Consider the following 138039-nt stretch of genomic DNA (forward strand, 5'->3'; position numbering starts at 1 on the left):
GCACGGTCCGAGGCCCTGGGCAGGCTACTGAGCTCCCATTTCCTCCACTGAGCCGCACGCTGATGACGTCCCCTCCTAGAGGGTCAGCCTCCAGGCCGCCTGTGTGGCCCCTCATCGGGAGATCACACGCATGTGTCGTGCGTGACGCAAGGAGCCCCTTGGCCTCACCTGCTCATGACCATGTTCTTCAGTCACAGAGTCCGTTTCCAGCGCCCTCCTCCTGATGGAACGTGTTCTCCCTTGGGGACCACCTAGAAGACCCCCACACGCCCTTGGGCCTCTCCAGGGTGGGGGTGCCCTCCTACAGCCCACCTCCCCCACCGCACACACTTCTCATTCCCATCAACACAGTCGGGGGGCCCTGCCTCCAAGCCGAAGACAGCTGCGCCCTCTCACCTGCGGGAAACCTGGAGCGGCCCCTCCCTGTCCCTGTTTTCCTGCCACCTCCAGCCCTCTCTGCCCTCCCCACAGGGTTTGGGTGTCCCTCTGGGCTGCCAGCAGCACTCTGGCTCCTGCCCCCAGGCCCCCAAGTCTGCAGAGACCTGGTCCCCACAGGACCTGCTAGTGGAACTTCTGTCACCCCAGTTACTTGAAATCGGATTATGGCACCAGGTGGCAGCTCCCCTGGCCCCATGGCATGGGGACCTCCAAGTCCACGTGGGCTCTTGGGACTGAGGGAACCCAGCCGCTCATCTGACCTCAACCTTAAGAAAAGAGGAGCCTCTGGCTTCCAGAGGGGAGGTGGTCTCTGCCTCCCACCCAAGCTCACAAAGAAGATCCAGAAGATCCCCCAAATAGAGAACAGGTTCAGAAGCTGGGTGGCTAGAACGTACTGACAAAAAGCATGCAGGGACTACATGATAGGCGTTAGGGCTATGGCCCTCTGAGTCATGAATATGGACTGAGGACCTAGGACACGAGATATGAAGAAAGGGCTCCCAGGCTGTATGGTGACGTTTTTACTGCAGAACAATAAGCACTTGCTTAAAAACGCATTTTTATTGCGTCCTGCATTGAAGAAAGTGAGGAGACTCTCAAGAAACTAGAGAAAGTGAGCTGGGAGACAAGTAGTGAGCACACAGAAGGGGGGGCTTCTTTGAAACTAGGCCTTGAACCAAGAGCAGGGCTGGGTGCAAGATTCCAGGACTAAATCAGGGACTCCAGCAGAAATAAACTGAAATAAGGCGGCCGAAGTTGAGACCCTAGATTTCTTAGATTTCTAGATTTCAGGGTTTAAGATCAATCAAAATAAGCTCACAATGAAAGATCAGAGAAAACACACCATTGTGAGTGGAAGTCAACAGAAACAGTAGAAGTGGATTTAGGCCCCAGAAACTTGAGATTTGGAATTAGAAAGATGGAATATTCAATAGGGTGCATGAAATATTTAAATATACGAAAATCACAGAAATAAGCAAAAAGAAGATTTTCTTCATGATCAGGAAGATATGTAAAAGATGCAAATAGACTTTTTTTTTTTTTTTTTTTTTTTTTTGCGGTTCGCGGGCCTCTCACTGTTGTGGCCTCTCCCGTTGCAGAGCACAGGCCCCGGACGCACAGGCTCAGCAGCCATGGCTCTCGGGCCCAGCCACTCCACGGCATGTGGGATCCGCCCAGACTGGGGCACGAACCCGCTTCCCCTGCATCGGCAGGCAGACTCTCAACCACTGTGCCACCAGGGAAGCCCTGCAAATAGACTTTTTAGAAATAAATATACTTGTTAAAATAAACGTAACAGGTAAACGAAACATCAGATTAAACATAGTTGAAGAAAGAGTTATTAAACAGGAAAATCATCTGAAGAAATTACTCAGAATGCAGACACAGCAGAGAGGATGAGAGATGGACAGAAAGAAGGGAAGGTTGGCAGAGACAGAGGAAAGATGGGGTCTCAGATGCTAGAGGACAGGAAGACAAGAACGCAGGGAGGGAAGTGTTATAAGGGCTCCCCTGAACTAACAAAGGACATGAAAGTACAGGTACAGGAGGCATAACGTATAACAAGCTGCATAAATAAAAAAGTAACCCACACCTAGACACCTTGGAGAGAAAGGCAGGGCACCAGACCATCTGACCTTGAAAACAACCAGAAAGAGAACGGATCACCTACAGAGAACAGCAGACTTCTGGACAGTAACAACGAAAGGAGGGAAGTGATGTCCACCAAGTGTGACAGAAATGGGTGTCAACCCAGCGGCGTGTACCCAACAGTGCACACTTAGGACAAAGAGCCGAAACACATTCTTAGATAAATAAAAGCTGAGTTCACCACCATCAAAGGAAAACGTGTAACGCAAACATTGGCAGAAGCCACGGGAAAAATGGAGACGTGCTTCCAACACACCCCTCTCGGCTGTGTCAGGCCACCACATTGGAAAGGAAGTAAAAATACAGATGGGACAACACGACGAACAAGCCCGATTTAGGGGGCATCATCAGGACCCTGGACTCGTTTTCTGGAACATGTGGGTTCTGCTCAGGCACACAGGGATTATTTCTCAGAACAAAGCCCGAGCAACCCTCTGGTCACGGGGCGGGTGGGTGAGGGACCTCACCTCTGTCCCCACCTCCGCCCTGTGGGGTGCCGTCTCCTGCTGCCTTACGGGCTCCCCGTGACCACGGAGTTGAGCAGTGGGACTGATGTACACGCTGAGCCTCCCCTGGGTCTTCATGTTTGGGCTTCATCGAGCTTTTTGCACCTCTGGGTTTAGTTTACATCACATTTGGAAACATTTTGGCATTCATTTTTTTTTCTAACATCTTTTCTGCACTCCAACCCCAATATTTTCTCCCCTTCTTCAAGAGCTTCAACTAAACATACATTAGGCTGCTTCAAGCTGTCCCACAGGTCACTGATGATTTTTTTTTTTTTTGGTGGTGCCACACAGCATGTGGGATCTTAACTCCCCAACCAGGGATCAAACCCGTGCCCCCTGCAATGGAAGCACAGAGTCCTAACTAGCAGACCGCCAGGGAAGTCCCTGTGATGATTTTTTTTAATTCTCTTTCATCTCTGTTTCATCTTGGAGAGTCGGCATTGCTACACTTCTCCATGGTCTAACCTGCCAGTAACCCCTTGTGTACTTTATCCCATGCATCGTAGTTTTTACCTCCGTGAATTTAACCGGTAGTGTTGGTATAGTCTTAGAACACGTGGAATACGTTATAATACTGTTTTATTGCCCTGTGTCGGTTCTAGGTCCATTTCAATGGATTCATCTATCTTCTCACTATGGGTCTTATTTTTTTTTTTGCTTCTTTGCACACCTCATAGTTCCCATTGAATGCCAGTGACTGTTAAGGGTACCTTTTGGGTGCTAGATATTTCTGTATTCTTATACAGTAAATTTTCTTGAAGTTTGGTCTGAGATGCAGTTTGGTCCCTCTGCCTTGCTGCTAAGATTTGTAGGCAAGACCAGGGCAGAGCTCGGACTGCGGTCTCCCATCCCCTCTCCAGAGCAATCCCTTTCTTTCCAGGCACCCCAACGCCCAAGAATTGTGAAGTCTTCTTGTTGGCTGGTACACGCGTCGCTCATGACCTTGTGTGTGTCAGGCTCTGCCCCCTCTGACATTTGCAGTGGTCCACTCCCAGCCTTGCGGGTGTCCTCACCTAGGTGAGGGGATCAGCACTCGGCTGCACACTCTAGGGGGCTGTGCAGCTCTCTCTGTGCTACTCTGTCCACTTTGGACCTCCCAGTCTCTCCGCTTTGTCCCCTCACCTGGGGAGGCTGCCGGCTCCGCCCGGGTCCTCTCCCTGCACCTGGACGCTATCTAGGACGCCAGCTGGGGCTCCCGTCACTCGGGTCACTGTCCTTTGTCACCTGCTGTCCAGTGCCTTGCACACCATTGCTTCATAGATTTCATCCAGTTTGGGGCTGTTTCACATCTAGTTCCTGTGGTTACTCCATCTTGCCTGGAAGTGGAAGAGTCTGTTCAGTGATAATTTGAGGCATATTGGCTACTGCTGCGCACACACCCATTTTCCTTTGCAAACTCAGGAAATGCAATGACGGGAGCGGAGCCAACTGAACCCACACAGGCTCAGGCAGCTGCTGTTGTCACCGGTGAAGACGTGCCAGGGCCGAGGGGTCGCAGACCCCAACCCCCAGCAGGGACGCGCCCCCGAACAGCAGGAAATGGGGGCGGCGCTTCTCAAGGGCGTGTGTTCACAGAACGCAGGGGGAGGGTAGCTGACCCAGTAGCTACTGCCTTAACAGACTAGGAATCGTGCTGAGATCTCCGTGTGCTAAGAAGGCAGCACAGAAGAAGAGGTTCTCAGTTTAATGAAGTGGGAAAGGCTCGGACTGGGCTGAGGGGCGGACTCTGCTCCCACGGGGCAGCTGACCCCGGCGTGGTTTCCGGGGACACATGGTGCCCCTGTCCCGGGATCCCTTCCAGACGACGAGACACGGTGTCAGGCAGAGCCAGTGACTCCCCTGCAGTGGACGTCTTCTGATGGATTTTCACAGATGCTGGAAGAACAAGCTTATCAAAATGGCTTTGATTTCTGTTAAACTGTTTCGATTTTTATAACCTCTATGACGTGGATGCACATCCACGTCCTCTTGAAGGGACCACAGAAAGCCGCCCTGTTCACACACCCACCTCAAGCCCTGCAGTTTAGAACGCCGTCCGCCGTGACTTCGGGGTGTCCGACTGTCCTACTGTCCTCTGGCCCTCACGCCCGGAGTGCGCAGGCGTTAAACGAACTTGATGGCACATTCAGGAAACCGTGTGCATGCCTGTGCTGGCACCATACGCTCTCAGCCTCATGCAACGTTGGGAAAAAGGAAAAGCCAAGGTAGGCTGCCTCGGGTGGACACAGGGGCACCACCTCGGCCACTATGATCACAGCAACGATGACCAACAGCCCCGGGGAAGAACTCAGAGTCTGTCACTGTGCTCAGAGCCCACGCACCATGTTGCCAGGGTTAGCACCGCAGGTTTGGCATGACCAGAGGTGCAGAAGGATGCGTGGGCAGGAGGGGTCCCCAAAGCCAAGGGGACACACCAGGCCTCCACCCCGAGTTGGTGAGCTGATGCCCCTTGAGACTGTCTTAGAAGCAAAGTTAACAACAGACCCCAGGTCCTGAAAGTCTTATTAGAATAAAAATTAGGGAATCATCTTAAACCATCAGAAATGTATATGGCTTTCTTAAATAAGACTTTATGCCCAGGTTTATGACTGCAAGGATAAGTCTACGAGCCACAAAAGCAGGTTTCCAAGGTGAGTACCAAGCACGTGCTGGTGGTGGGCGCCAGCCCTGCCCCAAGCCTGCTGTGTGTCCTGGGTCAGCTATTCAGCTTCTCTGAGTCCCAGGGGCACCGCCTGAAAATCGGGACAGCGATCAGCGCTGCGCACGCCTAGGACCCCCAGGAGGATCCCGTGCTGGCCCAGGGCTCGGCCGCCACCATCATGAGATTCTTCACAATCTGGAACGAGGGCCCCAAGGTTTCATTTTGACTGGATCCCGCACCTGACGTCGGCGGCCCCGATCGGACATCCACTCCAGGCGGGATGTGCAGCAGGGCAGGGACAGCGTGGGCCACAGAGCGGGCACTGGGCGTCCACGGTCACCGTGCTGGGCTGTGGTGAGGACATTCCTCCCCAGGAGCCATCTGTCTGTCCATCCCGTGCACCTCACCCCGAGGAGGGGGCCCTGCTGGGCACCGACCAGCAGCGAGCAGACAGAGCGGTCCCCAGCTGGCTAAGGCACCCCACCCTGGGCAGCAGCTCCCCAAGGGGCTCAGAGCTGGCTGGAGGTCGTCCCTCCTTCCTTGGCTGCCCGGGGTTATTTTGGCTCCATTGGGTCTAGGCTTCGATGAAGGGCAACTCTTCCCTGGTTGAGCAGCACCAAGCGGGAGTCGCCAAAGCTCTGTCCCCCTGGCGAGATGGATGGGCCGCCTTGTGCCCACCAGTGTCCCCCTGCCGCCTGGGTGAGAGCCTGCACGTGCCCGCGGTCCACGAGCAGCGTCCCACGTGGGGGAACACCGCGTGGCCGAGGATGGAAGCTGCCTGGGCCTCCGAGCATGTGGTCAGGAATGCATTTCAACCAAGAGGACGGACTTCAGGTTTTAAAATAAGGAACACTCTCATGCCTAGTATGTGGAGTTAGGTATATAGCCTGAGGCTCCAGCCATTTCCCGCCCACAGACGCCCTCTGCCTCCCGTCTGGGTGGCCCTCGGTGGGGGGCGCCCAGGGTCCAGAGCCTGAGGTAGCCAGTGGGAGCTAGGGTGGACAAGGCATGGGAAACAGAACGTGCCAGGAAGCCAGGCCAATGAGCTGAGCACCGTCCTGGGGGGAGCACAGAGGTGGTCTCTGTAGATGTAAGTAGGGGCCTCTACAGGAGGGCACCTCGGATTACCCTCGTGGGCCCTAAATCCACGAGAGTGTCCTTAGGAGACAAAGGGAGGAAACAGACACGGGGGAGGAGGCCACGTGAAGTCACAGCCCGAGGTCAGGGTGATGGGGCCACAAGCCCAGGGATGCCTGGAGGCCCCCAAAGCTGGAGAGGCAGGAAGGGTCCCCAGACCCCTGCAGGGAGCACGGCTGCCGACGCCTTGACTTTGGACTGTGAGGGCTTCTGTTGTTTAAGCCGCCAGCATGCAGTCCTTTGCCCCGTGGCCCTGAAAAACCAGCACAGTGTCTTACAAGTACAGATGATTCCGCTCACGGGCGGCCTCCGTGTGGCCACCGTGCAGACGTGCGTGTGCCAGCTCGAGTTGGGTTTTGATAACTGGGGTGTAGACGGAGGCCGTCCCAGTCTTGTCAGTGGACCAAGGGCCAGGGGGCAGTGTCATCCCCCACAAAGGGTGCGCTGGTGCAGCAGCCAGAGCCAGAAGAAGGGTCCTCCGACTCCCACACCAGGATGGAACCTGCCATCCCATCCTATCCTGAAGGGGACTCTCCCAGCTTGGTAAGAGCCCATGTCACTATTCCAGGCGATTTTTTGAGTGTGGCCAGGACTGACCCTATGCTGTGAACTCAAAGCACAATCTCATTCACAGACGACCAGTGGTAGCCTCCAGGAATGGTACAGCCGGCAACCCCGCTGGCTGGCTTCTGGCGCCTGCGCCGTGGGGCGTGGCTCCGTGGGCTGTAGCTCTAGCCACCCCATCGTGGGGGTGGGAGTGCTGGGAGCCCGCCCCGTCCCCCAGGCCCTGCCTCTGGGATGACTCTGTCCCTCACACACTTCTGCCCCCGGAGTCTGGCACTCACCTCCCAGAGCAGTTCTGCCATCGGCAAACCCGCACATTTATGCCACAGCGCTTGCACAGGTTTTGAAAGTGGACCGAGTGCTCGCCTTTTGGCTAATACGATACTGGGAACATAATAACGAGTAGTGTTTTTCGTTCTTTCGTTTGCATCGTTAATAGTAACTTCAGCGGTGCTCGAGGCTGTGTGGGACAGAGAAGGTGCAGCCCAGCTTCAACCTAAAGAGTCAGGACCGCAGGTCACGAGGAGCGGGCCTCGGGGGGACCTCCTGCTTTCCCTGTCCTTGCGACTCTAAGATCCTGGACTTGCCTGGTGTCCAGAGCGTGAAACTTTTCAGGGAAATGAGAAATAGAAGCCCATCTTCGGCCAGTTTTGAGCAGGAGCAGAAACCAGAGGGGCTGAGAGAAAGGCACGTCACCCCAGGACCACGGTGGGGATGGGCGGGCTCAGCCTGCCTGTCCCTGGTTCCCAAAGGGTCGAGAAAACCGCATCCTCTCTCCCGGGGGCGGGCGGTCTGTTGGACAGCAGCACCTGTGACCCCTTCTCTGGCTCAGCACCCCGGCTTCCCCTGCTGCCTGGCCCGGCCGGAATCCCAGGTGAAGTCGGAAGCTGCTGCCCGCAATTCCGACTCAGACGAGACCTGAGAGCTGGGCAGAGCCTGGGGTCAGGTGTGGGGTCTCTGCAGCCAGGACGGAGCACAGAGACTGGGTGGGTGGTGGGGAGGGAAGTCTGTGGCCAGATGGGCCATGGAGGTGTGTATGTGTAAGGCTCAGGGTGGGGGCTTTGCAGCCAAGAGGGGAGGACAGGGCCTGCGGTGGGCTCCTTGGCCAGCGCCAGGTACCACGGCAGTGAAACTAAAGGCCACGCTTCCCCCTGGAGCCCGGGCATCTGGACAGTTTGGGGCGGCTTGCTCCACTGGAGGGGGGCCTGGAGGATAGAGAGGGAGACCCCTGCACCCCAAGTCTCAGGACTAGAACCTCCCTGCCACCCCGGCCCCAGAACCTTCGGCTGAGCAAACTCCTGGTGAAGGCGGGGACGCGCCCTGTCTCCGAACCCACCCCTCCTGGCGCAGAGCCGGCCTGGTGGAGAGGAAGCAGCAGGTGTCCCGAGAAGAGAGACGAAGAGACCCTGGAAGAGGCTCTGAGGTCTGCAGCTTTCACCCAGGTAACCCGCGGAGGCCCCGGTCGGACGCAGGAAGATGGCCCGCCTCCAGCTGGAGTCGGAGCCCGGGTTGGGGCGCCGCCGCTCGCCCCCGGGAAGGCGTCCCAGCTGCGCACCGCGCCCAGGGCCCGGCACGGAGCCGCCTCCCCGCCTCTGGCCCACCCCAGCCAGGCGCTCGCCTCACCCTCCCACTGTCCCCCAAACTCTCGCGGGGCGGCCCCACTCCCCGCCCCACCCTGCTCCCCTCCTTGAGGCCCGAGCCCGGTCACCCCGGACCCCAGCGTTGGCCCGAGCGTCTCCGCAGAGAGGCCAGCGTCCAGCCGACCCAGCCGGGAGGCCCGTCCTCGCGCCCATCCGTCGACCCGCGTCCGGGGTCCCGGAGGGCCAGGTGGGACCGCACGGGCGACACCCCGCCCCGCGGAGCCGTGTGGCCCTGGGGCCAGCGCCGACCCGCCTTGTAAGGCAGGGTCCGCGCTCGGACGGCCTCAGTGCGCCTGGCAGCCCGGGAGGGAGGGGGCGGGGCGGAGCCGCCAAGAGAGTGCGGGGCGGGCCTGGGGGGCGGGTCCGAGAGGGGGCCAGTGGGGGCTGGGGGCGGGTCCTGGGACGGGTCCTCCAATAGGAGCGCGGGGAGGGCAGGGCGTGGGGCGGACCGGGCGCGGAAACTGGGGGCCAGGGGGCGCGCCGGCGGGTCTGGGGGCGGGCCTGAGGCCGGGGGCGGAGCCGGCGGGCTGGGAGCTGCGGCGCGAGCGCAGGCCGGGTACCGGGTTGCTCGCGCGCGAGTCGCGGAGGCGCCGCCGCTGCAGTCGCCGCATCTCCGAGGTAAGGGGCAGCGGGGCTCCGTCCCGGGGCGCGGCGCGCAGGGCCACCTGCGCCTGCGGGCCGGGGCGCGCCACCCATTCCCGGCGCCCGCCCGCGCCCCTTCCCCGAGGCCCAGTGCGTCCGTGCGCCCCGCGCCCCGGAGCTGCCGGCTATCCGCGCGGCGCTCGGGCCCCCGTGGCTGCGTCCGGGCGCGGGTTTGGGGACGCGGGGGCGCGGGCTGGAGCGACCGGCGATGCAAAGGGCAGGTTTATAATTGGGCCCTAAATGAGGCTCCTCGGCCTTTCTTCGTGTCGGTGCGTAACGCGATAGAGGACTCCCCTCGCAGCCCCTTCCCTCTCCGTGTCCTGCTACATAAACACCGTTCACATGCCCAGGCCTGGGGTGGCGGCTGCCAGCGAGACTGCGGGACATTAGGGCTTAGAGGGTTTGAAATGAAGCCACTGTCATACAGCACGAATTTAAGGAGCCCCAGGGCCACAGAAAGGGCCGTTTGTGTCCAGGGGCCGAGAATGTACGTGATCCTTTGGCGAGAACTCGGCCGTCCCTCGGTCCGGCATTAACGTCGCCATATCGGTGCAGGTGAGAGGGTCAGGCCTACACTTTGCAAATCCAGAAGCATCCCCGGAGGGGTGTTCTGTTTTCTTATCGCATGTGGGCACATAACCCGGCAATCAAGATAAAGAGGTTGGCTGCCAGTGTATTTTTTCCACACGCCCCTGGGGACCAGTGCCCCGCCCTTGAAGGAGGATCCAGAGAAACCCTTTATTCTGCGGTTTCAGTTATGTAAATGAAGCCTTGAAATGAGGTGGGAAGAAAACCCTCCCTGTGACTGCTGTTTTGATAGGCGCTTTGTGCTCTGATGATGGGACACCTTTTAGGCTAAGCTGGCTATGCTGTCATCCGTCTGTGTGTTTACTGGCTAATTCATCTGACGTTTATAAACGATAAAAGACCTAGCTCCCACGGCCCCCCCCGCCACCACCTCCCAGGACTCCCCGTGGCCAATCTCTCAGGGAGGGTGCGCTGGGGGGGTGCTCCCCAGGGCCTGGGCCAGCCCCTGCCGCCTAGGAGGTGATCAGTAAACCCTGACCTGAACTCCAAGTGCCCTAGGACCACATCCGGGGATGGAGCAATGGGCCTGGGGAGGGAGAGCTTGGAGCCGGCAGGAAATGGGGGGAGGGGCGGGGGCCATGGGACAGGCGCCTTGCGAGTGCCTTAAACTGGACTCCATGACCCCTTCTCTGGTACCAGCCCCTGTTCCCACCACGTGGTTGGAATCCCAGGGCTCAGTGATGAGTGATGGGGGAAGGGGGTGCTGGTGAATTGCCTGGGGGCATCTGCAGAATGCGTGCCACACAAGGGTATGTGTGTTTTCCTGGGGAAGGGGCCTTCGTGATTTCCAGAAGGATCTGTGACTCAGAAAGGTACCCTAATTTATGTACTACATTAAAAAATTCTTCTCCATCTTTTTGGAATGACGAAGTGATGGAGATTAGTGGGAGCTGTGTTGGCCGAATTCTTATCTCCTCGGTGTTGTTTGGCTGATCTTCGTGAACCCGTTGAAGTTGCAATAAATAAGCTGTTTTAACTGTATACAAGGTTATAGATGCTCATTGTGGGAAATGTGCAAATCACAGGAGAGTTTCGTGAAGAAAATTAAAATCACTCGTCACTGATTGAGGATTAAGAGAAATCTTTGAGCAGCCAAACTGTCCTCTGGGGCTGCGTCCTCGTGGCTTCCCTCCCTGGTGGGCAGTGGAGCCGCTCCCTGCAGAAGAGGCTGAGAATTAGAAGCTTCCTCAGGGAGAGGCTTGCTGGTTTAGCGCCAGGGCTATTTATAGCTGGTGATGTTGCTGTGAGGCCAGAGGAGCACGTACAGGAGCCGCCATCCGGGGCCACTGGGGCCACGAGGCACAGCCCCCACTGCACCTTGAAGTATCAGGGCCTCCCTGGGTCGGGAGGTCTGTGCCCTGGGCCCAGCCTGGCACCATCTGGAAACCACCCCAGACCGAGGGTGCCGGGCACTGTGCAGAGGCCACCTGAGCCCCAAACCCTGGACCAGGCGGATGCTGGGATTAGGCAGGAGAATCGACACACGCCCAACTCCTGCTGCTTGAGCAGCAGGTGTTTCCTGGGAAGGAAGGTGGGGAGCTGCCTGGGGGGTGCCCAGCGGCATCTGGGGCTCAGACGTGGTCTCCGGCGCCCCGCTCTTCAGCCCCTCCTCGGGAGACCAGCCCCCTCTTGGGGTGGGGAGGTAACCATGGTGTCACAACCCATGGAACCCCCAAGCTTGGCACCCCCAGTCCACAGCATCCCCGCCACAAGTCCCAGCTCAGCAGAGTCTCTTCAGAGGGGGAACGTCCTCAGTGGCATCCACATGGCAGTTCCTGGAAATGGCTTTGATTGGCCCTGCTGGGGTGACAGGGGAGGGTGCGGGTTCTGTGATCTGCAGCCCCCAAGAAGGGCATATGGGGGAAGGGCCGCTCCCCACAGGGACGTGGCATGCTGTCTCCAAATCTCGTTTGCTGACAGGGAAGCAAGACTGTTTTGCGCTTGCAGATTTCCCCTTTAACTGTACGGGATGTGCAGTGACGTGCAGTGAAGCTCAATTGTAATTTAATGTCTAAATGTCCAAATGTAGGACCTTCCTTGGTGAAGAAATGTAACAAGTCTTTCACAGGGTGTGAGGAAATGATGGTGTTCTGACTTTGGTACCAAACCCAAGTGTCTTCTGCGACCCCCCATTAGCTGGGGGTGTGTGTGAGCTTACCCTCGGGAGAGCACATTCATGGCCACTTTTCCTTTTCTTAATTAGATTTGTGAAAAGGAAGGACTGGCCCTTACCTTTCTTCAAGCCTAAAAGTTAAGAACACCTGGAGCCCTTTCCTGCCCATCGCCTTGTGTCCCACAGAACAGTGTCCCCGTGTGTCCCCCTGTGTCCCCAGCATGTCCCATGTCCAGTTGTCCCAGCACAATCTCCCCTCTTTGGGCCACAGTCCCAAGGTCTCATCCTGTAACCCTGTTGCACCCATTTGTTCAACAGACATCAGGTGCCAGGTGAGCCCGGCCAGGTCAGCCCCGGGAAGCTCTCGCTCCAGCGGGAATGTCACAAAAGCCAGCATCCTCCGGGGGCCTCGTTCAGGCCTCACGCTCCCACTGCCTCTGGGCGCGGGGGGCCACGGGCCTCGGAGCCTGGGAGGAGCCCCCAGCACCAAGCTGCCTTCCTGGGAAGGCGGTTCCCGCAGCTCATCTGGGCCTCGTCTGCCCGGCCCTGGCCCTGCTGGCTGCTCGGCCCCCAGGCCTCCAGAGGTCCCGGGCCGCTCCTTCTTCCTCCTGCCAGGGGTTGTGGCTGCCCCCCAGCCCGTTCCTGGGGAGGGACTCTGCTTTTGCTGTGGTTTTACTCCCTGCGCCTGTTTCCCGCCCCCCCTCCGGTTTAGTGTTTAACCTTCCTGCCTCACAGCACGTGCTCTGCGATGCTGGCGCGTTTCGGGCAGTACCGCGTGGAGCCGGTGCCTGCTGCGTTCCGTGAGCCCCTCACCGTCCGCTGATCCCTTGTGTGGGCCACGGGCCTTGGGGTTATTTCCATTCTCTGGCGTGGCTGCCTGGAGCCCCCCTGCGTGTTCCTCGGAGAACACGTGCGAATGTTTCTGCTGGGCCCTCGGCGCCCCGTCTTAGCCGATGGTACCGGCGGCTCCCCGGAGTTGAAGCCCCTTGACGGCCGCGCTCCACAGCCGCCGGCAGTGGGCAGGGCGCAGTGGCCTCTTGGCGGGTGGCCTTCTGGAGGGTGCGTGCCAGAGCCTGCGTTTCAGGCTAAGGTAACGAAGCCAGGCGTCCCCGCCAGTGACTGGGTGTCTGGATGTGCTGGGCCTCCTCGAGTCCCTTGCCCGTTTCTCTAGAGCTGTCTTTTTCTGGTTGATCCACAGGGTTCTTTCTAGTTTCTGGAGACGGCAATGTGTGTTGCATGTAAGAGACACCTTCTCTGCCCACAGCTGTCTTTTCAATCCTTAGTGATATCTTCTGATGAATGGAAGTTCTGAGTTTTAATCTGGTGCCATTTAAGAATCTTTTCCTTTAGGGTTAGTGGTTTTTGTGTCCTGTGTAGAGTCTTTCCCACCCAGGACATCAGATACTCTCAAACATCCCCTTCCTGAGGCTTAATGATTTTGCCTTTCCTGCTTCAATCTGTACCTGAATTAATTTCCATTTTTCTCCATGTGTCTGTTCAGTCAGCCCATCTCCTTTTGTTGAAAAAGTTTTCTTCCCCGCTTTTCCTTTGTTGTCCACACTGTCTCTGCACCTGTGCGGGTGGATTGGAGGCTCTCTTCTGCCCAGTGGTTTATTTTCTGTCCTTGTACCAAGACCACACACCACACTGGCTTCATTTCCAGAACTTTCCATCAAGTCTCGAAACCGCTGGGCAAACCCTCCACCTGTTCTCCCTTCAAGATCGCTGGTTAATTCATGGTTTTTTGCCTTTTTGTGTATATTTTACAGTCAGCTTGTCTCACTACCCAGACATAAAAAGTGTTAGAATTTTTATTTGGATTAAATTAAAACTGTGGATGAATTTAGGGACAATTGACCTCTTTGTATTTCAGACTTAACCCATGTTCATAATATCACTGTTCTTTCAATAATGCTTCATAGTCTCTGTGTGGACGGTCTTACACATCTTTTGTTAAATGTATTCCTAGGTAATTCATATTTCCTCACTTTTTTTTAAATGGTATATTTCTAAATACCTTTTATTGTCTGGTTTTGCTGCTACATGGAAATAGATTTTTGTATGTTGACCATGTATCCAGAAACCTTGCTAAACTCACGTTGATTCTAATAGTTTTCCTGGGATCCCTTTGGATTTTGTGTGTACACAGTCATAGAAACTGCAAATAATGCCAGTTTTATTTCTTCCTTTCTACGTTTATATATTTATTTCCTTTCCGTATCTTACCACACTGACACAGTGAGTAGAAGTGGTGATAGGCAAGCGTCTTTCTCTTACTCCAGTTTGAAAGGAAAATTTTTCAATATTCAAAGTGTGATGATTTTGTAGCTTTTTGTAGGTACCCATTATCAAATTAAGGAATTTATTTCCTTTTCTAATTTGCTCAGAATTTTTACGGTGAATAAATGCTGAAATCCATCAAGTGCTTTGGCTGCATTTATTAAGATGATAATATGATTTTGGTTCTGTGTTGTGTTATGTGGTGAATTATATTAAGTTAATGTTAAATGAACCTTGCACTCCTGGCATAAACCAAACTTGATTGTAAGGTATTGATCCTTTTTATCTATTACTGGATTCAGTTTGTTAATATTTTGTTTAGGGTTTTTGTATCTGTGTTTGTAAGTGAGATTGGCATCCATTTTTCTTTTCTTGTAACGCCCTTATCAGGTTTTGGTACCAGGATTATTTTAGCCAGACTGAGTCGGGTGGGGTGTTTCATCTTTTACTCTTCTCTGGAAGAATTTGTGTAAGACTGACAGTATTTCTTCTTTCAGTATAAGGAAGAATCTGCTGGTAAAGTCATCCAGGCCTGGGGTTTTCTTTGTGAGAAGGTTTTAAATAAGAATTCAAATCCTCAATAATTATAAGAATTAATAATAGATACAAGAGCAATGATAAGAATATATTTCTTCTTGTTACTGTTTGGTAAAATGGCTTTTGTTTTGTTTTTAGGAATTTGTCTGTTTCATTTAAATTATCAAACATGTTGGTCCAAAATTGTTTATAATATTCTCTTATTATATTTTAATCCCTTAATATCTGTCGAGCTTGTAGGGATGTCCTCATTTTCCATCTGATATGGGATATTTTGACCTTCTCTTTTTTTTACTTGATTAGCGTCCCCAGTATTTATCAATTTTATCAGTGTTTTCAAGGCATTAAGTTTTGATGTCGTTGGTCCTCTGTATTATAGATTTGTTTTCTAATTTATTAATTTGTACTTTTATCTTCATTGTTTCTAACACCTTTGTCCTTAATTTGCTGAGGTTTTTTTCCTAACTTCCTGGATGGCAGCTTACCTCACATATGATGGTGTACCCACATACCATTTTCCTATGTGTGTACACCATACACATGCACATGTGTATGTACATGTGTGCACACACACACGTTTCCGCCATGTCTAGCTGTTTTCTTTTGGGTATTTCTGATCCACGAGTTCTTTAACCTGCTCTGCTGTGAATCCCATCCACTGAGTTCTGAATTTTAGTTATTGTGTGTTTGTTTTACGGTTAGAATTTCCAAGGTGTTCTTTTTTCAGATCTGCTACCTGCATTCTTACAGGCCCCATTCTTGGCTGGAATTCCTCACCTTGTTCTTTTTCTTCTCTGCACACGGTGCACGTAGTTACTTTAAACTCAATGTCTGATCCAGCTCCAGTAACTGGAGCCTCTCGTCGTTTCTGCTTCCTGTTGTTTCTGCAAGTTCTCGGCACTTGTTCCCCCTCTTGGGCCTGGTTATTTTTTTTATCATCATATGTGGATATTGTGTTTTTCCGTCTCCAACGGTCGTCTCCTCCTCAGGAGTGCTTGTGTGTGTCCTGCCGCTGTTTGGGGCACCAGCGCTCCAGATCCCCGCATCCACGCTGGGGGTAGAGGGGAGCCGGCCTGACCGCCCCTGACTCCCAGGCGCCCGTCCGCCCACCCCCAGGGCAGGGCTGGTCTGTTCAGGGTGCCCTGCCCTCCCGGGTGGGGGGCCTGGGGCTTTTCAGTCCCCGTGGTTGGTGGGAAGCCTCCCAGCTGTCTGGCACGGGGTGGGTGGGGAGTGAGGGCTGGGCTGCAGACCACTGCGGAGACCCTCGGGCTGCCTCCAGCTTTGCGCTTCACACCTGCGCCGGCTGATCTCCTCTTCGGCTGCTTGGGGCCAGGAGAGGCTTTGCGGCCTGCAGGCGACACTGCCGCCCACCTGCCAGCCGTCAGACCCAGGCAGCGGCCCTTCCCCGCAGGCCCCTCTGCTCTTCCTGGCCCTGCGGTTGGCTTCCCCGGGCCCCGGCCTGCCCCCCACGCTGTGGGCTCCGTGGGGTCTCGGGCGGCCTGAGAGGCCTGGCCCCAGGACCTGCCGTGCGGGCACGTGGTGACCGCAGGGCGCCTGTCGTCGGGGAGAGGCCAGGCCATCCGCGGGCAGCTCCACGTTCCTGGAGCTAACAGACTTCCTGTTGAGGGTCTCACGTGCACGCCAACTCGAGGCCGGACCCCGTCTGCGGGGAGGGGCCTCTGCCCGCTATCGCCCCTGGGTTCTGTGCCGCCGCCCAGGCTTCACTCCTCTGGGCCTTTGCAGGCGCTTTTCTCCGGGGCAGGGACCCCCTTCTGGTGTCCCTGCTGTGTGCGGGTCCTGCGGCCGCTGTGACAAAGGACCACAGACTTTTGACTGAAAACTACAGAAATATGTCCTCTCCCAGTTCTGAGGCCAGACCCCCAGTCCGAGATTGAGGTGTCGCAGGGCCGTGCTCCCTCCAGAGGCACCAGGGAGGGTCCCTCCTGCCTCTTCCAGCTCCCGGGGCTCCGGGCATCCCTGGGCTTATGGCGACGTCCCTCCCGTCTTGGCCTCCGTCTTCACGTGGCTTCTCTGTCTGTGTGTCTCCTCTTCCGTCCCTTGTAAGGACACCTGTCAATGGACTTAGGGCCACCCTGGTCCAGAGTGGACCCATCTCGAGATCCTTAGCTTGATGACGTCTGCAGAGACCCTTCTTCCAAACGAGGCTCCTCCACCTTGCGAGGACGTGGACACACCTGGCTCGGGAACACCATTCACCCACTACACGTGCCCTGCACAGGGTCCGCCCGACCGCAGGTTGGCTGCAGATGCCGTGTTCTTGGATTTTGTAAGAAACTTGCTGACAAACAGTAGAGACCGGCTCTGGGACCGGGGGACTGAGGCCCAGGACATGGTTCCTGGGAGGCCAAGGGGTCCCAACGGAGTGAGTCCCCCAAAAAGCCCCAGCTTCGTGGTGACCCAGAGAAGCTCCTGCTGTCCGCATCAGTTCTTCTGAGGGGCAGGGGTGGCAAACCTGTCCTGGCCCCTTCCTCCCCCCCGCCCCCGTCCCCTCCCCCGCCAGCCCGACCAGCAGGAGCCCCCAGGCCCGCGGGTGCGGCTCCCGCAAGATGGCCACGGCCCCCAGGAAGGCGCCCGCTCAGCCACCCACCTTCTTCCCTCTCGTCCCAGAGAAACCGCGTTTGACTTGGGCGCAGGGGACAGTGTGGCTGTGACTGTGGTTCCCAGGCTGCCCCGAGGGATGGCCTAGCCTCAGTGCAGGAGGTCCCAACCCCACGGGCCTTTCCGGGCCTACGGCCTGAAGCATGTGACCCGGGACCTGAGTGGCATCCTGCTCGGACGGTGCGGCCGCTCGCCCCGTGCTGTCGGGGCCCCTGCAGGGACCGTGGAAGGCAGCGCCGAGCCGGCAGGGCTGCGTCCACGCCTGAGGCTCCGGGACCGTCTGCTCTGCGGGGCAGGCACTCAGAGGCCGCTTTGTGCCCGCCTGGGAGGCCCCGCTGCCTGGGACGAGTGGTCATTCACATCGAGTGTCGGGCAGCCGAGCTGTGGTGGCCGTATTATGACTAAAATGTGGACAGTTGCCAAAGGGCTGTGTCGTGTTCCAGTGGACTCTGAAAGAAAGAGCCAGAGCTGCGGGCCGGCGGCCCAGACGGTGCGCAGCCCCGACGCCTCTGTTCCCCTCGGGCTGTTCCCTCGGAGGCTGTGCCTCTTCCAGGGGCTGCACCGAGGGCGAAGCTGGACCCCGACCCTGGGGGCCTAAGCCCTGGTGGACAGAGGGGAGCAGGGGGAGGCGACGGCATCCATCCCCCGGCTTCTGGCCGCTTGGTCTTTTGCATTTTCTGTCCTAACCCTCACCCGCCCACCTCATCTTGGCTGCACGGGTACAGCGCGCCCACCCGGCAGGGGTCAAGGAGGTTCTCCCCGGGACCAGCTGACCAGGCGCCCTGGCCTCCTGTGCGGCCCCGGAGCAACTTGGGACTTATCTGGGGGCTGCTGCTGTTATTCCCTCGCCCCCTCCGTGCGCCATCAGTCCTGGGACTGGGCCCGGTGGGCTGAGCCGTCCAAAGGGGCTGGGCTGCCCTGGGAGGCGCCTGCTTGCCCTGCACTCTCTCCTCCTCTCCTTCCCGCACTTGGCACAGAGCCTCTGGGTTGCCTCTGCGCGTCCAGCGGCATCCGGCGAGGGGCGTTCTGTGCCCAGGCCCCTGCACGGCCGAGGTCAGGTGCGCTCAGCAGACTGTCAGCCCGGTGGGCGTCAGGAGCTCCGTCGAGGTCCAAGGAGGGCTAGTTTGTCAGATGCTCGGGAACCTGGCATTTCCAGGGCCCGTGCGGTTCTTGCGCAGAAGCAGGGTCTCAGCTGGACCCCGGGCCTCGGGGGCACATCAGCGGGCGCAGCCACGGCCCAGGGACTTGGGCTGTCGGCCCTGGTGGAGGGTGCCGCCCCTGGGCCCGGCTTGCTGTAGACATCTGGAGGGTGCTGGCACCACGCCGGCCCTGAGAACGCAGGAGGGTGGCACGTGGGGTGGGCCGACGGGGCCGAGGACCAGGAGCTCGAGAGCCCAGGGCTCCCACCGCGGCTCGTGCCTCCAGAAGGTTCCTTCTGGCGTCCGCTGTCCCGGGAGCCCTTTCCCACCTGCGGGCCGGTCTCCCGGTCCCGAGCAGCCTCTAGGACGAGGTCGGGGACAAGAACCCCAGTCGAGCTCTAGCGCGTCGTCAGCGACACCCCCAGGGCATCCCGGCGGCCACAGAGCGCTGAGGCCTCTGGATCCCCCGGCTCTCCGACCCTTCAAGTAGGGGGCTCGCCAGTGGGGCTGATGTGTTGCGGGGAGGTTCCGGACTTGGGGTGCGATGCCCGGTGACCCGGCAGAGCCCGTGGTGGGGTTCGGGCGCCGTGACCCGAGTTTCCCCCGGGTCAGTTTCCCGCCGGCCCAGCTCGCTCGGCGTGAGGTGGAGCCGGGTTCCGAGTTCCGGGAGGTTTGGCGTCAAGGAGGCCGGCGGGACGGGGCCTGAGGCCTGAGCAGCGCCCCCGCAGGGCCTGGGAGGCGGGGAGTCCCCTGTGCGGGTCCCAGCCCCCAGACATGCGCATCCCCTGGCCCGCATCCTGCCCCCAGAAGCACGCCCCCCCAGACCCCCCACCCGAGGGCCGGCAGCTTTCCCAGGCCGCCCTCCAGCGAGCCTTGGCCATCCTGGTGCACTCAACACCCGCCTGGGGCTTCGGGCCCAGAGGACCAGGGAGGTGGAATGGGCCCCGGGGGCTGGAAGGCACCTGGATCCCAAGGGGCAAGATGCTTGAGGCCTGGTCCGATGCAGGAAGTGCCTGCAGGTAGGGTGTACATATGGGCAGCGTGAGGAGGGGCATTGGGAACGAGAGGCTGAGAGTTGGTCTGGGGGGCCCGGGGGTGGAGGTGCGTTCACACCTGCGGGAGCAGGAACACACACTCCACCTGTGGTCTCAGTGCACACCTGTGTTCTGCTCGAGGAGGGGGAGCCAGGGGAGGCGGAGCTGCTGTTGCCTTTAAAACAACACGTGGCCCAGCTCACATGCACACGTGGCCCAGCTCACATGCACACGTGGCCCAGCTCACATGCACACCTGGCCCAGCTCACATGTACACCTGGCCCAGCTCACATGCACACCTGGCTCAGCTCACATGCACACCTGGCTCAACTCACATGCACCCTTGGCCCTGCTCACATGCACACCTGGCCCAGCTCACATTTACACGTGGCTCAGCTCACATGCACACCTGGCTCAGCTCACATGCACACCTGGCCCTGCTCACATGCACACCTGGCCCAGCTCACATTTACACGTGGCTCAGCTCACATGCACACCTGGCCCTGCTCACATGCACACCTGGCTCAGCTCACATGCACACCTGGCTCAGCTCACAGACACACCTGGCCCATCTCACAGGCACACCTGGCCCAGCTCACATGCACACCTGGCCCTGCTCACAGGCACACCTGGCTCAGCTCACATGCACACCTGGCTCAGCTCACAGACACACCTGGCCCATCTCACAGGCACACCTGGCTCAGCTCACAGACACACCTGGCCCATCTCACAGGTACACCTGGCCCAGCTCACAGACACACCTGGCCCATCTCACATGCACACCTGGCCCATCTCAAAGGCATACCTGGCCCAGCCCACCGGCACACCTGGCCCTGCTCACAGGCACACCTGGCCCATCTCACATGCACACCTGGCCCATCTCAAAGGCACACCTGGCCCAGCTCACAGGCACACCTGGCCCAGCTCACAGGCACACCTGGCTCAGCTCACGTACACACCTGGCCCATCTCACAGGCACACCTGGCCCAGCTCACAGACACACCTGGCCCATCTCACATGCACACCTGGCCCATCTCAAAGGCATACCTGGCCCAGCCCACCGGCACACCTGGCCCAGCTCACAGGCACACCTGGCCCATCTCACATGCACACCTGGCCCATCTCAAAGGCACACCTGGCCCAGCTCACAGGCACACCTGGCCCAGCTCACAGTCAACCTGGCTCAGCTCACGTACACACCTGCTCCATCTCACAGGCACACCTGGCTCAGCTCACAGGCACACCTGGCACAGCTCACATGCACACCTGCCCCATCTCACAGGCACACCTGGCTCAGCTCACAGGCACACCTGGCACAGCTCACAGGCACACCTGGCTCAGCTCACAGGCACACCTGGCACAGCTCACAGGCACACCTGCCCCATCTCACAGGCACACCTGGCTCAGCTCACAGGCACACCTGGCCCAGCTCACAGGCACACCTGGCCCAGCTCACTGGCACACCTGGCCCATCTCACAGGCACACCTGCCCCATCTCACAGGCACACCTGGCTCAGCTCACATGCACACCTGGCCCATCTCACAGGCACACCTGGTCCTGTTGCAGGCACATTGCTAACATGGATTCCCAGCCCTCCTGGCTGGGGGCACTGTGTGCTGATGTCACGCAGAAGCTGTGACTGTGGCAGATAAGGGTCTGTCCTGGGTCACCTTTTCTACAGGTTTTGCTTCAGATAGTCACGTCTTAAGGGCGTTGCCCGGGAGAATCATTCTGGAGACACAGGCCTCGTGGCACCTTTTTGGGGCGCGGACAGCCTGTGAGGGGCTGGTGGGCCAGGGGGTCACGTGGTGTCTGAAGACAGCTGGGCCCCCATGGTGGGTGGTCCCTGGAGCCTGGTGGACACTCTGGGGCCGGCTTCCCCAGGTCCGCTCGTCCTGCATCTCCTTCCACTCTGGTCTGTGAGTCCACCTGGCAGCTGCCTTGCCCTCTCCACACCCTCATTTGAAAATGCAAATCCGGTCATGCCGTCCATCCCCACACCCACCGTGAACCCTCATCAGCTCCCAGCTCCGGAGCCCGCGGGGTCAGCCGTGCCTCAGCAGGGCCTGGCCAGGGGACACTCACACAGTGTTCTCTCCACCTCACCTGCCCACCCCCGTTCCTCCTACCCCTGGCCCGGGCCCCACCCCGTGGACCAGCGGCTGACAAGCCTCACGTGGAGGGAGCCGGGCCTCCTGTTTGCCACGTCCACGGCCGGCCACAGCGACGCCTGGCCACGGGGCGCAGCCCACACGTGGATGCCGTTTGTCCTCGATGGCTCCAACACCAGCTGTGTCGTTTCTGCTCCCCGCACCGTCCTGCTTCTCCCCACAGCAGGAAGTCACCTTGGAGAGCTTCCCATCTGCATGTAGGGTCTCACTCCTGTTAGTTTTGTTAAAGTAATTTTCAAGTTACTTTATTAAGCTACAAACGTGGAGCCCAGGACGGAGAGCTGGGTCCTGGGGCTCATCACCACATCCCCAGTCATGTCCACCCTGCCCTGAGCCCCTGGTGTCCTGGACCATCCTCACCAGCCACTGTGCCTTCTTGAGCTGCACTGCCTTTTCTGTTTGGGGAACTTGTAGGTCCTGAGTTCAGCAGGGCCCTGCTCGGGACCCCCACAATGCCAGGTTGCCTACTGCCCCCCGCTGACCACTAGCCGTGACTCTGGGGGTGGGCATTGGTGCTGAGCTCCCGGCTCCCCAGAGCTGCTGGAGGTGGAGGTGTCTTCTCAGCCCCATGGGGACCCGGGCCCAGCTTTGGGCATTCACTGGGCTCCTGACGCCATCAGCCACCCCCCAACGTGAGCCCCCCCTACCCTGGGCGCAGGCCGCAGCCCCGCTCGGCCCTCGGAGTCTCCACAGACCCCTGCTCTCGCCTGGGGCTTCCCTCTTCTACTAGCGGTCTGTTCGGCCCGCTGGACCCTAGTCAGCAGACTGGGCCCTGAGGTGGGCGCAGCAGCGTGACCGGTTCTGGATCCCTTCCCCGAGGATGGTGTCACCCCACTGATGCCCGGGAAGGTGTCACTCAGGGAGCCCCCAGAGCAGGAAGGTCCTGAGTCCCCCAGGAGGCTGGCTCGTGCCCCACCGTGCTGGAGGCTTTGACTGTCGGGGACTTGGCGGCCAGGGCGCCAGGGCTGGAGGGGCCTCGCCGTGTTCTGCAGCAGATGGACACTTTGTCCCGGGGTCGCACAGTTGCTGGCGGGCCACAGCCCCTGTCCGCGGGCAGCGGGGGCCTTGGGCATCTGCCCGCAAAAGCAGGTGACCTCTTGTTGCTTCCTCCCAGTAGCATGGCTGACAGCAGGCCCAAGCCCCCCAAGCCCGCCAACAAGACGCCCCCCAAGTCCCCAGGGGACCCCGCAAAGGACAGGACAGCCAAGAGGCTGTCACTGGAGTCGGAGGGCGCCAGCGAGGGCGCGGCCGCCGCGGGCCCGGAGCTCAGCGCCCTGGAGGAGGCCTTCCGGAGGTTTGCGGTGCACGGGGACACCAGGGCCACCGGGAAGGAGATGCATGGCAAGAACTGGTCCAAGCTGTGCAGGGACTGCCAGGTGATCGACGGCAGGAACGTGACCGTCACCGATGTGGACATCGTCTTCAGCAAGATCAAGTACGTGTGCGCCTGGGACCAGGGGGGTGGGAGCGGGGTTCTGCGTTCTCTCGGGCGGCCAGGAGGGCGACGCCTCAGGACACTCTCCCTGCCCGGAAGAAGATGCCCGGGAGTTTGAACCAGAACAGGCCCCAGTGGGGCCGGGAGCCCAGGTCAGGGACGTGCCGCAGCCGCCTGCCGCAGCCTGAGGGGTCTCAAGTGGCAGAGCCCGGCCCGTGGGGGGCTGCTGGGGGCCGGGGGCACGAATCCGGGAGGTGGGCGTCTGTGGCGCCGCTCCCCTCAGCTCTGGGGGACGTTCGCGTGTGAAGAAGAGCGGGGATGACGAATGGTGGGCGCCGTGTGCTTGTCCGTGTGTGTGTCTGCACGCGTGTGCACACGGGCTCGGGCATGTGGTCCGGGCGTCGATAGGCCCCCTCCCCCTTCTCCCGCCCTTCACACCCCGGGACCACACCTTGAGGACAGCAACAGCATCTCCGAGGCATCACACAGACACGCACACACGCGCACGTGCATGCCCACACGTGTAGAACTCAGGTCTCCACTCTGCTGGTCACGGCTCACCCGGAGGACAGATGCCCTGGACAGGCCTTGGAGACCGCGTGTGCAGGAGGCACGGGCAGTGGAGGCACACGGGCCCTTGTGCCCCCTGGGAAAGGGAGCCCCATCTGGTCCCCGTCCCGCTCTGGAGGGCAGGACACTGCTCAGACACTCAGGGAGGAGGCTTGGCCCCTGGCGCCCAGGCACTGCGGGGGCCCCACCTCAGAGCCTGGCTGCTCTGGGCCCCAGGGTCTCTGCCTCGGCTCGTCGCGGGAAGTGGGCGGCTGCAGCCCCGGTCCGGCGAGGGGTCGTGGTCAAGACACGGTCAAGACCAGTCTGTGGCTACTCCCCCTCTGCCCTCCTGGACCTGAACTCCCTGTGGGGTCCCTGTGACCTGTGTCCCACTTGGGAGAGCCTGTTCTGGGGGAGGGTCCCCCAGACCTCCCAGCTGTGCAGCGGGGGACCTTGCCCTTGGGAACGGAGAGGGAGACAGTGCTCCCTGGGGGGTCCTGGGGGGGGGGGTGCCCTGAGTCGGGTCGTGGGGTCCTGCAGGACAGGCTGGGAGCCACACCTGGGGGACCAGGTCTGAGGAGTGTGGGGCGCGGTGGGGACGCGCGCGTCCCGGCGTGCGGGTCGTGGGACCGCGGCCGCTCCAGGTGGCAGCCGTGGCAGAAGCGCCGCAGCTCGCGGGAGCCGTGGGCGCGGAACCACACGGGTCGCTGACTGCCGATGGCTGTTTCTGTTTGGGGCGGTTGCCATGACTCTGCAGCCCTGCCGCCAGCCCGGTATCTGCAGCCTCTGTTTAGGCCGGTCGTCATGGCAGCGCTTGTTTGTTTGGATGTTGCTATGTGTTAAGTTTTAAACACGGTTCTTGCAGCTCTTCCCCAGGCCTCGACTGAAGACTGCCGTCTCCGGGACCAGGGCTTCCCCCGGCCCCGTGCCCGCCCCCCCCACCCCCCAGCCCCAGGGCGGAAGGAATTAACTCAGGACCCCGTTCCCATAAGCACGAGTGTCACCCCAACAGTCCCGCCGGGGGCCCGTGGGCCGCAGGGTCCCCTGCGTGTGTGCCCAGGTGGGAAGGCCGGGGAGGCGGATGGCGGCTCTGCTGGCCCTTCCTGGCCCCCACTCGCCGGCTTTCTGGCCAACGGTGGCATTGCCCGTGACTCTGGAGCCCTGTCTGGGCTGCAGGTTAGGAGGACGCACGCCGGGGCGGGGGACGCGGCCCATTCTTGCTGCACGGGCTGCGGAGGGAACCGTCTGAAGCGCAGAGCTTGGCGCATCGGTGCAGAGACCCAGGCCACGCGGGATGCCTGCGGGAGCGGTGGGCAGGGCAGAGCCGGGTGCGCTGTGCAGTCCCAGACACGCCAGCGGGGCCCAGCGCCTGCTCGGTGCCTGGCGCCCGGGCCTGCCCTGCCCTGCCCTGCCCCTCCCTGCAGGCTGGTGGGTGAGGCTGTGGCATTCGGGGCCCTGACCCCAGCACGTGCTTCCAGCTGTGGCGTTGGGGGTCTCACAGTGTCCTCCGCGGGGGCCTCTCCTGGCCGCCCGAGGCTGTGCAGGGCATCCAGCAGCTTCTGCCCTGGCCTCCTTGGGGCCTGCCTGGCGTGTCTACAGAGGGCCAAGGCTTGGGGGGGCAGGAATCGGGCAAGTCCGTCCATGCTGGCTCCTCAAACCGCTGATATTGGTGTTGGACGCCAGTGCACACAGGCCTTTTGATGACCTTCCCCAAACATCCAGAAGTGGTTTCAACGACCTCAGGTGCATCTGTCCCCAGAACCCGTCCCTGAGCCTCCAGCCTGCGTTAGGCCCTCGCGAGGTCGGGAGGAACTTAGGATGCTCTTCCCTGCTTGGGGGGCAGCTGACTGTCGGGGTCACAGGTGCCCTTCAGGCGGCCGGCCTGGAGGCCGCCAGACCTGGGTGTGAGCAGCCTCCTTCCAGGTTGCCAGCAGCGTGGTCCCTGGGGCCCAGGAGCAGGGGGCTGGCATCTGCCCGCTCCCAAGGCCTGGTACCAGACGTGTGGGCAGCTGCCACATCACACTGCATCCTCACCCTGCATCCAGGTCCTCCAGACAGCGCTCCCGTGGCCACCCGCACAGCCCCGCTGGCCCAGGGTCTGATGGGAATATCCCGGGGGCTCCCTCCTCTGGCCCTCGTTGGTGCCTTAGCCTCCCCCTCCAGACCCCACTTCCTGCTCTCTGGACGGGTCACCCAGGTCCCAGCTTCTGCTGCTCAGGGGAGCCTGGGAGTCGGCTTTCTCCAGCCCCCAAGTGGCATGTTATCTGTGGTCCAGAGGGGGCCCCTTGCTCCGTCCTAGGACATGTTAGCCAAAGTCCAGCGGCCTTCATGACGCTGGCCCTGGAGACACAGACCTCTGTCCTCGGAGGGCTGTGCTGCCCCCCCCCCGCCCAGATCCCTGGCCACCGAGTGTCCCTGGTGACCTTCGGGAGTGGCCGGGCTCAGCCCTCTGCCTGCCCTGCGTTTGGCCTGGAGGTCTGGGGACACAGGGCCTGGGAAGCACAACCCATGGGGCCTCGTGTGTGACCAGTGACCCCATTACTGCTGGACCAGCTTTCCAGCAGAACAACGGCCTTCTGAGCAGGGCACTGGTTGGCCCCAGTGCTGAGCCGGGAGGAGGGGGTTTGGTGGGGGGACCCTCTCCGGTTCTGTGCACTCGGGAGAACAGGCTCCCTGTGTGTGCGGAGCCGTGTAAAGTGATCACGTGTCTCCAGGGAAGAGGCTGGCAGTGTCATTCGAGAACTCCCCAGGGACTGTTCCCAGCGGGGGCCGCGGGGCCCCCTGGGGAAAGCTCCCTGCCAGCCCAGACCAGGCTCTGAGACCCTGTCTGGCGGTCACGGTGGGGACATGTGGGGACACCCGGCCCCGCCAGGTGGAGCAGGCAGGTCAGCGCCCTGGGCCCGCACGTCCACTCGATCTGAATGCGGCCTCTGACGGAGGCCCCGTCGGCCATGCCCCGCCCCCAGCCCGAGTGACTCACACTGGTGGTGCCTGGTGCCCCAGCGGCCGGTCACCAGGCTGGCAGGCAGGCCTGGCGTCCGTGAATAGAGACAGGAGCGCCTTGGACAACCCAGGACAAACAAGTGGGGCCCCACGACCGTCGTGGGTCAGCGACCAGCAGGGATGGCAGGTTCCCCGCCCCAACAAGGCCAGGACCACGCTGCCCGGGACAGCTGGGCCAAGGGATCCCCCCAGCCCGGCCCACGGACCTCAGAGCCGCTGTGGTGTCGCAGCCAGGCTTTGAGGGGTGGAACCCACCGCCGGACACGGGGGCTCTGATGAGGCCTGCGGTCCAGGTGCCCCTCCCGACAGCCGTCCAGGCCTCTCGGGCTCCGCTCCCCACCCGCCCACATGGCCTCGCTGGCGGCACGACTTGGTCGTCCTCCCCGTGGCCCCTGCGGCTGTGTCCTCCCTCCACTGTCTCCCCGACCCCGGGGTGGCCGGTCAGCACGTCCCGTGTCCTCAGACTCACGTGTCAAGTGCCTGTGAGTCCCGGCATGCGCAGGGGACGTCCTGAGGCATGTTTATCGCTTACCGCTGGGCTGTTGGAGTTCTGGTGACTGAACAGAACCACGAATAGGAGAGTGATACACACAGGTTTACGTGCGAGTGAGACCCAGGAGGGGTCAGGGGCTGTGCATGGGCTGCCGGCCCACCTTCTGGGGGTTGCTGCCGCCTGCACCCTTCCACACCGTGGTGTCCTTTTATCTGGTTTACTTACTTCCGCTGTCCCAGTGGGTGTGTGGCAGGGCCGCATCCCGGTTTAACCTGATTTCCCTGGTGCCCAGTGACGTGGAGCGTCCTTCACGGGCTGGTTTGCACTTGTAGGTCTTTGACAAAGTGTCCGGTTCAAATATTTGCCCAACTTTTTTTTTTTCTCTTTCTTGCGGTACACGGGCCTCTCACTGTTGTGGCCTCTCCCGTTGCGGAGCACAGGCTCCGGACGCGCAGGCCCAGCGACCATGGCTCACGGGCCCAGCCGCTCCGCAGCATGTGGGATCTTCCCGGACCGGGGCACGAACCCGTGTCCCCTGCATCGGCAGGCGGACTCTCAACCACTGCGCCACCAGGGAAACCCTGCCCAACTTTTTACATTGGGTTTTTTCTTGTTGTTGAGGTATAAGAGTTCTTTGTGTGTTTCAGATACAAGTCCTTTATCAGATTTTCTCCATCTGTGGCTTGTCTTTTACTTCTCTTAACAGTATCTCTTGAAGAGCATGGTTTTAAAATTTTCGGTCAAGTCCAATTCATTGTTTTTCTTTTATGGACTGTTTTTGGGGGGTCATTCCTGAGAAAATCTTTGCCTAAGCCAAGGTCACGAAGAGTTTCATTTGGATGCTTATCCAGAAGCTGGATGGTTCGGGGTCTGTGATAAATGCAGGACTGTGGTCCAGTTGAGTTAAACTTGTAGACGGCGTGGGGCACAGGCCAGGCCCTCTCCTCTGTGCGCAGCCTCCAGCCGCTGAAAGGACAGTTCCACCTCCATTCCCTGGCTTTTGCAACCTTGTCAAAAACCCTTACATGTGGCCTGTTTCTGACTGTCCTGCGGCCGCTCTGCGGCCGTGCCTGTGGCTTTGCGGCCGGTGCTGACGTGGGGGCAGCCCCCTCCCACTCTGCCCTCCCCTCTCCAGCCGGTCCCCTGGGTGCCGTCAGCTGCGCTGTCTCGAGCCCTTGGCTTCTGCAGGCAGCCTTTCTGTTGGTCCCCGGGGCACCTCCCCCCACTCCTCTTACTGTAGAACATTGAGAACCTCACCGGATGGATTCGCTGGGGAAGATCCAAGGTGGCATAAGTGCTTTTCAGTTAAAACTCATAGAGACCAAGAGCCAGTCTAGAGCCATTTTGAAATTGCGAGAATGGACTTCCCTGGTGGCGCAGTGGTTGGGAATCCGCCTGCCGATGCGGGGGACATGGGTTCGAGCCCTGGTCTGGGAAGATCCCACATGCCGCGGAGCAGCTGGGCCTGTGCGCCACAACTACTGAGCCTGCGCGCCTGGAGCCCGTGCTCCACAATGGGGGAGGCCACTGCAGTGAGAAGCCCACGCACCTCAACCAAGAGTAGTCCCCGCTCGCCACCGCAACTAGAGAAAGCCCGCGCGAAGCAACGCAGCCAAAAAGGGAGGGAGGGAGGAGAAAGAAATTGCGAGAATGACCTACCAGATCCCGGGCGGCCGTGGGATGCCTCCGGATGAGGAGCTGCTCCCGGGTCCCGGCTGTGCCCCAGCGCGCCCAGTGCTGGTCAGGCCCTGGCCATGGGGAGGCGGCCCCCAATCCTGTCCCCGAGTGGGGACCGTGCCCCCCACCCCCTGGCGACCCCGCGCAGGCCGGTGGCCCCAGCCAGGACTGCAGCTGCCTTGTGCCGTGGGATCTGACGTGCTTTTCACCCTTTCCCTCTGATGAAGGCGACATGCTCGCCCACTTTAGCACCAGACCAGGATGTGTTGGTGTCCAGTCGTTCATGAAGGACGTGCTTCCTGTCAACTTCACTCCAGGACGATTTGTATTTGCTGCCATTGCCGACGGCAGCCGACTATTGGGTGTAACGCCGCAGACCAGGGCGGGGCAGGGCACGTTCTGTGTTTTAATGGAAGACTCGCTCTGGGCTGTGGGAAAGAGGTGGGGTGAGGGGTCCCCTGATGTCACCGAGGCCCTGGGTGGGGTGCGGGTCCCAGCCCAGTGACTGCTCAGCGCCTCCTCCCCGTGGGGGTGCCTGGGCCCGGTGGGCGCCCCCTGAGCCCCCTCTCCCTGCAGGGGCAAGTCCTGCAGGACCATCTCATTCGAGCAGTTCAAGGAAGCACTGGAGGAGCTGGCCAAGAAGAGATTCAAAGACAAGAGCGGAGAAGAGGCCGTCCGGGAGGTGCACAGGCTCATCGAGGGCAAGGCCCCCATCATCTCGGGGGTGACGGTGAGTTCGGTGCGCGGGTCTCGGGAAGGAGGCAGAAGCGTGGCTCCCGGGCACCGGCGGCCCCCGTCCACGGTCTGGGCCCCTGGGCTGGACTCGCCCTGGCGGCTTCCCTGACCTCGTTCCCCGCTCTCTTGCAGAAAGCCATCTCCTCGCCCACCGTGTCGCGGCTCACGGATACCACCAAGTTCACGGGCTCCCACAAGGAGCGCTTCGACCCGTCGGGCAGGGGCAAGGGCAGGGCGGGCCGCGTGGACCTGGTGGACGAGTCGGGCTACGTGCCGGGCTACAAGCATGCGGGCACCTACGACCAGAAGGTGCAGGGGGGCAAGTAGCCGGCGGGGCCTCCTCCCGTCGCCCAGTCCCCCACCGCCTCACACTTCGTTACATTCCTGTGCTTGCAGGCAGAACTCGGACCCGGGGCGGGGCGGGGCGGCCGCGGAGGCTCCAGGCCCGCCTCCCTCCCACCCGGGCCCGCACCCCCGCCACCCCAGCTTTGGCCCCGACTCACCTTTCCTAACACACCTGCCTCGTGCCCGCCAGGAAGTGGGCAGATGGCCCTTTCCAAAGTGTCTCCCGGGTCCAGACCACACCGGCCACTGGTTTGCAGCAAAGGGGGCGTTTTAAAGGAGCTGGTGGGCAGACCCTCACGGGGCAGTGTTGACCCACAAGCGCCAAGGCACCAACCAGCAGCCCCAGTAAAGCGGAGGGAGCCCCGGACAGGGCGCCGCGGGGCCTGGCGAGCCGCACGGAGGTGTGGGAGGCGGGGCTCACAGGTGGAGCCTGACAAGAAGGTGGGGACAGTCCCGTCTCGGGGCAGAGGGCCCGGCCCCGCGTGAACGTCCCACGGATGACGCGCGCTCGCAGCCCTGCGTGGCCCTCGTCACCCCGCGTGTCCCCTCGGCCGCGCGGGGAGGCGGGGCTCAGGCCGCAGGGCGCGGCTCACGAGGAGAGACGCGGGACGAGCGTGGGCCGCGGCCCCTCCACCCCATCAGCTCTCTCCTCCCCCAGGTCCTCTTGGTCAGAACAACCCAGCTGATCCCGACGTCCCAGCGCAGGTCCTGGAGAGGAAGGACTTAGGCCACGGTTGCCAGGTGTGTGTGCAGGGGGCCCTGGGTCAGGGTCGGGGGGGCCCGGGCGCCACCTCGCGCCACCACATGGCGGGCCTGCTGACGGGCTGGCGGGTGTCCGCACGGCCAGCGCCGTGGGCTCCGGCTTTCACTGAAGACCCACCCGCTCAGCCCTGCATTCTGAACTTGAAGTGCCCGGGGTGTCAGGGTGACTCTCAGGTCTGATGGAGTAAATCTTTTCAGAAGACCTCTGGGAAAAGGTGAGTGGGTGCGCTTGAGTCTCCAAGCCTCCTGGGGGCTTGCTCTATCTCACCTTCAGTGACAGGCTGGCTGGTCCATCTCAGGACAGAAGACTCAGCACTTGAACTTGATAAATGCCAGTTACATCATGTCATAGGTGATGTCATTGTTCCTTCTTCCGGGACACCTGTAGGACTCTGTGTCCTGGAAGCTCGCATTTTCACCACCGTAGATGTCTTCTTTCCACTGTCTGGTTCTTGGAGGATAATTTAGTCTTCAATCTCCTTGCAGTGCGGACATTGCTTCACTTTTCTTGGGGTGGGGGCAGTGTGGATGGGGTGGGAACAGATGGGGGACGGGGTTGGGGAGGGGCTCTGTCCGCACTGCGGACAGGTTAGGAGATCTGGGACCCCCCCCTGCTTCCATGGCGACCACGGCCTGTGAATCTTGGCCATGGTCGTGTCGGGGGCCTGGAGGTGACGATGACCTTACGGGTCATCCCAGCACCAAACACAGACTCTGGAGCCCCAGGGAGGCTGGAAAACAAGATGCAGGAACCAAAATGGGGCAAAAAGTGGACCCAGGCACCATCATGCCCCAAACGGCTAATTTCCTGAGCCCGACACCAGCGGTCTGCCCTATAGTGAAATCAGGATGTCCCAGAGGAGGTGGCACCAGGACAGGGCACGGAGGGAGAAGGCGGCTGTTCCCAGGGTGGGCAGGGGCACAAGATGGCCCCAGGGCCCCGGCCCAGGAAATAGCCTGGAAAACACTGAGCAGTGAGAAATGAGCCCAGAAACCTGAGAGTGTGTGCAGCTGTGGCGAGTGGTGTGTGCTATGTGCTGTGTGTCTGTGTGGCGTGTGTGATTGTGTGTGTGTGTGTGGTGTGTGTATTTGTGGCGACGTGTGTGGCATGTGTCTGTGGCATGTGCGGATTGTGTGTTTTGTGTGTGTGTATGTGTGTGGTGTATGTGTGTGTGTGGTGTGTGTGTGTGTGTGTGGTGTGTGTGCGTGCCTGCGTGTGTGGCGTGTGCTGTGTGTCCGCGTGCAGCAGCAGTGTGGAGCTGTGTCTCAGGACGGTTGGGGCAGGAGAGCCTGTCGCCTAGCGACCGGCAGGGTTCCGGTGGCCGTGGCGACGGGGGACCAGGCTCCTGGCAGAGGGCTGAACGCAGAGGAGCTGGCAGGACAAGCCAAGGCTGCAGTGGGAGGTGGAGCCTGACAAGAAGGTGGGGACAGTCCCGTCTCGGGGCAGAGGGCCCGGCCCCGCGTGAACGTCCCACGGATGACGCGCGCTCGCAGCCCTGCGTGGCCCTCGTCACCCCGCGTGTCCCCTCGGCCGCGCGGGGAGGCGGGGCTCAGGCCGCAGGGCGCGGCTCACGAGGAGAGACGCGGGACGAGCGTGGGCCGCGGCCCCTCCACCCCATCAGCTCTCTCCTCCCCCAGGTCCTCTTGGTCGGAACAACCCAGCTGATCCCGACGTCCCAGCGCAGGTCCTGGAGAGGAAGGACTTAGGCCACGGTTGCCAGGTGTGTGTGCAGGGGGCCCTGGGTCAGGGTCGGGGGGGCCCGGGCGCCACCTCGCGCCACCACATGGCGGGCCTGCTGACGGGCTGGCGGGTGTCCGCACGGCCAGCGCCGTGGGCTCCGGCTTTCACTGAAGACCCACCCGCTCGGCCCTGCATTCTGAACTTGAAGTGCCCGGGGTGTCAGGGTGACTCTCAGGTCTGATGGAGTAAATCTTTTCAGAAGACCTCTGGGAAAAGGTGAGTGGGTGCGCTTGAGTCTCCAAGCCTCCTGGGGGCTTGCTCTATCTCACCTTCAGTGACAGGCTGGCTGGTCCATCTCAGGACAGAAGACTCAGCACTTGAACTTGATAAATGCCAGTTACATCATGTCATAGGTGATGTCATTGTTCCTTCTTCCGGGACACCTGTAGGACTCTGTGTCCTGGAAGCTCGCATTTTCACCACCGTAGATGTCTTCTTTCCACTGTCTGGTTCTTGGAGGATAATTTAGTCTTCAATCTCCTTGCAGTGCGGACATTGCTTCACTTCTCTTGTTTCTCTCACGCCCTCTTCCTTTTCCTCTTCTGGAAACCCTGACAGACACACATTGTGTCTGTGTCACTTAAATTTGCTCTCACAATTATCCCTTCCACACGTCTCTGTTTCAAGATCTGCAGTAATCCCTTGATGTGACCTTGCACGTGACTGGAGTTTGATTTTTGGCAACATCTTTTCTGTTAGTTGGCCCTTCCATCTGAATGCTTTCATCTGGGAATCATGTTTCAATACCAAGCCTGCCTTTCTGGGTTCTGAACCCCTGGTGCCTTGGTTGTGTTGTACAGATGTGCTATTAGATGCTCATGAAACCCACGCAAACTCAGGGCTGCTGTGTCCCGATGTCCACATGGCGTCACATCCAGAGGGCCAGAGCAGATGACCAAAAGCTGTGGCCAGCAGCTGAAACCTGCTCTTAGGACAATCCCCAAGGGGAAGTCACAGCTCACAGAAAAAAAGAGTCTTAGGATATTTTTCAACATTTCTGTCTCTTCCCAGAGTAACACATTAATATCAGCTGTATTTTCTGTGCATTTCTTCCTGAAGAGACAATGAAGGCCGTGCACGGGGCCTTCTAACCTCAACATTCCACCTGTAACAGCCGTTAACATCCTTGCCCCCTCCAGCACCCCCAAACACCCGACAGCCTCCCTGGCCATGTCCCTCCCTTTCCCAGTGGCCCTGCCCACCTGACTGGCTGGTTCCCTCCCACCCCTGGAGGGCCTGTTCCTGTGGAAGGAAAAACACAGGACTCTGGAAATGTGGCCTCTCCTGCCACAGGGGAAACTTGTAGGTTTTCTGGTGGATGAAAGTGTCACATGATCACACCAGCTAAAGTTGGCTTTTCCTGCCCCGCCCTCGGTTTCCCCGGGGATGAGGACCTTTTCCTCACTGGGTCCACCATATCCCATGAGTCTTCTGATGAGGCGTGTGCATCTATAAACCAGCCCCCAGACTCATTGCTGCAAGTGGCCCTCAGGCCATGAGGGGCTGGGAGCTGCCCGCCCAGCGGTCATGGTGGGGGGCAGGGGGTGCCCTTTGTTCCTCATCCAGGGGGCCACACACCCCCCCCCAAGAGCTGTTTTCCGCAGCTGTGATGTCACCGGGGCCCCGGGCAATGCTGGGCCGTGGGTCCCACCCCGAGTCCCCGGGCCACGAGGGCAGGAGAACATGGCCTGCCATGCCCCGTCCTGCCTTGCAGATGGCGTTCTGTGCCAGGATCTCGAGGCTCACCCTCCGAGGAACCATGTCCAGGAAGAGCACGGAGACTGTGCCACCCAGGCGGTCCAGGGTGAATGGCTGGTCGCAGCCCATCCACTGCTTTCAGGTCGTGATCTGGATCGTGTTCCTGATCCTGACCTTCACCACCTTTGGCATCTTCATTCCCTTCCTGCCACCCGAGTGGAGATACATTGCCTACAGTGTATCCTTTTACTGGGGGCATTGCTGTCATCTAAGGGGGCGAGGGGGTCCCGGAGGGGCCTCCAGTAGGCCTGGCTCCAGGCCACCCGCAGAGGTGGTCAGACCTGCCCTCCGCCCCGGCTCCCACTGTCACAGTGCTGGAAACCCCACAGCTGTCCTCCAGGCCGCCGCCGCCTCAGGGTCTGGGCTACAAGTGCCCACCAGCGCTGGGGCCGGGAGAGGGTGCCCAGCTGGCAGCAGGGGTGGGAGGGTCCCGGGTGGACAGAGACCCCAGGAGCGGGGGAGCCGCAGACGGGCCACGCACTTTCCCAACCATGGCTGAGCGGTTGCTCTGTGCTGTCCAAGAGGATTGGTGGGTTTTAATAAGGACTTGAAGAGCTCGCGTGCCCCCGCGAGGGTCACCTATGTGGAGCCGAGGCGCTGACGTCTGTGATAATGTGTGGTGGCTGTGTTCTGGGCGAGAGACGTCTGCTCTGAATGCTGGGGTGGGCGTCGGGGTGGCGCGGGACTCCACCAGGAACCCCGGCCCTCACACTGAGGGTCGCCACACGTTACAGCCAGTGGACAGGCTGGGCTGCTGCGATGTGGGCATTGGAACCAGCTTCTAAGAGTGGGGTGTTTGCGCCTGTGGCTACACTGCCTGCCTCGTCTCCTAGGCTGCCCCGTGCCCCTGGCCAGGTGTGTGTCAGTGGTGGGGATCGGGCGCGAGGGAGGTGTCAGGACCAAGAAGGGCCCTCTGTCTCCCGGGGCCTCCCAGCCCCTTATCGTGGCGCCTTTCAGCTTTGAAGAAGTGGAGAGAGCAGTGTGATGGACCCCAGCTACCAGGTACTCAGCTTCACCAGTTAAGATTTTGCCAGTGTTGTTTCATATCTCACACACATACACTGAGTATCTTTAAAAACCCCAGACATCATGAAATTTCACTGGAATGCCCCAGTTTGCATCTGACAGAGACTTTTGTCTCCACACCACCATTCTTCTTATCTCATCTAAAAAATCCCATGGGACGTTACCAAGATTGACACTTGTTGTTTTGCAGATGTGGGGCCCCCTGAGCCCCAATCAGTCAGAAAAAGCAGGGCATCTGCCTGGAGTGCCTCTCACTCAGATGAGGCCCATTTTTTCCCCTCGAGGTCATAGAGATAGATTTCTTTGTGGTAAGGTTTGCAGTGATCAGTTTCCTGAATAGGAAAAGAGCTCTTCAGCTTTTCTGTTTCATCTTCTGTCTGTTTTGGCAAGTCATGTTTTTCAAGACATTTTAGTATTTTGTCTAAATTGTCAAATTTCTTGGAATAAAATTATTTGCACTATTTCCTGTTATCTGTAAGATCTGCCGTGATGCCACTGCTGATCAGTCTTCCTAGGGTTTATTGCTTTTATCAATTATTCAGAGAGTCAGCTTTTGGACTTACTGATTTTCCCTGTTTTATTTTTTTGAATTTCTGCTTTTATTTTTACTATTTATTTTCAGTGTATTGTGGCTTTAATTTCCTCTTTTTCTACCTTCTTTTTTTCTTTTAAGATTTATCTTTATCCATTTATTTATTTATTTTGGCTGTGCCAGGTCTTTGCTGTGGCACGTGGGATCTTCACTGTGGCACGTGGGAGCTTTTAGTTGCAACAAGTGAACTCTTAGTTGCGGCATGCGGGATCTAGCTCTCCGACCAGGGATCAAACGCAGAGTCTTACCCACTGGACCACCAGGGAAGTTCTGTTTTTTCTACCTTCTTAAGGTGGAAACTTAGGCCATTGATTTTAGACCTTTTTTCTTTTTGTCGTATCTGAAGCTATAATTTCCCCCCTAGGTGCAAGCACACACAGACCTACAAACACACAAATATACATACAATGCACAAGTCACAAACCAGCCACACATATGGGCACCCACTCTGCCACACGCACAGAGGCACGGAGGCACAAAGATGGAGGCCAGAGGTCCAACTGGTTTGGCAGGGCCGTGCTCCCTCTGAAGTTCCCAGGACCTGTCCCAGCTCCGGTGGCCTCAGGCATCCCTTGGCTTTAGATGCCACCACCTCTGCGTCCTCACAGGGTTGTCCCGCTGTGCGTGTCTGAGTCCTGATCTTCTCCTCTTATAAGGACCCCAGTCCTATGAGATCAGGACCCACCATGAGGACCTCATCTCAACTTGATCATCTGCAAAGACCCCATTTTCAAGTAAAATCATTCACAGTTCCTGGGGTTAGGACTTCAACATCTTTTGGGGACACAGTTCAGCCTCACCTGTGGGTCTTTGCTTATGTGCTGGCTATGATGCTGTATCTTCATTCTCTTTCGGCCCAAAACTTAGCTGAGTTTTGGCCCTTGGAGCCTTTTTGAGTGTCCTGTGTGCTTTGTCCAGTAGCCACTGTGAGTGCTTACCTGCTTTGTGCACAGCAAGGAGCCCCGGGGTCAAGTGCACCCCGTCCCACGTGGACGGCCATTTCTTCCCAGAGTCCTGGCCCCCTGGTGGGCCTCTTGCCTCTGGGTGGCTCAGCACCCAGTCTGTGTGGCCCCCTCCTGCCTGTCCCAAGCGGTGGATGCAGGATGGCGTCCCTGGCTGTTCAGAGCTCAGACGGCCTTCAGGACATGTTTTCTGGTCCAGTTTCCTGCCCCCCAGACCCGCCACTGCCCCAGCGATGTTCCTCAGGCCCAGGCAGCTGCACTTGGGCGCCATGCTCTGGCCACTAGGGCGCGCCAGCGTCACTCGGCGCCTGCAGCGACCCAGGAGCAGGGAGAGCAGTGTCCCGGGTCAGGGCCGCGGGATTTCAGGAAGCCGGGTGGCATTCCGTGGGCCCGGTGGAGACAGGGAAGCGTCAGCAAGGCTGCACGTGCAGCGTGGGGGTCACCGTGCGGAAGCCTGGCCGCCCTTGGCCTGCGGAAAGCACTGGGCGGGGTGGGGCTCCTCTGGGACCCAGGCAGCGGTAGGGCAGCTCCGCGGGGGCCGCGCCCTCCCGCTGCAGGACCGGCGAGGCGGCCGTGTGACAGGGCGGGCATCCTGGGCTGGCGCCCGGTGCTGTTTGTTTACTGAACAAAGATAGTTGCTAGGGGACCGCCGCGTCCTCAGAACAGCTCGGGGCCCTGCTTTGCAGGGGAAGTGAGAAGGCAGACCGGGTTCTTTTTATTATTTACTTGAACCTAAGACGCTCCTGAGATAAAATTACATCGAAAGTGAAAGCTGGCAGCTTGAGGGCGCGACACCCCGCCTGTGGCACCTTCTATTCTGGGGGCTCGGTGACGGCCACTGAGTGTGTGACCGACAGCGGGAGTGGCCGGGTCGTCTCTGGCAAACGCAGACGCGGGCAGGCAGGTGGGCCCACGCGCGTACCTGTGGCAGACGTGTGACGTCTGAGGGGCCGTGGCAGCTTGGCCCACCGCATCGGGGTCTCGGGAACCCCCGGGCACCTGCAGGTTTAGGGGCTCTGCAGGGCTGCCTGTCAGGCTTGGGTTGGGCCCCCGGGCACCTCCCCCGTGAGGCTGAGGGTCTGAGCGTGGGCTGCTGTCCCCCCGCCCTCCCTGGCGGCGGTCTCGTGTGGAGCCGAGTGTGGACGTGTGGACAGAGCCCTTGGGCCACACTGGGCTCCAGCCTCCCAGCTGCCCTCCTGTCCACCCTCCCGGCCCCGCCCCCCGCCGTCTGATGGGGACCGGCCTACTCTAGCTCCGCAGAGCAGGGCCGCACCTGGGCCGCAGTGCGACTTCCTGCCACATCTCCTGTCCCGGGCTGTGCCCCCGCCTGTGTCCTGCGCTCAGGACACGCTCCCGTTGCCACAGCAACCACACAAACAGTGCTGTGTCAGCTGTGCCTCAGGCCTCGGGACGCGGGCGTAGGGGCACCAGCGTGCCCGGACCTTGCTGGCATCTCCAGATGGGACAGTGCAGGCTGGCCGCTGACCACCTGCCCACTGCCCCACACCCTGCCCAGGAGCGTGGCTCCGTCTGCTGGACAGCAGGGGCAGGGAGGTCCAGGCCACAGGAAGGGTGTCACTGCGGGATCTGGTCAGTCCCGTTCCCTGTGTCGGTCCCCTGGCCTGGCTGGTCCTCGGCTCTCTCGCCCTCACCGTGGTCTCTGTGCCCCCTGGCTGGGCCGGGCCTCTGGTGCCCCACGCCTGGCACCCAGGGCCCTGGGTCTGCACTGGAGGCTGGAGGACAAGGGAGGCCAAGCAGCTTTGGCCAGACCAGCTCCCCACTGAGGCTCACCGTGCAGCAGGGATGCTTGGTCCAGGCAGGACCGCGCCTGTGAGCACAAGCCCCAGAGCCCCAGGGCGGCTCCACTGCGGCTGAGCATTACAGGCGGGGCCAGCAGGCCCTGGACCCCCAACGCGGTGCAGCCTGAGAAGGACCCCAGAAGAGGGGCCTCTTTGCTCAGAGTCTGCACTGCCGGTGGGCCTCTGTACAGGCACCGTAGACCCTGTGCACATGCGGCTTTGCCACGAGACCCTGTGGGCGGGCGGAGAGAGGCGTCTCCGCACCACGCCCAGGCCGCCCTCGCAGGAGCTGGACCTGTGAACCCGAACCCTCCCAGCTCAGACCCATCCTGGGAAGCAGGGCAGGGCTGATGGGGAGGCCAGGCCGACACTTCCTCCCCTTCTGTTTGGTTTCCATGGGGACCGTGTGTCAGTTCCTGAAGAGGAGGTGGAGAGGGTGGGATCTGAGGAATTGATTTTACCCTGGGAGCCCTGGAGGGCGTGGGAGCTGGAGTGGGCCTGGGGGGTCCTGGGCTTGGGGGAGACAGCGAGAGACAGAGACAGACAGACAGACAGCCCCGGCCCACTCACCACAGAGGCTCACTGGGGGTACTGGAACCCTCCCTCCCTCCCTCCCTCCTTCTCCTGATGGCATGTGCGCTCAGTGTGGCCTCCCTGCCCCAAGGACCTCCACAGCCTGGCTTCGGCGCCAGGCTCGGTGCCCGCGGACACACACGGGCCTCTCCCGCTGTCCCAGCGAAGCTCCGCTTGGGTCGCAGGGCCACGGCCTCCGGCGGGCCCTGCTCTGTCCCTCAGGGGCAAAGGACTCGGGCGGGTTCTGCTGGGCGCGCAGGAGCCAGAGGGGCCGCTCCCATTCCCGGCCAGGCACAGGCTCCCGTGGCTGCCTGGGGCCTGGCCACCCGGCCACCCGGAGTGGGCCCCTCGCGCGTGCCGCCCAGGCCGAGCTGTCCTTGACAACCCCCAGGTGACCGGCGGGATTTGGCTCTTCTACATCTTGGCCCACCTGGTGGTGGTTTCCATCGACCCGGCCGAAGCCAGTGTCCGCCTCAAGAACTACTCACGGTCTGTGCCGACCTTCGACCGGTCCAAACACGCACATGTCATCGAGAGGCAGTACTGTCACCTGTGCAGGGTCACTGTGTGAGTACCCAGCCGTGCGAGGGGACCCCCGCGCCGTCCCGCGGGGGTGGGCTGGGCTCGGGAGCACCTGGTCCCCAGCAGCCGACGGGCGCCGCCCCTTTTGCAGAGAAGCAGGGGCCCCGACACACAGCCCCCCGCCAGGCCGGGGCAGGAGCGCTGTGGCCTTGGGTCTCACACAAGCCTCTGCCGCCGACCGGATCCCAGCCCGGGGCTGCTCAGGGCCCCAAGGGTGTCAGTAGGGGCCGGGAGGGATCTGACTCAGCCTCCGGGCCTCAGGCCCTGGTACCTTGTGACGGCGCCCAGCGTGAGGTTGGCCCTGCAGGCAGACAGGGGCTCTGACGGGCGGCCCCTCCCGACCTTCCTTCCAGGAATGTGAAGTCCAAACATTGTATCACCTGCAACAAGTGTGTCTCAGGCTTCGACCATCACTGCAAATGGCTTAACAACTGCGTGGGGAGCAGGAATTACTGGTGAGGGGTCTCCCCGCCTGGGACGTGGGGCCTGGGGTGGCACTCACCCCTCACGCGGCTTGCTCCCCCTCCTCCGGGACGAGCCTCCTTAAGGGGCCTCCTAACTGGCCGAGCACCTCAAGGTCCACCTGCCGTGGGGACGGGTGAGGGGTGTGGCCCTGCCGTGAAGAGCACCGAGGGGGCCAGGAGGTCCCGACGGCGGCTCCAAGCACAGAGCTGGCTGAGAGGGCTCTCCTGGCGGGCGCCTCCCCATGTCCACTGGGCAGGGTCGGCAGGACGGCGGGGTGGGGGGGCCTGGCACGCAACAGGGTTGGCCTGTGCGGGGTTATCTGGGGCATTGGGGGAGGACCTCAGGGCAGGACCTCACGGCGACTTCAGGTGAACCACAGACACTGTTTAACACTGAAAATGTTAAAGGTATTACAGCAGAAAGACTAAAGGCAGGCGTTTTAGTGGAACCGTATTCCAGGAATTGCCACCCAGGGTTTATTTGTTCGGACGGGGAGACCATTCTCGGGGTCTTTTGTGCGCAGAGTGCAGCAGTGATTTGGGTCTAAAACCGAAGCACGCAGCCCTGACGGGTGTGCTTTTCGAAGGCAGTGTGGCCCCGCTCCTTGGCGCTGGCATCAGCACCCCGGCCGGCCGTGCCCTTGGTGGTGGCTGGGAGGGAGCCGGGTCTGAACCAGCAGGAGAAGGGGACCCGGGAGGGGCCGGCTTGGACCAGTCGTGCCCCGTGTCTGAGCCTCCGTCTCCCTCTTGTGAGCTGGGGTGCTTAGTGTTAGGGTTAGGGCCCTCCTGTAGGACCGAGTGAGATCTCAGGTGCGTGTTGTGGAGCAACAGAAACCGCAGGGGAGGCCCCGGGGCCGTGGGTCTGTGCGGTCACCCCGAGAGCAGGAGAGAGAAGCCCAAAGGTCGGGAGCCAGAGGGGGACGGGCTGCGGGACGGCGGCCGGGGCACACCCTCAGCAGGGGCGACCCCGGGTCGCGCACACTGCCCTGGGCCCCGGCGCGCGTGCCGCTGGCTCCCAGGGCCCGGGCTGTGCAGCCGCCCGAGCAGGCTCTCGTCCCACAGGTACTTCTTCGCCTCAGTGGCCTCAGCGTCGGCCGGACTGCTGTGTGTGGTCGCCATGCTGCTGTACATCTTCACCCAGTACTTCATCAACCCCGCCAGGCTGCGCACCGACCCACACTACGGGAGTATGCACTGCCCCGGGCCCGGGCCCGGGCCCGGGCCTCCCCTCCCGCCATCTTCCTTCTGGGGGGCCACGTAGGGCAGCCCGGGGTCGAGCACCTGTCCAGGCTGAGTTGTGGGGTGAAGACGCTTGAGCTGGAATTCGGCCTTCACTGGCCAGCACATGACCCTTCTCTGTTTTTCTTCACTTAATTGTTGGAAGCCGCATGGCTGTGGTGTCAGGTCCCCTTGGGTCACAGAGGACTGTATCCTGGAAATGCCCCAGGTGGGGGCTCTGACCTTCCAGCTCTAGTTAGAGTGGGGAGGGCCCAGCGGGGCAGCGCAGTGGACGCCGGGGTCAGGCTCTGTGACCTGGGCACCTAGTTACCCTCTCCCAGCCTTACCTTCCAGATCCAGAAAGTGGATCGTGATATACCCACCGCAGTCAGGAGGGGCTGCAAGGGTACTTAGGCCAGGCAGAGCACACCTGGGCGAGGAGGAAGGGCTCACCTGGGCAGGGAGGGGCTCACCTGGGCAGGGAGTCACTCCCTCGGGCTGGTGTTCCCTCCCCCACTGCCAAGCTCTGCCTCCAGGTACTCACCTGACGAGAGGTGCGACCTTGTCAGCAGGAGCTGGATGCGCGTCTCTCTCCCCCCGGCACAGGTGTCTCCGACCAGAACACGTGGCTACTGCTCCTTCCGCTTTTCCCTGTGAGGACGGGCGCCCCGGTCTTCCTGGGCATCGTGGTGCTGATGCTGCTGCTTGAGCTCGCCAGCCTCCTGCTGGTCGGTCAGCTGCTCGTGTTCCACCTCTACTTGAGTACGTGCCCCCTGGGCTGCCCCGTGTTGGCCAGCCTTCGCCCCTGTGTTCACATGGGTCCCCGGGCAGGCAGCCTCCGCCAGAAACAAGCTCAGAGCACAAAGGACAAGTCACAGGAAGAGAAGAAACACCCCGCGAGGGGCAGGAGGGCTGAGTTCTGTTCCAAGACCTGCGGGAAACATAAAGGAGGTTCAGGAAGTGGTCAGGACGGTGTTCAGAGACGGAAAAAGGAACAGAATCCATGAGGCAGGAACAGGACACTGTGGAAAAGAGCAGGGAGGTTTAGAAGAGCAACAACCAGAAACCCTAACAACGAAGAGCACTGAACTCAGCGATGGCGTCTCCACTAACCAAACTCGCTTGACGGAGAACCGGTGGTTTTCTCGTGTCCGCACGGCAGCTGCCCGGGGCAGGCTCCATCTGCCTTTAAAATGAGGGGAGGAGGCCTGTCCCGCACCCTGTGAAGCCTTTGTTTGGAAGTCACGACCGTCACCAACCTCTGCGGCCCCAAAGGGAAGGCAAGGCGCCTGTGGTGGCCGTGCCGGGTGCTCCGGCGCCCGCCATGCCCTGCTGAGCCAGAGACGAGGGCAGAACCCGCCCTGGAAGCCCCGGACGGCTCCCCCAGCTCCTGCGTGCACGGCGGGGCCAGCAGGGCCCTGGGCTCGGGGCCGGGGTGCGTGTCGGGGGCCGCTGCGTCTGTCCAGGCGGAGCATGCCCAAGCGCTGCTCTCTGCACTTCTGCAGCTGATGGGACGCGGTGAGTCCGCAGGAGTGAGGAGGGGCCTGGAGAAGTCAAGCCCACAGGACTCGGTGGCCGGCTGGACATGTAAGGACAGGAGTGTCCAGGGGCTAGTGGTGCCACCGTCACCGAGCATGAGGACACACAGGAGGCCTGTACAGGGGGAGACGTGCGGGGCTCAGGACCGAGTGGGTTTATTTTAGGGTCTTTGAACCTCCAAGAATGGATTTCCAGGAAAACGTTGGGATTTAGCTATTGGTAGTTACAGTAAGAGTACCCTGGAACGTATCTACTTAACATCCTCGCGACCCCTCAGTCTCTGCGGGGTCAGACTCAGCGCAGTGGCGAGTCGGAATTCAGTCCAGGCTCAGCGCAGTGGCGAGTGCTCAGCGTGCAATCGGAGTGAAACCCTCGGGCCGGAGGCCCAAGGGAGAGCCGGGCACCGCAAGTGGGAGAGAAAGCGCCATGGAAGATGCTGAGGAAGAAGAGGGTCCTCCAGCGGCCCGAGCTGGCGGGTGGGCCCTGCAAGGCGAGTGGACACAGGTGGCCCTTCCTCAGTGAGGCCGGGCTCCGGCCACAGCTCCCAGGCCACGCGGTGTGTGAGGCTCTGCGTCCGTGTCCCCTCCTCTGCTTGATCACTGCAGTCCGATCGCCACACCTCACGCGAAGTGCGCTCAGAAGAGGGTGAGCTCCGGAGGCACGCAGGGGTGTCTCAGTCTGGATTTGGTGGTGTTTGTGCAAACCCACACGGAAGAATGAATATTTTCACGAGAATACAAACAGGGTCAAGTTTACATCCTCAAAGTGTGACACAGGTTCTGAGGGAATGTGTGCAGTTAATCAAGAAAGATAAGGCAAACGAAGCAAAAGCCCTTGGAGGAACCCTCAGGGAAGCGGACGGGGAAGGGGTTCTGAGCCTCGGGCCCCCGCGGGGTAGCAGCCGAGCGGGTCTTGTGAGGCCTTGTGAGGACTTGTGAGGGCAGGCGGCCCTCCGTCTGCTCCTCAAGCGGCAAATAGGCTTCTGTGGGTGGCCCTTTTCGCTTTTCAGAAATGATGGTCAACCCTCTGCTCTCACGTTTGTTAGTTTTCAGGGAAAGGTTGGCCCCTCCGCGAAGGCACACGAGTGAAACGGGCACAGAGCATGCTTTCGTTAGTAGTGCTTTTCTACTGGCAAACGTGTTTGAGAGTTTCTGCTAACAACCTGGGGTCCTTCCGCCACGTGTGGGAGCTGGTATCTCACCTTGATTAACACGGAGCTGGGCTCAGCACTCCCCCGTCCACCTTGGCTTTACGGGCCTGTGAGGGACGCAGGGCCATGGCTCCCCTGCCCGGGACGGGGCTGGTGGGCCGCTGCTGGCCGCGGCCCAAGGCCAGCCGGGCTTGGGGTGGCCTGGGAACCAGCCGCCACTGCCCCGGACACAGAGGGCGGGGCCGCTGCGCAGCTCATGGAGGGTGACTCTGCCCCTTGCCTCCGTCCTCCTTTCTAGGGGCCAAGAAGCTGAGCACATATGATTACCTAAAGCAGGACGAAGAAGAACAGAGCTCGAATCCCCCGGCAGTGCAGAGAGATGTGACCCCACAAGGAAACGAGTTGTCACAGGTACTGGACGTCTCTCTGCTTCACCATCCAGGTTCATGCAGGGCCGGGGCAAGACCCAAGGTCACCTTGCAGCTAGGACCACTTAGGCACAGTCCTTCGCTTCTGTGTTGGTGTGTGTGTGTGTGGCTGTATGTGCCTGTGCGTGAGTTTGGCATGTAGTGTGCACGTGTGTGTTGTGTCATTTCCGAGCTCACTCTCCCCAAGGTTGAGTCAGCAGGGCCGACTCCGTTCAGGCCGCCCATTTCTTCAGCTGCTCAGCAAAATTAACATCCACTCTTCAAAGGCCAGCATGAAGAAAATGAAAATAAAAGCCACAGACACAAATGATTATTTGCAGATCATAGACTTGTACCCAGAAAATGTGTAGAAATTTCAAAACTCAATTATAAGAAAATCGACCCAGCTTTTTAAATGGGCAAAAGATTTGAACACACTGCACCAAAGGGGATCTATGGGTGGCAGATAAGCACATGAAAAGATGGTCAACATAATTCATCGTTAAGGAAACACAAATGAAAACCACAGTGAGACATCACACATGCCCATCAGAGTGGCCATAATCAAAGAGACCAGCCCCGAGTGTCGGTGAGGCTGTAGATGGCGGTGGGGATGCGGAACTACATCACTTTGCAAGGAGGTTCGGCATTTTCTTAAAAAGTGAAATATATACGTCTCAGTGACCCAGTCACCCCACTCCCTGTCTCTTGCCAAAGAGAAATGGAAACGCGCACACATGTGTAAGGGTGCGGGAGAGGGTGCCCCCCTCCCCTCCCGTGAGGTCCCTTCCCAGGACCCAGGGGACTCTTAGGTACCACTGCTGCAAATCAACTGAAAGTGTCAACAACGTGCTTTCATTTTATGACTTTCCTTTATCTCCCACAGCAGCTGGATAACGACCTGAGATCGTCTGTGCAGGGGTAAGTCGTCATCTGCCTAGAGCAGCTATATTCTCCTCTTAACTGGCTTGCTTTAAAAAGTCTTTCTTACGGGCTTCCCTGGTGGCGCAGTGGTTGAGAGTTCGCCTGCCGATGCAGGGGACACGGGTTCGTGCCCCGGTCCGGGGGGATCCCACATGCCACGGAGCGGCTGGGCCCATGAGCCATGGCCGCTGAGCCTGTGCGTCCGGAGCCTGTGCTCCGCAACGGGAGAGGCCTGCGTACTGCAAAAAAAAAAAAAAAAAAAAAAAAAAAAAAAGTCTTTCTTAGCCCAAGGAACATCCTCCATATTCTTTCCTAATACTTTTGTAATTTTTACTTGCTTTCTTTACATTTGGCTTTTAAACCATCTTCTATTTATTTTTGTATTTACTGAGGTTATTTTATTACAGCATAACTGTTGGTTGCCACCTCATTAATTAAATGGTCCACTTTTCCTCATCCAATCGAAAGGCCGTTTTCCTGATACCCCGAGCGTCCGCAGACGCTGGGCTTGTCTGCTTCTGGACACCAGTCTGTCCCTCTGCTGAGGCTACTAAGGACACTGTGCTCTTTTCACGATAGGACTTCATTTAGCTACCTTTTAACATCTAGTAGGTGAATGCCCCTCTTAAGATTTTTGCTTTTCATTACTTTTGACAATTCTTTCCTGTATTTATTTTTCCATATAAACTTGAAGATCATTTTGTGCAGTTCCAAGAAACCTGGAGTTTGAACTGGAGTTACGTTAGGTGTGCACTTTACGTGGGAGGCACAAAGCCTGCCTCCCCACCTTCACAGCTCAGCGTCTGTGTGGGGAGCAGACCAGGAAGCCAGTCTGCGGGTGGGGAGGTGGGGAATCGAGGGGCTGGAAGTGCCGGGCACACCGTAGTAGGGCTCCTTCTTCCCGGAAACCTGCAGGGGAAGCTCCAGCGTTCCTGGCAGGGAAGATTGGCCCAGGGGTCCTGGGGGACTTCACGTCTCCCTTGCCACAGCTCACCTGGCAGAGAGACTCAGAAAAGGAGAAGTGCACCGTTAGTCAATTCCCCAAAAGCTGAGAATTGCTGCAGGTTTTTGCTTAGTTTAATAATCAGGGCATATAGTTTAGTGTGAAAGAACATTCCTTTTCAAATAGCCCACTATTTTTGTTTCTAAATTTATTAGAAACCTGATTGGTACTAGTATTGTGACAACCTAAGTCATTTTGAATTTCACTTTCAAGTGTCTATGGTCCTTTAAATAAAATCTAAGAATATTTTTTCTTTTATTTCTTTCTGGCAAGAAGGATTGAAGCGTACCTGGAATCAGCGTGGTGAGCTGAGCTCGAAAACCAAACCGAAACAAGACAAAAACCTAGGTTTTTTTCAGGTTGCCTAATCAATGCATATGCATTATAGAAAATTTGGAAACTGCACAACTTCCCAGTGTAAATACGAACATCCCTTCTTGCCCCCCTCCACCAACTGCCACTGCTGGCATTTTGATTAGTATCTTTTAGGTCTTCCTTTTAAATACTTTTTGTGTGCATTGTATACATGATGGGTTTTTTTCTAAAATTATAATCATACTGTAGACCTCTTTAGAAGTCTTTTTTAAAAACTCCATATATTGTGAACATTGTTAACAGAAAAAATAATGATTTTTATGAATATAAATCATGCCAACTTTGGAATGTACCGTATTCCTCATTTTTGGAATACTATTCTTTATTTTCAATCTAGTCTTTACTTTTGCATCCCTTTATTGAAAGGGTTGATTGTGGGAGAAGTGTGATGCAACGAAATACAAGTTTACAAGCCCTCCAGACCCAATGGGCAATAAAACACCAATGACCTTTTTTTTGCTGCAGAAATGTTCCTGGGGTGACCTGGGAATCAACCTAACAGTTGACGAGTAGACACAGCCCGATTTGGGGGAAAGTTTGCTGGAGTAGGTCCTAGAAACCTGGGAATATGTTTAAATCACAAGACACTGAAGTGTCTCACAGGCGTGTTTTGGTGGAAAACACTGTGGGACTTCGTAAAGTGTGTCTCTAGTAGCAGTTATCAGACCAGTTTACTGGGAGTGTTTCTTCTGTTCTGGACTGTTTGCCTGCCGTGGAACAGTAAATAGAATAGATTATATTGATAGAAATTGACCAGCTAGGACGAAAATAAAGTGGGGAGAGGACCACACACAGGCAGACACTTCCTGTCTGATTTTAGAGGCGTGGCCTGTGCCAGTTCCCATTGCTACACAGCAAATCCCCACAGGCTTAGTGGCAAAGACGACGTGTGAACTCTCGGTTCCCGCAGTCACACGCCTGCGGGCGCATCAGTCTCTGCTTGGCACTTCACACAGAGCCGCCAGGGCTCCTGGGGCAGTGGCCTCTGCAGAAGGTGGGTCTGGAATGTTGACAGAGCCAGTCCCGTCCTCACGCTCCATCTCTAAGTCGGTAGCGGGGGGCCGAGTCCTCCTCATGCTTCAAACCTCCCCAACTTCCCCCTTCCATGTTCCTCGGTTTGTGGAGGTCCGTGTGATGACACTGACCTACCTGGGCATCAAAGACAAGCCTCCCGTATTCATTTCCTGGAGCCCCTGCGGGAAAGTGCCACAAAGTGGCAATGTTGTGGCCCCGAGGCACGTCACTGTGCACTTGTAAAGAGCCCCTGCACCGCTGCTGCTGACAAACTGGCAAGTGCAGTTGTCCTGGGGGGGCTCAGTGGGGCGAAGCCCGTCTTCCTGGCATCCCACTGGCAAGCAGCCATGGTCCTTTACATGCACAGCCCCTGCAGGCTGTTTTACATCGAGCGTTCACACGGCCTCCCAGGGCTGCTGCTCTAAGGAGGAAACGGCAGCATTGACGCTGGCGTGAGGCTTTGCAGCCTTACCCGCCCCGCGTGCGCTCCTGCCCCCAGCCAGCTCCCTCCTCGCTGACCTCAGTGTTCCCTCCGCCTGCCCCATCCTAGCAGAAAGAAGCCCAAGGCTTTCCTGCCAACTTCCATGCACCTGGGTCTGTGCTCCACCACCGTAAAGCCAGAGGACACCTCGTCATCAAAGGTAAGCCCACGGCCACCAGCGTGAGACTCACCATGGGGGTCAGAGCCGAAGGTGGGTCTCAGGCCCTCCAAGAATGAGGGCAGAGCAGTATTTGGAATCGCTTGTTTGATGAATTGAAGCATTTATGTGGTTCCCAGGGATGCCCCTTACGTGGGAACAAAGGTAGGTGGGGAACAGAAGAGAAAGTGAGGGGCAGAGGTACTCTTAACTGTGAGGCTTGTGTTGTGTGTGTGTGTGTGAGTGTGTGTGTGATGCATGTGTGTGAAGTGTGTGAAGTGTGTGATGTGTGTGATGTGTTTGTGATGTGTGTGTGTGAGTGTGATGCATGTGTGATGTGTGTGTGAGATGTGAGTGTGCCATATCATTTCCATAACTTCACAGGATCAAGCCTGCAGGGCTGACTCATTGTAGGCCCTCCCAGAGGTCAGATGCTCCAGGGGTTTCTGGTAGGCTACTTGTGAGCAGGCGTTGCTACTATGCCAATTTCTGAAGGTTGCTGGTGACTTTATTTTCTCTGTGGAGGAGCTTCATCTCACCACGAAGCCTGGAGGGCATCAGAGAAGGTGGATCCTTGTAATAATTTAGAAATAGCAAGAGGGTCAGCACCCACCTTTAGCAGCAGTGAAGTTGTCAGCAGTCTTTTTCCTTGCTTGCGCTCGCGCTAGCAACTTCTACTAGAAGCTCGGAAGCAACTTCGTGGAAACTGTCATCCTGCCCACCCACCCCAGACCCAACCACCAAAGGTGACCTTCACTGCAAGCCAGGAGCAGGCGTCCATGGGTTTTCCTTTGCTGTCGTTAAAGCCAGGGTGACCCTATGTTCCAGTTTGCCTGAGACAGTCCCATTTGACACCTGCTGCCAGTCCTGACCATGTGGTCACCACTCTGATGGACACTTGTCATTGATCATTATGTTAAATCTCACTAAGACTCTCCTGGACACATTATTATATCCATTTGGTGGCCAACAGGAGAGAAGGAGGCCAAGCTCAACTCCTAAGAGCAGGCAGATCTTCTAAGACTCTGAGATTTGAAACCTTTCTCTCTCCTGCACTGGAGAACACATTATCTTTGGCATTTAAGAACATGAAATTCCAAATTACCAATGCACAGGTGACTTTCTAATGCAAAAATATAACATTATGGGTTTGGGTCTCTTAAACTTTTCTATACTTAATTGTAAGTGTTCTAAGGTTGAAATATTGCTTTATTACTTAAGAAAGGGATTTACCATTCTACTTAGTTGGTACAAATTCCCAAAACCAATTCAAGAAGAAATGGAACATTCAAATGGTCATATAACAAGTAAAGACACTGAACTAGTAATTTTAAATTCTCCACAAAGAAAATCCTAGGCCCTAATGGCCTCATTGGTGAATTCTAACTGTTATTTTAAGGGGAAAAAAACCCAAATCAATTATGCACAAACTTCCAGAAAATAGAGGAGGAAGAAATACTTCCCAACTCATTTCTGTGAGGCTAGTACATAATACTAAAGCCAGATAATGTCATCAAAAAAGAGTATCATTAAAAAAAAAGAGTATCATAAGCCAATATCACTCATGAATACAGAGGCAAATATCATTAACAAAATTTAGCAAACCAAATGCAGTCACATATATACAGAACTATACACTGTGACTAAGTGAGCTTTATTCCAGAAATGCAAGGTTGGCTTTAACATCTGAAAACGTATTAATGTAGTAAACATATTAATAAAATAAAATACAGTAAACATACAAGCACATCAATCAATCAGAAAAAACATTTGCTAGTAACACATCTAGTTATGATAAAACAATTTCACAACCTAGGGGGGAAAACACCCTAAATCTGATAAAGAACACTGGTGAAACTTACAACTAATTCATACTTAATTCATACTGAAGGCTTTCCCCTTAAGATTGGGAGCAAGACAAGAATGTCCATTCCAAACTTCTATTTGACATTTTACTAAAGTTCCAGCCAGTGCAGTAAAGCAAGAAATATAAGTTAAAGGCATATAGATTTGAAAATGAAACGGTGTTTATTTGTAGGAAACATGATCTAACAAATCTGCAGAAAAGCTAGTAGAAATAATAAGATAGCTTAGCAAGGTGGTAGGATATAAAATCAATGTTAAAAACTGAATTACATTTCCGTATACTGGCAGTGAAAAGTCTGAAAATGGTATTAAGAAAACTATTCCATTCACAGTAGAATCAAAAAATAATAAAATCACGAAACAAGCCCCAAAATCTTTATATGTGAAGCTACAAACTATTGCTGAGAGAAATTAGACACAATCCAAATAAATGGAAAGATTTACAATATTTATGGATTGGAACACTCAATATTGTCACGATAGAAAATTTCCCCCAAATTGATCTACAAACTTACATGATCCCCATTGAATTCCCAGCAAGATTTTTTCTTTAAGGAAATAGCAAGCTGTATGTGGAAATTCGGAGGACTTAGAGTGGCCAAAATCATTCAGAAAAAGAAGAACCAAATTGGAGGATTTAGACAATCTGACTTCAAATTTCACCACAAAGCTACTGTATGGTTGCCAGCATAAGGATAGACATAGAGATCAATGAAACAGAATAGAAACTCCAGAAATAAAACCTTTACATTTATGGTAAATGGAATTTTAAACAAATGTGCCAAGGCAATTCAATGGGGAGAAATGTATTTTCAGTAAATGATACTGGAACAATTGGATACCCACAAGGAAAAAAAAAAATGAACTTAATGTCCTACTTCACAGCATACAAAAAAATAACTCAAAATCAATCTTGGACCTAAATTTCAGGGCTAAACTACAACACTTTAGGAAGAAAACAGAATAAAATCTTTGTGATCTTGAGTTAGGCAAAGTTTTCTTTAATATGACACCAAAGCACTATTAAAGAAAAATATGAAAAATTGGACTTCATCCAAATTTAAAATATTTGCCCTTCAAAAGTCACCGCTACAAAAATAAAGATATAAGTCACAGACTGGAATAAATACTTCCAAACCATATACTTGTATCCAGAATATAAAGAATTTTCAAAACTCAATTATAAGAAAAGTGACCCAGTTTTTTAAATGGGCAAAAGACTTGAACAAACTGCCCCAAAAAGGATATATGGGTGGCAAATATGCACACGAAAAGATGGTCAACATCATTAGGCATTAGGGGAATGAAAATTAAAACTAAAATAAGACCCCACTACACATGAATCAGAATGGCTAAAATTAAAAAGGCTAACAATACCAAGTGTTGGTGAACCTGTAGAGGAGTTGGATGTCTTAATACATGGAAAGGAAAATGAGAATTTAAAGTGACACCACTTTGGAAAGTAGTTTGGCAGTTTCTTTAAAACTTAAATATATTCTTATCATTTGACCCAGCAATCCCATTCCTGACTAGGAGAAATGAAGCCACCTCTGTACATGTAACATGGGTCGGGAGGAAAGATACTATCCCACCAGTGAGATCCTTTCCCAGGCCTCAGAAGCCCCTGAGACACCATTGCTTGAAATCAACTATAACAAACTTGAATTTTCTGAACAAATAACCTCAACATCGACAATTTCTTCCTTTACAATTTTATTGATTTTTATTTATTCTCACAGCAACCAGTTGCCAGCCTGAGTTCACCTGTACAGAGGTAGGTTAGATGCTTAGTAGAGTTGTTGTATCTATCTGAAAAATAGCTATATTCTCTTCTTAATTCAAATTACTTCGAAAAATAATTCATCTGTGATGGAATATTTTTAAATAATGTGTAACACAATGGAAGCTAACATTGTTTCACCTAAGATTACTAACAATTATAGCCATTCATGTCTCTCATTTTTACTTATCTTACTTGCAAAAACTACAGTAATTCTTCTCGCCCTTCTTTACAACTACTCTCTGAACTAATACACAAAAACAAGACAAGGCTCTTTACTTTCCGTGCCAGTGGGAGAACATGGGCTCCGCTGAGTCCGAATGTCCCTTTGACGGCCTCTACTAACGTTAGGGTTCAATTAAGCCCCCAACAGTCAGGCTGACTCATGTTGAGTCGCTGTTGAGTCAGTTAGATGCTAAGGTAAGTGACACTCTGCCCCAGGAGCACTGCACACACGCACATGACCTCTTCACCTTCAGAATCACAAAAGCAGACCATGGCCCATTATAAAGGTCATCATCCAGGGTAAGAACACATTTTAAGAGTACACGCTGTCTCCGTGATGAAATTGTATGCAGTCATGAAAAGTCATCTTCTCACAGAAGGTGGAGAAACAGGGAATTTACTTGCAATGTTATGGTGGGTGTTTTCATTTACTAGGGCTGCCACAGCAAAATACCACAAAACAAGCAGCTTAAACATTAGAAACAGGTCTCACTGTTCTGGAGGCTGGAAGTCTGAAATCAAGTGTTGGCAGGGTGGGTTGGGATCTGAGGGTGGGGGGATCTGTTCCAGGCCTGGCTCCTTGGCTTGTAGACGGTGATCTTCTCCCTGTGTCTCTTCACATCATCTTCCCTCTATGCCTGTCTCTGTGCACAAATTTCCCCTTTTTACAAGGCCACCACGGGTATTGGATGCTTCTTCCCAGCACCACTGCTCCATGTGGAAGCACAGGGAAGCCTCGATTCATCTCTCCTCAGTGGAAAAGGGGCCAGAAGTGCAGCCCCCACCCTTCTGGAGGGACGTGCTGGGAGCTGGGGATGGGGAGTGCTGGGGCTGTGCCCCTGTGGGTCACTCTCCCTCCATCCTGCATCCAGCAGAGCTGAGAGGTTCCCTGGACCAGGAAAGGGGAGCTTAGAAGAAATGCACCACTAGGCAGTTTCTCAGATGCTGAGAGTTACTTAGATTTTTGCTCAGTCTAACAGTCAGCCAGTAAATACAATTTAGTGTAAAAAGATCATTCTCTTTCAAACAACCCAAGAAATTTTCTTCTAAATTGACTTCCTGAGAAATCTGACTGGCAAGACTATCATGTAAATCCAAGTCATTATGAATTTCACTTTACAGCATCATCTAACCATGACCCTTTAAGTAAAATCTGAGAACGTTTCTCTTTTATCCCTTTCTGGTAAGAATGATAGAAACTTAACTGGAACCAGGATGGTAAACTTTCACCTCAGAACAATTGTTTTCAGATTTCCAAATCAATGCATATTTATTATAGGAAATTTGGAAATACAAAATTCCCAGTATAAAAACGAAAGACACTCAGCGTCCCCCACCCGCCAATAACTACTGCTGGAATTTTGATTTGTATCTTTTAAGTCTTCCCTTCTAATAATTTTTCTGTGCATTGTATACATAATGTTTTATTTTATAAAATAATGATCATATACAATTCCTTAGGAGCCTCATGTATTGTGAAGTTCATTCTGTTAAAAGAAAAAAATCAAGACTTTTTCTCCTACCTTGGGCATGTGTCATATTCATCTTTACCATCTTGATTCTTTTTCTTTTCCAATCCAGCCTCTCCTCCTCCAACTGGAAAAGGAGCTAGCATTGTTTAATGAAAGGGTTAATGATGGGTAACATGTGATACAAGTACAATATAAGTTACATTGTAACTTATGTACAATAAGTTGAGATGAGATGGGAAATAAATTACCAGTAGTCTTTTGTGTGGCAGAAAATGTTGCTAGGGTAACATAGTCGTTTGGATCCAGTTGAGGAAATCTGCACTTTTGATGGCCATTCCCAGCCTCACCCCTACGGCTGACCCTGTTAGAGCAGGTCGGATCTCGGCTCACAGAGACCAGGGGAAATACGTAAGTCACGTGACACCTGCCAGGGGAAGAATTGCGCCCCATACGTGCCCGTGGATGTGACGGTGTTCTGTGGGCAAGTTGCCACGGAGAACCTCACGGAGGACTTTACACAGTGTCTCTTACTCTAGCAGCGGTTGTCGTACCAACTTCTAAAGAGTATTTCTTCTGGACTGTTTATCTGTTACGGAATGTTACATGGATGGGATGAGGATGTGAACAAGGAATAAGATCTTACATGTGAAGACGCACATCAACACTTGCTGTCTCATGGTTTCCTTGGGGCAGAAACCTGGTCGAGTGAAACTGGGTCTCTTCTCTGCACCCCACAGACAGCAACCGTGTGCCCCCAGGTTTCGTTCATCCCTGGAGGTTCTGGGGGAGAATCCACTTCCAAGCCCACTGGGGACAGTGACAGAATTCACTTCTCACCTTTTCTCGTCCCCCTGAATCGCAAGTTAGCAATGGCAGTTTAAGTCCTTCTTACGTTCAAATCTCTCTGAATTATTCTTCCTGGGTTCTCCGTTTTTAGAGGCTCAGATGATTACACTGGGCCCACGTGGCTAATTCAACACGATGCTTTTGTGTTCGTTTTAGGTCTAGTGCAACGAATCCTCACAAACTAAGGGGCTTGAAAGAGGAGGCATTTGTTCTCTCTCAGCGTCAGAGGCCCGACCCCAGGGCTCAGCAGAGCTGCTCTCTCTCTGAGCCTTGTATGGTCGCGCAGCCTCTCACAGCCCATTCTGAGCCCCCAAAAGTCCACATTTGCTGATATGTGTCCTTTCTTCCTTCTGTATGTCCCACCAGCATGAAGCTCACAGAGCTGGACTCCACCATCAGCAACCTAGGCGAGAGCTCCTCGGGGCTGCAGGTAAGCACGGCGCGGGGCCAGGGGCCAGGCTCAGGGACCCGGGGGAGGACCGCACAGCGCAGGAGTTGCCTGTTTGACTCGCTTGTTTTAAACATTTATAGTGTTTCTGGGGCTGCTACTCTAACGGAATGTTCCTACGTCCATTCTTACATCCAGACGGGCATCTAGATCTTGTGTTAGGCAAAGTTTTCTTTTATACGATGCCAAAAGCACTGTCTATGAAAGAGAACAGTGGCATGCGTGTACCTGGCGAGATGATCGCATCTCACGTCGTCACCTTGTGTGTGAGAGACAGAACCTTGAGATCTAGTCTCAGCAAATTCCAAGGACAGTCACCAGGATGCACGTTAGATCATAAGGTTTATTTTAGAAGGTCTTCCTTTGGGTAAACCTATTAATAAACTTTTGGTCCCAGGAATTGCACTCCTGAGAATGAAAATAGACTCTAAGCCTTCCCGGGTTCAACCCAGTTCTGCCGGTTACCTGGGCGGGGAGCCCTGTGCATGTCTACTCCTGTGCAGACCTCTAAGTTTATTGATGATGACTGCAGAGATGTTTCACTAGCACAGTACCCAACACTTGGGAGCACGCAACTGTTTCTTACCATTAACTTGAAGATCCAATCGTAAATGTGGACAAAGCTCTATTGCAAAGATGTTCACCATAACATTGTTTACAATAATGAAAAATCTGAAATAATCTAAAAATCCAAATTCAGGTGAATGATTAAGTAAAATGGGATGAATATCCAGTCCTGACAGATGATGGGCCAATTGAAAATTCTGGCTTTGAAGATGAAATAATAAAGTTGAATGCTTCTGATGTAATAGGTGGGGAAAAGCAGTATATAAAATTACATATATGGCATGTTTGCAACTGTATAAAACAAAAACCAAATCCTATAAATAGGGAAAAAAAGATTGACAGAAAATGCATGAAAATGCATTAGGATGATTGAACTCTGGGTAACTTTTAGTTTTCTTTTTCTATTTTCCAAAGTGTTATCTGCGGTTGCATGATTTTTGAGTAAAAATACATGAAATATTTCATTTTTTAGGTTAAAAAAGGAAGAAAAAAAGTGATACATTGGACATCATCAAAGCTTAGGGTTAGGGTTAGGGTTAGGGTTAGATTCGAACAAACTCTTTACCAAAAGGGATCAATGGACAGCGAATAAGCACCTGAGAAGAGGCTCAGTGTCACTAGACACCGAGGAAATACAAATCAGAACTGCAATAAGGTATCACCACACACCCGCCAGCGTGGCTGTAAGCGAAAAGTTCACTGATACCAAGTGTAGTGAAGAGGCAGGAGGTGGAGGCCTGTGCCCTGCGGGTGAGATGTGGATGACAGGCCAGGCCAGCAGCACCTGGAGCCAAATACATGCTTGCATGTGACCCAGCCTCCCCACTCCCGTCCTCACCAAACAGGAGTGAAAACACGTGCACGTGTGGCAGTGTATTTCTCTGCTTGGGCTGCAGAGGCCAGGCAGCCCAAACTACACGTTTATTTTCTTACCATTCCGGAGGCTAGAAGTCTGCAGTCAGGGCGTGGTCAAGGTTGGAGCATCTCTCCTTGGCCATCACACGGCCTTCATCCTAATCTCCTCCTCATGTGAGGAGACCAGGCACAGTGGACTAGGATGCACCCTAATGACCTCATTCCACATTAATTGCTGCTCTAAAGGCCCTATTTCCAAATGCAGTCACAAAGTCACGAGGGGCTAGGACTTCAACATAGAAATGGAGGGGATGCAATTCAGGCCAGAACCCGAGGACTGGGGGTAGGGTACCACCCACCAGAGATCCTTCCCTGGACCTGGGAGCCCCTGAGGTACCCTTACTCAAAGTCCACTGATGATGGACTTGATTTTGTGTAAGATAAGCTCCATGTCGAGGGCTTCTTTTTTAACTTGATGAATCATCATTTACTCCTTTCCCCCCACAGGAACTGGATGCCAACCTGAGTTCATCCACAGTGGGGTAAGTCTGTGAGCTTTTCTCCCTGACAATGGGCTGTATACTCCTCTTAACGCAGATTCCTGAGGAGGGTGGTTTATCTGTGATGGGGTATTTGAAGGAAGACATAATAGAAAATACAATTATTCAGGTAACTCTCTGACACTGTCACCCACGGCTGTCCCCCAGCCTGGAAAGTCCTGAGTTCTCCCTGTCACCTTCTTTACAACTTACACCTGAGCTAATGGACACATACGAGTCATGCTTGTTTGATTTCTCTGTGAACATGTAGGACGCCCTTCCGATGGTTTCCAATAGTGTCCTCCTGACGCAGGCCTGAGTCCAGTGGGCGCTGAGTCTGTTCGCCTTCCAGGAACACGGGCCAGCCCACTGCCCACCTCCCTGCCTCAAGGGCAGGAAGTGGCCCTTTACAAAGGCCCCGACCCAGTTTCAAGCACACGTGTTAAAGCGTATGCTCTGTCCCCTGGCAAAACTGTGTGTGGCCACGAGAGCCTGATATCTTAGAATAGCGTGTAACAATGGACACACTCACAACTTGACAGTAAGTAAATTACTCTTTATTCACTTACTCAGCAACAGGGAGAGTGTTAAATAAAAAGCTACTTTTACAAAACATTTCCTATGTTGTAAGCATTTGGAGATTGCACCCTTACCCTCCAAGCTCAATCACTTTCATCTGGTGTCATTTAATACAATTTAAAATAAAAATTAAAAGGAACAAGTCATTTACTTGAATCTCACACCACACACACACACACACATGCACGCACATGCTCGCACACCTCTCCAGCCCTCAGACACTGCACGTGGTCTCCTTCCGTGTCCCCCACATGCCAACCCCCGCCTCCCTGCTGCTTCTGTTTCCCACAGCTCCAGCAGAGTGAAGTGGAAGGGGTTCCTGCTGCCACGGTCCAGGCGCTCAAGTGTGACCCCCCTCAGGACCATGGGCCCAGAGAGCTCCCTGAAACTCCAGGTGAGCCCGGGGGACCGACCTCTGAGCCCCAAGTGCAGAGTGAGGCTCTGTGTAGAAGTCAGGCTCCCCAGACTGAGGTTAGGATGACTGGTTTGCCTGTGACCCAGGAGTGCTGCTCAGGGCAGCCCAGCTGAGTGCAGAGCAGCAGAGAAAGGGGGGGCCAAGGCTGTTCTTGGCCGCGGGATGGTGTGTGTGTGTGTGATAGAAGCAGACGGACCCCAAAACAGAGGCACCACCAGCGGCCCTTGTGGGAGTCCTGATGTCCACAAGCAGCTTTGAAAGACTGTCTAGTACCTTTTCATTTTAGCCTGAAGAATTTGGAGGGGCTGTGTAAACTGTGTTAAGTCTATTGGTGATAGATTCCCTCGGCATTTATTTACCTGAAGATGTCTTGATTTCTCCATCATTCTTAAAAGATACTTTTGTTGTGTGTAGAATTCTTGGTTGGCAGGGGTTTTTTTTTTCCTTCGTGACATTATGTCACCCCAATGACTCCTGGCCTCCATGGAATCTGATGAGAAATCACTGTTTATCACAATGAGGATCCCTTGTTTGTGATCAGTTGCTTCTCTCTTGCTGCTTTCAAAATTCTCTCTTTAGGTTCTGAGAATTTGGCTGTAATATCTCAGTGTGGATTGTTTTAGTTTACCTTGCTTGAAGTTTGTTAAGCTTCTTGGATTTGTAGATGCATGTTTTTCATCTTTGGGAAGCTTTCAGTCATTATTTCTTCAGGTATTTTTCTGTTCTCTTCCCCTCTCCCCTCCTCCTGGGACTCCCAAATGCGTATGTTGATACCTTCGATGGTGTCCCACAGGTCCATCAGCCTCTGTCCACTTTCCTTCATTCTTTTTTCTTTACGGTCTTCAGACTGGATAATTTCAGTTTCATCAAGTTTTCTGATCCTTTTTCCTGCCTGCTCAAATATGCTGATCTCCTCCAGTGAATTTTTTATTTCGGTTTTCGTGTTTTTCAGCTCCAGAATTCGTTTAGTGTCTTTTTCTAATTTCTACCTCTTTACTTATCTGATATTCTTATCTGTCCGTACACCATTTTCCTGATGTCCTTTACTTCTTTGTCCATGATGTCCTCTGCCGCACTGAGCATTTTTGAGACAGCCGATTCAATATCCTTGACTATTAATTTGAAAGTCTGGGCTTCCTGTTTCTTTGTATGTTTTATAATTTTTTGTTGAGAACTGGATATTCCGAGTATTATAATGTGGTAACTCTGGAAGTCAGATTCGCTCCTCAGGGATTATAGATTTTTGCCTGTTGAAGGTTGGAACTATGTGCTTGTGACTTTTCCAAACTATTTTTGCCAAGTGTGTATTTCTCGTCACTGCAATTTCTCTTCCGTTATCTCTGTGGTCAGCTAGTGACCTGACAAAGCCTTTCTTAAATGTCTGGCTGCAAAAAGAGGGGAAAGGTTCTGTCCCTTTAAATCTTCCAGAAGGTGGCACTGACGGAAGCTCTTGCTGCCAAGGGGGCCAAAACCAAGGCAGGCACCTGTGCCTGCCCCTCAGGGCAAGGCCAGACCAAGCAAAACACACAACCCCAAACTTGTGGAGTGCATCAGCCAGCTGCTCTGGGAATGAAGGTTCTTCTGCCCAAAGCTGCAGCAGGACTAAAGAACAGAGGGTGGCGGCCTCTCCCTCCCCCCCAAGATGTTACAGTATCTGATCAGTCTCCAAGTGTGAGATGGGTGACTGACAGCTCCTTACAGCATGAGGGTTACCTCAGTGGAGGACAAACGTCTAAAGCTTGCGACTGCACCCCTTTTCCCTAGCAAACCATTGCTGCACTTTTGATACACAACCTTCTTCAACACAGTCATCAGCCACATCCTTCCCCACAAATCTCCATTCCCCAGTCCTCCACTGTTTCACCTACCTGCTTTGTCTGGTTTTTATTTTCATTCCAAAGTAATATTTTGTTTCCCCTTAGTTCCAGTAATTTTTAGATGGTTTGGCAACACCTCACCTCGCCTTTGCTTCCTGGGCATCACTTCCTCTGTGTATTGTTTCTCACACTGCCCTGTCTCTACCAAGATTACTGCTCCAGTGCTTTCATCTGGGGGCAGACACCCCATTGTTGCCTGTGGACTCAGGAAGGTTTGTAGCAGCGATCGTTTGCCTGGCTGCTCGGCCTGCAGTGGTCCCAGCAAGTTATCCATTGGGGGTACCCCCCCCCACAACCACAGCAGCACCCTGCCCCCCTCACGGTGGATTCCATGAGGGTCTCTCCCACCTTCCACAGCACACTCCTCTGACCATGTCCTTCTGTGCCCATTTGCTTCCTCCTCTTTGGGAGCTGTCTTTTCTGGCCCAGCAAGGGTTTCCCTTCTTGCTTTCCCCTGAGGTTATATCTTTACCCCTTTGTGTATCTATTTATCTATTGACTATAATTTTAAAGTATTGGATCAGGGAAGGGAGACTATAGCGTATTTTAGACATGCTGTTTTGATTTAGAAGTCTCCTAGTGACATGTTTACTTGTAAGTCTTTCCAAAGTTTCAAAGAACAATTTTGCATAGTCGCAGTCTCTGGTTCCTGCCACATTCAGCACTGGAAGTTGAAATGATCACCATCCCTGACCCTTTGGCAAATCTGGCAAGAGCTGTGGTCACCCTTCCTGTTGGCTAGCTGGCAGACATGGGACAATAAAGTCTTCAGTCTGCTGGGCCAGGTTAGCACCAGGGCAAGGAAAAAAATGCCTGTATTCAGATGTGGGTGTAAAACACTAGGGGCTCCCTGGTAGCCAGACCCCAGCACCACAGAGCAGCGAGTTATATGGAGAAGTTGCCAGGTTTGCGATGACTTGTGTGTGCCCCAGGCACCCCCCATTTCTCGTGCTGGGAACCCACACAGGTCTCCTTGGCTTCCATGAGACCCTCACACGCATTAGGCAAAGCACACTTGTCTTTATCCTGATGTACATGCTGGAGAAAAAGCCAACATTCTCCACCAGAAGCAGTGGTGGTTCTAGCCACACACAGAGATGAATGCTCTGAGGCTCTAGAGGTGACCGACTGCCCACATCTCAGAGCTCATCCAGGGGAGAGGCAGGCTTGTCTGTCTCTAAAACATCCTCTTGTCACTACATTTTGTCCCCTTTGGCAGTTTAACAAATACTGCATCATGGATTCCATATTACTTCTCTTTCTGTAGAATGCAAAGGATCAACAAGAAATAAAGCTGCAAATGGAAGGAGACATGGCTGAAAACCAAGGCTCAGCTTCAGGTTAGCTATTTGGCAATTTGGGTCATGTTGAGATCTACCCAAGTGTGATTTTCTACAGAGTTAAATATTTTCTAAGGAAAAAAAAAAAAGGAGAGAGAAATCAGCATGGAAACTCAGGGCTGGGACAGTTGTCTCTGTGATGTGTCCGCAGACAGCTCCTGACATCCCATGTGTTTGCCTTCCCCACTCTGTGCCAAAAAGCAGTCCAAGGGGTGGAGCTGGACCCTGGCCGAAGCACCAGCAGCGAACGTCTGCCCCTGCCTGAGGGCTGGCTCTGGGCGTCCTTCTGTGGCCACCAATCCGAGCTGTGGACCCCAACCAGTGATGGTGGCCAAGCTCATGGTGGCCACAGGGGGCAAGGTCCCACCAGAGAGTCTGGATGGCGACTGGAACAGAAGGTCCAGTGTGCTCCATGGACACTCCAACTTGGCTCCACCACATCCCACCTGCCGGGGTCTCGAGTGATTTCACGCAGTGTCTTCATTGTTTGTGAGTCTTCATCCTTCCAGAGTTTAAAAAAATATTCACCACTCAGCCTTTCACCAACTAACGTTCATGACGATATCGTCTCATGAGTGTGCATCCCGGTAGAGCCCACAGGGCACCTCCTTGAGCTGTTAACTCTTCAGCACGCTCGATGTAGGACTCGGAGACTCTGACTCCTGGAAGGGAGATGGAGGCTGGAAGGGTTAACTGGTGTTACGTTATTCCACGTAAGCTGGATTTGAAGGCTCACAAACACAAACATGGCATCAATGAAGCAGGGAGGGGAGAAGAGAGAGGCTGTTCCATGAGCCCGAGTGTGCAGGTTGATTCTGAGGACAGAGGGTGCTCCCGACAAGTGAGCACCATAGGTGTGTGAGGGTGCGCCCACGTGTGGAGGTCCTCCTAAAGGTGATGATGAACCAGCCAGGCGCTGAGGGGTTCTCAGGCTGGGACTGAGGCAGGGAGACCCCTAGAGAGAAGCCCAGGGCACCTGCCAACCCTGGTGACCTTGATCTTCACCGACGTACAGGAGGTAGAAACAGAAGGCCAAGTTCAGAGCCAACTTAACTTTATGGGTTAAGTTGTCCCATAAAACTGGAACCCCAAAATGTGGAGGTGAGCCAGAGGACCCCAATTCTCTAGCCCCAAAGGACATAGGAATAATCAGCCTCAAACCTTGGGGATGTGAGGAAAAGAGAAAACTCATTGCTGACTATTCGGAACACCAGGCTGTCCCTAACTTTGTGAAAGGGGGCTGATCCCCTGAGCCCTCAAGCTGAGAAGTGACATAGAGGGTTAGGGTCATCCTGGGTGCCAGGCGGAGACCCTCTGAGACTCGCCCTTCATTGCTTGCTGCTCCTTCATCAACGACATCACAAAGAGAACTGCACAGAAGGTGAGCAGCTCTCAGTAAAATGACCGACTTCACATGGGGACAGAGCACTGGCGTGAGAATCCACAGAAACTGTAGCAGAAACAGACACAGAGGCCTCGGGACTCATCAGACGAAAACACCAAATAACTATGAGGATTTATTTTGTTTAGAGAACTAAAAGGCAAAGTTCAAAATATCTGAAGAGAACAGAAAACTATTCCTTAATTACCAAACACATTTGAGGAAGGATGAACTAAAACTTACAGAAATGCAAAAGGGCAGGACAAGAGGTGCATAGAGCTGAGCCTGGTCTTTGCTGCAACGGCCGCTCTGTGCCGGGTGGGGCGCCGTGTGCCGTGTGCGGGGCCGTGTGCCTGGGCTCGGAGCCCCCCACCCCTGCACACACCCCTCCGAGGTGCTCACGGGAATGTCTCCTTTTTCTGCAGGAGCCCAGGGACCTGCGCCGACTGAGAGCCCCTTCCAGGGCTCCTTCTCCGCCAGTGTGCTGCCTGTGAAGTCGGTCCCGGAAACGCGCACTCTCCTGTTCCCTCTGCGTGGCCACAGGAAAGACACGTCGTCCCAGAGGCACTGTGACGTCCTCCCCAGCAGCCAGAAGCCCTGGAGCTTGGAGGCCACGGTCTTCTACCTCCCCGGGAGCTGCCAGGAGGAGCCTCATGAGTGGGCAATGGTCAAGAGCCTGCCCGTCATCGAGGAAGAAGAGTATGGGATGAAGGTGACCCCTGTCATCAGTGTGCAGAAGGATTGCAGCCCCAAGGAGGCCACTGAGCCCGGCATCCCCACCAAGGTCACCGTGATCATAGTGAATGAGGTCCCAGAGCCCGAGGACCGGGCTGCCCAGCCTCAATAGAGCAAGCGTGTCCCCCAGGGCCCCAGGACGCCCCTTCCTCCAGAGCTGCTCACACAGCCTGGCCTCATTTCCAATTCTAGGAGGAGACCTGGGTGGGCCCTGCCGTCCACGGCCAGACCCCGCGGTCCACCTTCAGACCCCACACCCTCTGTGAGAGTCAGGAGGGAAGAGGGAGCATGAGCCCCTCTGCTTCTGGCTACGTGGGAAGAGTTTTATGATCTCTGCATTTCACTCACTCTAGAAGCCATATTTTAAAGACTTTCATATTTTTCTAAACACGTCTAAGTGTTATTCCAGAAAGAAAGAGGATTCAAGATGGAGTGGGTGCCATGTTTTTACTCTGTTGACTATTAATGTTTTTAACTGTATGAATTTAAGTAGCTTTTAAGAAAATTCTTCAGAATTCCTTAGTAAGTTTTATAAGAAAAAATAAAAATTAATTTTAATGGCAATAACCTTGAAATCAGTCTTGGTAAATTTTAAGTCCCCGGGTTTCAAGTGGCTGCTTCTGTGAAGGCCTGGCCGCCGCTCCCTGGCCTGCCCACCACACTAGTGCTGGGCTCTGAAGTCCAGTGTGAACCAGGCCTGGTTTGGGCCTCCAGAACTGGCTCCCAAGCCCATTCCCGGGGGCAGCCACCCCAGCCTTGTCCCGGTCACTCCCCTGAATCGGGCCCCCTGCAGGCGGTGACCATCCAGGGCACAGCCTGCCTCACCCGCACGGCCGTGGTCATCCCCACCAGCACGGTCCGAGGCCCTGGGCAGGCTACTGAGCTCCCATTTCCTCCACTGAGCCGCACGCTGATGACGTCCCCTCCTAGAGGGTCAGCCTCCAGGCCGCCTGTGTGGCCCCTCATCAGGAGAGCACACGCATGTGTCGTGCGTGATGCAAGGAGCCCCTTGGCCTCACCTGCTCATGACCATGTTCTTCAGTCACAGAGTCCGTTTCCAGCGCCCTCCTCCTGATGGAACGTGTTCTCCCTTGGGGACCACCTAGAAGACCCCCACACGCCCTTGGGCCTCTCCAGGGTGGGGGTGCCCTCCTACAGCCCACCTCCCCCACCGCACACACTTCTCATTCCCATCAACACAGTCGGGGGGCCCTGCCTCCAAGCCGAAGACAGCTGCGCCCTCTCACCTGCGGGAAACCTGGAGCGGCCCCTCCCTGTCCCTGTTTTCCTGCCACCTCCAGCCCTCTCTGCCCTCCCCACAGGGTTTGGGTGTCCCTCTGGGCTGCCAGCAGCACTCTGGCTCCTGCCCCCAGGCCCCCAAGTCTGCAGAGACCTGGTCCCCACAGGACCTGCTAGTGGAACTTCTGTCACCCCAGTTACTTGAAATCGGATTATGGCACCAGGTGGCAGCTCCCCTGGCCCCATGGCATGGGGACCTCCAAGTCCACGTGGGCTCTTGGGACTGAGGGAACCCAGCCGCTCATCTGACCTCAACCTTAAGAAAAGAGGAGCCTCTGGCTTCCAGAGGGGAGGTGGTCTCTGCCTCCCACCCAAGCTCACAAAGAAGATCCAGAAGATCCCCCAAATAGAGAACAGGTTCAGAAGCTGGGTGGCTAGAACGTACTGACAAAAAGCATGCAGGGACTACATGATAGGCGTTAGGGCTATGGCCCTCTGAGTCATGAATATGGACTGAGGACCTAGGACACGAGATATGAAGAAAGGGCTCCCAGGCTGTATGGTGACGTTTTTACTGCAGAACAATAAGCACTTGCTTAAAAACGCATTTTTATTGCGTCCTGCATTGAAGAAAGTGAGGAGACTCTCAAGAAACTAGAGAAAGTGAGCTGGGAGACAAGTAGTGAGCACACAGAAGGGGGGGCTTCTTTGAAACTAGGCCTTGAACCAAGAGCAGGGCTGGGTGCAAGATTCCAGGACTAAATCAGGGACTCCAGCAGAAATAAACTGAAATAAGGCGGCCGAAGTTGAGACCCTAGATTTCTTAGATTTCTAGATTTCAGGGTTTAAGATCAATCAAAATAAGCTCACAATGAAAGATCAGAGAAAACACACCATTGTGAGTGGAAGTCAACAGAAACAGTAGAAGTGGATTTAGGCCCCAGAAACTTGAGATTTGGAATTAGAAAGATGGAATATTCAATAGGGTGCATGAAATATTTAAATATACGAAAATCACAGAAATAAGCAAAAAGAAGATTTTCTTCATGATCAGGAAGATATGTCAAAGATGCAAATAGACTTTTTTTTTTTTTTTTTTTTTTTTTTGCGGTTCGCGGGCCTCTCACTGTTGTGGCCTCTCCCGTTGCAGAGCACAGGCCCCGGACGCACAGGCTCAGCAGCCATGGCTCTCGGGCCCAGCCACTCCACGGCATGTGGGATCCGCCCAGACTGGGGCACGAACCCGCTTCCCCTGCATCGGCAGGCAGACTCTCAACCACTGTGCCACCAGGGAAGCCCTGCAAATAGACTTTTTAGAAATAAATATACTTGTTAAAATAAACGTAACAGGTAAACGAAACATCAGATTAAACATAGTTGAAGAAAGAGTTATTAAACAGGAAAATCATCTGAAGAAATTACTCAGAATGCAGACACAGCAGAGAGGATGAGAGATGGACAGAAAGAAGGGAAGGTTGGCAGAGACAGAGGAAAGATGGGGTCTCAGATGCTAGAGGACAGGAAGACAAGAACGCAGGGAGGGAAGTGTTATAAGGGCTCCCCTGAACTAACAAAGGACATGAAAGTACAGGTACAGGAGGCATAACGTATAACAAGCTGCATAAATAAAAAAGTAACCCACACCTAGACACCTTGGAGAGAAAGGCAGGGCACCAGACCATCTGACCTTGAAAACAACCAGAAAGAGAACGGATCACCTACAGAGAACAGCAGACTTCTGGACAGTAACAACGAAAGGAGGGAAGTGATGTCCACCAAGTGTGACAGAAATGGGTGTCAACCCAGCGGCGTGTACCCAACAGTGCACACTTAGGACAAAGAGCCGAAACACATTCTTAGATAAATAAAAGCTGAGTTCACCACCATCAAAGGAAAACGTGTAACGCAAACATTGGCAGAAGCCACGGGAAAAATGGAGACGTGCTTCCAACACACCCCTCTCGGCTGTGTCAGGCCACCACATTGGAAAGGAAGTAAAAATACAGATGGGACAACACGACGAACAAGCCCGATTTAGGGGGCATCATCAGGACCCTGGACTCGTTTTCTGGAACATGTGGGTTCTGCTCAGGCACACAGGGATTATTTCCCAAAACAAAGCCCGAGCAACCCTCTGGTCACGGGGCGGGTGGGTGAGGGACCTCACCTCTGTCCCCACCTCCGCCCTGTGGGGTGCCGTCTCCTGCTGCCTTACGGGCTCCCCGTGACCACGGAGTTGAGCAGTGGGACTGATGTACACGCTGAGCCTCCCCTGGGTCTTCATGTTTGGGCTTCATCGAGCTTTTTGCACCTCTGGGTTTAGTTTACATCACATTTGGAAACATTTTGGCATTCATTTTTTTTCTAACATCTTTTCTGCACTCCAACCCCAATATTTTCTCCCCTTCTTCAAGAGCTTCAACTAAACATACATTAGGCTGCTTCAAGCTGTCCCACAGGTCACTGATGATTTTTTTTTTTTTTGGTGGTGCCACACAGCATGTGGGATCTTAACTCCCCAACCAGGGATCAAACCCGTGCCCCCTGCAATGGAAGCACAGAGTCCTAACTAGCAGACCGCCAGGGAAGTCCCTGTGATGATTTTTTTTAATTCTCTTTCATCTCTGTTTCATCTTGGAGAGTCGGCATTGCTACACTTCTCCATGGTCTAACCTGCCAGTAACCCCTTGTGTACTTTATCCCATGCATCGTAGTTTTTACCTCCGTGAATTTAACCGGTAGTGTTGGTATAGTCTTAGAACACGTGGAATACGTTATAATACTGTTTTATTGCCCTGTGTCGGTTCTAGGTCCATTTCAATGGATTCATCTATCTTCTCACTATGGGTCTTATTTTTTTTTTTGCTTCTTTGCACACCTCATAGTTCCCATTGAATGCCAGTGACTGTTAAGGGTACCTTTTGGGTGCTAGATATTTCTGTATTCTTATACAGTAAATTTTCTTGAAGTTTGGTCTGAGATGCAGTTTGGTCCCTCTGCCTTGCTGCTAAGATTTGTAGGCAAGACCAGGGCAGAGCTCGGACTGCGGTCTCCCATCCCCTCTCCAGAGCAATCCCTTTCTTTCCAGGCACCCCAACGCCCAAGAATTGTGAAGTCTTCTTGTTGGCTGGTACACGCGTCGCTCATGACCTTGTGTGTGTCAGGCTCTGCCCCCTCTGACATTTGCAGTGGTCCACTCCCAGCCTTGCGGGTGTCCTCACCTAGGTGAGGGGATCAGCACTCGGCTGCACACTCTAGGGGGCTGTGCAGCTCTCTCTGTGCTACTCTGTCCACTTTGGACCTCCCAGTCTCTCCGCTTTGTCCCCTCACCTGGGGAGGCTGCCGGCTCCGCCCGGGTCCTCTCCCTGCACCTGGACGCTATCTAGGATGCCAGCTGGGGCTCCCGTCACTCGGGTCACTGTCCTTTGTCACCTGCTGTCCAGTGCCTTGCACACCATTGCTTCATAGATTTCATCCAGTTTGGGGCTGTTTCACATCTAGTTCCTGTGGTTACTCCATCTTGCCTGGAAGTGGAAGAGTCTGTTCAGTGATAATTTGAGGCATATTGGCTACTGCTGCGCACACACCCATTTTCCTTTGCAAACTCAGGAAATGCAATGACGGGAGCGGAGCCAACTGAACCCACACAGGCTCAGGCAGCTGCTGTTGTCACCGGTGAAGACGTGCCAGGGCCGAGGGGTCGCAGACCCCAACCCCCAGCAGGGACGCGCCCCCGAACAGCAGGAAATGGGGGCGGCGCTTCTCAAGGGCGTGTGTTCACAGAACGCAGGGGGAGGGTAGCTGACCCAGTAGCTACTGCCTTAACAGACTAGGAATCGTGCTGAGATCTCCGTGTGCTGAGAAGGCAGCACAGAAGAAGAGGTTCTCAGTTTAATGAAGTGGGAAAGGCTCGGACTGGGCTGAGGGGCGGACTCTGCTCCCACGGGGCAGCTGACCCCGGCGTGGTTTCCGGGGACACATGGTGCCCCTGTCCCGGGATCCCTTCCAGACGACGAGACACGGTGTCAGGCAGAGCCAGTGACTCCCCTGCAGTGGACGTCTTCTGATGGATTTTCACAGATGCTGGAAGAACAAGCTTATCAAAATGGCTTTGATTTCTGTTAAACTGTTTCGATTTTTATAACCTCTATGACGTGGATGCACATCCACGTCCTCTTGAAGGGACCACAGAAAGCCGCCCTGTTCACACACCCACCTCAAGCCCTGCAGTTTAGAACGCCGTCCGCCGTGACTTCGGGGTGTCCGACTGTCCTACTGTCCTCTGGCCCTCACGCCCGGAGTGCGCAGGCGTTAAACGAACTTGATAGCACATTCAGGAAACCGTGTGCATGCCTGTGCTGGCACCATACGCTCTCAGCCTCATGCAACGTTGGGAAAAAGGAAAAGCCAAGGTAGGCTGCCTCGGGTGGACACAGGGGCACCACCTCGGCCACTATGATCACAGCAACGATGACCAACAGCCCCGGGGAAGAACTCAGAGTCTGTCACTGTGCTCAGAGCCCACGCACCATGTTGCCAGGGTTAGCACCGCAGGTTTGGCATGACCAGAGGTGCAGAAGGATGCGTGGGCAGGAGGGGTCCCCAAAGCCAAGGGGACACACCAGGCCTCCACCCCGAGTTGGTGAGCTGATGCCCCTTGAGACTGTCTTAGAAGCAAAGTTAACAACAGACCCCAGGTCCTGAAAGTCTTATTAGAATAAAAATTAGGGAATCATCTTAAACCATCAGAAATGTATATGGCTTTCTTAAATAAGACTTTATGCCCAGGTTTATGACTGCAAGGATAAGTCTACGAGCCACAAAAGCAGGTTTCCAAGGTGAGTACCAAGCACGTGCTGGTGGTGGGCGCCAGCCCTGCCCCAAGCCTGCTGTGTGTCCTGGGTCAGCTATTCAGCTTCTCTGAGTCCCAGGGGCACCGCCTGAAAATCGGGACAGCGATCAGCGCTGCGCACGCCTAGGACCCCCAGGAGGATCCCGTGCTGGCCCAGGGCTCGGCCGCCACCATCATGAGATTCTTCACAATCTGGAACGAGGGCCCCAAGGTTTCATTTTGACTGGATCCCGCACCTGACGTCGGCGGCCCCGATCGGACATCCACTCCAGGCGGGATGTGCAGCAGGGCAGGGACAGCGTGGGCCACAGAGCGGGCACTGGGCGTCCACGGTCACCGTGCTGGGCTGTGGTGAGGACATTCCTCCCCAGGAGCCATCTGTCTGTCCATCCCGTGCACCTCACCCCGAGGAGGGGGCCCTGCTGGGCACCGACCAGCAGCGAGCAGACAGAGCGGTCCCCAGCTGGCTAAGGCACCCCACCCTGGGCAGCAGCTCCCCAAGGGGCTCAGAGCTGGCTGGAGGTCGTCCCTCCTTCCTTGGCTGCCCGGGGTTATTTTGGCTCCATTGGGTCTAGGCTTCGATGAAGGGCAACTCTTCCCTGGTTGAGCAGCACCAAGCGGGAGTCGCCAAAGCTCTGTCCCCCTGGCGAGATGGATGGGCCGCCTTGTGCCCACCAGTGTCCCCCTGCCGCCTGGGTGAGAGCCTGCACGTGCCCGCGGTCCACGAGCAGCTTCCCACGTGGGGGAACACCGCGTGGCCGAGGATGGAAGCTGCCTGGGCCTCCGAGCATGTGGTCAGGAATGCATTTCAACCAAGAGGACGGACTTCAGGTTTTAAAATAAGGAACACTCTCATGCCTAGTATGTGGAGTTAGGTATATAGCCTGAGGCTACAGCCATTTCCCGCCCACAGACGCCCTCTGCCTCCCGTCTGGGTGGCCCTCGGTGGGGGGCACCCAGGGTCCAGAGCCTGAGGTAGCCAGTGGGAGCTAGGGTGGACAAGGCATGGGAAACAGAACGTGCCAGGAAGCCAGGCCAATGAGCTGAGCACCGTCCTGGGGGGAGCACAGAGGTGGTCTCTGTAGATGTAAGTAGGGGCCTCTACAGGAGGGCACCTCGGATTACCCTCGTGGGCCCTAAATCCACGAGAGTGTCCTTAGGAGACAAAGGGAGGAAACAGACACGGGGGAGGAGGCCACGTGAAGTCACAGCCCGAGGTCAGGGTGATGGGGCCACAAGCCCAGGGATGCCTGGAGGCCCCCAAAGCTGGAGAGGCAGGAAGGGTCCCCAGACCCCTGCAGGGAGCACGGCTGCCGACGCCTTGACTTTGGACTGTGAGGGCTTCTGTTGTTTAAGCCGCCAGCATGCAGTCCTTTGCCCCGTGGCCCTGAAAAACCAGCACAGTGTCTTACAAGTACAGATGATTCCGCTCACGGGCGGCCTCCGTGTGGCCACCGTGCAGACGTGCGTGTGCCAGCTCGAGTTGGGTTTTGATAACTGGGGTGTAGACGGAGGCCGTCCCAGTCTTGTCAGTGGACCAAGGGCCAGGGGGCAGTGTCATCCCCCACAAAGGGTGCGCTGGTGCAGCAGCCAGAGCCAGAAGAAGGGTCCTCCGACTCCCACACCAGGATGGAACCTGCCATCCCATCCTATCCTGAAGGGGACTCTCCCAGCTTGGTAAGAGCCCATGTCACTATTTCAGGCGATTTTTTGAGTGTGGCCAGGACTGACCCTATGCTGTGAACTCAAAGCACAATCTCATTCACAGACGACCAGTGGTAGCCTCCAGGAATGGTACAGCCGGCAACCCCGCTGGCTGGCTTCTGGCGCCTGCGCCGTGGGGCGTGGCTCCGTGGGCTGTAGCTCTAGCCACCCCATCGTGGGGGTGGGAGTGCTGGGAGCCCGCCCCGTCCCCCAGGCCCTGCCTCTGGGATGACTCTGTCCCTCACACACTTCTGCCCCCGGAGTCTGGCACTCACCTCCCAGAGCAGTTCTGCCATCGGCAAACCCGCACATTTATGCCACAGCGCTTGCACAGGTTTTGAAAGTGGACCGAATGCTCGCCTTTTGGCTAATACGATACTGGGAACATAATAACGAGTAGTGTTTTTCGTTCTTTCGTTTGCATCGTTAATAGTAACTTCAGCGGTGCTCGGGGCTGTGTGGGACAGAGAAGGTGCAGCCCAGCTTCAACCTAAAGAGTCAGGACCGCAGGTCACGAGGAGCGGGCCTCAGGGGGACCTCCTGCTTTCCCTGTCCTTGCGACTCTAAGATCCTGGACTTGCCTGGTGTCCAGAGCGTGAAACTTTTCAGGGAAATGAGAAATAGAAGCCCATCTTCGGCCAGTTTTGAGCAGGAGCAGAAACCAGAGGGGCTGAGAGAAAGGCACGTCACCCCAGGACCACGGTGGGGATGGGCGGGCTCAGCCTGCCTGTCCCTGGTTCCCAAAGGGTCGAGAAAACCGCATCCTCTCTCCCGGGGGCGGGCGGTCTGTTGGACAGCAGCACCTGTGACCCCTTCTCTGGCTCAGCACCCCGGCTTCCCCTGCTGCCTGGCCCGGCCGGAATCCCAGGTGAAGTCGGAAGCTGCTGCCCGCAATTCCGACTCAGACGAGACCTGAGAGCTGGGCAGAGCCTGGGGTCAGGTGTGGGGTCTCTGCAGCCAGGACGAGCACAGAGACTGGGTGGGGGGGGGAGGGAAGTCTGTGGCCAGATGGGCCATGGAGGTGTGTATGTGTAAGGCTCAGGGTGGGGGCTTTGCAGCCAAGAGGGGAGGACAGGGCCTGCGGTGGGCTCCTTGGCCAGCGCCAGGTACCACGGCAGTGAAACTAAAGGCCACGCTTCCCCCTGGAGCCCGGGCATCTGGACAGTTTGGGGCGGCTTGCTCCACTGGAGGGGGGCCTGGAGGATAGAGAGGGAGACCCCTGCACCCCAAGTCTCAGGACTAGAACCTCCCTGCCACCCCGGCCCCAGAACCTTCGGCTGAGCAAACTCCTGGTGAAGGCGGGGACGCGCCCTGTCTCCGAACCCACCCCTCCTGGCGCAGAGCCGGCCTGGTGGAGAGGAAGCAGCAGGTGTCCCGAGAAGAGAGACGAAGAGACCCTGGAAGAGGCTCTGAGGTCTGCAGCTTTCACCCAGGTAACCCGCGGAGGCCCCGGTCGGACGCAGGAAGATGGCCCGCCTCCAGCTGGAGTCGGAGCCCGGGTTGGGGCGCCGCCGCTCGCCCCCGGGAAGGCGTCCCAGCTGCGCACCGCGCCCAGGGCCCGGCACGGAGCCGCCTCCCCGCCTCTGGCCCACCCCAGCCAGGCGCTCGCCTCACCCTCCCACTGTCCCCCAAACTCTCGCGGGGCGGCCCCACTCCCCGCCCCACCCTGCTCCCCTCCTTGAGGCCCGAGCCCGGTCACCCCGGACCCCAGCGTTGGCCCGAGCGTCTCCGCAGAGAGGCCAGCGTCCAGCCGACCCAGCCGGGAGGCCCGTCCTCGCGCCCATCCGTCGACCCGCGTCCGGGGTCCCGGAGGGCCAGGTGGGACCGCACGGGCGACACCCCGCCCCGCGGAGCCGTGTGGCCCTGGGGCCAGCGCCGACCCGCCTTGTAAGGCAGGGTCCGCGCTCGGACGGCCTCAGTGCGCCTGGCAGCCCGGGAGGGAGGGGGCGGGGCGGAGCCGCCAAGAGAGTGCGGGGCGGGCCTGGGGGGCGGGTCCGAGAGGGGGCCAGTGGGGGCTGGGGGCGGGTCCTGGGACGGGTCCTCCAATAGGAGCGCGGGGAGGGCAGGGCGTGGGGCGGACCGGGCGCGGAAACTGGGGGCCAGGGGGCGCGCCGGCGGGTCTGGGGGCGGGCCTGAGGCCGGGGGCGGAGCCGGCGGGCTGGGAGCTGCGGCGCGAGCGCAGGCCGGGTACCGGGTTGCTCGCGCGCGAGTCGCGGAGGCGCCGCCGCTGCAGTCGCCGCATCTCCGAGGTAAGGGGCAGCGGGGCTCCGTCCCGGGGCGCGGCGCGCAGGGCCACCTGCGCCTGCGGGCCGGGGCGCGCCACCCATTCCCGGCGCCCGCCCGCGCCCCTTCCCCGAGGCCCAGTGCGTCCGTGCGCCCCGCGCCCCGGAGCTGCCGGCTATCCGCGCGGCGCTCGGGCCCCCGTGGCTGCGTCCGGGCGCGGGTTTGGGGACGCGGGGGCGCGGGCTGGAGCGACCGGCGATGCAAAGGGCAGGTTTATAATTGGGCCCTAAATGAGGCTCCTCGGCCTTTCTTCGTGTCGGTGCGTAACGCGATAGAGGACTCCCCTCGCAGCCCCTTCCCTCTCCGTGTCCTGCTACATAAACACCGTTCACATGCCCAGGCCTGGGGTGGCGGCTGCCAGCGAGACTGCGGGACATTAGGGCTTAGAGGGTTTGAAATGAAGCCACTGTCATACAGCACGAATTTAAGGAGCCCCAGGGCCACAGAAAGGGCCGTTTGTGTCCAGGGGCCGAGAATGTACGTGATCCTTTGGCGAGAACTCGGCCGTCCCTCGGTCCGGCATTAACGTCGCCATATCGGTGCAGGTGAGAGGGTCAGGCCTACACTTTGCAAATCCAGAAGCATCCCCGGAGGGGTGTTCTGTTTTCTTATCGCATGTGGGCACATAACCCGGCAATCAAGATAAAGAGGTTGGCTGCCAGTGTATTTTTTCCACACGCCCCTGGGGACCAGTGCCCCGCCCTTGAAGGAGGATCCAGAGAAACCCTTTATTCTGCGGTTTCAGTTATGTAAATGAAGCCTTGAAATGAGGTGGGAAGAAAACCCTCCCTGTGACTGCTGTTTTGATAGGCGCTTTGTGCTCTGATGATGGGACACCTTTTAGGCTAAGCTGGCTATGCTGTCATCCGTCTGTGTGTTTACTGGCTAATTCATCTGACGTTTATAAACGATAAAAGACCTAGCTCCCACGGCCCCCCCCGCCACCACCTCCCAGGACTCCCCGTGGCCAATCTCTCAGGGAGGGTGCGCTGGGGGGGTGCTCCCCAGGGCCTGGGCCAGCCCCTGCCGCCTAGGAGGTGATCAGTAAACCCTGACCTGAACTCCAAGTGCCCTAGGACCACATCCGGGGATGGAGCAATGGGCCTGGGGAGGGAGAGCTTGGAGCCGGCAGGAAATGGGGGGAGGGGCGGGGGCCATGGGACAGGCGCCTTGCGAGTGCCCTAAACTGGACTCCATGACCCCTTCTCTGGTACCAGCCCCTGTTCCCACCACGTGGTTGGAATCCCAGGGCTCAGTGATGAGTGATGGGGGAAGGGGGTGCTGGTGAATTGCCTGGGGGCATCTGCAGAATGCGTGCCACACAAGGGTATGTGTGTTTTCCTGGGGAAGGGGCCTTCGTGATTTCCAGAAGGATCTGTGACTCAGAAAGGTACCCTAATTTATGTACTACATTAAAAAATTCTTCTCCATCTTTTTGGAATGACGAAGTGATGGAGATTAGTGGGAGCTGTGTTGGCCGAATTCTTATCTCCTCGGTGTTGTTTGGCTGATCTTCGTGAACCCGTTGAAGTTGCAATAAATAAGCTGTTTTAACTGTATACAAGGTTATAGATGCTCATTGTGGGAAATGTGCAAATCACAGGAGAGTTTCGTGAAGAAAATTAAAATCACTCGTCACTGATTGAGGATTAAGAGAAATCTTTGAGCAGCCAAACTGTCCTCTGGGGCTGCGTCCTCGTGGCTTCCCTCCCTGGTGGGCAGTGGAGCCGCTCCCTGCAGAAGAGGCTGAGAATTAGAAGCTTCCTCAGGGAGAGGCTTGCTGGCTTAGCGCCAGGGCTATTTATAGCTGGTGATGTTGCTGTGAGGCCAGAGGAGCACGTACAGGAGCCGCCATCCGGGGCCACTGGGGCCACGAGGCACAGCCCCCACTGCACCTTGAAGTATCAGGGCCTCCCTGGGTCGGGAGGTCTGTGCCCTGGGCCCAGCCTGGCACCATCTGGAAACCACCCCAGACCGAGGGTGCCGGGCACTGTGCAGAGGCCACCTGAGCCCCAAACCCTGGACCAGGCGGATGCTGGGATTAGGCAGGAGAATCGACACACGCCCAACTCCTGCTGCTTGAGCAGCAGGTGTTTCCTGGGAAGGAAGGTGGGGAGCTGCCTGGGGGGTGCCCAGCGGCATCTGGGGCTCAGACGTGGTCTCCGGCGCCCCGCTCTTCAGCCCCTCCTCGGGAGACCAGCCCCCTCTTGGGGTGGGGAGGTAACCATGGTGTCACAACCCATGGAACCCCCAAGCTTGGCACCCCCAGTCCACAGCATCCCCGCCACAAGTCCCAGCTCAGCAGAGTCTCTTCAGAGGGGGAACGTCCTCAGTGGCATCCACATGGCAGTTCCTGGAAATGGCTTTGATTGGCCCTGCTGGGGTGACAGGGGAGGGTGCGGGTTCTGTGATCTGCAGCCCCCAAGAAGGGCATATGGGGGAAGGGCCGCTCCCCACAGGGACGTGGCATGCTGTCTCCAAATCTCGTTTGCTGACAGGGAAGCAAGACTGTTTTGCGCTTGCAGATTTCCCCTTTAACTGTACGGGATGTGCAGTGACGTGCAGTGAAGCTCAATTGTAATTTAATGTCTAAATGTCCAAATGTAGGACCTTCCTTGGTGAAGAAATGTAACAAGTCTTTCACAGGGTGTGAGGAAATGATGGTGTTCTGACTTTGGTACCAAACCCAAGTGTCTTCTGCGACCCCCCATTAGCTGGGGGTGTGTGTGAGCTTACCCTCGGGAGAGCACATTCATGGCCACTTTTCCTTTTCTTAATTAGATTTGTGAAAAGGAAGGACTGGCCCTTACCTTTTTTCAAGCCTAAAAGTTAAGAACACCTGGAGCCCTTTCCTGCCCATCGCCTTGTGTCCCACAGAACAGTGTCCCCGTGTGTCCCCCTGTGTCCCCAGCATGTCCCATGTCCAGTTGTCCCAGCACAATCTCCCCTCTTTGGGCCACAGTCCCAAGGTCTCATCCTGTAACCCTGTTGCACCCATTTGTTCAACAGACATCAGGTGCCAGGTGAGCCCGGCCAGGTCAGCCCCGGGAAGCTCTCGCTCCAGCGGGAATGTCACAAAAGCCAGCATCCTCCGGGGGCCTCGTTCAGGCCTCACGCTCCCACTGCCTCTGGGCGCGGGGGGCCACGGGCCTCGGAGCCTGGGAGGAGCCCCCAGCACCAAGCTGCCTTCCTGGGAAGGCGGTTCCCGCAGCTCATCTGGGCCTCGTCTGCCCGGCCCTGGCCCTGCTGGCTGCTCGGCCCCCAGGCCTCCAGAGGTCCCGGGCCGCTCCTTCTTCCTCCTGCCAGGGGTTGTGGCTGCCCCCCAGCCCGTTCCTGGGGAGGGACTCTGCTTTTGCTGTGGTTTTACTCCCTGCGCCTGTTTCCCGCCCCCCCTCCGGTTTAGTGTTTAACCTTCCTGCCTCACAGCACGTGCTCTGCGATGCTGGCGCGTTTCGGGCAGTACCGCGTGGAGCCGGTGCCTGCTGCGTTCCGTGAGCCCCTCACCGTCCGCTGATCCCTTGTGTGGGCCACGGGCCTTGGGGTTATTTCCATTCTCTGGCGTGGCTGCCTGGAGCCCCCCTGCGTGTTCCTCGGAGAACACGTGCGAATGTTTCTGCTGGGCCCTCGGCGCCCCGTCTTAGCCGATGGTACCGGCGGCTCCCCGGAGTTGAAGCCCCTTGACGGCCGCGCTCCACAGCCGCCGGCAGTGGGCAGGGCGCAGTGGCCTCTTGGCGGGTGGCCTTCTGGAGGGTGCGTGCCAGAGCCTGCGTTTCAGGCTAAGGTAACGAAGCCAGGCGTCCCCGCCAGTGACTGGGTGTCTGGATGTGCTGGGCCTCCTCGAGTCCCTTGCCCGTTTCTCTAGAGCTGTCTTTTTCTGGTTGATCCACAGGGTTCTTTCTAGATTCTGGAGACGGCAATGTGTGTTGCATGTAAGAGACACCTTCTCTGCCCACAGCTGTCTTTTCAATCCTTAGTGATATCTTCTGATGAATGGAAGTTCTGAGTTTTAATCTGGTGCCATTTAAGAATCTTTTCCTTTAGGGTTAGTGGTTTTTGTGTCCTGTGTAGAGTCTTTCCCACCCAGGACATCAGATACTCTCAAACATCCCCTTCCTGAGGCTTAATGATTTTGCCTTTCCTGCTTCAATCTGTACCTGAATTAATTTCCATTTTTCTCCATGTGTCTGTTCAGTCAGCCCATCTCCTTTTGTTGAAAAAGTTTTCTTCCCCGCTTTTCCTTTGTTGTCCACACTGTCTCTGCACCTGTGCGGGTGGATTGGAGGCTCTCTTCTGCCCAGTGGTTTATTTTCTGTCCTTGTACCAAGACCACACACCACACTGGCTTCATTTCCAGAACTTTCCATCAAGTCTCGAAACCGCTGGGCAAACCCTCCACCTGTTCTCCCTTCAAGATCGCTGGTTAATTCATGGTTTTTTGCCTTTTTGTGTATATTTTACAGTCAGCTTGTCTCACTACCCAGACATAAAAAGTGTTAGAATTTTTATTTGGATTAAATTAAAACTGTGGATGAATTTAGGGACAATTGACCTCTTTGTATTTCAGACTTAACCCATGTTCATAATATCACTGTTCTTTCAATAATGCTTCATAGTCTCTGTGTGGACGGTCTTACACATCTTTTGTTAAATGTATTCCTAGGTAATTCATATTTCCTCACTTTTTTTTAAATGGTATATTTCTAAATACCTTTTATTGTCTGGTTTTGCTGCTACATGGAAATAGATTTTTGTATGTTGACCATGTATCCAGAAACCTTGCTAAACTCACGTTGATTCTAATAGTTTTCCTGGGATCCCTTTGGATTTTGTGTGTACACAGTCATAGAAACTGCAAATAATGCCAGTTTTATTTCTTCCTTTCTACGTTTATATATTTATTTCCTTTCCGTATCTTACCACACTGACACAGTGAGTAGAAGTGGTGATAGGCAAGCGTCTTTCTCTTACTCCAGTTTGAAAGGAAAATTTTTCAATATTCAAAGTGTGATGATTTTGTAGCTTTTTGTAGGTACCCATTATCAAATTAAGGAATTTATTTCCTTTTCTAATTTGCTCAGAATTTTTACGGTGAATAAATGCTGAAATCCATCAAGTGCTTTGGCTGCATTTATTAAGATGATAATATGATTTTGGTTCTGTGTTGTGTTATGTGGTGAATTATATTAAGTTAATGTTAAATGAACCTTGCACTCCTGGCATAAACCAAACTTGATTGTAAGGTATTGATCCTTTTTATCTATTACTGGATTCAGTTTGTTAATATTTTGTTTAGGGTTTTTGTATCTGTGTTTGTAAGTGAGATTGGCATCCATTTTTCTTTTCTTGTAACGCCCTTATCAGGTTTTGGTACCAGGATTATTTTAGCCAGAATGAGTCGGGTGGGGTGTTTCATCTTTTACTCTTCTCTGGAAGAATTTGTGTAAGACTGACAGTATTTCTTCTTTCGGTATAAGGAAGAATCTGCTGGTAAAGTCATCCAGGCCTGGGGTTTTCTTTGTGAGAAGGTTTTAAATAAGAATTCAAATCCTCAATAATTATAAGAATTAATAATAGATACAAGAGCAATGATAAGAATATATTTCTTCTTGTTACTGTTTGGTAAAATGGCTTTTGTTTTGTTTTTAGGAATTTGTCTGTTTCATTTAAATTATCAAACATGTTGGTCCAAAATTGTTTATAATATTCTCTTATTATATTTTAATCCCTTAATATCTGTCGAGCTTGTAGGGATGTCCTCATTTTCCATCTGATATGGGATATTTTGACCTTCTCTTTTTTTTACTTGATTAGCGTCCCCAGTATTTATCAATTTTATCAGTGTTTTCAAGGCATTAAGTTTTGATGTCGTTGGTCCTCTGTATTATAGATTTGTTTTCTAATTTATTAATTTGTACTTTTATCTTCATTGTTTCTAACACCTTTGTCCTTAATTTGCTGAGGTTTTTTTCCTAACTTCCTGGATGGCAGCTTACCTCACATATGATGGTGTACCCACATACCATTTTCCTATGTGTGTACACCATACACATGCACATGTGTATGTACATGTGTGCACACACACACGTTTCCGCCATGTCTAGCTGTTTTCTTTTGGGTATTTCTGATCCACGAGTTCTTTAACCTGCTCTGCTGTGAATCCCATCCACTGAGTTCTGAATTTTAGTTATTGTGTGTTTGTTTTACGGTTAGAATTTCCAAGGTGTTCTTTTTTCAGATCTGCTACCTGCATTCTTACAGGCCCCATTCTTGGCTGGAATTCCTCACCTTGTTCTTTTTCTTCTCTGCACACGGTGCACGTAGTTACTTTAAACTCAATGTCTGATCCAGCTCCAGTAACTGGAGCCTCTCGTCGTTTCTGCTTCCTGTTGTTTCTGCAAGTTCTTGGCACTTGTTCCCCCTCTTGGGCCTGGTTATTTTTTTTATCATCATATGTGGATATTGTGTTTTTCCGTCTCCAACGGTCGTCTCCTCCTCAGGAGTGCTTGTGTGTGTCCTGCCGCTGTTTGGGGCACCAGCGCTCCAGATCCCCGCATCCACGCTGGGGGTAGAGGGGAGCCGGCCTGACCGCCCCTGACTCCCAGGCGCCCGTCCGCCCACCCCCAGGGCAGGGCTGGTCTGTTCAGGGTGCCCTGCCCTCCCGGGTGGGGGGCCTGGGGCTTTTCAGTCCCCGTGGTTGGTGGGAAGCCTCCCAGCTGTCTGGCACGGGGTGGGTGGGGAGTGAGGGCTGGGCTGCAGACCACTGCGGAGACCCTCGGGCTGCCTCCGGCTTTGCGCTTCACACCTGCGCCGGCTGATCTCCTCTTCGGCTGCTTGGGGCCAGGAGAGGCTTTGCGGCCTGCAGGCGACACTGCCGCCCACCTGCCAGCCGTCAGACCCAGGCAGCGGCCCTTCCCCGCAGGCCCCTCTGCTCTTCCTGGCCCTGCGGTTGGCTTCCCCGGGCCCCGGCCTGCCCCCCACGCTGTGGGCTCCGTGGGGTCTCGGGCGGCCTGAGAGGCCTGGCCCCAGGACCTGCCGTGCGGGCACGTGGTGACCGCAGGGCGCCTGTCGTCGGGGAGAGGCCAGGCCATCCGCGGGCAGCTCCACGTTCCTGGAGCTAACAGACTTCCTGTTGAGGGTCTCACGTGCACGCCAACTCGAGGCCGGACCCCGTCTGCGGGGAGGGGCCTCTGCCCGCTATCGCCCCTGGGTTCTGTGCCGCCTCCCAGGCTTCACTCCTCTGGGCCTTTGCAGGCGCTTTTCTCCGGGGCAGGGACCCCCTTCTGGTGTCCCTGCTGTGTGCGGGTCCTGCGGCCGCTGTGACAAAGGACCACAGACTTTTGACTGAAAACTACAGAAATATGTCCTCTCCCAGTTCTGAGGCCAGACTCCCAGTCCGAGATTGAGGTGTCGCAGGGCCGTGCTCCCTCCAGAGGCACCAGGGAGGGTCCCTCCTGCCTCTTCCAGCTCCCGGGGCTCCGGGCATCCCTGGGCTTATGGCGACGTCCCTCCCGTCTTGGCCTCCGTCTTCACGTGGCTTCTCTGTCTGTGTGTCTCCTCTTCCGTCCCTTGTAAGGACACCTGTCAATGGACTTAGGGCCACCCTGGTCCAGAGTGGACCCATCTCGAGATCCTTAGCTTGATGACGTCTGCAGAGACCCTTCTTCCAAACGAGGCTCCTCCACCTTGCGAGGACGTGGACACACCTGGCTCGGGAACACCATTCACCCACTACACGTGCCCTGCACAGGGTCCGCCCGACCGCAGGTTGGCTGCAGATGCCGTGTTCTTGGATTTTGTAAGAAACTTGCTGACAAACAGTAGAGACCGGCTCTGGGACCGGGGGACTGAGGCCCAGGACATGGTTCCTGGGAGGCCAAGGGGTCCCAACGGAGTGAGTCCCCCAAAAAGCCCCAGCTTCGTGGTGACCCAGAGAAGCTCCTGCTGTCCACATCAGTTCTTCTGAGGGGCAGGGGTGGCAAACCTGTCCTGGCCCCTTCCTCCCCCCCGCCCCCGTCCCCTCCCCCGCCAGCCCGACCAGCAGGAGCCCCCAGGCCCGCGGGTGCGGCTCCCGCAAGATGGCCACGGCCCCCAGGAAGGCGCCCGCTCAGCCACCCACCTTCTTCCCTCTCGTCCCAGAGAAACCGCGTTTGACTTGGGCGCAGGGGACAGTGTGGCTGTGACTGTGGTTCCCAGGCTGCCCCGAGGGATGGCCTAGCCTCAGTGCAGGAGGTCCCAACCCCACGGGCCTTTCCGGGCCTACGGCCTGAAGCATGTGACCCGGGACCTGAGTGGCATCCTGCTCGGACGGTGCGGCCGCTCGCCCCGTGCTGTCGGGGCCCCTGCAGGGACCGTGGAAGGCAGCGCCGAGCCGGCAGGGCTGCGTCCACGCCTGAGGCTCCGGGACCGTCTGCTCTGCGGGGCAGGCACTCAGAGGCCGCTTTGTGCCCGCCTGGGAGGCCCCGCTGCCTGGGACGAGTGGTCATTCACATCGAGTGTCGGGCAGCCGAGCTGTGGTGGCCGTATTATGACTAAAATGTGGACAGTTGCCAAAGGGCTGTGTCGTGTTCCAGTGGACTCTGAAAGAAAGAGCCAGAGCTGCGGGCCGGCGGCCCAGACGGTGCGCAGCCCCGACGCCTCTGTTCCCCTCGGGCTGTTCCCTCGGAGGCTGTGCCTCTTCCAGGGGCTGCACCGAGGGCGAAGCTGGACCCCGACCCTGGGGGCCTAAGCCCTGGTGGACAGAGGGGAGCAGGGGGAGGCGACGGCATCCATCCCCCGGCTTCTGGCCGCTTGGTCTTTTGCATTTTCTGTCCTAACCCTCACCCGCCCACCTCATCTTGGCTGCACGGGTACAGCGCGCCCACCCGGCAGGGGTCAAGGAGGTTCTCCCCGGGACCAGCTGACCAGGCGCCCTGGCCTCCTGTGCGGCCCCGGAGCAACTTGGGACTTATCTGGGGGCTGCTGCTGTTACTCCCTCGCCCCCTCCGTGCGCCATCAGTCCTGGGACTGGGCCCGGTGGGCTGAGCCGTCCAAAGGGGCTGGGCTGCCCTGGGAGGCGCCTGCTTGCCCTGCACTCTCTCCTCCTCTCCTTCCCGCACTTGGCACAGAGCCTCTGGGTTGCCTCTGCGCGTCCAGCGGCATCCGGCGAGGGGCGTTCTGTGCCCAGGCCCCTGCACGGCCGAGGTCAGGTGCGCTCAGCAGACTGTCAGCCCGGTGGGCGTCAGGAGCTCCGTCGAGGTCCAAGGAGGGCTAGTTTGTCAGATGCTCGGGAACCTGGCATTTCCAGGGCCCGTGCGGTTCTTGCGCAGAAGCAGGGTCTCAGCTGGACCCCGGGCCTCGGGGGCACATCAGCGGGCGCAGCCACGGCCCAGGGACTTGGGCTCTCGGCCCTGGTGGAGGGTGCCGCCCCTGGGCCCGGCTTGCTGTAGACATCTGGAGGGTGCTGGCACCACGCCGGCCCTGAGAACGCAGGAGGGTGGCACGTGGGGTGGGCCGACGGGGCCGAGGACCAGGAGCTCGAGAGCCCAGGGCTCCCACCGCGGCTCGTGCCTCCAGAAGGTTCCTTCTGGCGTCCGCTGTCCCGGGAGCCCTTTCCCACCTGCGGGCCGGTCTCCCGGTCCCGAGCAGCCTCTAGGACGAGGTCGGGGACAAGAACCCCAGTCGAGCTCTAGCGCGTCGTCAGCGACACCCCCAGGGCATCCCGGCGGCCACAGAGCGCTGAGGCCTCTGGATCCCCCGGCTCTCCGACCCTTCAAGTAGGGGGCTCGCCAGTGGGGCTGATGTGTTGCGGGGAGGTTCCGGACTTGGGGTGCGATGCCCGGTGACCCGGCAGAGCCCGTGGTGGGGTTCGGGCGCCGTGACCCGAGTTTCCCCCGGGTCAGTTTCCCGCCGGCCCAGCTCGCTCGGCGTGAGGTGGAGCCGGGTTCCGAGTTCCGGGAGGTTTGGCGTCAAGGAGGCCGGCGGGACGGGGCCTGAGGCCTGAGCAGCGCCCCCGCAGGGCCTGGGAGGCGGGGAGTCCCCTGTGCGGGTCCCAGCCCCCAGACATGCGCATCCCCTGGCCCGCATCCTGCCCCCAGAAGCACGCCCCCCCAGACCCCCCACCCGAGGGCCGGCAGCTTTCCCAGGCCGCCCTCCAGCGAGCCTTGGCCATCCTGGTGCACTCAACACCCGCCTGGGGCTTCGGGCCCAGAGGACCAGGGAGGTGGAATGGGCCCCGGGGGCTGGAAGGCACCTGGATCCCAAGGGGCAAGATGCTTGAGGCCTGGTCCGATGCAGGAAGTGCCTGCAGGTAGGGTGTACATATGGGCAGCGTGAGGAGGGGCATTGGGAACGAGAGGCTGAGAGTTGGTCTGGGGGGCCCGGGGGTGGAGGTGCGTTCACACCTGCGGGAGCAGGAACACACACTCCACCTGTGGTCTCAGTGCACACCTGTGTTCTGCTCGAGGAGGGGGAGCCAGGGGAGGCGGAGCTGCTGTTGCCTTTAAAACAACACGTGGCCCAGCTCACATGCACACGTGGCCCAGCTCACAGGCACACGTGGCCCAGCTCACATGCACACGTGGCCCAGCTCACATGTACACCTGGCCCAGCTCACATGCATACCTGGCCCAGCTCACATGCACACCTGGCCCAGCTCACATGCACACTTGGCCCTGCTCACATTTACACGTGGCCCAGCTCACATGCACACGTGGCCCAGCTCACATGCACACGTGGCCCAGCTCACATGCACACCTGGCTCAGCTCACATGCACACGTGGCCCAGCTCACATGCACACTTGGCCCAGCTCACATGTACACCTGGCCCAGCTCACATGCACACGTGGCTCAGCTCACATGCACACGTGGCCCAGCTCACATGCACACCTGGCCCAGCTCACATGCACACCTGGCCCAGCTCACATGCACACTTGGCCCTGCTCACATTTACACGTGGCCCAGCTCACATGCACACGTGGCCCAGCTCACATGCACACCTGGCCCAGCTCACATGCACACCTGGCCCAGCTCACATGCACACCTGGCTCAGCTCACATGCACACGTGGCCCAGCTCACATGTACACCTGGCCCAGCTCACATGCACACCTGGCCCAGCTCACATGCACACTTGGCCCTGCTCACATTTACACGTGGCCCAGCTCACATGCACACCTGGCCCAGCTCACATGCACACGTGGCCCAGCTCACATGCACACGTGGCCCAGCTCACATGCACACCTGGCTCAGCTCACATGCACACGTGGCCCAGCTCACATGCACACTTGGCCCAGCTCACATGTACACCTGGCCCAGCTCACATGCACACGTGGCCCAGCTCACATGCACACCTGGCTCAGCTCACATGCACACTTGGCCCAGCTCACATGTACACCTGGCCCAGCTCACATGCACACCTGGCCCAGCTCACATGCACACCTGGCTCAGCTCACATGCACACTTGGCCCAGCTCACATGTACACCTGGCCCAGCTCACATGCACACCTGGCCCAGCTCACATGCACACTTGGCCCAGCTCACATGCACACTTGGCCCTGCTCACATTTACACGTGGCCCAGCTCACATGCACATGTGGCCCAGCTCACATGCACACCTGGCCCAGCTCACATTTACACGTGGCCCTGCTCACATGCACACGTGGCCCAGCTCACAGGCACACGTGGCCCAGCTCACATGCACACCTGGCCCAGCTCACATGCACACTTGGCCCTGCTCACATTTACACGTGGCCCAGCTCACATGCACATGTGGCCCAGCTCACATGCACACCTGGCTCAGCTCACATGCACACTTGGCCCTGCTCACATGCACACGTGGCCCAGCTCACAGGCACACCTGGCCCAGCTCACATGCACACGTGGCTCAGCTCACATGCACACCTGGCCCAGCTCACATTTACACGTGGCCTAGCTCACATGCACACCTGGCTCAGCTCACATGCACACTTGGCCCTGCTCACATGCACACGTGGCCCAGCTCACAGGCACACCTGCCCCAGCTCACATTTACACGTGGCTCAGCTCACATGCACACCTGGCCCAGCTCACATGCACACGTGGCCCAGCTCACATTTACACGTGGCCCTGCTCACATGCACACCTGGCCCAGCTCACATGCACACCTGGCCCAGCTCACATGCACACTTGGCCCAGCTCACAGGCACACCTGCCCCAGCTCACATTTACACGTGGCTCAGCTCACATGCACACGTGGCCCAGCTCACATTTACACGTGGCCCTGCTCACATGCACACCTGGCCCAGCTCACATGCACACCTGGCCCAGCTCACATTTACACCTGGCTCAGCTCACATGCACACCTGGCTCAACTCACATGCACCCTTGGCCCTGCTCACATGCACACCTGGCCCAGCTCACATTTACACGTGGCTCAGCTCACATGCACACCTGGCTCAGCTCACATGCACACCTGGCCCTGCTCACATGCACACCTGGCCCAGCTCACATTTACACGTGGCTCAGCTCACATGCACACCTGGCCCTGCTCACATGCACACCTGGCTCAGCTCACATGCACACCTGGCTCAGCTCACAGACACACCTGGCCCATCTCACAGGCACACCTGGCCCAGCTCACATGCACACCTGGCCCTGCTCACAGGCACACCTGGCTCAGCTCACATGCACACCTGGCTCAGCTCACAGACACACCTGGCCCATCTCACAGGCACACCTGGCTCAGCTCACAGACACACCTGGCCCATCTCACAGGCACACCTGGCCCAGCTCACAGACACACCTGGCCCATCTCACATGCACACCTGGCCCATCTCAAAGGCATACCTGGCCCAGCCCACCGGCACACCTGGCCCTGCTCACAGGCACACCTGGCCCATCTCACATGCACACCTGGCCCATCTCAAAGGCACACCTGGCCCAGCTCACAGGCACACCTGGCCCAGCTCACAGGCACACCTGGCTCAGCTCACGTACACACCTGGCCCATCTCACAGGCACACCTGGCCCAGCTCACAGACACACCTGGCCCATCTCACATGCACACCTGGCCCATCTCAAAGGCATACCTGGCCCAGCCCACCGGCACACCTGGCCCAGCTCACAGGCACACCTGGCCCATCTCACATGCACACCTGGCCCATCTCAAAGGCACACCTGGCCCAGCTCACAGGCACACCTGGCCCAGCTCACAGTCAACCTGGCTCAGCTCACGTACACACCTGCTCCATCTCACAGGCACACCTGGCTCAGCTCACAGGCACACCTGGCACAGCTCACATGCACACCTGCCCCATCTCACAGGCACACCTGGCTCAGCTCACAGGCACACCTGGCACAGCTCACAGGCACACCTGGCTCAGCTCACAGGCACACCTGGCACAGCTCACAGGCACACCTGCCCCATCTCACAGGCACACCTGGCTCAGCTCACAGGCACACCTGGCCCAGCTCACAGGCACACCTGGCCCAGCTCACTGGCACACCTGGCCCATCTCACAGGCACACCTGCCCCATCTCACAGGCACACCTGGCTCAGCTCACATGCACACCTGGCCCATCTCACAGGCACACCTGGTCCTGTTGCAGGCACATTGCTAACATGGATTCCCAGCCCTCCTGGCTGGGGGCACTGTGTGCTGATGTCACGCAGAAGCTGTGACTGTGGCAGATAAGGGTCTGTCCTGGGTCACCTTTTCTACAGGTTTTGCTTCAGATAGTCACGTCTTAAGGGCGTTGCCCGGGAGAATCATTCTGGAGACACAGGCCTCGTGGCACCTTTTTGGGGCGCGGACAGCCTGTGAGGGGCTGGTGGGCCAGGGGGTCACGTGGTGTCTGAAGACAGCTGGGCCCCCATGGTGGGTGGTCCCTGGAGCCTGGTGGACACTCTGGGGCCGGCTTCCCCAGGTCCGCTCGTCCTGCATCTCCTTCCACTCTGGTCTGTGAGTCCACCTGGCAGCTGCCTTGCCCTCTCCACACCCTCATTTGAAAATGCAAATCCGGTCATGCCGTCCATCCCCACACCCACCGTGAACCCTCATCAGCTCCCAGCTCCGGAGCCCGCGGGGTCAGCCGTGCCTCAGCAGGGCCTGGCCAGGGGACACTCACACAGTGTTCTCTCCACCTCACCTGCCCACCCCCGTTCCTCCTACCCCTGGCCCGGGCCCCACCCCGTGGACCAGCGGCTGACAAGCCTCACGTGGAGGGAGCCGGGCCTCCTGTTTGCCACGTCCACGGCCGGCCACAGCGACGCCTGGCCACGGGGCGCAGCCCACACGTGGATGCCGTTTGTCCTCGATGGCTCCAACACCGGCTGTGTCGTTTCTGCTCCCCGCACCGTCCTGCTTCTCCCCACAGCAGGAAGTCACCTTGGAGAGCTTCCCATCTGCATGTAGGGTCTCACTCCTGTTAGTTTTGTTAAAGTAATTTTCAAGTTACTTTATTAAGCTACAAACGTGGAGCCCAGGACGGAGAGCTGGGTCCTGGGGCTCATCACCACATCCCCAGTCATGTCCACCCTGCCCTGAGCCCCTGGTGTCCTGGACCATCCTCACCAGCCACTGTGCCTTCTTGAGCTGCACTGCCTTTTCTGTTTGGGGAACTTGTAGGTCCTGAGTTCAGCAGGGCCCTGCTCGGGACCCCCACAATGCCAGGTTGCCTACTGCCCCCCGCTGACCACTAGCCGTGACTCTGGGGGTGGGCATTGGTGCTGAGCTCCCGGCTCCCCAGAGCTGCTGGAGGTGGAGGTGTCTTCTCAGCCCCGTGGGGACCCGGGCCCAGCTTTGGGCATTCACTGGGCTCCTGACGCCATCAGCCACCCCCCAACGTGAGCCCCCCCTACCCTGGGCGCAGGCCGCAGCCCCGCTCGGCCCTCGGAGTCTCCACAGACCCCTGCTCTCGCCTGGGGCTTCCCTCTTCTACTAGCGGTCTGTTCGGCCCGCTGGACCCTAGTCAGCAGACTGGGCCCTGAGGTGGGCGCAGCAGCGTGACCGGTTCTGGATCCCTTCCCCGAGGATGGTGTCACCCCACTGATGCCCGGGAAGGTGTCACTCAGGGAGCCCCCAGAGCAGGAGGGTCCTGAGTCCCCCAGGAGGCTGGCTCGTGCCCCACCGTGCTGGAGGCTTTGACTGTCGGGGACTTGGCGGCCAGGGCGCCAGGGCTGGAGGGGCCTCGCCGTGTTCTGCAGCAGATGGACACTTTGTCCCGGGGTCGCACAGTTGCTGGCGGGCCACAGCCCCTGTCCGCGGGCAGCGGGGGCCTTGGGCATCTGCCCGCAAAAGCAGGTGACCTCTTGTTGCTTCCTCCCAGTAGCATGGCTGACAGCAGGCCCAAGCCCCCCAAGCCCGCCAACAAGACGCCCCCCAAGTCCCCAGGGGACCCCGCAAAGGACAGGACAGCCAAGAGGCTGTCACTGGAGTCGGAGGGCGCCAGCGAGGGCGCGGCCGCCGCGGGCCCGGAGCTCAGCGCCCTGGAGGAGGCCTTCCGGAGGTTTGCGGTGCACGGGGACACCAGGGCCACCGGGAAGGAGATGCATGGCAAGAACTGGTCCAAGCTGTGCAGGGACTGCCAGGTGATCGACGGCAGGAACGTGACCGTCACCGATGTGGACATCGTCTTCAGCAAGATCAAGTACGTGTGCGCCTGGGACCAGGGGGGTGGGAGCGGGGCTCTGCGTTCTCTCGGGCGGCCAGGAGGGCGACGCCTCAGGACACTCTCCCTGCCCGGAAGAAGATGCCCGGGAGTTTGAACCAGAACAGGCCCCAGTGGGGCCGGGAGCCCAGGTCAGGGACGTGCCGCAGCCGCCTGCCGCAGCCTGAGGGGTCTCAAGTGGCAGAGCCCGGCCCGTGGGGGGCTGCTGGGGGCCGGGGGCACGAGTCCGGGAGGTGGGCGTCTGTGGCGCCGCTCCCCTCAGCTCTGGGGGACGTTCGCGTGTGAAGAAGAGCGGGGATGACGAACGGTGGGCGCCGTGTGCTTGTCCGTGTGTGTGTCTGCACGCGTGTGCACACGGGCTCGGGCATGTGGTCCGGGCGTCGATAGGCCCCCTCCCCCTTCTCCCGCCCTTCACACCCCGGGACCACACCTTGAGGACAGCAACAGCATCTCCGAGGCATCACACAGACACGCACACACGCGCACGTGCATGCCCACACGTGTAGAACTCAGGTCTCCACTCTGCTGGTCACGGCTCACCCGGAGGACAGATGCCCTGGACAGGCCTTGGAGACCGCGTGTGCAGGAGGCACGGGCAGTGGAGGCACACGGGCCCTTGTGCCCCCTGGGAAAGGGAGCCCCATCTGGTCCCCGTCCCGCTCTGGAGGGCAGGACACTGCTCAGACACTCAGGGAGGAGGCTTGGCCCCTGGCGCCCAGGCACTGCGGGGGCCCCACCTCAGAGCCTGGCTGCTCTGGGCCCCAGGGTCTCTGCCTCGGCTCGTCGCGGGAAGTGGGCGGCTGCAGCCCCGGTCCGGCGAGGGGTCGTGGTCAAGACACGGTCAAGACCAGTCTGTGGCTACTCCCCCTCTGCCCTCCTGGACCTGAACTCCCTGTGGGGTCCCTGTGACCTGTGTCCCACTTGGGAGAGCCTGTTCTGGGGGAGGGTCCCCCAGACCTCCCAGCTGTGCAGCGGGGGACCTTGCCCTTGGGAACGGAGAGGGAGACAGTGCTCCCTGGGGGGTCCTGGGGGGGTGGTGCCCTGAGTCGGGTCGTGGGGTCCTGCAGGACAGGCTGGGAGCCACACCTGGGGGACCAGGTCTGAGGAGTGTGGGGCGCGGTGGGGACGCGCGCGTCCCGGCGTGCGGGTCGTGGGACCGCGGCCGCTCCAGGTGGCAGCCGTGGCAGAAGCGCCGCAGCTCGCGGGAGCCGTGGGCGCGGAACCACACGGGTCGCTGACTGCCGATGGCTGTTTCTGTTTGGGGCGGTTGCCATGATTCTGCAGCCCTGCCGCCAGCCCGGTATCTGCAGCCTCTGTTTAGGCCGGTCGTCATGGCAGCGCTTGTTTGTTTGGATGTTGCTATGTGTTAAGTTTTAAACACGGTTCTTGCAGCTCTTCCCCAGGCCTCGACTGAAGACTGCCGTCTCCGGGACCAGGGCTTCCCCCGGCCCCGTGCCCGCCCCCCCCACCCCCCAGCCCCAGGGCGGAAGGAATTAACTCAGGACCCCGTTCCCATAAGCACGAGTGTCACCCCAACAGTCCCGCCGGGGGCCCGTGGGCCGCAGGGTCCCCTGCGTGTGTGCCCAGGTGGGAAGGCCGGGGAGGCGGATGGCGGCTCTGCTGGCCCTTCCTGGCCCCCACTCGCCGGCTTTCTGGCCAACGGTGGCGTTGCCCGTGACTCTGGAGCCCTGTCTGGGCTGCAGGTTAGGAGGACGCACGCCGGGGCGGGGGACGCGGCCCATTCTTGCTGCACGGGCTGCGGAGGGAACCGTCTGAAGCGCAGAGCTTGGCGCATCGGTGCAGAGACCCAGGCCACGCGGGATGCCTGCGGGAGCGGTGGGCAGGGCAGAGCCGGGTGCGCTGTGCAGTCCCAGACACGCCAGCGGGGCCCAGCGCCTGCTCGGTGCCTGGCGCCCGGGCCTGCCCTGCCCTGCCCTGCCCCTCCCTGCAGGCTGGTGGGTGAGGCTGTGGCATTCGGGGCCCTGACCCCAGCACGTGCTTCCAGCTGTGGCGTTGGGGGTCTCACAGTGTCCTCCGCGGGGGCCTCTCCTGGCCGCCCGAGGCTGTGCAGGGCATCCAGCAGCTTCTGCCCTGGCCTCCTTGGGGCCTGCCTGGCGTGTCTACAGAGGGCTAAGGCTTGGGGGGGCAGGAATCGGGCAAGTCCGTCCATGCTGGCTCCTCAAACCGCTGATATTGGTGTTGGACGCCAGTGCACACAGGCCTTTTGATGACCTTCCCCAAACATCCAGAAGTGGTTTCAACGACCTCAGGTGCATCTGTCCCCAGAACCCGTCCCTGAGCCTCCAGCCTGCGTTAGGCCCTCGCGAGGTCGGGAGGAACTTAGGATGCTCTTCCCTGCTTGGGGGGCAGCTGACTGTCGGGGTCACAGGTGCCCTTCAGGCGGCCGGCCTGGAGGCCGCCAGACCTGGGTGTGAGCAGCCTCCTTCCAGGTTGCCAGCAGCGTGGTCCCTGGGGCCCAGGAGCAGGGGGCTGGCATCTGCCCGCTCCCAAGGCCTGGTACCAGACGTGTGGGCAGCTGCCACATCACACTGCATCCTCACCCTGCATCCAGGTCCTCCAGACAGCGCTCCCGTGGCCACCCGCACAGCCCCGCTGGCCCAGGGTCTGATGGGAATATCCCGGGGGCTCCCTCCTCTGGCCCTCGTTGGTGCCTTAGCCTCCCCCTCCAGACCCCACTTCCTGCTCTCTGGACGGGTCACCCAGGTCCCAGCTTCTGCTGCTCAGGGGAGCCTGGGAGTCGGCTTTCTCCAGCCCCCAAGTGGCATGTTATCTGTGGTCCAGAGGGGGCCCCTTGCTCCGTCCTAGGACATGTTAGCCAAAGTCCAGCGGCCTTCATGACGCTGGCCCTGGAGACACAGACCTCTGTCCTCGGAGGGCTGTGCTGCCCCCCCCCCCGCCCAGATCCCTGGCCACCGAGTGTCCCTGGTGACCTTCGGGAGTGGCCGGGCTCAGCCCTCTGCCTGCCCTGCGTTTGGCCTGGAGGTCTGGGGACACAGGGCCTGGGAAGCACAACCCATGGGGCCTCGTGTGTGACCAGTGACCCCATTACTGCTGGACCAGCTTTCCAGCAGAACAACGGCCTTCTGAGCAGGGCACTGGTTGGCCCCAGTGCTGAGCCGGGAGGAGGGGGTTTGGTGGGGGGACCCTCTCCGGTTCTGTGCACTCGGGAGAACAGGCTCCCTGTGTGTGCGGAGCCGTGTAAAGTGATCACGTGTCTCCAGGGAAGAGGCTGGCAGTGTCATTCGAGAACTCCCCAGGGACTGTTCCCAGCGGGGGCCGCGGGGCCCCCTGGGGAAAGCTCCCTGCCAGCCCAGACCAGGCTCTGAGACCCTGTCTGGCGGTCACGGTGGGGACATGTGGGGACACCCGGCCCCGCCAGGTGGAGCAGGCAGGTCAGCGCCCTGGGCCCGCACGTCCACTCGATCTGAATGCGGCCTCTGACGGAGGCCCCGTCAGCCATGCCCCGCCCCCAGCCCGAGTGACTCACACTGGTGGTGCCTGGTGCCCCAGCGGCCGGTCACCAGGCTGGCAGGCAGGCCTGGCGTCCGTGAATAGAGACAGGAGCGCCTTGGACAACCCAGGACAAACAAGTGGGGCCCCACGACCGTCGTGGGTCAGCGACCAGCAGGGATGGCAGGTTCCCCGCCCCAACAAGGCCAGGACCACGCTGCCCGGGACAGCTGGGCCAAGGGATCCCCCCAGCCCGGCCCACGGACCTCAGAGCCGCTGTGGTGTCGCAGCCAGGCTTTGAGGGGTGGAACCCACCGCCGGACACGGGGGCTCTGATGAGGCCTGCGGTCCAGGTGCCCCTCCCGACAGCCGTCCAGGCCTCTCGGGCTCCGCTCCCCACCCGCCCACATGGCCTCGCTGGCGGCACGACTTGGTCGTCCTCCCCGTGGCCCCTGCGGCTGTGTCCTCCCTCCACTGTCTCCCCGACCCCGGGGTGGCCGGTCAGCACGTCCCGTGTCCTCAGACTCACGTGTCAAGTGCCTGTGAGTCCCGGCATGCGCAGGGGACGTCCTGAGGCATGTTTATCGCTTACCGCTGGGCTGTTGGAGTTCTGGTGACTGAACAGAACCACGAATAGGAGAGTGATACACACAGGTTTACGTGCGAGTGAGACCCAGGAGGGGTCAGGGGCTGTGCATGGGCTGCCGGCCCACCTTCTGGGGGTTGCTGCCGCCTGCACCCTTCCACACCGTGGTGTCCTTTTATCTGGTTTACTTACTTCCGCTGTCCCAGTGGGTGTGTGGCAGGGCCGCATCCCGGTTTAACCTGATTTCCCTGGTGCCCAGTGACGTGGAGCGTCCTTCACGGGCTGGTTTGCACTTGTAGATCTTTGACAAAGTGTCCGGTTCAAATATTTGCCCAACTTTTTTTTTTTTTCTTTCTTGCGGTACACGGGCCTCTCACTGTTGTGGCCTCTCCCGTTGCGGAGCACAGGCTCCGGACGCGCAGGCCCAGCGACCATGGCTCACGGGCCCAGCCGCTCCGCAGCATGTGGGATCTTCCTGGACCGGGGCACGAACCCGTGTCCCCTGCATCGGCAGGCGGACTCTCAACCACTGCGCCACCAGGGAAACCCTGCCCAACTTTTTACATTGGGTTTTTTCTTGTTGTTGAGGTATAAGAGTTCTTTGTGTGTTTCAGATACAAGTCCTTTATCAGATTTTCTCCATCTGTGGCTTGTCTTTTACTTCTCTTAACAGTATCTCTTGAAGAGCATGGTTTTAAAATTTTTGGTCAAGTCCAATTCATTGTTTTTCTTTTATGGACTGTTTTTGGGGGGTCATTCCTGAGAAAATCTTTGCCTAAGCCAAGGTCACGAAGAGTTTCATTTGGATGCTTATCCAGAAGCTGGATGGTTCGGGGTCTGTGATAAATGCAGGACTGTGGTCCAGTTGAGTTAAACTTGTAGACGGCGTGGGGCACAGGCCAGGCCCTCTCCTCTGTGCGCAGCCTCCAGCCGCTGAAAGGACAGTTCCACCTCCATTCACTGGCTTTTGCAACCTTGTCAAAAACCCTTACATGTGGCCTGTTTCTGACTGTCCTGCGGCCGCTCTGCGGCCGTGCCTGTGGCTTTGCGGCCGGTGCTGACGTGGGGGCAGCCCCCTCCCACTCTGCCCTCCCCTCTCCAGCCGGTCCCCTGGGTGCCGTCAGCTGCGCTGTCTCGAGCCCTTGGCTTCTGCAGGCAGCCTTTCTGTTGGTCCCCGGGGCACCTCCCCCCACTCCTCTTACTGTAGAACATTGAGAACCTCACCGGATGGATTCGCTGGGGAAGATCCAAGGTGGCATAAGTGCTTTTCAGTTAAAACTCATAGAGACCAAGAGCCAGTCTAGAGCCATTTTGAAATTGCGAGAATGGACTTCCCTGGTGGCGCAGTGGTTGGGAATCCGCCTGCCGATGCGGGGGACATGGGTTCGAGCCCTGGTCTGGGAAGATCCCACATGCCGCGGAGCAGCTGGGCCTGTGCGCCACAACTACTGAGCCTGCGCGCCTGGAGCCCGTGCTCCACAATGGGGGAGGCCACTGCAGTGAGAAGCCCACGCACCTCAACCAAGAGTAGTCCCCGCTCGCCACCGCAACTAGAGAAAGCCCGCGCGAAGCAACGCAGCCAAAAAGGGAGGGAGGGAGGAGAAAGAAATTGCGAGAATGACCTACCAGATCCCGGGCGGCCGTGGGATGCCTCCGGATGAGGAGCTGCTCCCGGGTCCCGGCTGTGCCCCAGCGCGCCCAGTGCTGGTCAGGCCCTGGCCATGGGGAGGCGGCCCCCAATCCTGTCCCCGAGTGGGGACCGTGCCCCCCACCCCCTGGCGACCCCGCGCAGGCCGGTGGCCCCAGCCAGGACTGCAGCTGCCTTGTGCCGTGGGATCTGACGTGCTTTTCACCCTTTCCCTCTGATGAAGGCGACATGCTCGCCCACTTTAGCACCAGACCAGGATGTGTTGGTGTCCAGTCGTTCATGAAGGACGTGCTTCCTGTCAACTTCACTCCAGGACGATTTGTATTTGCTGCCATTGCCGACGGCAGCCGACTATTGGGTGTAACGCCGCAGACCAGGGCGGGGCAGGGCACGTTCTGTGTTTTAATGGAAGACTCGCTCTGGGCTGTGGGAAAGAGGTGGGGTGAGGGGTCCCCTGATGTCACCGAGGCCCTGGGTGGGGTGCGGGTCCCAGCCCAGTGACTGCTCAGCGCCTCCTCCCCGTGGGGGTGCCTGGGCCCGGTGGGCGCCCCCTGAGCCCCCTCTCCCTGCAGGGGCAAGTCCTGCAGGACCATCTCATTCGAGCAGTTCAAGGAAGCACTGGAGGAGCTGGCCAAGAAGAGATTCAAAGACAAGAGCGGAGAAGAGGCCGTCCGGGAGGTGCACAGGCTCATCGAGGGCAAGGCCCCCATCATCTCGGGGGTGACGGTGAGTTCGGTGCGCGGGTCTCGGGAAGGAGGCAGAAGCGTGGCTCCCGGGCACCGGCGGCCCCCGTCCACGGTCTGGGCCCCTGGGCTGGACTCGCCCTGGCGGCTTCCCTGACCTCGTTCCCCGCTCTCTTGCAGAAAGCCATCTCCTCGCCCACCGTGTCGCGGCTCACGGATACCACCAAGTTCACGGGCTCCCACAAGGAGCGCTTCGACCCGTCGGGCAGGGGCAAGGGCAGGGCGGGCCGCGTGGACCTGGTGGACGAGTCGGGCTACGTGCCGGGCTACAAGCATGCGGGCACCTACGACCAGAAGGTGCAGGGGGGCAAGTAGCCGGCGGGGCCTCCTCCCGTCGCCCAGTCCCCCACCGCCTCACACTTCGTTACATTCCTGTGCTTGCAGGCAGAACTCGGACCCGGGGCGGGGCGGGGCGGCCGCGGAGGCTCCAGGCCCGCCTCCCTCCCACCCGGGCCCGCACCCCCGCCACCCCAGCTTTGGCCCCGACTCACCTTTCCTAACACACCTGCCTCGTGCCCGCCAGGAAGTGGGCAGATGGCCCTTTCCAAAGTGTCTCCCGGGTCCAGACCACACCGGCCACTGGTTTGCAGCAAAGGGGGCGTTTTAAAGGAGCTGGTGGGCAGACCCTCACGGGGCAGTGTTGACCCACAAGCGCCAAGGCACCAACCAGCAGCCCCAGTAAAGCGGAGGGAGCCCCGGACAGGGCGCCGCGGGGCCTGGCGAGCCGCACGGAGGTGTGGGAGGCGGGGCTCACAGGTGGAGCCTGACAAGAAGGTGGGGACAGTCCCGTCTCGGGGCAGAGGGCCCGGCCCCGCGTGAACGTCCCACGGATGACGCGCGCTCGCAGCCCTGCGTGGCCCTCGTCACCCCGCGTGTCCCCTCGGCCGCGCGGGGAGGCGGGGCTCAGGCCGCAGGGCGCGGCTCACGAGGAGAGACGCGGGACGAGCGTGGGCCGCGGCCCCTCCACCCCATCAGCTCTCTCCTCCCCCAGGTCCTCTTGGTCAGAACAACCCAGCTGATCCCGACGTCCCAGCGCAGGTCCTGGAGAGGAAGGACTTAGGCCACGGTTGCCAGGTGTGTGTGCAGGGGGCCCTGGGTCAGGGTCGGGGGGGCCCGGGCGCCACCTCGCGCCACCACATGGCGGGCCTGCTGACGGGCTGGCGGGTGTCCGCACGGCCAGCGCCGTGGGCTCCGGCTTTCACTGAAGACCCACCCGCTCAGCCCTGCATTCTGAACTTGAAGTGCCCGGGGTGTCAGGGTGACTCTCAGGTCTGATGGAGTAAATCTTTTCAGAAGACCTCTGGGAAAAGGTGAGTGGGTGCGCTTGAGTCTCCAAGCCTCCTGGGGGCTTGCTCTATCTCACCTTCAGTGACAGGCTGGCTGGTCCATCTCAGGACAGAAGACTCAGCACTTGAACTTGATAAATGCCAGTTACATCATGTCATAGGTGATGTCATTGTTCCTTCTTCCGGGACACCTGTAGGACTCTGTGTCCTGGAAGCTCGCATTTTCACCACCGTAGATGTCTTCTTTCCACTGTCTGGTTCTTGGAGGATAATTTAGTCTTCAATCTCCTTGCAGTGCGGACATTGCTTCACTTTTCTTGGGGTGGGGGCAGTGTGGATGGGGTGGGAACAGATGGGGGACGGGGTTGGGGAGGGGCTCTGTCCGCACTGCGGACAGGTTAGGAGATCTGGGACCCCCCCCTGCTTCCATGGCGACCACGGCCTGTGAATCTTGGCCATGGTTGTGTCGGGGGCCTGGAGGTGACGATGACCTTACGGGTCATCCCAGCACCAAACACAGACTCTGGAGCCCCAGGGAGGCTGGAAAACAAGATGCAGGAACCAAAATGGGGCAAAAAGTGGACCCAGGCACCATCATGCCCCAAACGGCTAATTTCCTGAGCCCGACACCAGCGGTCTGCCCTATAGTGAAATCAGGATGTCCCAGAGGAGGTGGCACCAGGACAGGGCACGGAGGGAGAAGGCGGCTGTTCCCAGGGTGGGCAGGGGCACAAGATGGCCCCAGGGCCCCGGCCCAGGAAATAGCCTGGAAAACACTGAGCAGTGAGAAATGAGCCCAGAAACCTGAGAGTGTGTGCAGCTGTGGCGAGTGGTGTGTGCTATGTGCTGTGTGTCTGTGTGGCGTGTGTGATTGTGTGTGTGTGTGTGGTGTGTGTATTTGTGGCGACGTGTGTGGCATGTGTCTGTGGCATGTGCGGATTGTGTGTTTTGTGTGTGTGTATGTGTGTGGTGTATGTGTGTGTGGTGTGTGTGTGTGTGTGTGGTGTGTGTGCGTGCCTGCGTGTGTGGCGTGTGCTGTGTGTCCGCGTGCAGCAGCAGTGTGGAGCTGTGTCTCAGGACGGTTGGGGCAGGAGAGCCTGTCGCCTAGCGACCGGCAGGGTTCCGGTGGCCGTGGCGACGGGGGACCAGGCTCCTGGCAGAGGGCTGAACGCAGAGGAGCTGGCAGGACAAGCCAAGGCTGCAGTGGGAGGTGGAGCCTGACAAGAAGGTGGGGACAGTCCCGTCTCGGGGCAGAGGGCCCGGCCCCGCGTGAACGTCCCACGGATGACGCGCGCTCGCAGCCCTGCGTGGCCCTCGTCACCCCGCGTGTCCCCTCGGCCGCGCGGGGAGGCGGGGCTCAGGCCGCAGGGCGCGGCTCACGAGGAGAGACGCGGGACGAGCGTGGGCCGCGGCCCCTCCACCCCATCAGCTCTCTCCTCCCCCAGGTCCTCTTGGTCGGAACAACCCAGCTGATCCCGACGTCCCAGCGCAGGTCCTGGAGAGGAAGGACTTAGGCCACGGTTGCCAGGTGTGTGTGCAGGGGGCCCTGGGTCAGGGTCGGGGGGGCCCGGGCGCCACCTCGCGCCACCACATGGCGGGCCTGCTGACGGGCTGGCGGGTGTCCGCACGGCCAGCGCCGTGGGCTCCGGCTTTCACTGAAGACCCACCCGCTCGGCCCTGCATTCTGAACTTGAAGTGCCCGGGGTGTCAGGGTGACTCTCAGGTCTGATGGAGTAAATCTTTTCAGAAGACCTCTGGGAAAAGGTGAGTGGGTGCGCTTGAGTCTCCAAGCCTCCTGGGGGCTTGCTCTATCTCACCTTCAGTGACAGGCTGGCTGGTCCATCTCAGGACAGAAGACTCAGCACTTGAACTTGATAAATGCCAGTTACATCATGTCATAGGTGATGTCATTGTTCCTTCTTCCGGGACACCTGTAGGACTCTGTGTCCTGGAAGCTCGCATTTTCACCACCGTAGATGTCTTCTTTCCACTGTCTGGTTCTTGGAGGATAATTTAGTCTTCAATCTCCTTGCAGTGCGGACATTGCTTCACTTCTCTTGTTTCTCTCACGCCCTCTTCCTTTTCCTCTTCTGGAAACCCTGACAGACACACATTGTGTCTGTGTCACTTAAATTTGCTCTCACAATTATCCCTTCCACACGTCTCTGTTTCAAGATCTGCAGTAATCCCTTGATGTGACCTTGCACGTGACTGGAGTTTGATTTTTGGCAACATCTTTTCTGTTAGTTGGCCCTTCCATCTGAATGCTTTCATCTGGGAATCATGTTTCAATACCAAGCCTGCCTTTCTGGGTTCTGAACCCCTGGTGCCTTGGTTGTGTTGTACAGATGTGCTATTAGATGCTCATGAAACCCACGCAAACTCAGGGCTGCTGTGTCCCGATGTCCACATGGCGTCACATCCAGAGGGCCAGAGCAGATGACCAAAAGCTGTGGCCAGCAGCTGAAACCTGCTCTTAGGACAATCCCCAAGGGGAAGTCACAGCTCACAGAAAAAAAGAGTCTTAGGATATTTTTCAACATTTCTGTCTCTTCCCAGAGTAACACATTAATATCAGCTGTATTTTCTGTGCATTTCTTCCTGAAGAGACAATGAAGGCCGTGCACGGGGCCTTCTAACCTCAACATTCCACCTGTAACAGCCGTTAACATCCTTGCCCCCTCCAGCACCCCCAAACACCCGACAGCCTCCCTGGCCATGTCCCTCCCTTTCCCAGTGGCCCTGCCCACCTGACTGGCTGGTTCCCTCCCACCCCTGGAGGGCCTGTTCCTGTGGAAGGAAAAACACAGGACTCTGGAAATGTGGCCTCTCCTGCCACAGGGGAAACTTGTAGGATTTCTGGTGGATGAAAGTGTCACATGATCACACCAGCTAAAGTTGGCTTTTCCTGCCCCGCCCTCGGTTTCCCCGGGGATGAGGACCTTTTCCTCACTGGGTCCACCATATCCCATGAGTCTTCTGATGAGGCGTGTGCATCTATAAACCAGCCCCCAGACTCATTGCTGCAAGTGGCCCCCAGGCCATGAGGGGCTGGGAGCTGCCCGCCCAGCGGTCATGGTGGGGGGCAGGGGGTGCCCTTTGTTCCTCATCCAGGGGGCCACACACCCCCCCCAAGAGCTGTTTTCCGCAGCTGTGATGTCACCGGGGCCCCGGGCAATGCTGGGCCGTGGGTCCCACCCCGAGTCCCCGGGCCACGAGGGCAGGAGAACATGGCCTGCCATGCCCCGTCCTGCCTTGCAGATGGCGTTCTGTGCCAGGATCTCGAGGCTCACCCTCCGAGGAACCATGTCCAGGAAGAGCACGGAGACTGTGCCACCCAGGCGGTCCAGGGTGAATGGCTGGTCGCAGCCCATCCACTGCTTTCAGGTCGTGATCTGGATCGTGTTCCTGATCCTGACCTTCACCACCTTTGGCATCTTCATTCCCTTCCTGCCACCCGAGTGGAGATACATTGCCTACAGTGTATCCTTTTACTGGGGGCATTGCTGTCATCTAAGGGGGCGAGGGGGTCCCGGAGGGGCCTCCAGTAGGCCTGGCTCCAGGCCACCCGCAGAGGTGGTCAGACCTGCCCTCCGCCCCGGCTCCCACTGTCACAGTGCTGGAAACCCCACAGCTGTCCTCCAGGCCGCCGCCGCCTCAGGGTCTGGGCTACAAGTGCCCACCAGCGCTGGGGCCGGGAGAGGGTGCCCAGCTGGCAGCAGGGGTGGGAGGGTCCCGGGTGGACAGAGACCCCAGGAGCGGGGGAGCCGCAGACGGGCCACGCACTTTCCCAACCATGGCTGAGCGGTTGCTCTGTGCTGTCCAAGAGGATTGGTGGGTTTTAATAAGGACTTGAAGAGCTCGCGTGCCCCCGCGAGGGTCACCTATGTGGAGCCGAGGCGCTGACGTCTGTGATAATGTGTGGTGGCTGTGTTCTGGGCGAGAGACGTCTGCTCTGAATGCTGGGGTGGGCGTCGGGGTGGCGCGGGACTCCACCAGGAACCCCGGCCCTCACACTGAGGGTCGCCACACGTTACAGCCAGTGGACAGGCTGGGCTGCTGCGATGTGGGCATTGGAACCAGCTTCTAAGAGTGGGGTGTTTGCGCCTGTGGCTACACTGCCTGCCTCGTCTCCTAGGCTGCCCCGTGCCCCTGGCCAGGTGTGTGTCAGTGGTGGGGATCGGGCGCGAGGGAGGTGTCAGGACCAAGAAGGGCCCTCTGTCTCCCGGGGCCTCCCAGCCCCTTATCGTGGCGCCTTTCAGCTTTGAAGAAGTGGAGAGAGCAGTGTGATGGACCCCAGCTACCAGGTACTCAGCTTCACCAGTTAAGATTTTGCCAGTGTTGTTTCATATCTCACACACATACACTGAGTATCTTTAAAAACCCCAGACATCATGAAATTTCACTGGAATGCCCCAGTTTGCATCTGACAGAGACTTTTGTCTCCACACCACCATTCTTCTTATCTCATCTAAAAAATCCCATGGGACGTTACCAAGATTGACACTTGTTGTTTTGCAGATGTGGGGCCCCCTGAGCCCCAATCAGTCAGAAAAAGCAGGGCATCTGCCTGGAGTGCCTCTCACTCAGATGAGGCCCATTTTTTCCCCTCGAGGTCATAGAGATAGATTTCTTTGTGGTAAGGTTTGCAGTGATCAGTTTCCTGAATAGGAAAAGAGCTCTTCAGCTTTTCTGTTTCATCTTCTGTCTGTTTTGGCAAGTCATGTTTTTCAAGACATTTTAGTATTTTGTCTAAATTGTCAAATTTCTTGGAATAAAATTATTTGCACTATTTCCTGTTATCTGTAAGATCTGCCGTGATGCCACTGCTGATCAGTCTTCCTAGGGTTTATTGCTTTTATCAATTATTCAGAGAGTCAGCTTTTGGACTTACTGATTTTCCCTGTTTTATTTTTTTGAATTTCTGCTTTTATTTTTACTATTTATTTTCAATGTATTGTGGCTTTAATTTCCTCTTTTTCTACCTTCTTTTTTTCTTTTAAGATTTATCTTTATCCATTTATTTATTTATTTTGGCTGTGCCAGGTCTTTGCTGTGGCACGTGGGATCTTCACTGTGGCACGTGGGAGCTTTTAGTTGCAACAAGTGAACTCTTAGTTGCGGCATGCGGGATCTAGCTCTCCGACCAGGGATCAAACGCAGAGTCTTACCCACTGGACCACCAGGGAAGTTCTGTTTTTTCTACCTTCTTAAGGTGGAAACTTAGGCCATTGATTTTAGACCTTTTTTCTTTTTGTCGTATCTGAAGCTATAATTTCCCCCCTAGGTGCAAGCACACACAGACCTACAAACACACAAATATACATACAATGCACAAGTCACAAACCAGCCACACATATGGGCACCCACTCTGCCACACGCACAGAGGCACGGAGGCACAAAGATGGAGGCCAGAGGTCCAACTGGTTTGGCAGGGCCGTGCTCCCTCTGAAGTTCCCAGGACCTGTCCCAGCTCCGGTGGCCTCAGGCATCCCTTGGCTTTAGATGCCACCACCTCTGCGTCCTCACAGGGTTGTCCCGCTGTGCGTGTCTGAGTCCTGATCTTCTCCTCTTATAAGGACCCCAGTCCTATGAGATCAGGACCCACCATGAGGACCTCATCTCAACTTGATCATCTGCAAAGACCCCATTTTCAAGTAAAATCATTCACAGTTCCTGGGGTTAGGACTTCAACATCTTTTGGGGACACAGTTCAGCCTCACCTGTGGGTCTTTGCTTATGTGCTGGCTATGATGCTGTATCTTCATTCTCTTTCGGCCCAAAACTTAGCTGAGTTTTGGCCCTTGGAGCCTTTTTGAGTGTCCTGTGTGCTTTGTCCAGTAGCCACTGTGAGTGCTTACCTGCTTTGTGCACAGCAAGGAGCCCCGGGGTCAAGTGCACCCCGTCCCACGTGGACGGCCATTTCTTCCCAGAGTCCTGGCCCCCTGGTGGGCCTCTTGCCTCTGGGTGGCTCAGCACCCAGTCTGTGTGGCCCCCTCCTGCCTGTCCCAAGCGGTGGATGCAGGATGGCGTCCCTGGCTGTTCAGAGCTCAGACGGCCTTCAGGACATGTTTTCTGGTCCAGTTTCCTGCCCCCCAGACCCGCCACTGCCCCAGCGATGTTCCTCAGGCCCAGGCAGCTGCACTTGGGCGCCATGCTCTGGCCACTAGGGCGCGCCAGCGTCACTCGGCGCCTGCAGCGACCCAGGAGCAGGGAGAGCAGTGTCCCGGGTCAGGGCCGCGGGATTTCAGGAAGCCGGGTGGCATTCCGTGGGCCCGGTGGAGACGGGGAAGCGTCAGCAAGGCTGCACGTGCAGCGTGGGGGTCACCGTGCGGAAGCCTGGCCGCCCTTGGCCTGCGGAAAGCACTGGGCGGGGTGGGGCTCCTCTGGGACCCAGGCAGCGGTAGGGCAGCTCCGCGGGGGCCGCGCCCTCCCGCTGCAGGACCGGCGAGGCGGCCGTGTGACAGGGCGGGCATCCTGGGCTGGCGCCCGGTGCTGTTTGTTTACTGAACAAAGATAGTTGCTAGGGGACCGCCGCGTCCTCAGAACAGCTCGGGGCCCTGCTTTGCAGGGGAAGTGAGAAGGCAGACCGGGTTCTTTTTATTATTTACTTGAACCTAAGACGCTCCTGAGATAAAATTACATCGAAAGTGAAAGCTGGCAGCTTGAGGGCGCGACACCCCGCCTGTGGCACCTTCTATTCTGGGGGCTCGGTGACGGCCACTGAGTGTGTGACCGACAGCGGGAGTGGCCGGGTCGTCTCTGGCAAACGCAGACGCGGGCAGGCAGGTGGGCCCACGCGCGTACCTGTGGCAGACGTGTGACGTCTGAGGGGCCGTGGCAGCTTGGCCCACCGCATCGGGGTCTCGGGAACCCCCGGGCACCTGCAGGTTTAGGGGCTCTGCAGGGCTGCCTGTCAGGCTTGGGTTGGGCCCCCGGGCACCTCCCCCGTGAGGCTGAGGGTCTGAGCGTGGGCTGCTGTCCCCCCGCCCTCCCTGGCGGCGGTCTCGTGTGGAGCCGAGTGTGGACGTGTGGACAGAGCCCTTGGGCCACACTGGGCTCCAGCCTCCCAGCTGCCCTCCTGTCCACCCTCCCGGCCCCGCCCCCCGCCGTCTGATGGGGACCGGCCTACTCTAGCTCCGCAGAGCAGGGCCGCACCTGGGCCGCAGTGCGACTTCCTGCCACATCTCCTGTCCCGGGCTGTGCCCCCGCCTGTGTCCTGCGCTCAGGACACGCTCCCGTTGCCACAGCAACCACACAAACAGTGCTGTGTCAGCTGTGCCTCAGGCCTCGGGACGCGGGCGTAGGGGCACCAGCGTGCCCGGACCTTGCTGGCATCTCCAGATGGGACAGTGCAGGCTGGCCGCTGACCACCTGCCCACTGCCCCACACCCTGCCCAGGAGCGTGGCTCCGTCTGCTGGACAGCAGGGGCAGGGAGGTCCAGGCCACAGGAAGGGTGTCACTGCGGGATCTGGTCAGTCCCGTTCCCTGTGTCGGTCCCCTGGCCTGGCTGGTCCTCGGCTCTCTCGCCCTCACCGTGGTCTCTGTGCCCCCTGGCTGGGCCGGGCCTCTGGTGCCCCACGCCTGGCACCCAGGGCCCTGGGTCTGCACTGGAGGCTGGAGGACAAGGGAGGCCAAGCAGCTTTGGCCAGACCAGCTCCCCACTGAGGCTCACCGTGCAGCAGGGATGCTTGGTCCAGGCAGGACCGCGCCTGTGAGCACAAGCCCCAGAGCCCCAGGGCGGCTCCACTGCGGCTGAGCATTACAGGCAGGGCCAGCAGGCCCTGGACCCCCAACGCGGTGCAGCCTGAGAAGGACCCCAGAAGAGGGGCCTCTTTGCTCAGAGTCTGCACTGCCGGTGGGCCTCTGTACAGGCACCGTAGACCCTGTGCACATGCGGCTTTGCCACGAGACCCTGTGGGCGGGCGGAGAGAGGCGTCTCCGCACCACGCCCAGGCCGCCCTCGCAGGAGCTGGACCTGTGAACCCGAACCCTCCCAGCTCAGACCCATCCTGGGAAGCAGGGCAGGGCTGATGGGGAGGCCAGGCCGACACTTCCTCCCCTTCTGTTTGGTTTCCATGGGGACCGTGTGTCAGTTCCTGAAGAGGAGGTGGAGAGGGTGGGATCTGAGGAATTGATTTTACCCTGGGAGCCCTGGAGGGCGTGGGAGCTGGAGTGGGCCTGGGGGGGTCCTGTGCTTGGGGGAGACAGCGAGAGACAGAGACAGACAGACAGCCCCGGCCCACTCACCACAGAGGCTCACTGGGGGTACTGGAACCCTCCCTCCCTCCCTCCCTCCTTCTCCTGATGGCATGTGCGCTCAGTGTGGCCTCCCTGCCCCAAGGACCTCCACAGCCTGGCTTCGGCGCCAGGCTCGGTGCCCGCGGACACACACGGGCCTCTCCCGCTGTCCCAGCGAAGCTCCGCTTGGGTCGCAGGGCCACGGCCTCCGGCGGGCCCTGCTCTGTCCCTCAGGGGCAAAGGACTCGGGCGGGTTCTGCTGGGCGCGCAGGAGCCAGAGGGGCCGCTCCCATTCCCGGCCAGGCACAGGCTCCCGTGGCTGCCTGGGGCCTGGCCACCCGGCCACCCGGAGTGGGCCCCTCGCGCGTGCCGCCCAGGCCGAGCTGTCCTTGACAACCCCCAGGTGACCGGCGGGATTTGGCTCTTCTACATCTTGGCCCACCTGGTGGTGGTTTCCATCGACCCGGCCGAAGCCAGTGTCCGCCTCAAGAACTACTCACGGTCTGTGCCGACCTTCGACCGGTCCAAACACGCACATGTCATCGAGAGGCAGTACTGTCACCTGTGCAGGGTCACTGTGTGAGTACCCAGCCGTGCGAGGGGACCCCCGCGCCGTCCCGCGGGGGTGGGCTGGGCTCGGGAGCACCTGGTCCCCAGCAGCCGACGGGCGCCGCCCCTTTTGCAGAGAAGCAGGGGCCCCGACACACAGCCCCCCGCCAGGCCGGGGCAGGAGCGCTGTGGCCTTGGGTCTCACACAAGCCTCTGCCGCCGACCGGATCCCAGCCCGGGGCTGCTCAGGGCCCCAAGGGTGTCAGTAGGGGCCGGGAGGGATCTGACTCAGCCTCCGGGCCTCAGGCCCTGGTACCTTGTGACGGCGCCCAGCGTGAGGTTGGCCCTGCAGGCAGACAGGGGCTCTGACGGGCGGCCCCTCCCGACCTTCCTTCCAGGAATGTGAAGTCCAAACATTGTATCACCTGCAACAAGTGTGTCTCAGGCTTCGACCATCACTGCAAATGGCTTAACAACTGCGTGGGGAGCAGGAATTACTGGTGAGGGGTCTCCCCGCCTGGGACGTGGGGCCTGGGGTGGCACTCACCCCTCACGCGGCTTGCTCCCCCTCCTCCGGGACGAGCCTCCTTAAGGGGCCTCCTAACTGGCCGAGCACCTCAAGGTCCACCTGCCGTGGGGACGGGTGAGGGGTGTGGCCCTGCCGTGAAGAGCACCGAGGGGGCCAGGAGGTCCCGACGGCGGCTCCAAGCACAGAGCTGGCTGAGAGGGCTCTCCTGGCGGGCGCCTCCCCATGTCCACTGGGCAGGGTCGGCAGGACGGCGGGGTGGGGGGGCCTGGCACGCAACAGGGTTGGCCTGTGCGGGGTTATCTGGGACATTGGGGGAGGACCTCAGGGCAGGACCTCACGGCGACTTCAGGTGAACCACAGACACTGTTTAACACTGAAAATGTTAAAGGTATTACAGCAGAAAGACTAAAGGAAGGCGTTTTAGTGGAACCGTATTCCAGGAATTGCCACCCAGGGTTTATTTGCTCGGACGGGGAGACCATTCTCGGGGTCTTTTGTGCGCAGAGTGCAGCAGTGATTTGGGTCTAAAACCGAAGCACGCAGCCCTGACGGGTGTGCTTTTCGAAGGCAGTGTGGCCCCGCTCCTTGGCGCTGGCATCAGCACCCCGGCCGGCCGTGCCCTTGGTGGTGGCTGGGAGGGAGCCGGGTCTGAACCAGCAGGAGAAGGGGACCCGGGAGGGGCCGGCTTGGACCAGTCGTGCCCCGTGTCTGAGCCTCCGTCTCCCTCTTGTGAGCTGGGGTGCTTAGTGTTAGGGTTAGGGCCCTCCTGTAGGACCGAGTGAGATCTCAGGTGCGTGTTGTGGAGCAACAGAAACCGCAGGGGAGGCCCCGGGGCCGTGGGTCTGTGCGGTCACCCCGAGAGCAGGAGAGAGAAGCCCAAAGGTCGGGAGCCAGAGGGGGACAGGCTGCGGGACGGCGGCCGGGGCACACCCTCAGCAGGGGCGACCCCGGGTCGCGCACACTGCCCTGGGCCCCGGCGCGCGTGCCGCTGGCTCCCAGGGCCCGGGCTGTGCAGCCGCCCGAGCAGGCTCTCGTCCCACAGGTACTTCTTCGCCTCAGTGGCCTCAGCGTCGGCCGGACTGCTGTGTGTGGTCGCCATGCTGCTGTACATCTTCACCCAGTACTTCATCAACCCCGCCAGGCTGCGCACCGACCCACACTACGGGAGTATGCACTGCCCCGGGCCCGGGCCCGGGCCCGGGCCTCCCCTCCCGCCACCTTCCTTCTGGGGGGCCACGTAGGGCAGCCCGGGGTCGAGCACCTGTCCAGGCTGAGTTGTGGGGTGAAGACGCTTGAGCTGGAATTCGGTCTTCACTGGCCAGCACATGACCCTTCTCTGTTTTTCTTAATTGTTGGAAGCCGCATGGCTGTGGTGTCAGGTCCCCTTGGGTCACAGAGGACTGTATCCTGGAAATGCCCCAGGTGGGGGCTCTGACCTTCCAGCTCTAGTTAGAGTGGGGAGGGCCCAGCGGGGCAGCGCAGTGGACGCCGGGGTCAGGCTCTGTGACCTGGGCACCTAGTTACCCTCTCCCAGCCTTACCTTCCAGATCCAGAAAGTGGATCGTGATATACCCACCGCAGTCAGGAGGGGCTGCAAGGGTACTTAGGCCAGGCAGAGCACACCTGGGCGAGGAGGAAGGGCTCACCTGGGCAGGGAGGGGCTCACCTGGGCAGGGAGTCACTCCCTCGGGCTGGTGTTCCCTCCCCCACTGCCAAGCTCTGCCTCCAGGTACTCACCTGACGAGAGGTGCGACCTTGTCAGCAGGAGCTGGATGCGCGTCTCTCTCCCCCCGGCACAGGTGTCTCCGACCAGAACACGTGGCTACTGCTCCTTCCGCTTTTCCCTGTGAGGACGGGCGCCCCGGTCTTCCTGGGCATCGTGGTGCTGATGCTGCTGCTTGAGCTCGCCAGCCTCGTGCTGGTCGGTCAGCTGCTCGTGTTCCACCTCTACTTGAGTACGTGCCCCCTGGGCTGCCCCGTGTTGGCCAGCCTTCGCCCCTATGTTCACATGGGTCCCCGGGCAGGCAGCCTCCGCCAGAAACAAGCTCAGAGCACAAAGGACAAGTCACAGGAAGAGAAGAAACACCCCGCGAGGGGCAGAAGGGCTGAGTTCTGTTCCAAGACCTGCGGGAAACATAAAGGAGGTTCAGGAAGTGGTCAGGACGGTGTTCAGAGACGGAAAAAGGAACAGAATCCATGAGGCAGGAACAGGACACTGTGGAAAAGAGCAGGGAGGTTTAGAAGAGCAACAACCAGAAACCCTAACAACGAAGAGCACTGAACTCAGCGATGGCGTCTCCACTAACCAAACTCGCTTGACGGAGAACCGGTGGTTTTCTCGTGTCCGCACGGCAGCTGCCCGGGGCAGGCTCCATCTGCCTTTAAAATGAGGGGAGGAGGCCTGTCCCGCACCCTGTGAAGCCTTTGTTTGGAAGTCACGACCGTCACCAACCTCTGCGGCCCCAAAGGGAAGGCAAGGCGCCTGTGGTGGCCGTGCCGGGTGCTCCGGCGCCCGCCATGCCCTGCTGAGCCAGAGACGAGGGCAGAACCCGCCCTGGAAGCCCCGGACGGCTCCCCCAGCTCCTGCGTGCACGGCGGGGCCAGCAGGGCCCTGGGCTCGGGGCCGGGGTGCGTGTCGGGGGCCGCTGCGTCTGTCCAGGCGGAGCATGCCCAAGCGCTGCTCTCTGCACTTCTGCAGCTGATGGGACGCGGTGAGTCCGCAGGAGTGAGGAGGGGCCTGGAGAAGTCAAGCCCACAGGACTCGGTGGCCGGCTGGACATGTAAGGACAGGAGTGTCCAGGGGCTAGTGGTGCCACCGTCACCGAGCATGAGGACACACAGGAGGCCTGTACAGGGGGAGACGTGCGGGACTCAGGACCGAGTGGGTTTATTTTAGGGTCTTTGAACCTCCAAGAATGGATTTCCAGGAAAACGTTGGGATTTAGCTATTGGTAGTTACAGTAAGAGTACCCTGGAACGTATCTACTTAACATCCTCGCGACCCCTCAGCCTCTGCGGGGTCAGACTCAGCGCAGTGGCGAGTCGGAATTCAGTCCAGGCTCAGCGCAGTGGCGAGTGCTCAGCGTGCAATCGGAGTGAAACCCTCGGGCCGGAGGCCCAAGGGAGAGCCGGGCACCGCAAGTGGGAGAGAAAGCGCCATGGAAGATGCTGAGGAAGAAGAGGGTCCTCCAGCGGCCCGAGCTGGCGGGTGGGCCCTGCAAGGCGAGTGGACACAGGTGGCCCTTCCTCAGTGAGGCCGGGCTCCGGCCACAGCTCCCAGGCCACGCGGTGTGTGAGGCTCTGCGTCCGTGTCCCCTCCTCTGCTTGATCACTGCAGTCCGATCGCCACACCACACGCGAAGTGCGCTCAGAAGAGGGTGAGCTCCGGAGGCACGCAGGGGTGTCTCAGTCTGGATTTGGTGGTGTTTGTGCAAACCCACACGGAAGAATGAATATTTTCACGAGAATACAAACAGGGTCAAGTTTACATCCTCAAAGTGTGACACAGGTTCTGAGGGAATGTGTGCAGTTAATCAAGAAAGATAAGGCAAACGAAGCAAAAGCCCTTGGAGGAACCCTCAGGGAAGCGGACGGGGAAGGGGTTCTGAGCCTCGGGCCCCCGCGGGGTAGCAGCCGAGCGGGTCTTGTGAGGCCTTGTGAGGACTTGTGAGGGCAGGCGGCCCTCCGTCTGCTCCTCAAGCGGCAAATAGGCTTCTGTGGGTGGCCCTTTTCGCTTTTCAGAAATGATGGTCAACCCTCTGCTCTCACGTTTGTTAGTTTCCACGGAAAGGTTGGCCCCTCCGCGAAGGCACATGAGTGAAACGGGCACAGAGCATGCTTTCGTTAATAGTGCTTTTCTACTGGCAAACGTGTTTGAGAGTTTCTTCTAACAACCTGGGGTCCTTCCGCCACGTGTGGGAGCTGGTATCTCACCTTGATTAACACGGAGCTGGGCTCAGCACTCCCCCGTCCACCTTGGCTTTACGGGCCTGTGAGGGACGCAGGGCCATGGCTCCCCTGCCCGGGACGGGGCTGGTGGGCCGCTGCTGGCCGCGGCCCAAGGCCAGCCGGGCTTGGGGTGGCCTGGGAACCAGCCGCCACCGCCCCGGACACAGAGGGCGGGGCCGCTGCGCAGCTCATGGAGGATGACTCTGCCCCTTGCCTCCGTCCTCCTTTCTAGGGGCCAAGAAGCTGAGCACATATGATTACCTAAATCAGGACGAAGAAGAACAGAGCTCGAATCCCCCGGCAGTGCAGAGAGGTGTGACCCCACAAGGAAACGAGTTGTCACAGGTACTGGACGTCTCTCTGCTTCACCATCCAGGTTCATGCAGGGCCGGGGCAAGACCCAAGGTCACCTTGCAGCTAGGACCACTTAGGCACAGTCCTTCGCTTCTGTGTTGGTGTGTGTGTGTGTGGCTGTATGTGCATGTGCGTGAGTTTGGCATGTAGTGTGCACGTGTGTGTTGTGTCATTTCCGAGCTCACTCTCCCCAAGGTTGAGTCAGCAGGGCCGACTCCGTTCAGGCCGCCCATTTCTTCAGCTGCTCAGCAAAATTAACATCCACTCTTCAAAGGCCAGCATGAAGAAAATGAAAATAAAAGCCACAGACACAAATGATTATTTGCAGATCATAGACTTGTACCCAGAAAATGTGTAGAAATTTCAAAACTCAATTATAAGAAAATCGACCCAGCTTTTTAAATGGGCAAAAGATTTGAACACACTGCACCAAAGGGGATCTATGGGTGGCAGATAAGCACATGAAAAGATGGTCAACATAATTCATTGTTAAGGAAACACAAATGAAAACCACAGTGAGACATCACACATGCCCATCAGAGTGGCCATAATCAAAGAGACCAGCCCCGAGTGTCGGTGAGGCTGTAGATGGCGGTGGGGATGCGGAACTACATCACTTTGCAAGGAGGTTCGGCATTTTCTTAAAAAGTGAAATATATACGTCTCAGTGACCCAGTCACCCCACTCCCTGTCTCTTGCCAAAGAGAAATGGAAACGCGCACACATGTGTAAGGGTGCGGGGGAGGGTGCCCCCCTCCCCTCCTGTGAGGTCCCTTCCCAGGACCCAGGGGACTCTTAGGTACCACTGCTGCAAATCAACTGAAAGTGTCAACAACGTGCTTTCATTTTATGACTTTCCTTTATCTCCCACAGGAGCTGGATAACGACCTGAGATCGTCTGTGCAGGGGTAAGTCGTCATCTGCCTAGAGCAGCTATATTCTCCTCTTAACTGGCTTGCTTTAAAAAGTCTTTCTTACGGGCTTCCCTGGTGGCGCAGTGGTTGAGAGTTCGCCTGCCGATGCAGGGGACACGGGTTCGTGCCCCGGTCCGGGGGGATCCCACATGCCACGGAGCGGCTGGGCCCGTGAGCCATGGCCGCTGAGCCTGTGCGTCCGGAGCCTGTGCTCCGCAACGGGAGAGGCCTGCGTACTGCAAAAAAAAAAAAAAAAAAAAAAGTCTTCCTTAGCCCAAGGAACATCCTCCATATTCTTTCCTAATATTTTTGTAATTTTTACTTGCTTTCTTTACATTTGGCTTTTAAACCATCTTCTATTTATTTTTGTATTTACTGAGGTTATTTTATTACAGCATAACTGTTGGTTGCCACCTCATTAATTAAATGGTCCACTTTTCCTCATCCAATCGAAAGGCCGTTTTCCTGATACCCCGAGCGTCCGCAGACGCTGGGCTTGTCTGCTTCTGGACACCAGTCTGTCCCTCTGCTGAGGCTACTAAGGACACTGTGCTCTTTTCACGATAGGACTTCATTTAGCTACCTTTTAACATCTAGTAGGTGAATGCCCCTCTTAAGATTTTTGCTTTTCATTACTTTTGACAATTCTTTCCTGTATTTATTTTTCCATATAAACTTGAAGATCATTTTGTGCAGTTCCAAGAAACCTGGAGTTTGAACTGGAGTTACGTTAGGTGTGCACTTTACGTGGGAGGCACAAAGCCTGCCTCCCCACCTTCACAGCTCAGCGTCTGTGTGGGGAGCAGACCAGGAAGCCAGTCTGCGGGTGGGGAGGTCGGGAATCGAGGGGCTGGAAGTGCCGGGCACACCGTAGTAAGGCTCCTTCTTCCCGGAAACCTGCAGGGGAAGCTCCAGCGTTCCTGGCAGGGAAGATTGGCCCAGGGGTCCTGGGGGGCTTCACGTCTCCCTTGCCACAGCTCACCTGGCAGAGAGACTCAGAAAAGGAGAAGTGCACCATTAGTCAATTCCCCAAAAGCTGAGAATTGCTGCAGGTTTTTGCTTAGTTTAATAATCAGGGCATATAGTTTAGTGTGAAAGAACATTCCTTTTCAAATAGCCCACTATTTTTGTTTCTAAATTTATTAGAAACCTGATTGGTACTAGTATTGTGACAACCTAAGTCATTTTGAATTTCACTTTCAAGTGTCTATGGTCCTTTAAATAAAATCTAAGAATATTTTTTCTTTTATTTCTTTCTGGCAAGAAGGATTGAAGCGTACCTGGAATCAGCGTGGTGAGCTGAGCTCGAAAACCAAACCGAAACAAGACAAAAACCTAGGTTTTTTTCAGGTTGCCTAATCAATGCGTATGCATTATAGAAAATTTGGAAACTGCACAACTTCCCAGTGTAAATACGAACATCCCTTCTTGCCCCCCTCCACCAACTGCCACTGCTGGCATTTTGATTAGTATCTTTTAGGTCTTCCTTTTAAATACTTTTTGTGTGCATTGTATACATGATGGGTTTTTTTCTAAAATTATAATCATACTGTAGAACTCTTTAGAAGTCTTTTTTAAAAACTCCATATATTGTGAACATTGTTAACAGAAAAAATAATGATTTTTATGAATATAAATCATGCCAACTTTGGAATGTACCGTATTCCTCATTTTTGGAATACTATTCTTTATTTTCAATCTAGTCTTTACTTTTGCATCCCTTTATTGAAAGGGTTGATTGTGGGAGAAGTGTGATGCAACGAAATACAAGTTTACAAGCCCTCCAGACCCAATGGGCAATAAAACACCAATGACCTTTTTTTTGCTGCAGAAATGTTCCTGGGGTGACCTGGGAATCAACCTAACAGTTGACGAGTAGACACAGCCCGATTTGGGGGAAAGTTTGCTGGAGTAGGTCCTAGAAACCTGGGAATATGTTTAAATCACAAGACACTGAAGTGTCTCACAGGCGTGTTTTGGTGGAAAACACTGTGGGACTTCGTAAAGTGTGTCTCTAGTAGCAGTTATCAGACCAGTTTACTGGGAGTGTTTCTTCTGTTCTGGACTGTTTGCCTGCCGTGGAACAGTAAATAGAATAGATTATATTGATAGAAATTGACCAGCTAGGATGAAAATAAAGTGGGGAGAGGACCACACACAGGCAGACACTTCCTGTCTGATTTTAGAGGCGTGGCCTGTGCCAGTTCCCATTGCTACACAGCAAATCCCCACAGGCTTAGTGGCAAAGACGACGTGTGAACTCTCGGTTCCCGCAGTCACACGCCTGCGGGCGCATCAGTCTCTGCTTGGCACTTCACACAGAGCCGCCAGGGCTCCTGGGGCAGTGGCCTCTGCAGAAGGTGGGTCTGGAATGTTGACAGAGCCAGTCCCGTCCTCACGCTCCATCTCTAAGTCGGTAGCGGGGGGCCGAGTCCTCCTCATGCTTCAAACCTCCCCAACTTCCCCCTTCCATGTTCCTCGGTTTGTGGAGGTCCGTGTGATGACACTGACCTACCTGGGCATCAAAGACAAGCCTCCCGTATTCATTTCCTGGAGCCCCTGCGGGAAAGTGCCACAAAGTGGCAATGTTGTGGCCCCGAGGCACGTCACTGTGCACTTGTAAAGAGCCCCTGCACCGCTGCTGCTCACAAACTGGCAAGTGCAGTTGTCCTGGGGGGGCTCAGTGGGGCGAAGCCCGTCTTCCTGGCATCCCACTGGCAAGCAGCCATGGTCCTTTACATGCACAGCCCCTGCAGGCTGTTTTACATCGAGCGTTCACACGGCCTCCCAGGGCTGCTGCTCTAAGGAGGAAACGGCAGCATTGACGCTGGCGTGAGGCTTTGCAGCCTTACCCGCCCCGCGTGCGCTCCTGCCCCCAGCCAGCTCCCTCCTCGCTGACCTCAGTGTTCCCTCCGCCTGCCCCATCCTAGCAGAAAGAAGCCCAAGGCTTTCCTGCCAACTTCCATGCACCTGGGTCTGTGCTCCACCACCGTAAAGCCAGAGGACACCTCGTCATCAAAGGTAAGCCCACGGCCACCAGCGTGAGACTCACCACGGGGGTCAGAGCCGAAGGTGGGTCTCAGGCCCTCCAAGAATGAGGGCAGAGCAGTATTTGGAATCGCTTGTTTGATGAATTGAAGCATTTATGTGGTTCCCAGGGATGCCCCTTACGTGGGAACAAAGGTAGGTGGGGAACAGAAGAGAAAGTGAGGGGCAGAGGTACTCTTAACTGTGAGGCTTGTGTTGTGTGTGTGTGTGTGAGTGTGTGTGTGATGCATGTGTGTTCTGTGTGTGATGTGTGTTTGTGAAGTGTGTGTGATGTGTTTGTGATGTGTGTGTGTGAGTGTGATGCATGTGTGATGTGTGTGTGAGATGTGAGTGTGCCATATCATTTCCATAACTTCACAGGATCAAGCCTGCAGGGCTGACTCATTGTAGGCCCTCCCAGAGGTCAGATGCTCCAGGGGTTTCTGGTAGGCTACTTGTGAGCAGGCGTTGCTACTATGCCAATTTCTGAAGGTTGCTGGTGACTTTATTTTCTCTGTGGAGGAGCTTCATCTCACCACGAAGCCTGGAGGGCATCAGAGAAGGTGGATCCTTGTAATAATTTAGAAATAGCAAGAGGGTCAGCACCCACCTTTAGCAGCAGTGAAGTTGTCAGCAGTCTTTTTCCTTGCTTGCGCTCGCGCTAGCAACTTCTACTAGAAGCTCGGAAGCAACTTCGTGGAAACTGTCATCCTGCCCAACCACCAAAGGTGACCTTCACTGCAAGCCAGGAGCAGGCGTCCATGGGTTTTTCTTTGCTGTCGTTAAAGCCAGGGTGACCCTATGTTCCAGTTTGCCTGAGACAGTCCCATTTGACACCTGCTGCCAGTCCTGACCACGTGGTCACCACTCTGATGGACACTTGTCATTGATCATTATGTTAAATCTCACTAAGACTCTCCTGGACACATTATTATATCCATTTGGTGGCCAACAGGAGAGAAGGAGGCCAAGCTCAACTCCTAAGAGAAGGCAGATCTTCTAAGACTCTGAGATTTGAAACCTTTCTCTCTCCTGCACTGGAGAACACATTATCTTTGGCATTTAAGAACATGAAATTCCAAATTACCAATGCACAGGTGACTTTCTAATGCAAAAATATAACATTATGGGTTTGGGTCTCTTAAACTTTTCTATACTTAATTGTAAGTGTTCTAAGGTTGAAATATTGCTTTATTACTTAAGAAAGGGATTTACCATTCTACTTAGTTGGTACAAATTCCCAAAACCAATTCAAGAAGAAATGGAACATTCAAATGGTCATATAACAAGTAAAGACACTGAACTAGTAATTTTAAATTCTCCACAAAGAAAATCCTAGGCCCTAATGGCCTCATTGGTGAATTCTAACTGTTATTTTAAGGGGAAAAAAACCCAAATCAATTATGCACAAACTTCCAGAAAATAGAGGAGGAAGAAATACTTCCCAACTCATTTCTGTGAGGCTAGTACATAATACTAAAGCCAGATAATGTCATCAAAAAAGAGTATCATTAAAAAAAAGAGTATCATAAGCCAATATCACTCATGAATTCAGAGGCAAATATCATTAACAAAATTTAGCAAACCAAATGCAGTCACATATATACAGAACTATACACTGTGACTAAGTGAGCTTTATTCCAGAAATGCAAGGTTGGTTTAACATCTGAGAACGTATTCATGTAGTAAACATATTAATAAAATAAAATACAGTAAACATACAAGCACATCAATCAATCAGAAAAAACATTTGCTAGTAACACATCTAGTTATGATAAAACAATTTCACAACCTAGGGGGGAAAACACCCTAAATCTGATAAAGAACACTGGTGAAACTTACAACTAATTCATACTTAATTCATACTGAAGGCTTTCCCCTTAAGATTGGGACCAAGACAAGAATGTCCATTCCAAACTTCTATTTGACATTTTACTAAAGTTCCAGCCAGTGCAGTAAAGCAAGAAATATAAGTTAAAGGCATATAGATTTGAAAATGAAACGGTGTTTATTTGTAGGAAACATGATCTAACAAATCTGCAGAAAAGCTAGTAGAAATAATAAGATAGCTTAGCAAGGTGGTAGGATATAAAATCAATGTTAAAAACTGAATTACATTTCCGTATACTGGCAGTAAAAATTCTGAAAATGGTATTAAGAAAACTATTCCATTCACAGTAGAATCAAAAAATAATAAAATAACGAAACAAGCCCAAAAATCTTTATATGTGAAGCTACAAACTATTGCTGAGAGAAATTAGACACAATCCAAATAAATGGAAAGATTTACAATATTTATGGATTGGAACACTCAATATTGTCACGATAGAAAATTTCCCCCAAATTGATCTACAAACTTACATGATCCCCATTGAATTCCCAGCAAGATTTTTTCTTTAAGGAAATAGCAAGCTGTATGTGGAAATTCGGAGGACTTAGAGTGGCCAAAATCATTCAGAAAAAGAAGAACCAAATTGGAGGATTTAGACAATCTGACTTCAAATTTCACCACAAAGCTACTGTATGGTTGCCAGCATAAGGATAGACATAGAGATCAATGAAACAGAATAGAAACTCCAGAAATAAAACCTTTACATTTATGGTAAATGGAATTTTAAACAAATGTGCCAAGGCAATTCAATGGGGAGAAATGTATTTTCAGTAAATGATACTGGAACAATTGGATACCCACAAGGAAGAAAAAAATGAACTTAATGTCCTACTTCACAGCATACAAAAAAATAACTCAAAATCAATCTTGGACCTAAATTTCAGGGCTAAACTACAACACTTTAGGAAGAAAACAGAATAAAATCTTTGTGATCTTGAGTTAGGCAAAGTTTTCTTTAATATGACACCAAAGCACTATTAAAGAAAAATATGAAAAATTGGACTTCATCCAAATTTAAAATATTTGCCCTTCAAAAGTCACCACTACAAAAATAAAGATATAAGTCACAGACTGGAATAAATACTTCCAAACCAGAATATAAAGAATTTTCAAAACTCAATTATAAGAAAAGTGACCCAGTTTTTTAAATGGGCAAAAGACTTGAACAAACTGCCCCAAAAAGGATATATGGGTGGCAAATATGCACACGAAAAGATGGTCAACATCATTAGGCATTAGGGGAATGAAAATTAAAACTAAAATAAGACCCCACTACACATGAATCAGAATGGCTAAAATTAAAAAGGCTAACAATACCAAGTGTTGGTGAACCTGTAGATGTCTTAATACATGGAAAGGAAAATGAGAATTTAAAGTGACACCACTTTGGAAAGTAGTTTGGCAGTTTCTTTAAAACTTAAATATATTCTTATCATTTGACCCAGCAATCCCATTCCTGACTAGGAGAAATGAAGCCACCTCTGTACATGTAACCTGGGTTGGGAGGAAAGATACTATCCCACCAGTGAGATCCTTTCCCAGGCCTCAGAAGCCCCTGAGACACCATTGCTTGAAATCAACTATAACAAACTTGAATTTTCTGAACAAATAACCTCAACATCGACAATTTCTTCCTTTACAATTTTACTGATTTTTATTTATTCTCACAGCAACCAGTTGCCAGCCTGAGTTCACCTGTACAGAGGTAGGTTAGATGCTTACTGGAGTTGTTGTATCTATCTGAAAAATAGCTATATTCTCTTCTTAACTCAAATTACTTCGAAAAATAATTCATCTGTGATGGAATATTTTTAAATAATGTGTAACACAATGGAAGCTAAAATTGTTTCACCTAAGATTACTAACAATTATAGCCATTCATGTCTCTCATTTTTACTTATCTTACTTGCAAAAACTACAGTAATTCTTCTCGCCCTTCTTTACAACTACTCTCTGAACTAATACACAAAAACAAGACAAGGCTCTTTACTTTCCGTGCCAGTGGGAGAACATGGGCTCCGCTGAGTCCGAATGTCCCTTTGACGGCCTCTACTAACGTTAGGGTTCAATTAAGCCCCCAACAGTCAGGCTGACTCATGTTGAGTCGCTGTTGAGTCAGTTAGATGCTAAGGTAAGTGACACTCTGCCCCAGGAGCACTGCACACACGCACATGACCTCTTCACCTTCAGAATCACAAAAGCAGACCATGGCCCATTATAAAGGTCATCATCCAGGGTAAGAACACATTTTAAGAGTACACGCTGTCTCCGTGATGAAATTGTATGCAGTCATGAAAAGTCATCTTCTCACAGAAGGTGGAGAAACAGGGAATTTACTTGCAATGTTATGGTGGGTGTTTTCATTTACTAGGGCTGCCACAGCAAAATACCACAAAACAAGCAGCTTAAACATTAGAAACAGGTCTCACTGTTCTGGAGGCTGGAAGTCTGAAATCAAGTGTTGGCAGGGTGGGTTGGGATCTGAGGGTGGGGGGATCTGTTCCAGGCCTGGCTCCTTGGCTTGTAGACGGTGATCTTCTCCCTGTGTCTCTTCACATCATCTTCCCTCTATGCCTGTCTCTGTGCACAAATTTCCCCTTTTTACAAGGCCACCACGGGTATTGGATTTAGTACCCACCCTAATCCAAAATTTTTTATTTTCTTTTATTTATTTACTTTTGGCTGCATTGGGTCTTCGTTGCTGCGCACTGGCTTTCTCTAGTTGCAGTGAGCAGGGGCTACTCTTCATTGCTGTGCGTGGGCTTCTCATTGTGGTGGCTTCTCTTGTTGTGGAGCACGGGCTCTAGGCATGTGGGCTTCAGTAGTTTTGTGGCTCACAGAATCTAGAGCGCAGGCTCAGTAGTTGCGGCACACGGGCTTAGTTGCTCCGCAGCAGGTGGGATCTTCCTGGACCAGGGCTCGAACCCATATCCCTTGGACTGGCAGGCGGATTCTTAACCACGGTGCCACCAGGGAAGCCCCCATGACCTCACTTTAAGTTGATGACTTCTGAAACACCCTGTCTCCAAATAAGGTCACACATTCTGACGTCCTGGGAATTATGGCTCCAATGCAGTCATCCCTCAGTATCCGTGGGGGATTTGTTCCAGGAGCCCCTGCATTTACCAAAATCCATGGATGCTCAAGTCCCATAAGTAGCCATCCATATCTGTGGGTTCTGGATCCGAGGACTCAACAAACCACAGATAGAAATTTCAGTCCAAGTTTGGGTGAATTCTTGGATGTGAGACCCATAAATCTGGAGGGCCAACTGTATATTGGAAAAAACGCACGTATAAGTGAACCCGCACTGTTCAAAGCCATGTTGTTCAAGGGTCAACTGTTCATTTTTTTGAAGGGACACAATTTAACCCACAAGAGTCTGCCTTCTGGCCCTCCAAAATCCATGCTCTTCTGTCGCCACATCACAACTTCCCCCAGTTCGAGCATCAGCTCTAAGTCCCAAATCTCACCACCTAAATCATCCAAATCAGTGGTTGCTGAGACTCAGGGTATGATTGATTCATCCTGGACAAAATTCCACTCCATCTGTGAACCTGTGAAACCAGACAAGTTATTTGCTTCCAAAATACATTGACGGGACAGGCATAAGCTAGACATACCCATTCCAGAAGGAAGAAATCGGAAGGAATAAAGGGTCACCAGTCCCGAGCAAATCTGAAACCCAGCAGGGAAAATTCCTTAGATTTCAAGTGTTGAGAAAAGTCCCCTTTGGCTTGGTCACCTGTGCTATCGCCAGGCCCACCACATGACGGCCCACCACGCCCTGCTCCATGCCAGGAAGCTGGGCTTGTTATCCATTTAAAGTTGAGAGTCGGTTGAGATTAACACCTCTCTGCTTCTTCATTATTATATCTGTAACACATGCTCTTATGTCAATATAGAGACCAGGGAAAACCCCCAACACCACCTCAAGGCTGATATCTGAGCAGCCGCCACCTTTGCTTTCTATCCATACACAAAAGCTTACAGGAAAAAGATCAAATCACGCCATACCTGTCAGTCTGCAGCTCCCTATTTTATACCCACAATGGTATATCGTGGATGGCTTTTGTGACACTGCACATAGACGTGATTCCTTCTCATCAGGAAAGTCATCCTCTTCCATGGAGAGACCGTGAGTTCGTCAGCTATCCCCCGGCACACCCTGAGGTTATGTCCAGCTTTGGCTCTTTCAGACAGTTTACCGGAAGCGTCTTTGGGCCAATATTGTTAGGTACAGTTGGTTTTATTTCTGTAGGACATCCACAGGGCAAAGGGCTTGGCTGTGCACTTTAAATCTTCATAGATCTTCACGATTACTTTCCCCAAAGTTAGAGTAATTCACACTTCCATCAATTTCCTCAGAGTTTTCAATACAAGATACTAACAGTATATTTAGTTTTATCCAAATAAAACAAGTAATTGTTTCTATGTGCATTCCTCTTAATACCAGTGGGAATGTACATCATTTCATCTGTTTTGACCATTATATTGTGTGCATGTGCACACACATTCTCTTGTGTGCATTGCATTAGGTTTCCACATATTTTCCCCATTTTTATACTGGGCTATTTGTATATTTCTTAGCAAGTTTAAGAGCTCTTTGCCTACTGAAGATATTGATTAATTCTTTGTTCTATGCGTTTCAAATATATTTCATCCAGTCTGTCATTTAAAAAAAATTTCGGGGCTTCCCTGGTGGCACAGTGGTTGAGAGTCCGCCTGCCGATGCAGGGGACACGGGTTCGTGCCCCGGTCCGGGAAGATCCCACATGCCGCGGAGCGGCTGGGCCCGTGAGCCATGGCCGCTGAGCCTGCGCGTCCGGAGCCTGTGCTCCGCAACGCGGGAGGCCACAACAGCGAGAGGCCCACGTACTGCAAAAAAAAAAAAAAAATTTCTGTATTGTGTCTTTTGCAATGTAGAGGTCACAAATTTTTCTGAAGCTGAATTTGTCAAAATTTTCTTTTGTCTTACTTTTAAAAGCCTTCCTTACTCTCAGTTTCTACAAATAGCCTCCAATAGCCTATCTAATATTTTCATAGTTTTTATTTGCTTTCTTTACATTTTGATTCTCAGGCCATCTTGACTTTTGGAAACAGTGAGACAGGTAACAAAGTCATTTTATCCCAACGATACAACTGTTGGTTGCCACCTCATTTATTAAGTAGCCCACCTTCCCCGTGGAAGTGAGAAGCTCTCTCTTTAGTGTCTGGACCCATCTGCACTCATCCTGGATGCCTGCTTCTGCCTCAGTTACCTCTTTCTACTGCAGCAGCATCCCTCTATTCCCTGTTAGACAAATTCCTATCAAGATGTCTTCATTTTTCAAAATTTTTGACAATTCTTACACATTTATTTTTCCAGATAAACTTTGAAATGGTTTTGTCCAGTTCCAAGACACCTGGGTTTGGGGTTGGTGTTGCCTTCAATATGGCTTCACTTGGGAGGGACCAGTGCTTCTTCCCAGCACCACTGCTCCATGTGGAAGCACAGGGAAGCCTCGATTCATCTCTCCTCAGTGGAAAAGGGGCCAGAAGTGCAGCCCCCACCCTTCTGGATGGACGTGCTGGGAGCTGGGGATGGGGAGTGCTGGGGCTGTGCCCCTGTGGGTCACTCTCTCTCCATCCCGCATCCAGCAGAGCTGAGAGGTTCCCTGGACCAGGAAAGGGGAGCTTAGAAGAAATGCACCACTAGGCAGTTTCTCAGATGCTGAGAGTTACTTAGATTTTTGCTCAGTCTAACAATCAGCCAGTAAATACAATTTAGTGTAAAAAGATCATTCTCTTTCAAACAACCCAAGAAGTTTTCTTCTAAATTGACTTCCTGAGAAATCTGACTGGCAAGACTATCATGTAACTCCAAGTCATTATGAATTTCACTTTACAGCATCATCTAACCATGACCCTTTAAGTAAAATCTGAGAACGTTTCTCTTTTATCCCTTTCTGGTAAGAATGATAGAAACTTAACTGGAACCAGGATGGTAAACTTTCACCTCAGAACAATTGTTTTCAGATTTCCAAATCAATGCATATTTATTATAGGAAATTTGGAAATACAAAATTCCCAGTATAAAAACAAAAGACACTCAGCGTCCCCCACCCGCCAATAACTACTGCTGGAATTTTGATTTGTATCTTTTAAGTCTTCCCTTCTAATAATTTTTCTGTGCATTGTATACATAATGTTTTATTTTATACAATAATGATCATATACAATTCCTTAGGAGCCTCATGTATTGTGAAGTTCATTCTGTTAAAAGAAAAAAATCAAGACTTTTTCTCCTACCTTGGGCATGTGTCATATTCATCTTTACCATCTTGATTCTTTTTCTTTTCCAATCCAGCCTCTCCTCCTCCAACTGGAAAAGGAGCTAGCATTGTTTAATGAAAGGGTTAATGATGGATAACATGTGATACAAGTACAATATAAGTTACATTGTAACTTATGTACAATAAGTTGAGATGAGATGGGAAATAAATTACCAGTAGTCTTTTGTGTGGCAGAAAATGTTGCTAGGGTAACATAGTCGTTTGGATCCAGTTGAGGAAATCTGCACTTTTGATGGCCATTCCCAGCCTCACCCCTACAGCTGACCCTGTTAGAGCAGGTCGGATCTCGGTTCACAGAGACCAGGGGAAATACGTAAGTCACGTGACACCTGCCAGGGGAAGAAATGCGCCCCATACGTGCCCGTGGATGTGACGGTGTTCTGTGGGCAAGTTGCCACGGAGAACCTCACGGAGGACTTTACACAGTGTCTCTTACTCTAGCAGCGGTTGTCGTACCAACTTCTAAAGAGTATTTCTTCTGGACTGTTTATCTGTTACGGAATGTTACATGGATGGGATGAGGATGTGAACAAGGAATAAGATCTTACATGTGAAGACGCACATCAACACTTGCTGTCTCATGGTTTCCTTGGGGCAGAAACCTGGTCGAGTGAAACTGGGTCTCTTCTCTGCACCCCACAGACAGCAACCGTGTGCCCCCAGGTTTCGTTCATCCCTGGAGGTTCTGGGGGAGAATCCACTTCCAAGCCCACTGGGGACAGTGACAGAATTCACTTCTCACCTTTTCTCGTCCCCCTGAATCGCAAGTTAGCAATGGCAGTTTAAGTCCTTCTTACGTTCAAATCTCTCTGAATTATTCTTCCTGGGTTCTCCGTTTTTAGAGGCTCAGATGATTACACTGGGCCCACGTGGCTAATTCAACACGATGCTTTTGTGTTCGTTTTAGGTCTAGTGCAACGAATCCTCACAAACTAAGGGGCTTGAAAGAGGAGGCATTTGTTCTCTCTCAGCGTCAGAGGCCCGACCCCAGGGCTCAGCAGAGCTGCTCTCTCTCTGAGCCTTGTATGGTCGCGCAGCCTCTCACAGCCCATTCTGAGCCCCCAAAAGTCCACATTTGCTGATATGTGTCCTTTCTTCCTTCTGTATGTCCCACCAGCATGAAGCTCACAGAGCTGGACTCCACCATCAGCAACCTAGGCGAGAGCTCCTCGGGGCTGCAGGTAAGCACGGCGCGGGGCCAGGGGCCAGGCTCAGGGACCCGGGGGAGGACCGCACAGCGCAGGAGTTGCCTGTTTGACTCGCTTGTTTTAAACATTTATAGTGTTTCTGGGGCTGCTACTCTAACGGAATGTTCCTACGTCCATTCTTACATCCAGACGGGCATCTAGATCTTGTGTTAGGCAAAGTTTTCTTTTATACGATGCCAAAAGCACTGTCTATGAAAGAGAACAGTGGCATGCGTGTACCTGGCGAGATGATCGCATCTCACGTCGTCACCTTGTGTGTGAGAGACAGAACCTTGAGATCTAGTCTCAGCAAATTCCAAGGACAGTCACCAGGATGCACGTTAGACCATAAGGTTTATTTTAGAAGGTCTTCCTTTGGGTAAACCTATTAATAAACTTTTGGTCCCAGGAATTGCACTCCTGAGAATGAAAATAGACTCTAAGCCTTCCCGGGTTCAACCCAGTTCTGCCGGTTACCTGGGCGGGGAGCCCTGTGCATGTCTACTCCTGTGCAGACCTCTAAGTTTATTGATGATGACTGCAGAGATGTTTCACTAGCACAGTACCCAACACTTGGGAGCACGCAACTGTTTCTTACCATTAACTTGAAGATCCAATCGTAAATGTGGACAAAGCTCTATTGCAAAGATGTTCACCATAACATTGTTTACAATAATGAAAAATCTGAAATAATCTAAAAATCCAAATTCAGGTGAATGATTAAGTAAAATGGGATGAATATCCAGTCCTGACAGATGATGGGCCAATTGAAAATTCTGGCTTTGAAGATGAAATAATAAAGTTGAATGCTTCTGATGTAATAGGTGGGGAAAAGCAGTATATAAAATTACATATATGGCATGTTTGCAACTGTATAAAACAAAAACCAAATCCTATAAATAGGGAAAAAAAGATTGACAGAAAATGCATGAAAATGCATTAGGATGATTGAACTCTGGGTAACTTTTAGTTTTCTTTTTCTATTTTCCAAAGTGTTATCTGCGGTTGCATGATTTTTGAGTAAAAATACATGAAATATTTCATTTTTTAGGTTAAAAAAGGAAGAAAAAAAAGTGATACATTGGACATCATCAAAGCTTAGGGTTAGGGTTAGGGTTAGGGTTAGATTCGAACAAACTCTTTACCAAAAGGGATCAATGGACAGCGAATAAGCACCTGAGAAGAGGCTCAGTGTCACTAGACACCGAGGAAATACAAATCAGAACTGCAATAAGGTATCACCACACACCCGCCAGCGTGGCTGTAAGCGAAAAGTTCACTGATACCAAGTGTAGTGAAGAGGCAGGAGGTGGAGGCCTGTGCCCTGCGGGTGAGATGTGGATGACAGGCCAGGCCAGCAGCACCTGGAGCCAAATACATGCTTGCATGTGACCCAGCCTCCCCACTCCCGTCCTCACCAAACAGGAGTGAAAACACATGCACGTGTGGCAGTGTATTTCTCTGCTTGGGCTGCAGAGGCCAGGCAGCCCAAACTACACGTTTATTTTCTTACAATTCCGGAGGCTAGAAGTCTGCAGTCAGGGCGTGGTCAAGGTTGGAGCATCTCTCCTTGGCCATCACACGGCCTTCATCCTAATCTCCTCCTCATGTGAGGAGACCAGGCACAGTGGACTAGGATGCACCCTAATGACCTCATTCCACATTAATTGCTGCTCTAAAGGCCCTATTTCCAAATGCAGTCACAAAGTCACGAGGGGCTAGGACTTCAACATAGAAATGGAGGGGATGCAATTCAGGCCAGAACCCGAGGACTGGGGGTAGGGTACCACCCACCAGAGATCCTTCCCTGGACCTGGGAGCCCCTGAGGTACCCTTACTCAAAGTCCACTGATGATGGACTTGATTTTGTGTAAGATAAGCTCCATGTCGAGGGCTTCTTTTTTAACTTGATGAATCATCATTTACTCCTTTCCCCCCACAGGAACTGGATGCCAACCTGAGTTCATCCACAGTGGGGTAAGTCTGTGAGCTTTTCTCCCTGACAATGGGCTGTGTACTCCTCTTAACGCAGATTCCTGAGGAGAGTGGTTCATCTGTGATGGGGTATTTGAAGGAAGACATAATAGAAAATACAATTATTCAGGCAACTCTCTGACACTGTCACCCACGGCTGTCCCCCAGCCTGGAAAGTCCTGAGTTCTCCCTGTCACCTTCTTTACAACTTACACCTGAGCTAATGGACACATACGAGTCATGCTTGTTTGATTTCTCTCTCTGTGAACATGTAGGACGCCCTTCCGATGGTTTCCAATAGTGTCCTCCTGACGCAGGCCTGAGTCCGGTGGGCGCTGAGTCTGTTCGCCTTCCAGGAACACGGGCCAGCCCACTGCCCACCTCCCTGCCTCAAGGGCAGGAAGTGGCCCTTTACAAAGGCCCCGACCCAGTTTCAAGCACACGTGTTAAAGCGTATGCTCTGTCCCCTGGCAAAACTGTGTGTGGCCACGAGAGCCTTATATCTTAGAATAGCGTGTAACAATGGACACACTCACAACTTGACAGTAAGTAAATTACTCTTTATTCACTTACTCAGCAACAGGGAGAGTGTTAAATAAAAAGCTACTTTTACAAAACATTTCCTATGTTGTAAGCATTTGGAGATTGCACCCTTACCCTCCAAGCTCAATCACTTTCATCTGGTGTCATTTAATACAATTTAAAATAAAAATTAAAAGGAACAAGTCATTTACTTGAATCTCACACACCACACACACACACACACACACGCACGCACATGCTCACACACCTCTCCAGCCCTCAGACACTGCACGTGGTCTCCTTCCGTGTCCCCCACATGCCAACCCCCGCCTCCCTGCTGCTTCTGTTTCCCACAGCTCCAGCAGAGTGAAGTGGAAGGGGTTCCTGCTGCCACGGTCCAGGCGCTCAAGTGTGACCCCCCTCAGGACCATGGGCCCAGAGAGCTCCCTGAAACTCCAGGTGAGCCCGGGGGACCGACCTCTGAGCCCCAAGTGCAGAGTGAGGCTCTGTGTAGAAGTCAGGCTCCCCAGACTGAGGTTAGGATGACTGGTTTGCCTGTGACCCAGGAGTGCTGCTCAGGGCAGCCCAGCTGAGTGCAGAGCAGCAGAGAAAGGGGGGGCCAAGGCTGTTCTTGGCCGCGGGATGGTGTGTGTGTGTGTGATAGAAGCAGACGGACCCCAAAACAGAGGCACCACCAGCGGCCCTTGTGGGAGTCCTGATGTCCACAAGCAGCTTTGAAAGACTGTCTAGTACCTTTTCATTTTAGCCTGAAGAATTTGGAGGGGCTGTGTAAACTGTGTTAAGTCTATTGGTGATAGATTCCCTCGGCATTTATTTACCTGAAGATGTCTTGATTTCTCCATCATTCTTAAAAGATACTTTTGTTGTGTATAGAATTCTTGGTTGGCAGGGGTTTTTTTTTTCCTTCGTGACATTATGTCACCCCAATGACTCCTGGCCTCCATGGAATCTGATGAGAAATCACTGTTTATCACAATGAGGATCCCTTGTTTGTGATCAGTTGCTTCTCTCTTGCTGCTTTCAAAATTCTCTCTTTAGGTTCTGAGAATTTGGCTGTAATATCTCAGTGTGGATTGTTTTAGTTTACCTTGCTTGAAGTTTGTTAAGCTTCTTGGATTTGTAGATGCATGTTTTTCATCTTTGGGAAGCTTTCAGTCATTATTTCTTCAGGTATTTTTCTGTTCTCTTCCCCTCTCCCCTCCTCCTGGGACTCCCAAATGTGTATGTTGATACCTTCGATGGTGTCCCACAGGTCCATCAGCCTCTGTCCACTTTCCTTCATTCTTTTTTCTTTACGGTCTTCAGACTGGATAATTTCAGTTTCATCAAGTTTTCTGATCCTTTTTCCTGCCTGCTCAAATATGCTGATCTCCTCCAGTGAATTTTTTATTTCGGTTTTCGTGTTTTTCAGCTCCAGAATTCGTTTAGTGTCTTTTTCTAATTTCTACCTCTTTACTGATATTCTTATCTGTCCGTACACCATTTTCCTGATGTCCTTTACTTCTTTGTCCATGATGTCCTCTGCCGCACTGAGCATTTTTGAGACAGCCGATTCAATATCCTTGACTATTAATTTGAAAGTCTGGGCTTCCTGTTTCTTTGTATGTTTTATAATTTTTTGTTGAGAACTGGATATTCCGAGTATTATAATGTGGTAACTCTGGAAGTCAGATTCGCTCCTCAGGGATTATAGATTTTTGCCTGTTGAAGGTTGGAACTATGTGCTTGTGACTTTTCCAAACTATTTTTGCCAAGTGTGTATTTCTCGTCACTGAAATTTCTCTTCCGTTATCTCTGTGGTCAGCTAGTGACCTGACAAAGCCTTTCTTAAATGTCTGGCTGCAAATAGAGGGGAAAGGTTCTGTCCCTTTAAATCTTCCAGAAGGTGGCACTGACGGAAGCGCTTGCTGCCAAGGGGGCCAAAACCAAGGCAGGCACCTGTGCCTGCCCCTCAGGGCAAGGCCAGACCAAGCAAAACACACAACCCCAAACTTGTGGAGTGCATCAGCCAGCTGCTCTGGGAATGAAGGTTCTTCTGCCCAAAGCTGCAGCAGGACTAAAGAACAGAGGGTGGCGGCCTCTCCCTCCCCCCCAAGATGTTACAGTATCTGATCAGTCTCCAAGTGTGAGATGGGTGACTGACAGCTCCTTACAGCATGAGGGTTACCTCAGTGGAGGACAAACGTCTAAAGCTTGCGACTGCACCCCTTTTCCCTAGCAAACCATTGCTGCACTTTTGATACACAACCTTCTTCAACACAGTCATCAGCCACATCCTTCCCCACAAATCTCCATTCCCCAGTCCTCCACTGTTTCACCTACCTGCTTTGTCTGGTTTTTATTTTCATTCCAAAGTAATATTTTGTTTCCCCTTAGTTCCAGTAATTTTTAGATGGTTTGGCAACACCTCACCTCGCCTTTGCTTCCTGGGCATCACTTCCTCTGTGTATTGTTTCTCACACTGCCCTGTCTCTACCAAGATTACTGCTCCAGTGCTTTCATCTGGGGGCAGACACCCCATTGTTGCCTGTGGACTCAGGAAGGTTTGTAGCAGCGATCGTTTGCCTGGCTGCTCGGCCTGCAGTGGTCCCAGCAAGTTATCCATTGGGGGTACCCCCCCCCACAACCACAGCAGCACCCTGCCCCCCTCACGGTGGATTCCATGAGGGTCTCTCCCACCTTCCACAGCACACTCCTCTGACCATGTCCTTCTGTGCCCATTTGCTTCCTCCTCTTTGGGAGCTGTCTTTTCTGGCCCAGCAAGGGTTTCCCTTCTTGCTTTCCCCTGAGGTTATATCTTTACCCCTTTGTGTATCTATTTATCTATTGACTATAATTTTAAAGTATTGGATCAGGGAAGGGAGACTATAGCGTATTTTAGACATGCTGTTTTGATTTAGAAGTCTCCTAGTGACATGTTTACTTGTAAGTCTTTCCAAAGTTTCAAAGAACAATTTTGCATAGTCGCAGTCTCTGGTTCCTGCCACATTCAGCACTGGAAGTTGAAATGATCACCATCCCTGACCCTTTGGCAAATCTGGCAAGAGCTGTGGTCACCCTTCCTGTTGGCTAGCTGGCAGACATGGGACAATAAAGTCTTCAGTCTGCTGGGCCAGGTTAGCACCAGGGCAAGGAAAAAAATGCCTGTATTCAGATGTGGGTGTAAAACACTAGGGGCTCCCTGGTAGCCAGACCCCAGCACCACAGAGCAGCGAGTTATATGGAGAAGTTGCCAGGTTTGCGATGACTTGTGTGTGCCCCAGGCACCCCCCATTTCTCGTGCTGGGAACCCACACAGGTCTCCTTGGCTTCCATGAGACCCTCACACGCATTAGGCAAAGCACACTTGTCTTTATCCTGATGTACATGCTGGAGAAAAAGCCAACATTCTCCACCAGAAGCAGTGGTGGTTCTAGCCACACACAGAGATGAATGCTCTGAGGCTCTAGAGGTGACCGACTGCCCACATCTCAGAGCTCATCCAGGGGAGAGGCAGGCTTGTCTGTCTCTAAAACATCCTCTTGTCACTACATTTTGTCCCCTTTGGCAGTTTAACAAATACTGCATCATGGATTCCATATTACTTCTCTTTCTGTAGAATGCAAAGGATCAACAAGAAATAAAGCTGCAAATGGAAGGAGACATGGCTGAAAACCAAGGCTCAGCTTCAGGTTAGCTATTTGGCAATTTGGGTCATGTTGAGATCTACCCAAGTGTGATTTTCTACAGAGTTAAATATTTTCTAAGGAAAAAAAAAAAAGGAGAGAGAAATCAGCATGGAAACTCAGGGCTGGGACAGTTGTCTCTGTGATGTGTCCGCAGACAGCTCCTGACATCCCATGTGTTTGCCTTCCCCACTCTGTGCCAAAAAGCAGTCCAAGGGGTGGAGCTGGACCCTGGCCGAAGCACCAGCAGCGAACGTCTGCCCCTGCCTGAGGGCTGGCTCTGGGCGTCCTTCTGTGGCCACCAATCCGAGCTGTGGACCCCAACCAGTGATGGTGGCCAAGCTCATGGTGGCCACAGGGGGCAAGGTCCCACCAGAGAGTCTGGATGGCGACTGGAACAGAAGGTCCAGTGTGCTCCATGGACACTCCAACTTGGCTCCACCACATCCCACCTGCCGGGGTCTCGAGTGATTTCACGCAGTGTCTTCATTGTTTGTGAGTCTTCATCCTCCCAGAGTTTAAAAAAATATTCACCACTCAGCCTTTCACCAACTAACGTTCATGACGATATCGTCTCATGAGTGTGCATCCCGGTAGAGCCCACAGGGCACCTCCTTGAGCTGTTAACTCTTCAGCACGCTCGATGTAGGACTCGGAGACTCTGACTCCTGGAAGGGAGATGGAGGCTGGAAGGGTTAACTGGTGTTACGTTATTCCACGTAAGCTGGATTTGAAGGCTCACAAACACAAACATGGCATCAATGAAGCAGGGAGGGGAGAAGAGAGAGGCTGTTCCATGAGCCCGAGTGTGCAGGTTGATTCTGAGGACAGAGGGTGCTCCCGACAAGTGAGCACCATAGGTGTGTGAGGGTGCGCCCACGTGTGGAGGTCCTCCTAAAGGTGATGATGAACCAGCCAGGCGCTGAGGGGTTCTCAGGCTGGGACTGAGGCAGGGAGACCCCTAGAGAGAAGCCCAGGGCACCTGCCAACCCTGGTGACCTTGATCTTCACCGACGTACAGGAGGTAGAAACAGAAGGCCAAGTTCAGAGCCAACTTAACTTTATGGGTTAAGTTGTCCCATAAAACTGGAACCCCAAAATGTGGAGGTGAGCCAGAGGACCCCAATTCTCTAGCCCCAAAGGACATAGGAATAATCAGCCTCAAACCTTGGGGATGTGAGGAAAAGAGAAAACTCATTGCTGACTATTCGGAACACCAGGCTGTCCCTAACTTTGTGAAAGGGGGCTGATCCCCTGAGCCCTCAAGCTGAGAAGTGACATAGAGGGTTAGGGTCATCCTGGGTGCCAGGCGGAGACCCTCTGAGACTCGCCCTTCATTGCTTGCTGCTCCTTCATCAACGACATCACAAAGAGAACTGCACAGAAGGTGAGCAGCTCTCAGTAAAATGACCGACTTCACATGGGGACAGAGCACTGGCGTGAGAATCCACAGAAACTGTAGCAGAAACAGACACAGAGGCCTCGGGACTCATCAGACGAAAACACCAAATAACTATGAGGATTTATTTTGTTTAGAGAACTAAAAGGCAAAGTTCAAAATATCTGAAGAGAACAGAAAACTATTCCTTAATTACCAAACACATTTGAGGAAGGATGAACTAAAACTTACAGAAATGCAAAAGGGCAGGACAAGAGGTGCATAGAGCTGAGCCTGGTCTTTGCTGCAACGGCCGCTCTGTGCCGGGTGGGGCGCCGTGTGCCGTGTGCGGGGCCGTGTGCCTGGGCTCGGAGCCCCCCACCCCTGCACACACCCCTCCGAGGTGCTCACGGGAATGTCTCCTTTTTCTGCAGGAGCCCAGGGACCTGCGCCGACTGAGAGCCCCTTCCAGGGCTCCTTCTCCGCCAGTGTGCTGCCTGTGAAGTCGGTCCCGGAAACGCGCACTCTCCTGTTCCCTCTGCGTGGCCACAGGAAAGACACGTCGTCCCAGAGGCACTGTGACGTCCTCCCCAGCAGCCAGAAGCCCTGGAGCTTGGAGGCCACGGTCTTCTACCTCCCCGGGAGCTGCCAGGAGGAGCCTCATGAGTGGGCAATGGTCAAGAGCCTGCCCGTCATCGAGGAAGAAGAGTATGGGATGAAGGTGACCCCTGTCATCAGTGTGCAGAAGGATTGCAGCCCCAAGGAGGCCACTGAGCCCGGCATCCCCACCAAGGTCACCGTGATCATAGTGAATGAGGTCCCAGAGCCCGAGGACCGGGCTGCCCAGCCTCAATAGAGCAAGCGTGTCCCCCAGGGCCCCAGGACGCCCCTTCCTCCAGAGCTGCTCACACAGCCTGGCCTCATTTCCAATTCTAGGAGGAGACCTGGGTGGGCCCTGCCGTCCACGGCCAGACCCCGCGGTCCACCTTCAGACCCCACACCCTCTGTGAGAGTCAGGAGGGAAGAGGGAGCATGAGCCCCTCTGCTTCTGGCTACGTGGGAAGAGTTTTATGATCTCTGCATTTCACTCACTCTAGAAGCCATATTTTAAAGACTTTCATATTTTTCTAAACACGTCTAAGTGTTATTCCAGAAAGAAAGAGGATTCAAGATGGAGTGGGTGCCATGTTTTTACTCTGTTGACTATTAATGTTTTTAACTGTATGAATTTAAGTAGCTTTTAAGAAAATTCTTCAGAATTCCTTAGTAAGTTTTATAAGAAAAAATAAAAATTAATTTTAATGGCAATAACCTTGAAATCAGTCTTGGTAAATTTTAAGTCCCCGGGTTTCAAGTGGCTGCTTCTGTGAAGGCCTGGCCGCCGCTCCCTGGCCTGCCCACCACACTAGTGCTGGGCTCTGAAGTCCAGTGTGAACCAGGCCTGGTTTGGGCCTCCAGAACTGGCTCCCAAGCCCATTCCCGGGGGCAGCCACCCCAGCCTTGTCCCGGTCACTCCCCTGAATCGGGCCCCCTGCAGGCGGTGACCATCCAGGGCACAGCCTGCCTCACCCGCACGGCCGTGGTCATCCCCACCAGCACGGTCCGAGGCCCTGGGCAGGCTACTGAGCTCCCATTTCCTCCACTGAGCCGCACGCTGATGACGTCCCCTCCTAGAGGGTCAGCCTCCAGGCCGCCTGTGTGGCCCCTCATCGGGAGAGCACACGCATGTGTCGTGCGTGACGCAAGGAGCCCCTTGGCCTCACCTGCTCATGACCATGTTCTTCAGTCACAGAGTCCGTTTCCAGCGCCCTCCTCCTGATGGAACGTGTTCTCCCTTGGGGACCACCTAGAAGACCCCCACACGCCCTTGGGCCTCTCCAGGGTGGGGGTGCCCTCCTACAGCCCACCTCCCCCACCGCACACACTTCTCATTCCCATCAACACAGTCGGGGGGCCCTGCCTCCAAGCCGAAGACAGCTGCGCCCTCTCACCTGCGGGAAACCTGGAGCGGCCCCTCCCTGTCCCTGTTTTCCTGCCACCTCCAGCCCTCTCTGCCCTCCCCACAGGGTTTGGGTGTCCCTCTGGGCTGCCAGCAGCACTCTGGCTCCTGCCCCCAGGCCCCCAAGTCTGCAGAGACCTGGTCCCCACAGGACCTGCTAGTGGAACTTCTGTCACCCCAGTTACTTGAAATCGGATTATGGCACCAGGTGGCAGCTCCCCTGGCCCCATGGCATGGGGACCTCCAAGTCCACGTGGGCTCTTGGGACTGAGGGAACCCAGCCGCTCATCTGACCTCAACCTTAAGAAAAGAGGAGCCTCTGGCTTCCAGAGGGGAGGTGGTCTCTGCCTCCCACCCAAGCTCACAAAGAAGATCCAGAAGATCCCCCAAATAGAGAACAGGTTCAGAAGCTGGGTGGCTAGAACGTACTGACAAAAAGCATGCAGGGACTACATGATAGGCATTAGGGCTATGGCCCTCTGAGTCATGAATATGGACTGAGGACCTAGGACACGAGATATGAAGAAAGGGCTCCCAGGCTGTATGGTGACGTTTTTACTGCAGAACAATAAGCACTTGCTTAAAAACGCATTTTTATTGCGTCCTGCATTGAAGAAAGTGAGGAGACTCTCAAGAAACTAGAGAAAGTGAGCTGGGAGACAAGTAGTGAGCACACAGAAGGGGGGGCTTCTTTGAAACTAGGCCTTGAACCAAGAGCAGGGCTGGGTGCAAGATTCCAGGACTAAATCAGGGACTCCAGCAGAAATAAACTGAAATAAGGCGGCCGAAGTTGAGACCCTAGATTTCTTAGATTTCTAGATTTCAGGGTTTAAGATCAATCAAAATAAGCTCACAATCAAAGATCAGAGAAAACACACCATTGTGAGTGGAAGTCAACAGAAACAGTAGAAGTGGATTTAGGCCCCAGAAACTTGAGATTTGGAATTAGAAAGATGGAATATTCAATAGGGTGCATGAAATATTTAAATATACGAAAATCACAGAAATAAGCAAAAAGAAGATTTTCTTCATGATCAGGAAGATATGTAAAAGATGCAAATAGACTTTTTTTTTTTTTTTTTTTTTTTTTTTGCGGTTCGCGGGCCTCTCACTGTTGTGGCCTCTCCCGTTGCAGAGCACAGGCCCCGGACGCACAGGCTCAGCAGCCATGGCTCTCGGGCCCAGCCACTCCACGGCATGTGGGATCCGCCCAGACTGGGGCACGAACCCGCTTCCCCTGCATCGGCAGGCAGACTCTCAACCACTGTGCCACCAGGGAAGCCCTGCAAATAGACTTTTTAGAAATAAATATACTTGTTAAAATAAACGTAACAGGTAAACGAAACATCAGATTAAACATAGTTGAAGAAAGAGTTATTAAACAGGAAAATCATCTGAAGAAATTACTCAGAATGCAGACACAGCAGAGAGGATGAGAGATGGACAGAAAGAAGGGAAGGTTGGCAGAGACAGAGGAAAGATGGGGTCTCAGATGCTAGAGGACAGGAAGGCAAGAACGCAGGGAGGGAAGTGTTATAAGGGCTCCCCTGAACTAACAAAGGACATGAAAGTACAGGTACAGGAGGCATAACGTATAACAAGCTGCATAAATAAAAAAGTAACCCACACCTAGACACCTTGGAGAGAAAGGCAGGGCACCAGACCATCTGACCTTGAAAACAACCAGAAAGAGAACGGATCACCTACAGAGAACAGCAGACTTCTGGACAGTAACAACGAAAGGAGGGAAGTGATGTCCACCAAGTGTGACAGAAATGGGTGTCAACCCAGCGGCGTGTACCCAACAGTGCACACTTAGGACAAAGAGCCGAAACACATTCTTAGATAAATAAAAGCTGAGTTCACCACCATCAAAGGAAAACGTGTAACGCAAACATTGGCAGAAGCCACGGGAAAAATGGAGACGTGCTTCCAACACACCCCTCTCGGCTGTGTCAGGCCACCACATTGGAAAGGAAGTAAAAATACAGATGGGACAACACGACGAACAAGCCCGATTTAGGGGGCATCATCAGGACCCTGGACTCGTTTTCTGGAACATGTGGGTTCTGCTCAGGCACACAGGGATTATTTCCCAAAACAAAGCCCGAGCAACCCTGTGGTCACGGGGCGGGTGGGTGAGGGACCTCACCTCTGTCCCCACCTCCGCCCTGTGGGGTGCCGTCTCCTGCTGCCTTACGGGCTCCCCGTGACCACGGAGTTGAGCAGTGGGACTGATGTACACGCTGAGCCTCCCCTGGGTCTTCATGTTTGGGCTTCATCGAGCTTTTTGCACCTCTGGGTTTAGTTTACATCACATTTGGAAACATTTTGGCATTCATTTTTTTTCTAACATCTTTTCTGCACTCCAACCCCAATATTTTCTCCCCTTCTTCAAGAGCTTCAACTAAACATACATTAGGCTGCTTCAAGCTGTCCCACAGGTCACTGATGATTTTTTTTTTTTTTTTGGTGGTGCCACACAGCATGTGGGATCTTAACTCCCCAACCAGGGATCAAACCCGTGCCCCCTGCAATGGAAGCACAGAGTCCTAACTAGCAGACCGCCAGGGAAGTCCCTGTGATGATTTTTTTTAATTCTCTTTCATCTCTGTTTCATCTTGGAGAGTCGGCATTGCTACACTTCTCCATGGTCTAACCTGCCAGTAACCCCTTGTGTACTTTATCCCATGCATCGTAGTTTTTACCTCCGTGAATTTAACCGGTAGTGTTGGTATAGTCTTAGAACACGTGGAATACGTTATAATACTGTTTTATTGCCCTGTGTCGGTTCTAGGTCCATTTCAATGGATTCATCTATCTTCTCACTATGGGTCTTATTTTTTTTTTTGCTTCTTTGCACACCTCATAGTTCCCATTGAATGCCAGTGACTGTTAAGGGTACCTTTTGGGTGCTAGATATTTCTGTATTCTTATACAGTAAATTTTCTTGAAGTTTGGTCTGAGATGCAGTTTGGTCCCTCTGCCTTGCTGCTAAGATTTGTAGGCAAGACCAGGGCAGAGCTCGGACTGCGGTCTCCCATCCCCTCTCCAGAGCAATCCCTTTCTTTCCAGGCACCCCAACGCCCAAGAATTGTGAAGTCTTCTTGTTGGCTGGTACACGCGTCGCTCATGACCTTGTGTGTGTCAGGCTCTGCCCCCTCTGACATTTGCAGTGGTCCACTCCCAGCCTTGCGGGTGTCCTCACCTAGGTGAGGGGATCAGCACTCGGCTGCACACTCTAGGGGGCTGTGCAGCTCTCTCTGTGCTACTCTGTCCACTTTGGACCTCCCAGTCTCTCCGCTTTGTCCCCTCACCTGGGGAGGCTGCCGGCTCCGCCCGGGTCCTCTCCCTGCACCTGGACGCTATCTAGGACGCCAGCTGGGGCTCCCGTCACTCGGGTCACTGTCCTTTGTCACCTGCTGTCCAGTGCCTTGCACACCATTGCTTCATAGATTTCATCCAGTTTGGGGCTGTTTCACATCTAGTTCCTGTGGTTACTCCATCTTGCCTGGAAGTGGAAGAGTCTGTTCAGTGATAATTTGAGGCATATTGGCTACTGCTGCGCACACACCCATTTTCCTTTGCAAACTCAGGAAATGCAATGACGGGAGCGGAGCCAACTGAACCCACACAGGCTCAGGCAGCTGCTGTTGTCACCGGTGAAGACGTGCCAGGGCCGAGGGGTCGCAGACCCCAACCCCCAGCAGGGACGCGCCCCCGAACAGCAGGAAATGGGGGCGGCGCTTCTCAAGGGCGTGTGTTCACAGAACGCAGGGGGAGGGTAGCTGACCCAGTAGCTACTGCCTTAACAGACTAGGAATCGTGCTGAGATCTCCGTGTGCTGAGAAGGCAGCACAGAAGAAGAGGTTCTCAGTTTAATGAAGTGGGAAAGGCTCGGACTGGGCTGAGGGGCGGACTCTGCTCCCACGGGGCAGCTGACCCCGGCGTGGTTTCCGGGGACACATGGTGCCCCTGTCCCGGGATCCCTTCCAGACGACGAGACACGGTGTCAGGCAGAGCCAGTGACTCCCCTGCAGTGGACGTCTTCTGATGGATTTTCACAGATGCTGGAAGAACAAGCTTATCAAAATGGCTTTGATTTCTGTTAAACTGTTTCGATTTTTATAACCTCTATGACGTGGATGCACATCCACGTCCTCTTGAAGGGACCACAGAAAGCCGCCCTGTTCACACACCCACCTCAAGCCCTGCAGTTTAGAACGCCGTCCGCCGTGACTTCGGGGTGTCCGACTGTCCTACTGTCCTCTGGCCCTCACGCCCGGAGTGCGCAGGCGTTAAACGAACTTGATGGCACATTCAGGAAACCGTGTGCATGCCTGTGCTGGCACCATACGCTCTCAGCCTCATGCAACGTTGGGAAAAAGGAAAAGCCAAGGTAGGCTGCCTCGGGTGGACACAGGGGCACCACCTCGGCCACTATGATCACAGCAACGATGACCAACAGCCCCGGGGAAGAACTCAGAGTCTGTCACTGTGCTCAGAGCCCACGCACCATGTTGCCAGGGTTAGCACCGCAGGTTTGGCATGACCAGAGGTGCAGAAGGATGCGTGGGCAGGAGGGGTCCCCAAAGCCAAGGGGACACACCAGGCCTCCACCCCGAGTTGGTGAGCTGATGCCCCTTGAGACTGTCTTAGAAGCAAAGTTAACAACAGA

General features: G+C 55.7%; 6 protein-coding genes across 18 annotated transcripts; all 6 read left to right on the forward strand.

The window, feature by feature from the left end:
* The first annotated feature begins 7937 nt into the window (after positions 1-7937).
* LOC309804931 (tubulin polymerization-promoting protein) lies at positions 7938-30578 on the forward strand. 5 transcript variants are annotated; one of them, XM_082622636.1, is made up of 4 exons: positions 7938-8381; positions 22818-23138; positions 29437-29590; positions 29728-30572. In XM_082622636.1, the coding sequence occupies exons 2-4, from the start codon at positions 22822-22824 to the stop codon at positions 29920-29922; spliced, it is 666 nt and encodes a 221-aa protein (XP_082478762.1). In that variant the 5' UTR covers positions 7938-8381; positions 22818-22821; the 3' UTR covers positions 29923-30572. The 5 variants fall into 5 exon arrangements, with proteins under 5 accessions (XP_082478762.1, XP_082478761.1, XP_082478760.1 ...); XM_082622635.1 differs by having other exon boundaries at positions 22821-23138; XM_082622634.1 differs by lacking the exon at positions 7938-8381 and adding an exon at positions 9091-9197.
* Positions 30579-33964: 3386 nt separating this feature from the next.
* LOC309805603 (palmitoyltransferase ZDHHC11-like) lies at positions 33965-56140 on the forward strand. Of its 4 annotated transcripts, XM_082623666.1 has the most exons (8): positions 33968-34379; positions 39545-39720; positions 40089-40190; positions 41262-41386; positions 42024-42179; positions 44405-44517; positions 45400-48470; positions 52073-54061. In XM_082623666.1, the coding sequence occupies exons 1-7, from the start codon at positions 34053-34055 to the stop codon at positions 45436-45438; spliced, it is 1038 nt and encodes a 345-aa protein (XP_082479792.1). In that variant the 5' UTR covers positions 33968-34052; the 3' UTR covers positions 45439-48470; positions 52073-54061. The 4 variants fall into 4 exon arrangements, with proteins under 4 accessions (XP_082479790.1, XP_082479789.1, XP_082479791.1 ...); XM_082623664.1 differs by lacking the exon at positions 52073-54061 and adding an exon at positions 55023-56140 and having other exon boundaries at positions 33965-34379; positions 44405-48470; XM_082623663.1 differs by having other exon boundaries at positions 33965-34379; positions 44405-48470.
* LOC309805604 (uncharacterized protein) lies at positions 54867-63959 on the forward strand. Its single transcript, XM_082623667.1, has 5 exons — positions 54867-55086; positions 57034-57068; positions 57936-58038; positions 61204-61276; positions 63083-63959. The coding sequence occupies exons 1-5, from the start codon at positions 55024-55026 to the stop codon at positions 63502-63504; spliced, it is 696 nt and encodes a 231-aa protein (XP_082479793.1). The 5' UTR covers positions 54867-55023; the 3' UTR covers positions 63505-63959.
* Positions 63960-72508: 8549 nt separating this feature from the next.
* LOC309804227 (tubulin polymerization-promoting protein) lies at positions 72509-96511 on the forward strand. Of its 5 annotated transcripts, none has more exons than XM_082621451.1 (4): positions 72509-72620; positions 88751-89071; positions 95370-95523; positions 95661-96505. In XM_082621451.1, exons 2-4 carry the CDS (start codon positions 88755-88757, stop codon positions 95853-95855), a joined length of 666 nt encoding a protein of 221 aa, XP_082477577.1. In that variant the 5' UTR covers positions 72509-72620; positions 88751-88754; the 3' UTR covers positions 95856-96505. The 5 variants fall into 5 exon arrangements, with proteins under 5 accessions (XP_082477577.1, XP_082477576.1, XP_082477575.1 ...); XM_082621450.1 differs by having other exon boundaries at positions 72522-72620; positions 88754-89071; XM_082621449.1 differs by lacking the exon at positions 72509-72620 and adding an exon at positions 73330-73436.
* A 2186-nt stretch (positions 96512-98697) lies between these two features.
* LOC309804557 (putative palmitoyltransferase ZDHHC11B) lies at positions 98698-111806 on the forward strand. 2 transcript variants are annotated; one of them, XR_014294139.1, is made up of 6 exons: positions 98698-100309; positions 105472-105647; positions 106016-106117; positions 107189-107313; positions 107946-110439; positions 111322-111806. XR_014294139.1 is itself a non-coding variant. In XM_082621973.1 (5 exons), exons 1-5 carry the CDS (start codon positions 99902-99904, stop codon positions 108344-108346), a joined length of 1212 nt encoding a protein of 403 aa, XP_082478099.1. In that variant the 5' UTR covers positions 98698-99901; the 3' UTR covers positions 108347-111806. The 2 variants fall into 2 exon arrangements, 1 of the variants encoding a protein (XP_082478099.1); XM_082621973.1 differs by having other exon boundaries at positions 107946-111806.
* Positions 111807-122907: 11101 nt separating this feature from the next.
* Positions 122908-132673, forward strand: LOC309804558 (uncharacterized protein). The gene is made up of 5 exons (XM_082621974.1): positions 122908-123796; positions 125745-125779; positions 126655-126757; positions 129918-129990; positions 131797-132673. The coding sequence occupies exons 1-5, from the start codon at positions 123734-123736 to the stop codon at positions 132216-132218; spliced, it is 696 nt and encodes a 231-aa protein (XP_082478100.1). The 5' UTR covers positions 122908-123733; the 3' UTR covers positions 132219-132673.
* The last annotated feature ends 5366 nt before the right edge of the window (positions 132674-138039 follow it).

The sequence above is a fragment of the Mesoplodon mirus genome (assembly GCF_964341445.2).
Source record: "Mesoplodon mirus genome assembly, chromosome: 5".
Taxonomy (NCBI): Eukaryota; Metazoa; Chordata; class Mammalia; order Artiodactyla; family Ziphiidae; genus Mesoplodon; species Mesoplodon mirus.

Excerpts from the sequence above, each read along its gene's own strand:
- LOC309804931 (XM_082622632.1), top strand. The coding sequence starts at position 19,272 with ATGCGCATCCCCTGGCCCGCATCCTGCCCCCAGAAGCACGCCCCCCCA. Across the intron at positions 19,517-22,817 it reads GATGCAGGAAGTGCCTGCAG|TAGCATGGCTGACAGCAGGC; the intron begins GTAGGGTGTACA and ends GCTTCCTCCCAG. Across the intron at positions 29,591-29,727 it reads CCATCATCTCGGGGGTGACG|AAAGCCATCTCCTCGCCCAC; the intron begins GTGAGTTCGGTG and ends GCTCTCTTGCAG.
- LOC309805603 (XM_082623664.1), top strand. The coding sequence starts at position 34,053 with ATGTCACCGGGGCCCCGGGCAATGCTGGGCCGTGGGTCCCACCCCGAG. Across the intron at positions 41,387-42,023 it reads CACCGACCCACACTACGGGA|GTGTCTCCGACCAGAACACG; the intron begins GTATGCACTGCC and ends CCCCCGGCACAG. Across the intron at positions 42,180-44,404 it reads CGTGTTCCACCTCTACTTGA|GGGCCAAGAAGCTGAGCACA; the intron begins GTACGTGCCCCC and ends CCTCCTTTCTAG.
- LOC309805604 (XM_082623667.1), top strand. The coding sequence starts at position 55,024 with ATGAAGCTCACAGAGCTGGACTCCACCATCAGCAACCTAGGCGAGAGC. Across the intron at positions 55,087-57,033 it reads AGAGCTCCTCGGGGCTGCAG|GAACTGGATGCCAACCTGAG; the intron begins GTAAGCACGGCG and ends TTCCCCCCACAG. Across the intron at positions 58,039-61,203 it reads AGAGCTCCCTGAAACTCCAG|AATGCAAAGGATCAACAAGA; the intron begins GTGAGCCCGGGG and ends CTCTTTCTGTAG.
- LOC309804227 (XM_082621447.1), top strand. The coding sequence starts at position 83,511 with ATGCGCATCCCCTGGCCCGCATCCTGCCCCCAGAAGCACGCCCCCCCA. Across the intron at positions 83,756-88,750 it reads GATGCAGGAAGTGCCTGCAG|TAGCATGGCTGACAGCAGGC; the intron begins GTAGGGTGTACA and ends GCTTCCTCCCAG. Across the intron at positions 89,072-95,369 it reads ATCGTCTTCAGCAAGATCAA|GGGCAAGTCCTGCAGGACCA; the intron begins GTACGTGTGCGC and ends CTCTCCCTGCAG.
- LOC309804557 (XM_082621973.1), top strand. The coding sequence starts at position 99,902 with ATGGTGGGGGGCAGGGGGTGCCCTTTGTTCCTCATCCAGGGGGCCACA. Across the intron at positions 100,310-105,471 it reads GGAGATACATTGCCTACAGT|GTGACCGGCGGGATTTGGCT; the intron begins GTATCCTTTTAC and ends GACAACCCCCAG. Across the intron at positions 105,648-106,015 it reads CACCTGTGCAGGGTCACTGT|GAATGTGAAGTCCAAACATT; the intron begins GTGAGTACCCAG and ends CCTTCCTTCCAG.
- LOC309804558 (XM_082621974.1), top strand. The coding sequence starts at position 123,734 with ATGAAGCTCACAGAGCTGGACTCCACCATCAGCAACCTAGGCGAGAGC. Across the intron at positions 123,797-125,744 it reads AGAGCTCCTCGGGGCTGCAG|GAACTGGATGCCAACCTGAG; the intron begins GTAAGCACGGCG and ends TTCCCCCCACAG. Across the intron at positions 125,780-126,654 it reads CTGAGTTCATCCACAGTGGG|CTCCAGCAGAGTGAAGTGGA; the intron begins GTAAGTCTGTGA and ends TGTTTCCCACAG.